General features: G+C 42.3%; 1 protein-coding gene and 1 long non-coding RNA gene across 2 annotated transcripts; both read left to right on the top strand.

Annotated features, from left to right (window-relative positions):
- Positions 1–13143: 13143 nt before the first annotated feature.
- Positions 13144–110401, top strand: LOC307022744 (uncharacterized protein; the record flags this gene model as incomplete). The annotated part of the gene is made up of 10 exons (XM_079655636.1): positions 13144–13267; positions 13946–14002; positions 15050–15085; positions 17258–17515; positions 105317–105580; positions 106343–106411; positions 106844–106888; positions 106981–107094; positions 108855–108911; positions 108989–110401. The coding sequence occupies 10 exons, from the start codon at positions 13144–13146 to the stop codon at positions 109177–109179; spliced, it is 1215 nt and encodes a 404-aa protein (XP_079511762.1). The 3' UTR covers positions 109180–110401.
- LOC307022649 lies at positions 62855–64418 on the top strand. Its single transcript, XR_013803467.1, has 3 exons — positions 62855–63081; positions 63795–63842; positions 64034–64418. It is a non-coding gene; the product is annotated as an uncharacterized lncRNA (long non-coding RNA).
- Positions 110402–144179: the final 33778 nt, after the last annotated feature.

The raw sequence follows: 144179 nt of genomic DNA on the forward strand, positions 1-144179 counted from the left end.
AGATGTCACGTCTCTTACCCTCTGAGTCTCTATTTGTTGTGTTATGGGGCCCTCTAGTGTCTGAACACGATGGTACCCCATTTCGACAATCCCCACCGAGACTGCGCATGCGCTTGACGGTGGTGCCTTCACAACCCCAGCCGGCACTGCGCATGCGCGTGACGGTAGCGGCTCTATAACCCCAGTCATCACTGCGCATGCGCATGTGTCCTCGCAGAGCTCCGCCTGGTAGGCGGTCAGCAGTGAGGAGACATTGAGTGCCCCGGCGGACAACGCTGCGGCTTTATAGGCCCGTTCCGTCATCGCTGACTCGAACCGGTCTGCCTTTACCGGTAGCGTGGGGTTCCTGCTTGGTGTCAGAGCCAGCCTCGGTTGGAAGTGGGCTGCCACCAGCGGTTCCATGGGCGGCATGCGGAGCAGGCCGAGCCTCTCCATACCGTCACAGTCCAGGGAGGAGGTACCCTGGATTGGGGCCTTATTACTGAAGGGGCGGTCTCTCCACGAGACCGACACCTCATCCAGCATCTCCGGGAAGATTGGAAGGAGCTGCCTCTTTGTCCTCGCTGCGTGGGGCAAAGTCTTCCCCTCGTAGCGAGACCTGGAGGTCTCCTTGGCCATTTCAGGCCATGGGATGTCCAGCCTGGACGCGGCACGTTGACACACGGCCTGCAGGTCCATGCTCAGACAGGGCGAAGCTGGTGCGCTATCGCCCGGGAGAGCAGCCATCGCTCCCGGCTTTGCAGCCTGAGCTGATGACACGAAGACATCATCGTCTTGCTCATCCGAGTCGGACAGGAGGAACTCAGAGGTATCCTCTTCGTCCTCCATGTAGTCCAACTCCAGGACATAATCCGCGGGCGAGACCATGGTGAGGTCCAGTTGGGAGCCCCAGCTTGACACAGCGCGGGGCTCCGCTCTCGCGGCTGTTGCAGCCACCGGGTCCCAGCCTGACACGGCGCGGGGCTCCGGTTCAGCAGCTGCCGCTGTTATTGAGCCCCAGCCTGACACAGCGCGGGGCTCAATCACCCCGGCGGACGCCTCCATGTCTTGATTGCCGGCCGGCGAAACAGCAGACATGAGGGGGTCCTGTTCCGACAAGCTAGCTTGGCGTGCTAGCCGTCGGCGGAGGCTCTTGATGGTGAAGCGGGCACAATGCCCGCACGAGCCGGGGTTGTCGATAGCCTCCTGGGCGTGTTCCAGCCCGAGGCAGGACGAGCAGACCTGGTGTGAGTCTGTGCCTGATATCTTCAACCCGCAGCCGCAAAGCCGAGCCTTCGAGTCCCTGACTCTTCTGGTGTGAGGGAGAGAAGCGTCCATCTCGTTCGCCGTGGTGAAGGCGTGGAGAGGACCCGCTCGTAACAGGTACGTTGCTGAGAAAAAATCCTTCCCCACCTCTCGTTAATCCGGAGAAAAAATCGACGGTGTAGAATTTTATTCTCAAAGAATATTAACTGGTGTGTTAATACCCTTTTTATCTTCCCCTCCTCTGGTGTGAGAGAGAAAAAGAAAAAAACTTCCCCGCTACCTTGGTGTCGGTAGTGAGGAAAGGCAAGCTAGTAACAGGTGTGTTACCAGCTTGAAAAATCAAAACCTTACCTTTAATTCCGAATAAATAAACGGCGAGGTAGATTGCAACACTAACTGGTGTGTTAGTATTAACAGTCTTCTTGCAGAAGTATACATAAAAGTAGCCGGCGAGCGCCCGTCGACCGAAGTTAGCTTGGATAGCTTGGTTCCGTCTGTGGACTGTGTGAGCTAGCCCGGCTACCAATAGAGATGTGCTCTGAAGCGAGAAGAGGTGTTTGAATGATGCATGCGGCGTAGCGCAAGCTACTTATAGGGGGTAGATTCCCTGACGCTGACGTCAAGATCACCAGCCAATCAGGATTGGCGTAATGAGATTGATGCTTCTGTTTGCTCCGCGATGAGGCGCACCCCATAGTGAGACATCGAACGGAGTGTTACGAATGAGAACTGTGGTTGATGGGCCATTAGTTGTGTAAATACACAGCTGAGAGCTGCCGTTTCATTCAGACTCTTTAAAAAACGGTAACAACGGACTATTTTTCTTAGCGATGAATGTCAATTTAAATCAATACATGCAAATATTTTTTAAAACAATAAAAACATTTTCTAAATCCATAAAAGCATTTCAATTAATATTGGGAGTCATGTCGTTACTTTGTTGAGAATGTGGCCATGTAATAAGCGGGATAATTTGCAGCGACTTGTTCCTTATGGGGAAAATAACACCCTTCATCCAGATGAGGATCCCTCCGCTACACTTTGGGATCCTGATCGACCGAAGAAGGTCCATTAAAATATACATATTTTTGGTGAATTACTGAGTTTAGGCATGTTAATAACGTTTTAATTAAGTTGAATACAGTATATTCATATGTGTCAGTGATTTCATGTCAATTCGGCGAACATAAACATAAATGATCGTGGTGAAGATGATGATTAAATTAGGATTAAAAATCGAGAGCCGGGCTGCATTTCCTCCCGTTCGTTTTTTTCGAATAACAAAATTATTTTGTTAAATAACAACATGGTGATGTTTTGTAAATGATTACATGTCTGTTATTTAGCACAGTAGTATGATATCCGTGACATATGGATCTTAACAAAGTTCCGCTGTACATCCAGCATACTGTATCTGACTTTATTTCACATGAGCTCCAGTGTGGAACCCCACTGCACCCCCTGGTGGATCAATGATCCATTGCAGCTGACTTCATTATAATTACATTTATCTATCACGGGGGCGGTCTCAAGTCAAGCTGGAGGTTTTCCCTTGAGCGAGGGCAGATCACGTACCAACCACGGCCCTCGCGTTTCAAACTGTCTGAAATGAATCGCTACATCTGTACTTCCGGTCCATAGGACCTTATTTCGGAAAAATTATGTATTGAAGTCAATGAAGAGAGAAAACGTATCTTTCGATCCCGTTTGAATTGTGCCATGAATTACACATATGATGTTTGTCAATCTTAAAAAATAATTTCCATGTCAAAAAAGTCACAGTTTGTCGTAAAACTGTTAAAATATAAGACTAGAAAATCCGCAACTAAAAAGACTACAAATCCCAGAGTTGTTTACCTCCACCAAATAAGAGATAGCTAAGATAAGATAACTTTAACAAGATGCCTGTGTGCTTAGTACCATGTTGTTATCATACCAGCAATGGGTCTTGCTCGTTCTTTCGCTTCCCGTCTGATGAAAGGACCAGAAGTGGCTGGATCAAGTTAGCTACCTAGCTAGTAGCAAGCACGTTAGTTAGCATTACAGTCTTAGCCTTGTCATCTTTAATTAGCCTTAACATGAAGTAACATTAAGTAACCCAAAATGTTAAACAGTAAGAGTAGGAGTCATATTTCGTGAACCCTTTGAAGAGTACTGTCACACCGGTGTGATCATTCTATAATACACCATTTAAGCCCGGGGGAGAAATGCTAACGCTAACGCTACATTAGCATCGGCGATCTTTTCTACTTCATTCTATCTGCACAAATGGTTGACATTAAACATTAAAAAGATCAGGCAGTTCAGAGAGAATCAAAGGAAGGCAGGCAGGTAGGCAGCTTTGCATGACATTCTTCTGGACGTGTTGATAGTGAGGGTAGTCAATCCCTTTAAGACAGTAGTGACGGCCATCTTGGTGACGTGTGTTGTTGTGCGAGACCAGAGATGTAGTTCATTGATTGTTTCACACACAAAAAATGGTTACTTCACAGTTTTACGACACATTTAAAAAATTTTGACTTGCAAAATTATCTTTTAAATTGACAAACATCATATGTGTAATTCGTGGCACAATTCAAACGGGATCGAAAGACAATCTTTCTCTCTCCATTGACTTCAATACATAATTTTTCCGAAATAAGGTCCCATGGAGCTCCCCCGGAAGGGGAGGGACTTCGCCAATCTATTGCAAAGACTAGAGCACTTAGTTGGCATAAAGGGAACTGCTTTAGGCTGGTTTAGGTCCTATCTATCTGAACGCTCTCAGTTTGTGTGTGTCAACGATGAATCTTCCATGCAAACCAAAGTTAGCCATGGAGTGCCACAGGGCTCAGTGCTTGGACCTATTTTGTTCACACTATATATGCTTCCGTTCGGCAATATTATAAGGAATCATTCTGTACATTTCCACTGTTATGCGGATGATACTCAACTATATTTATCCATCAAGCCTGATGAAACCAATAACCTAAATAAAATTCAATACTGCCTTAAGGACTTAAAAACGTGGATGACCTTAAACTTTTGGATGTTAAACACGGCTAAAACTGAAGTTATTGTACTCGGCCCAAATAAACTACGAAACAAACTATCTAAAGATATACTAATTATGGATGGCATTAAGTTTGCTTCCAGTGAGACTGTAAGGAGCCTTGGTGTTATATTTGATCAGGATTTAATCTTTTAACGCCCACATAAAATCAATCTCAAGGACCGCCTTCTTTCATCTACGCAACATTGCAAAAAACAGGCATATCTTGCCTGAAAACGATGCAGAGAAACTAGTCCATGCATGTGTTACTTCTAGGCTGGATTATTGTAACTCTTTATTATCAGAGTGTACCAAAAAGTCAGTTAAGTAGCTTCAGCTGATTCAAAATGCTGCATCACGTGTACTAACAAGAGTTAGGAAAAGGGATCACATTACTCCTGTTCTGGCTGCCTTACACTGGCTCCCTATAGAACACAGGATATAATTTAAAATTCTTCTTCTCGCCTACAAAGCCCTTAATGGGCAGGCGCCATCTTACCTTAAAGAACTCATTATACCCTACTGTCCTACTAGGGCATTGCGTTCCAAGAATGCAGGGTTGTTGGTTGTTCCTAGAGTCTCTAAAAGTACAATGGGAGCCAGAGCCTTTTCTTATCAAGCTCCACATTTGTGGAATCAGCTTCCAGTTTGTGTTCGGGCGGCAGGCACCTATCCGAGTACGCTTAAGCTTGTAGTGATAAAATAAAATAATCTAATAAGAGTGCATTGACGTAGACACGTTGTGCCTCTTCATCTATACATTTTAGTTCTTACTCTTTCACTTAAATCCTAAAAACTTAGATCTTATATTCAACATTTTATCCAAAACCTTTCCCCTCTCTGACCACTTGAGGTTCTATTAGAGGGTAACAGGTCGCAGAGAGGCCTATCCCGGCCTTGGAGTGTGGAACGTAGTCACAGACCTACTCCTTACCTCTCACCAATTCCAATTAAGGTTCCAGTAGGGACCTTTCTCCCTGCATGTGCCTCTCCACCTCTGTTTCTTACTTCTTACTTGCTACCCTTTTCCCTCAACCTATCCTAAGGGGGTGCATGTACGTAGACACGTTGTGCCTCTCCACCTCTGTTCCTTACTTCTTACTTGCTACCCCTTATCCCTCAACCTATCCTAAGGGTGTGCCTTTATGTAGACACGTTAGTTTAGCTGCTGCTACATCGTCTTTCTGTCTGTGTGTACCTGTGTACTCTCATGTTCCGATTAACCCAGCTTCCTCCAAATTTCTTTTTTGTGTCTATATACAGTATACGCCAGGATCCTGAGTCGAGGCTAATCCTGTTGCTGTGGTCATGTGTCCTGGATCCTCTATCCTGAGTACTGGATCTGAGTCCTGGACTTCGAGTCGTGGCTGAACCAGTCTCTGCGGTCCTGCCTGACTCATCATACTACTTCCCTGATGGCTCCCACAGGATTGCTGACATCCTCGTGGATTCATCTTCTTATTATAGACACATGCATTTCCAAACATTTGGTCTTTCCAAACATTTGGTCTACCTACGCTGTAAAATGTATTATCTCTTCGATTTACACACGCATCTATTGCACGTCTGTCCGTCTAACCCGTCCATACTGTAAAGCTGAAACACTGGACAGATCTTAAAATCAGGGTAACAATAGATCCGTATGAAAATATACAACCTTTCCATATGTGCCTTAGACTAATACTTACGGAAGTCACAGCGATCTCTCAGCCTCTCAGGAAAGCTGTGATCCGAAGAGGGTTATTCCATCTTTCTATCCATCACTAATGTCCCTCTGTTATCACAGTGCTATTCTAATCCAAGCACCTTTCAAATTGCAGCTTAATAAAATGTTTTAAAGAGGATCTATATTCCTGTCTGCAGTCCTAAGGTAACTTTCGAAATTAAGTATTCAATGTTCTTACCTAATTTGATATACAGTCATATGATCATAATTACAAAAATAAAATGTTGTTTTATATATTTGGAAATATGGTCATATGACTGTATTTAAAAACAGTGTATTTAAGCTCTTAACCCTCCCGTTGTCCTCCGATCCCCTACATGCCCCGTGTCCTCCCCTCCACCGGGTCAAACTGAAACTGAATACGCACCGCGGCGCACGTATCTGCCGCAGCTGCAGCACACCGCGTGCGTCTTATGGTCCTTTTTGGACTGGCAGATCTGACACCTCTTCCTCTTGCTCGCCTCGGCACGGGGCCGAGACGTGGAGGAGGCGGAGGAGGAGGACGGGGAGTCCGGGCGCGCGGAGGCGGCATCGGCATCGTTACCGTCGTCGCCACCGTTGCCACAGCGGGCTTGTTCGTGCGCTCCTTCCGCGCGGACAGCTTTCACGGCCGCGGTACGAGGGAGACGCTTCCTCCTCTCGATGATTGGAGCCACCAGCGCTTTGCCCAGCCGCTCCAGGAACACCCTCCTCTTGTTGCGCTTGCCGGGCATCCACCCGGGGTTGAGCTCTCGCCACACGACAAAGGCGTTGTAGCAGGACACGTCCAGGATGTTGTGGAAGACCACCAGGGGCCAGCGCGCGGTCATCCTCCTGCAACTGTAGGCGCAGATCACCTTGTCCAGGTTGTCCACGCCTCCCTTGTTGCGGTTGTGGTCGAGGATCACGCGCGGCTTTTCATCGGTGTGCTCGCTGATCTCGTTCCTGCCCTTCTTGGGCACGTAGGAGACCAGGGCCGCGGTGGGCGTGAAGGCAAACTCTTTTGCGCACCGTGCCCACCACGGTGATGTTCCTCGCCAGGAGCCTCTGCGCCAGTTCGTAAGAGGTAAAAAAGTTGTTAGTCCGCGGCGCGCCTCTCAGCTCTGGTGGCGCGGTCGTCGAAACTCAACATCCGGGAGAACACGTGAAAGAGTTTGAGGGGCATGGTGGCGCGGAAAATGGCCCTGCCACTCTCCGCGTCCCACAGACTGGCCGCGGCCTCGCCACGGGACTTGTACACGCCCGCCAAGATCAACAGCCCCGTGTACACGGGCAGGTCCATCTCACGTCTCTTGGTGCCCGCGCTGCTCTTTCCGTTCTCCCCGTTCTCCTCCCGACACCCGCTCCTCCTCGTCCTCGGACACCTCCTCATCCTCCTCCTCAACCTCCTCCTCGTGATCTTTGTCCTCGTACACCCGTACCTCGTCCCTGTACTCGAGCGTGTCCTCCGAACCCCCTGCCCGCGGGGCTCTTCTTCTTCTTCTTCTTCTCCATCTTGTCCATCTTCTTCTTTTTCTTCTTCTTCCTCCTCCTCCTCCTCGGACGAACCCGTAGAGTCCTGCGCAGCTGCGTTCGCGTAAAGCTTTCCTAGGACCTCTCGAGCGGTGAGGAAACGCGCGGCCATTGCTCCCCGAGGCTAACGCGGCCATGTTAGTACCGCGCGGACCAGAGTCCTGCATCGGGTCGGGTACCCAAAAAAGGTGATTCGCGGGTGGTATTTTTTCAAACACTTTTTCCGGGTTAGGTTCTGGGTAAAACAAAGATGATGCGGGTCGGGTCGTGGGTGTTGCATAATAAATATATTAAAATAATAATAATTTAGTTTAATGTTTAAATCCTCAGACCTCTCCCCCGCGGGACTGTGCATAATCATAACCTCTGCAGCGCATCAATCTGCTTCTGAGCGCTGTACATTCTGAATGGCTGAGGTGAAGCTCTCCAGCGGAGAATACAGCATTTTTCAAGAGCGAAATCCAACGTCTTGAAGGCTTCTGGTGTCCTCCTAGATGGAGAAAATAACCAACATCCCACGCTTTTTGAGACAAATATGCAACTGCGTGTGTTAATAATTGCACGTTTTCACTGCTCATATATATATGCGGGTTCGGGTCGGGTTGCGGATCCTGTGCCGACGGGTCGGGTAGGGTTGCGGAACTAATTGGTAATATGTGCGGGTAGCGGGGCAGGTTCGGTATTGCATGTCGCGGGTGCAGGGCGGGAGCGGGTCTTGAAAATCAGACCCGTGCAGGACTCTGGCGCGGACCCATAGGGCTGCGGAGGGAAGCTGCGGAGGGAAGCTGCGGAGAGCTACGCTAGACGGGACGGGACGGGGGAGGGGGGGTGGTGGTGGTGAAGGAGGGAGGAGGGTCGCTCGGACCCATAGGTAGATCCTCCAGAAAAACGCGGGCAAAAATCCTTGATTATGCGGGCTAAATTCCTTGATTATGCGGGCTAAAATCCTTGATTATGCGATTAAACATGCGGGGTTTTATGTGATTTTATGCGGTGAAACTGCGGGAAGTTGCGAAATATGCGGGAAAAAATTATCGATTTTTTTAAAATATTGGGCTGTCTTATTTATTCTCTTACACACAACCTGCCACTAACGTTAAACCCCTTTACTATTTAATTAAACACATTCAATGTTTATTTATTGTAAAAGCAATTGGGCTATTTTAATCTCACGCACACACACACACACACACACACACTTCTCCGCCTCATTCTGTTTTCATTTACTTGTTCGTTATCTGCAGCTTCAATCTTGTAGGCTACTCACCTCGTTTCTTGTAGCCCTCGAAAGGGTTTTGGAGGTTGATGCCTCGTGAACGTGAGTTGTTTGGCTTTCTTGTCCGCAGCAGCAGAAAGCATTTTCGAATGTTTGAATGAATCAAAGTGGGTCGTCACCGTCAATTTTCTCTTATGCTCCAACACACAGTTGCACGGGGTGCAGAATAGTTTCCCCCCACTTTTTGCCCGGTCTTTAGTAGAAATGTTCGTCGGTAAATGAGATGGATTAGATATTTTCATCTTGGTGTTTTCTCTATCGTGTGAGCTCCAAACGTTCACTCTATTCAGTGTTGTTTACATTCTGTGATGCGCGAGCTGATGACGTCATGTCAAGACGAGTTAACTTTTTTTCTTCTCAACTTTGTGTGGAAAAATGCGGGGATTATGCGGCCTTTTGATAAATATGCGGCCTTTTAGAAATCTGCGCCATTTTGCTGATTATGCGGTAAATTCTGCGATCGCAGAAACGCGTTTTTCTGGAGGGTCTACATAGGGCTGCGGAGGGAAGCTGCGGAGAGCTAGGCTGGACGGGACGGGGTGGCGGTGGTGAAGGAGGGAGGAGGGTCGCTCGGACCCGGGTGTCGCTAGGACCCACAGGGCTGCGGGGGAGGAGGGCTAGAAGGGACGGGAGCTCTTTCCCAAAGTTGTCCTGAAATTAACTTATTAAATAAATGAAACGAAAAATATAGCCTACTTATGCAAACAACATTGAATCTGTACTTGAAATGATTCTGATTAGGCCTAGCCTACATTGCAAATAAGCAGACAGCGCTGCTTCACACACACAGACACAAACACCTCTTGTTTCCTCTGCCACATCTCCTCCGTCCATACCTCTGGGAAAGGTGAGCTTGAGCTAGCTAGTGGAACGTTGCTAGCGCAGCTAACGTTAACGTTAGTGCTAGCATTATCCACGTCTTTAGGCGGCTCTTCTGATGTAGTACTAGTAGCAGCTTCACTTGTAGCTTCGGTGCTGCTAGCCTCGTTCTTCTTGTGTATGATATTCTTTTTAGAAAATAAGTCAAGTAAAAAATGTTTGCCTGCCATATAGAGCTTTTTCGTTACGTTCTTGAAGGAAAGAGCTGCCGCAAAATTGGCGGGCGGCGAGCTGGCTCGCCGTGGGTGTGTCACTGCGGGTGTTTTTGTCATTATTACAACAAATACACACTTGCAACTGATAACACTGGCAATGATTTTATATTTATTAGACTATTGAAAAAAAGATCATGCTCAGACGGACCGCGGTCCGGATCCAGACCCAGACCCCGACCTAAAAAAAAGTGAGTGAGGGACTGCAATATAAGAGGGAAAGAAAGAGAAACTTTAAAACCGTTCAATTGTTATGATGTGTAAAGACTGATTTTCTTCTATAATCGTCTGAAACAGTTAAGTCATGATGTGAAACGGTTAACAAAGAAAAAGGGAAACTCAAGCTGCTGCTACACTTTATTTTATTTATCTAAAATCAAGCACTTTTAAGATGCACATATTTTCAAAAGCTATTTTATTTATTTTCTCAATTTTATTTTTAAATGCAGCCCGAGAGGAACATTACACATATACGTATATATATGTATAGTTCAATGTTAATAGACAATAAATATTGTTGTTTTTGAATTGTACTTTCTTTATTTGATTGGCAGTCAGTTGTTGATTACATGCAGACGTTGATAAAGCTGCAATCTATCACACTAATTTATAAAGCAACTTAGACATTTTGATGTTCCGGACCTTTGCATGGGGACATTTTCTCTAACTGTACCTCGTTGAATTTAAATTTAAATGCACGTTTTCACTGCTCACATATATGCGGGTTTGGGTTGGGTTGCGGATCTTGTGCCGATGGGTTGGGTTGCGGAACTAATTGGCAATATGTGCGGGTAGCGGGGCGGGTTCGGTATTGCACGTCGCGGGAGCGGGTCTTGAAAATCAGACCCGTGCAGGACTCTGCTGTACGGTACATAAGGATTTTTTTATTTTATGTAGGCTACTTAAATGCTGAATCCTGTTAATATTCAGAATTTAGAAAAAGGTCAAATATTGAATCTGTATAGTTCTGGAACTATAATGGTCGTTTCATACAACTTGATATTAAAGTCCTAGAAGGTGTCAGCTGAATGCTGTGAATATACAGCTCTATTTACAGGGACGATGACGCTCAGTTTAGTACAAAGCAGGGAAGAGGGAGTAAAAGACTGGAACAAGTGGAAAAGTGTCTCACTTGCTGAAGCTAAGGCTGAGTTCTGTAGCAGCTATGCTGTTTGATACTTTTCATCTGAAGATTTACCATTTAATGGTCTTCTTTGACGCTTTGTTCCTGCACACAGTTCTGATCCAATGCAGTGGAAACTCCACAGCAACAGGTGTGTATCATATTTGCATTTCTTTATATTAATAACTGTAGTTTTAATAGTTGTGTTCTGTGGTGTTAAATGGTGTAAAATGTTTCCTATGGGGCTTTCACACCAACGCGGTTCCAGGGCCGGTTCGGAGCTAGAGCATGAAAAGCACAGTGTTTTCCTGTTCATACAATCCGGTTTGTTTCAAGCACTACAAAATGTTCGTTCTGGAACAGGTCTAGAAGCAAGAACCGCATACGTCACGCTTACGTCGGAGGGGGTCGAGATTAACCTGAGCTAACAGTTAAAGGCGAGTACGGCAAATCAAAGTTGTAACAAGCAGTAGCGCTGAGCAAAGTGACCAGAACGCAACCAGACACTTTATAAAGTCAGGCAACACTAACCAGGCTTCGTGTGATTCGGTTTATTTGTACCTTACTTTGAACATCCGTTCGTTGTTATTGATCATTATGGAGAGGAGGCAGACGTTTTGTTTTGTATTATAGCAGCTATCGGATGGAATCAATACATGGGCTGCACAGGTTGTCATGTCCGACTATCACAAGTAAGTGGGGGCGAAGTCGATAGGGACTTGGCTTGGCAACTGGAAGGTCACCAGTTCAAGTCCCGGCAAGACCAAGTGCTACCGAGGAGTCCCTGAGCAAGGTACCGTTCCCTACACTCCCCGGTCGCCGTTCAAAAATGGCAGCACACAGTTCCTAACACTAGGATGGGTCAAATGCAGAGAAACAATTTCCCCACCGGGATTAATAAAGTATATCAAGTAAAGATTGTTTTTTGTTTGAAACGGAAGTTATTGGGGTTTGTATATGATTTAGATATACATTTGTATAAAAATATGCGATAATATACACATTAAAGGCAATATTTTCTATGACTAATTTTAAACTGTATTATAATGAAATATGTTTTTGGGGAAAATACAAAAATTAGCCCTTTTACTCATATCATACTGTATTTTCAACTTAATATTATTAGATAAAAACCTTTTTGCATATTTCAATTTTTATTTTTCACATAAATAATGACAGCACTTGCAGTCATTGTTATTCTATCAGATAGTTTATTTCTTGCCTTGTTATTTAAGGCCGACTGGATGACAAGAATGTAGCATGTTTCCATGAGATAAAACAGGAAATAAGGCTAAAAAAGGACCATCAGCAGGAAGTGAGTGACACAAGTCTGCATCCAAAACAGCAGCTGGGAAATATGGAAGAAAGAGTATTTCTGTTCAATGATATGGTGCTTATAATGATGGCATCATGTGTTTATTTATGCAATTACTAAACAAATATCTCTTTCTAAAGGTAATGTAACAGGGAAATGTGAATTGGTTTAAAAACTATCCAGGAATATAATAATTAAATGCATCTTTGTATCCATCCTCTTCGTCTTCTTCGTCTTCTTCTTCATCGTCATATTCTTCATCATCGTCCTCCTCTTCATCACCGTGATCCTCTTGTTCTCCTCCTCCTCCTCCATCCTCACCCTCTGGACCAGGTGCACCGCACCCTGTCATGCGAGCCTGCGCGTTTTCCCCCCGGTGCCCTTCTTCTTCTTCTTCTTCTTCCTCTGTCCCCGCTCGGTGGCTAGCCCCTCGTCCGTCTCCCGAACTCTGCGCCTCGGGCTCCGGATTGCGGCCCCACGTCTCCCGGTGCCCGCGCTGCTCTTTCCGTTCTCCCCGTTCTCCTCCCGACACCCACTCCTCCTCGTGCTCGGACACCTCCTCGTCCTCCTCCTCATCCTCCTCAACCTCCTCCTCGTGATCTTTGTCCTCGTACACCCGTACCTCGTCCCTGTACTCGAGCGCGTCCTCCGAACCCCCTGCCCGCGGGGCTCTTCTTCTTCTTCTTCTCCATCTTGTCCATCTTCTTCTTTTTCTTCTTCTTCCTCCTCCTCCTCCTCGGAAGAATCCATAGAGTCCTGCTCAGCTGCGTTCGCGTAAAGCTTTCCTAGGACCTCTCGAGCGGTGAGGAAACGCACGGCCATTGCTCCCCGAGGCTAACGCGGCCATGTTAGTACCGCGCGGACCCATAGGGCTGCGGAGGGAAGCTGCGGACGGAGGGAAGCTGCGGAGGGAAGCTGCGGAGAGCTACGCTAGACGGGACGGGACGGGGGGTGGTGGTGGTGGTGGTGGTGAAGGAGGGAGGAGGGTCGCTCGGACCCGGGGGTTGCTAGGACCCACAGGGCTGCGGGGGAGGAGGGCTAGAAGGGACGGGAGCTCTTTCCCAAAGTTGTCCTGAAATTAACTTATTAAATAAATGAAACGAAAAATATAGCCTACTTATGCAAACAACATTGAATCTGTACTTGAAATGATTCTGATTAGGCCTAGCCTACATTGCAAATAAGCAGACAGCGCTGCTTCACACACACAGAGACACACACCTCTTGTTTCCTCTGCCACATCTCCTCCGTCCATACCTCTGGGAAAGGTGAGCTTGAGCTAGCTAGTGGAACGTTGCTAGCGCAGCTAACGTTAACGTTAGTGCTAGCATTATCCACGTCTTTAGGCGGCTCTTCTGATGTAGTACTAGTAGCAGCTTCACTTGTAGCTTTGGTGCTACTAGCCTCGTTCTTCTTGTGTATGATATTCTTTTTAGAAAATAAGTCAAGTAAAAAATGTTTGCCTGCCATATAGAGCTTTTTCGTTAGCGTTCTGGAAGGAAAGAGCTGCCGCAAGATCGGCGGGCGGCGAGCTGGCTCACCGTGGGTGTGTCACTGCGGGTGTTTTTGTCATTATTACAACAAATACACACTTGCAACTGATAACACTGGCAATGATTTTATATTTATTAGACTATTGAAAAAAAGATCATGCTCAGACGGACCGCGGTCCGGATCCAGACCCAGACCCCGACCTAAAAAAAAGTGAGTGAGGGACTGCAATATAAGAGGGAAAGAAAGAGAAACTTTAAAACCGTTCAATTGTTATGATGTGTAAAGACTGATTTTGTTCTATAATCGTCTGAAACAGTTAAGTCATGATGTGAAACGGTTAACAAAGAAAAAGGGAAACTCAAGCTGCTGCTACAATTTATTTTATTTATCTAAAATCAAGCACTTTTAAGATGCACATATTTTCAAAAGCTATTTTATTTATTTTCTCAATTTTATTTTTAAATGCAGCCCGAGAGGAACATTACACATATACGTATATATATGTATAGTTCAATGTTAATAGACAATAAATATTGTTGTTTTTGAATTGTACTTTCTGTATTTGATTGGCAGTCAGTTGTTGATTACATGCCGACGTTGATAAAGCTGCAGTCTATCACACTAATTCATAAAGCAACTTAGACATTTTGATGTTCCGGACCTTTGCATGGGGACATTTTCTCTAACTGTACCTCGTTGAATTTAAATTTAAATGCACGTTTTCACTGCTCACATATATGCGGGTTCGGGTCGGGTTGCGGATCTTGTGCCGACAGGTCGGGTTGCGGAACTAATTGGCAATATGTGCGGGTAGCGGGGCGGGTTCGGTATTGCACGTCGTGGGAGTGGGTCTTGAAAATCAGACCCGTGCAGGAGTCTGCTGTACGGTACATAAGGATTTTTGTATTTTATGTAGGCTACTTAAATGCTGAATCCTGTTAATATTCAGAATTTAGAAAAAGGTCAAATATTGAATCTGTATAGTTCTGGAACTATAATGGTAGTTTCATACAACTTGATATTACAGTCCTAGAAGGTGTCAGCTGAATGCTGTGAATATACAGCTCTATTTACAGGGACGATGACGCTCAGTTTAGTACAAAGCAGGGAAGAGGGAGTAAAAGACTGGAACAAGTGGAAAAGTGTCTCACTTGCTGAAGCTAAGGCTGAGTTCTGTAGCAGCTATGCTGTTTGATACTTTTCATCTGAAGATTTACCATTTAATGGTCTTCTTTGACGCTTTGTTCCTGCACACAGTTCTGATCCAATGCAGTGGAAACTCCACAGCAACAGGTGTGTATCATATTTGCATTTCTTTATATTAATAACTGTAGTTTTAATAGTTGTGTTCTCTGGTGTTAAATGGTGTAAAATGTTTCCCATGGGGCTTTCACACCAACGCGGTTCCAGGGCCGGTTCGGAGCTAGAGCATGAAAAGCAGTTTTTTCCTGTTCATACAATCCGGTTCGTTTCAAGCACTACAAAATGTTCAGTCTAGAACAGGTCTAGAAGCAGGAACCGCATACGTCACGCTTACGTCGGAGGGGGTCGAGATTAACCTGAGCTAACAGTTAAAGGCGAGTACGGCAAATCAAAGTTGTAACAAGCAGTAGCGCTGAGCAAAGTGACCAGAACGCAACCAGACACTTTATAAAGTCAGGCAACACTAACCAGGCTTCGTGTGATTCGGTTTATTTGTACCTTACTTTGAACATCCGTTCGTTGTTATTGATCATTATGGAGAGCAGGCAGACGTTTTGTTTTGTATTATAGCAGCTATCGGATGGAATCAATACATGGGCTGCACAGGTTGTCATGTCCGACTATCACAAGTAGGTGGTGGCGAAGTCGATAGGGACTTGGCTTGGCAACTGGAAGGTCACCAGTTCAAGTCCGGGCAAACCAAGTGCTACCGAGGAGTCCCTGAGCAAGGCACCATTCCCTACACTCCCCGGTCGCCGTTCAAAAATGGCAGCACACTGTTCCTAACACTAGGATGGGTCAAATGCAGAGAAACAATTTCCCCACCGGGATTAATAAAGTATATCAAATAAAGATTGTTTTTTGTTTGAAACGGAAGTTATTGGGGTTTGTATATAATTTAGATATACATTTGTATAAAAATATGCGATAATATACACATTAAAGGCAATATTTTCTATGACTAATTTTAAACTGTATTATAATGAAATATGTTTTGGGGGAAAATACAAAAATGAGCCCTTTTACTCGTGTCATACTGTATTTTCAACTTAATATTATTAGATAAAAACCTTTTTGCATATTTCAATTTTTATTTTTCACATAAATAACAACAGCACTTGCAGTCACTGTTATTCTATCTGATAGTTTATTTCCTGCCTTGTTATTTGAGGCCGACTGGATGACACGAATGGAGCATGTTTCCATGAGATAAAACGGGAAATAAGGCTAAAAAAGGACCATCAGCAGGAAGTGAGTGACACAAGTCTGCATCCAAAACGGCAGCTGGGAAATATGGAAGAAAGAGTATTTCTGTTCAATGATATGGTGCTTATAATGATGGCATCATATGTTTATTTATGCAATTATTAAACAAATATCTCTTTGTAAAGGTAATGTAACAGGGAAATGTGAACTGGTTTAAAAACTATCCAGCAATATAATAATTAAATGCATTTATTGTCGCGCTTCCAAGTGCTCAGAGCGATTTACATTACATGTTACATTTATCAGACATGTAATACATCAATACTTTGGACAATATAACCACATGAGGAATTTAGGGTGAAGTGTCTTGCGCAAGGACACAACACATTTTCCCCAGCTCCCTTGATAGGAGCAATGCACTAGCCCACTGCCCACAAACATTATCCATACTCTATATGAAAGTTAGTTATAAAGGTATCATTTAGTTATTCAAACTCTATTCATACTGCAACTATCAAAATGAGGTAACTTCTTACAGAGCTTTAGCTGAACTTATTTTGATTTGATTATTAAGCCCTGGTCCAATGGTGTCATCCAGTCTGAACTTGGAATTTCATCAAGCGTTCATCAAACCTTGGGCATACACAGTTAACGGGCCTTTGTCTTCATCATGCATTGAAACGTTTTGGGCCGCCTCGGAACACATCCCAAAAGGGCCCTGCACTAGTATCATCGATGAAAATGCCTGAGCCAATGAGATTTCAACCAAAATGAGGATCAGTCCAAATTAGAAGGGGCTACTCGTATCTCCCCTAAATATTGAAAGCATTAGATTAGTGTAACATGCAGTGTTCCACTCTGCTTTTTAGTGTCTGCAAGGATCAGGCTGACCTGTGCCACGTCCAAGGGGTTTACAGTAACTACTGACATCAGAAATAAAATATAAACACTTTGTGACCTCTGGCAAGGTCAGCTTGGAATGGATCGGTCCTATGAGAGTCTTCATGAACTTCCCGGTGTCCCTAAGAGAGTTTCAGATCTGTTTCTGTCCTCCAGCAGTGGTCCGGTTTTCAGTCCCTGAGGACCACCACGTCTGTCTGCAATGCGGGGGCTCCGACAGCTCTGATGTAGTCTGGACTCACCGTGACCGGAAGGTTCTGGTGTCCCGGCAGGGCAGCTACGAGACCAACAAGGATCCCCAGCGCTACCACCTGCTGTCTGACGGGGGGCTCTGCTTGCTGCTTCTCGACGACTCTGACGGGGGGGTCTTCAGCTGTAACCAGCAGCTGGTGGCCGAGCTGCAGGTGATGACAGGTAGGCTGCTAAATGTGGAGCTTTATGAGAGTGAGGAACATATAGAGAAGTGTGTCTTTAAACAGTTGGATAGCAAGTGAAGCTTTGAGTTAGGTCTAGTTTTAGTTTTATTTAGTACGTTCTGAAACCTAAAAACGAGAGGCTTGAAACTTGCCTCAGATGTATCAAAGAGAACAATTACACTTGGGGTGCATTGCCCTCAGGAAGTGACATATTTAAAGAAATCTGTCAATTATTAAAGATGTTTGCTATTTCATCTTTCATATACACCTACACACACACACACACACACACACACACACACACACACACACACACACACACACACACACACACACACACACATACACATTTAAGTCACAATTGGGGACACACATCTTTACACCCCCCCTTAGGGGACACCACTTTCTGAAGGGGTTAGAGAGATGCTGGTAAGTGGAAAGTATTACTGGGAGTGCCAACATTATCAAACTCACTTGAGATTTTAGTTTAAAATAACTTTTGTCCAACCAGAATTAAACCTTCAGATTGGGGACAAATCATTTAAATGTCCTTTTTGGGGACTCCAGATATACACAAATACACAAACTGATAAAAGTGACTTTTGGGTACCACACTTTCCCATTGGGGATACGAGTCATTAAATGTCATTATCAGCAGGGGTGCAGTGGGAGGCGTGTGGTGTAGTGTATTGTGCATTGGTGTTTGGATCAGGGGGTCACAGGTTCAAACCCCACTGCAATCAGCATCTTGTTGTGTCCCTGGGCAAGACACTTCACCCCAAACTGCACCTGTGGGGATTGTCCACAGTATTGAGTATGTAAGTCGCTTTGGATAAAAGCGTCTAACGACTGACATGTAATGTAATCAGCAGCATGTATGTATTTTGTTAAGCTAATTTTAGTAAGGAGGACATGTAAAGTGGGTAAGAAATTCATCCTTTCACACTGTTCTCAAATAGATCTAAATAAAACTGTTTAACTCTATCAAGCTAAACTGATACAGCTCAAATACATGAACATAATGTAAAAACAAAATACAACTCAAATATATTAACATAATGTAAAAACCTCAGAGATTATTCAAAATATGGGTGTGGACCAAGCCCTTAATAAGTAGCTCGTCAAGCAAATCCAAAATGTAGAAAATACACACAAAAAAAGGAAATGTAATTCAAATTAGCTACCCTAAACGAAACCTCAATCATAGCAAACTATTTACTTACTACTACTCTATATCTTTCTAACGCCCTTCCTTCCCCCTCAATGAATATCGACCAATCACGTATTTACTTGGTTTGCGGGACCAGCGTTGCAGTCGGGAAGAAATGCAATGTGGAGCAGCACCTCACCACATCATAAAGAGTTAGGCCTTTCTTTCTGGCAGAATCAACACATCAGCCCCATTAAACAGCCTAGTCGTGCAACACATGAGGGGCAGAGTTTTGCTGTGTGTGGGTTGCAACTTGCATATATATTTATTGCACTTGACACACACATACGCATGGTGTAATTTCCACTGGGGACATGTCCCACCCACTTTTCGAAATCCCGTTTGCGTCTCCCCACTTTACAAATATGTTTATTATAATTTGTTAACGTAAGCCGTCATCGCCACAGAGGAGCACACAGCCTCTGTGAGCGAGACAGAGAGCAAGAGAGAGCACACCTTTATCAATTTAATAGTTATACAAAATAAAGTAAGAAATCATTCCAATGCGTACTATTTCATTTTTATTTGTTCCGCTCATGGTACGCAAAACCCAATGTACAATAATTGCCAACAAAACATGTCTCAAACAAACAAAATACACCATTGAGCGAAAAGAAGCAGGGAGAAGAAATACGTCTTATATTACCTGCCCCTTTCTAAATAAAAAAAAGAAATTGAAATAGATGGTCTGTCCTTCATATTTATTTTTCACATTCAAACATAACATTACATTACATTTAGCTGACGATTTTATCCAAAGATACATAACAGTATCTTAGGATAATAAGAGAAACAACAATAAAAAAACATATTTCCCACTTGACGGTTAATGGAAAGAAACAAAACTACAAAAAACAACAACAACGTTTAAAAGGGGAGTGATTAGTAAAATATGCATAAATAAAAAGAAAGACTGCTAACAAGGTAACATAAGATAAGAATAAACACATTTAAATGATTTGTTATTGGTTGTGATCAAATTCTAAAGATTTTGGGATTATTGAAAGGTATACAGCTCCCTTTCATCTGAGTGTTGAGAGCTGCATCCATAAATTCATTTTGTGCTCAAAGTGCACCAGATTGATGCATTTAACTTCAACATTTAAAAACAAATCTTGCCCCCGGACCCCCCAAGAGGGTGTGAGGTCCACCCCCAAATAAAGCAGGTTAAAATAATTAAATTGGGTTAAAGATAAGCATATAATAATGTTTAAATGTGCTAAATATATACACTGCAAAAAAAAAGAGGAGTAAAAGTAGCTATCGACTTGTTTCATTTTTTGAAAGTAGCTCTCATCCTAAAAAAGGTTCGAGACCCCTGATTTAAATAAAACAAGTGTTTCCTTCACAAGAGTCCCATACAATGATACAAATGAATTTCATACTTAATCTGACAGACATGAAACGTAACTATCCAACAAAAACGTAAATGTGGATATAAAAACCTGTCAGTTTGTGTCATTCTTAGACTAATCATGTCCCTAGTCCCTCTTCACAGTTTATTCATTACATTGAACTTTTCTTTAATCATCTGCATACAAATTGGGGTCACAGTGACCAGAGGCATCTAAAGACAATGAAGCTCAAATATGAGCATAATATAAAAAACAACATACAGTTCAAAAATACATGATGAGTCCTGAGAACAGGCCTTTTTCTTTAGGGCAGTTATTCTGTTCCTTACAAAGTTCTTTACCCCAGACCAATTTCGGTCCTTGAGCGCACGCGATTCTGCATTTATGCATCGAATGCAGTCGATCTTCTGAGGTACCTTGCATGTGTGGATGAAACGCATCATGTGTCTTTCGACCGCACGTACCTCTCCGTCTTCCCACTTGCGCTTAAAGTTATCTCTGACAATGAAGCTCAAATATGAGCATAATATAAAAAACAACATACAGTTCAAAAATACATGATTATGAGTCCTGAGAACAGCCCTTTTTCATGCATTTTGTAATGCCAGGGTTTTATTTTGGAGGAACATTTTTCAATTTGTCCTTTTTACTGTATATCACCAGGTGTAACATTTTACTATTGAATTACATGCTTGTCATTTCTTGGTTTCTTTGCCTGTTGTATAACGGGGCCCTGCCACTCATTGGAATACATGTATGCAACTAATATGATGTAGGTGTGTTGGTACGGATGTAGAAGAGTGGTGTCAGCTGAGAAATGTGTGTGTGTGTGTCTGGATGTACAGTGTGTGTGTACAGAGACAACAATATACAGTAGATTTGGTTTACAGCAATTTGCAGTTTTCACCTCATATCTCTTTCTCTGTCTCTTTTTCTCTCACTCCCTAATTCCCAAACTCATACACACACTTACATATTAAACCTCCTTATACCTTGTATGTGTGTGAGAATGAGACAGGAGTAAGTGTGCTCTCATGGAATTTTTTCAGCTTGACCTCGATGTTTTGAATTAGGTCAAGATCATACATATCTTTACCTCAAAGACACATGAAACAGCACAAATGAAAAACAAAATGCGATGAGAGCACACTTAGTCCTGTCTCATTCTCACACACAATCACTCACACACATACAAGGTATAAGGAGGTTTAATATCAGGGATGCAAACTCATCAGGTATGAAAAAGGTGACAAGGATCCGAGCCCCCGACCCCACGGAATATCGGCTTTAAAATGAGGAATAACAGAGGATTTTAGCAGTCAGAACAACTAAAGCAGCAGTGGTAATAATCACGCAAACGCCATAGAGTCACATCTAATAGAAATATATAAAAGCATTTATTTTAATTGTGTAGCTCTCAGTTTATAATTTTGGCAGCACTGTTGAACATTTTGAAAATGTATTTTCATGCCTCTGCAAGGCTTAGTCTTTCTATCTGTATAGCCAGTGGTGTAAAGTAACTAAGTTCATAAACTCAAGTACTGTACTTGGGTACAATTTTTAGATACTTGAACTTTACTTAAGTATTTCAATGTGTTGCTACTTCTACTCCTCTACAATTCAGAGGTAAATGGTGTACTTTTCCTCCACTACATGTATTGAATACCTTTAGTTACTTCACAGATCTGGATGAATGATGTGAACTCTAATCAAGTGTTAAATCAGACTTTAGTTCCACCTGGAGTAAATCCACAAGCTACACTGTAGTATACAAAATCATTCAAACTAGCTGCACCTTTACCAGCTTTGAGAACACTTTAATGATCAATCATTATAAAACATATCACATATAATATTCTGAAATGGACCAATCTGCACAATGACTACTTTTACTGTCGCTACTTTCACTATATTTTGATGATAATACTTTTCTACTTTCACTTGAGGAACATTTTGAATGCAGGACTTTTACTGTAACAGAGTATTCTTACACTCTGGTACTTCTACTTTTACTCAAGTACAATATCTGAAGTACAAGACCTGAGTAATTCTACTTTTACTCAAGTACAATATCTGAGTACTTCTACTTTTACAGTTACTATTCACAAACACACCCGTAGGTAAGCTGCTGAAGTTAGACGGTCATCGCGGAGCAGCAGAGTTCAGCCGACAGACAGGAAGACTCACGCTTCATTATAATATATTAAAAAATAACACCATGCGCGTCATCATGGCACACAACAGCTAGCGGCCGCAGATTACTCCGGGTCCCAGAAACCCCCCGCCCACCCCCATACATATTTGTATTGGATCACGAGAACTACCTATCCTGTATTAAAAAAAAAAAATAGCTGAAAGGTCAAACATTTGCATCCCTGTAATATGTACGAGTCTGTGTATGAGTTTGGGAATGAGGGAGTGAGAGAAAAAGAGACAGAGAGAGAAAGAGATATGAGGTGAAAACTGTGAATAGCTGTAAACCAAATCTACTGTATATTAATGACTCTGTACACACACATTGTACATACGTTCACACACACACACATTTCTCAGCTGATACCACTCTTCCACATCCGTACCAACACACCTACATCATATTAGTTGCATACATGTTTTTCAATGGCTGGCAGGGCCCCATTATACAACAGGCCCAGAAACCAAGAAATTGACTCCTCATTGCCTTACTCTTACTATCATCTAAGTCAGCAAGATAAGAAACAAAAGATATTTCAGTTAGGTTACACATCTGCACAGTACTTTTCTAAAGTAGTAAACATGCAGCAAGTATGAAGCTGTATTGCATTGAAAGACGGAAGCACAAAGTATAGCCAATCTTACTAAGTTTGCAATTGAGCTCCAATTCATCTACATGATTTCAAGAGGATGGGCGCGGAGAGCAATTTCTGTCAGATGATCTGTTATACTTATACCCATGTCTGCCGCTGAACCAGTTGTGCACGCTTTACCAAATTCATGGCATGTTCTCTTTTAGCATGTTGTTCCTTCTCTGCAATTTGGTATCGATTGAAGCATTCCTGAGGGTGTTGTTGCAATTTGGTTGTTCGAGACTGTAATGAGAGCAATTCAATTAATAACTAATTAAAGCAAATAACTTTTCAAAGCAACCTTAAATAACATTTCACAGCCACAAAATTAGCAATATTGTAATAGTAATTACATTATGTGCGACTGGAGTGCTGCTGTATTTGTTCATGTCATTATATGTGTTGAATCCAGGGGACTTCTAAAAGAAAAGAAAAAAACAAGATATATAATAATAATAATAATAATAATTGATTACATTTTTTATTTAGAGCGCTTTTACAGGTGCTCAAAGCGCTTTACGATTACATATTACACATATTAGACATGTAAATGTCATTACTGTGGATATATCTATCATAGAAACATACATAACCTGTGTGTATATACAGTATATACACATTACATTACATTACATTACATTGCATTTAGCTGACGCTTTTATCCAAAGCGACTTACAATAAGTGCATTCCACCAGGAAGATACAACCTTTAAGAAAACAGAATCATATAAGTACATCAGGTTTCATAGAGCCAAACATTTCAAGTGCTACTCAACTGGCATTTAGAAAGCCAGCCCTTTATTAGTATATAAGTGCTTTGTTAGTAATTCTATCGCTCGAAGTGGAGTCTAAAGAGATGAGTTTTCAGTTTGCGTCGGAAGATGTGTAAGCTATCTGCTGTCCTGATTTCAATGGGGAGCTCATTCCACCATTTTGGAGCCAGGATAGCAAACCCACGTGTTTTTGCTGACGGGAACTTGGGTCCCCCTCGCAGTGCGGGTGCAGCGAGCTGTTTGGCTGATGCAGAGCGGAGTGCACGTGCTGGGGTGTACGGTTTAACCATGTCCTGGATGTAGGAAGGGCCAGATCCATTCACAGCATGGTACGCAAGTACCAGTGTCTTGAAGTGGATTCTAGCAGTTACTGGAAGCCAGTGAAGGGAGCGGAGGAGCGGTGTGGTGTGGGAGAATTTGGGAAGGTTGAAGACCAGACGAGCCGCTGCATTCTGGATGAGCTGCAGAGGTCGGATGGCACATGCAGGTAGACCAGCCAGGAGGGAGTTGCAGTAGTCTAGGCGTGAGATGACGAGAGCCTGGACCAGAATCTGCGCTGATGTCTGGGTCAGCTGGGGACGTATCCTCCTGATGTTGTAAAGCGTGTATCTGCAGCAGCGGGTTGTAGCAGCGATGTTTGCAGTGAAGGACAATTTGTTATCTAGGACCACACCCAGATACCTTGCAGTCTGAGTCGGGGAAACAACAGAGGTGCCGATGTTGATTGTTAGGTCAAGAGTGGGACAATCTTTTCCCGGAAGGAAGAGCAGTTCAGTCTTGTCAAGGTTGAGCTTGAGGTGATGAGCAGACATCCACCGAGAGATGTCTGCTAGGCAAGCAGAGATGCGTGCGATGACCTGGGTCTCTGAGCGGGGAAAGGACAGAATTAGTTGGGTGTCGTCAGCGTAGCAGTGGTATGAAAAACCATGCGGGCTAATGACAGACCCGAGCGAGTTTGTGTACAGGGAGAAGAGGAGGGGACCAAGAACCGAGCCCTGAGGGACCCCTGTAGTTAATTGACAAGGGTCGGACTCGGACCCTCTCCAAGTAACCCTGTAGGTGCGGTCGTTGAGGTATGAGGTGAGGAGGGAAAGTGCAGTGCCTGAAACTCCAAGTTCTTGGAGAGTGCGAAGGAGGATCCGATGGTTCACTGTGTCGAATGCAGCAGACAGGTCCAGAAGGATGATGACAGAGGAGAGGGAGGCTGCTTTAGCAGTGTGCAGTTCATCAGAGACAGCAAGGTCCAAGATATATACATTCTATCAATACAGCTCATATCTCATGGCAGAAAATATGCTACGTGTGGGGGAAACTCCTGTTGCAAGTGCAGGTGAGTCACCGACTCAAAAGGAGACACGAGGAGAGCTGGAGCTTTGATGGTAAACACTGATGGTTTATTACAAGCTTCGGCCGGAGAATTCACAAGACATGTCACAGGGCCACGGTTTGACCACACGGTTGAGATGCCACCGTCAAATTTGAAGATTCCTCTCTCCTGCAAAACCCTTTAACAGGTTTGCTTGAGAGTAATCAACATTCCTTACTAGGTAGACTAAACAGCTGGGAACAACAACAAAATACTAAGGCAGCCCCTCCTTATGGGAGATAACTCAGAGGGCGAAAGGTAAACATACAGGACTGTCTCAGAAAATTAGAATATTGTGATAAAGTTCTTTATTTTCTGTAATGCAATTAAAAAAACAAAAATGTCATACATTCTGGATTCATTACAAATCAACTGAAATATTGCAAGCCTTTTATTATTTTAATATTGCTGATTATGGCATACAGCTTAAGAAAACTCAAATATCCTATCTCTAAATATTAGAATATCATGAAAAAGTATACTAGTAGGGTGTTCAACGAATCACTTGAATCGTCTAATTAACTCGAAACACCTGCAAGGGTTTCCTGAGCCTTGAAAAACACTCAGCTTGGTTCAGTAAACTAAATCACAAGTATGGGGAAGACTGCTGATCTGACTGCTGTCCAGAGGACCGTCATTGACACCCTCCATCAGGAGGGTAAGACACAAAAAGAAATTTCTCAAAGAGCAAGCTGTTCACAGAGTGCAGTTTCAAAGCACATCCACAAAAAGTCTGTTGGAAGGGGGAAATGTGGCAGGAAACGCTGCACAACCAAGAGAGATGACCGCAGCCTTAACAGCATTGTGAAGAAGACTCGCTTCCAGAATTTGGGGGAGCTTCAAAGACAGTGGACTGAAGCTGGAGTCCAGGTATCAAAAGTCACTGTTCACAGACGTGTCCGGGAAATGGGCTACAATAGCCGTATTCCCATGGTCAAGCCACTTCTGAACTCAAGACAACGGAAGAGGCGTCTGACTTGGGCTAAGGAAAAGAAGCACTGGACAGTTGCACAGTGGTCCAAAGTCCTCTTTTCAGACGAAAGCAAGTTTTGTATTTCATTTGGAAGTCAAGGCGCCAGAGTCTGGAGAAAGGCTGGAGAGGAGCAAAATCCAAGTTGCTTGAAATCCAGTGTGAAGTTCCCACAGTCAGCGATGGTTTGGGGAGCCATGTCAGCTGCTGGTGTTGGTCCACTGTGTTTCATCAAGCCCAGAGTAAATGCAGCTGTGTACCAAGAGATTTTAGAGCACTACATGCTTCCGTCTGCTGAAAAGCTCTATGGAGATGAGGAATTCATTTTCCAGCATGATCTGGCACCTGCCCACAGTGCCAAAACCACCAGTAACTGGTGTACTGACCATGGCATTACTGTCCTCGATTGGCCTGCAAATTCCCCTGACCTGAACCCCATAGAGAATATGTGGGGTATTGTGAAGAAGAAGCTGAAAGACACCAGACCCAACAATGCTAATGAGCTAAAGGCCGCTATTGAAGCATCCTGGGCATCCATAACACCTCAGCAATGCCACAGGCTGATTGCCTCCATGCCACGCCGCATTGATGCAGTAATCCGTGCAAAAGGATTCCCAACCAAGTACTGAGTGCATTAATGGACATTTTCAAATGTTTGATTGTGTTTTGCTGTTATAAATCTTTTTTTTTTACTTGGTCTGAGGAACTATTCTAATTTTTTGAGATAGGATTTTTGAGTTTTCTTAAGCTGTATGCCATAATCAGCAATATTAAAATAATAAAAGGCTTGCAATATTTCAGTTGATTTGTAATGAATCCAGAATGTATGACATTTTTGTTTTTTTAATTGCATTACAGAAAATAAAGAACTTTATCACAATATTCTAATTTTCTGAGACAGTCCTGTATATGGGAATTATTCCCTAACACTATGTTTTTATTTTATTCAGTGTATGGGAATGTAGGTGGTCAAGAGAGAGAGAGAGAGAGAGAGAGAAAGTGTACTGATCTGTTATTCATCCATCACAGATAAAAATATAAATCTAAAACCAAACACTAGTTAACCCATATCCATAAACCCAGTAAATAACACACTGAGATCACTGCAGAGCAGTGCCCAAACTACACCATTTAATACAACTACATACCTTGTCCATGGCTGCCATGATTAGGCCCAAATTGCATCCTGCTGTTCCCCCCTTCTTTTTGAAAACCTTCATCGACTGAGACGAATGGCGATCCAGTTGAGACATTTCATTTCATTTCAAACCTTTATTTAGACAGATTAGTCCCTTGAGATCATCGATCTCATTTACAAGGGAGACCTGCATCATTTAGTTCCACATGAAACATAAAAACAACATACAAACAACAGAGGATATCATATTTACATATTCAACATTTACAAATACCCAGAGTGTCAGAAAGCATTTCATTTAGACATGCCTTAAATACATTCAAAGAAATAAAAATGCTCAATTTCAATTTTGCCTGTAGACTGTTCCAAGCAAGTGGAGCTGCGCACATAAAAGCTGTCTTACCTAAGACAGTCCTTACTCTTGGCACATCTAACAAGACTATATCCTGTGATCGCAGACAATAGCTGCTTGCAACTTTCTGCTTTATCAATGAACAGATATAATACGGGAGTTTGCCCAACATAGCTTTATAGATAAAAGTGTACCAGTGACTGAGCCTCCGTACAGTGAGTGATGGTAAACCTGCCTTGGTATACAATGTACAGTGATGAGTAAGTGCTTTACAGTTAGTGACAAATCTCAGAGCACTATGATACGCAGCATCTAGTTTGCTTAGGTAGTTGGCAGGTGCATTCATATACAGCAGATCACCATAGTCCAGCACAGGTAAAAAGGTCACAGTGACTAGCCTTTTCCTGGCCTCAAGCGAGAAACAGGACTTATTCCTGAAAAAGAAACCTAGCCTAACCCTCAGTTTTTTAAGCAGGTTATTGACATGAAGTTTAAAAGAGAGACAGTCATCAAGCAAGATACCAAGGTATTTGTAACAGGCAACAACTTCAAGTTTTGTTCCTTGCGTTGATACAATATCTAAAACAGGCTCTGGTGACTTTTTAGCTTTTGAAAAGAGCATTATCTTGGTTTTATCCACATTTAAAAGAAGCTTTAGTTCAGAGAGCTGAGTCTGAATAATGTTAAAAACAGCCTGTAATTTAACAACCGCCTCCTGAATGGAGGGACCTGCACAATACATCACGGTATCGTCCGCATAAAAATGTAAAGTAGCTTCATCCACATTTTCACCTAAACTGTTGATATATATAGAGAATAAAAGTGGACCTAAAACAGAACCTTGAGGAACACCATTAGCAATGTTTAACCACTCAGAAGACAGCCCATCAAAGTGAACACATTGGGACCTTTCAGAGAGGTAGTTCACAAACCACCCCACTGCATGGCTGGATATGCCAGTACTGAGTAGCCTCTGTTTTAAGACACGATGATCAACGGTGTCAAACGCTTTGGAAAGGTCAATAAACAGAGCTGCACAACTCTGTTTATTATCTAGCATACTAGTAATATCATTTACCACTTTCATTGTTGCAGTGATGGTGCTATGTTTCTTCCTGAAGCCTGACTGATGTTTAGACAGGATATCATTTATACATAAAAACTCCTTTACTTGTTCACTCACAAGTCGTTCGAGCACCTTAGCCAAAACTGACAATTTAGAGATTGGCCTATAGTTATTTAAAATAGTTGCCTCCCCTCCTTTCAGTAGAGGCAGGACATAAGCAGACTTCCATACTTTAGGAATTGTATTTGTGCTGAGGGAGAGGTTAAAAAGAGAAGTAAGAGGTGGAGCAATAAAATCTGCAGCTATCTTTAAAAAGAAAGGTTCTACGTTGTCCGGGCCAGCCGGTTTCTTAGGATCTAACTTGGATAAAGCTTCATGGACAATACCAACAGTTAAAGGAGTAAAACTGAAAGGGTTTTCCAGACCACATTGTTCAGAGTCAAGGACTGGAGCGTTCACAGAAGCAGAAGCACAGTCAGTGACAGAATCAAACAGAGAGCCACAAGAGACAAAATGCTTATTAAAGCAATTTAGCATGGTGGCCCTGTCTGATATAATGCCAGATGCTGTGGTGAGGTACGGAGGTAGCTCATTTGGGATATCACCAGTGGAAATCGATTTTATGGCTTTCCAAAATGTACTAGGATTATTCAGGTTTTCTGTGGTAACTGACAAATAGTACTTTGACTTAGCACTTTTGACATTTGAAGTAAAGCTATTCCTTAGCTGCCTAAAGCGTAGCCATTCTACCTCTGAGCCTGATTTCCTAGCCTTTGCCCAGGCATTGTTTCTCTCATGAAGGAGACTGGACATTTCAGCAGAAAACCAGGGATTGTTTCGTCCCTTCACTCTAAATTTACGCAGAGGTGCATGTTTATCTATAATTTTTATAAAACCAAGATAAAAATAAGACCATGCAGTTTCTACATCAGCACACAGATCGATTTTTCCCCAATCAAAATCAAACAGATCATGTAAAAAACCCTGCTCTACTAAGTGTTTTTTATCTCTCTTTGTGATGATGCGTGGTTTAACTTTTTGGACCTTAGTGTCCCTAATTGTGGCTACAACACAGTGGTCACTCACATCATTAGCAAATACTCCCACAGATGAGTATTTATATGGAACATTTGTTAAAATTAGATCAATTAAGGAGGATTTATTTGGGGACTTAATATTTGGGCGAGTAGGACTGTCTATAATCTGAGTAATGTTCAAAGAGGTACACAGGTTTTTAAAATCCTCTGACACAGAAGTTAACCAATCCCAATTAAAATCACCAAGCAGCACTATTTCCTTGTAGGAAAGTTGAGATAACAGTTTTGCCAATGAAGATAAGGAGTCCTTGACAGCCGAGGGGGCCCTGTAGCAACCCACCACCATGACCTGTTGACCCTTTGTTACTTCGACATTCACAGCTAAAAATTCTAGTTGTTTACTAACAGATTTGGAAACCATTTTTGTTACACAAAACTTATTTTTGACATAAATGGCAACGCCACCACCTTTTTTAGGACGGTCAGTGCGATATACATTGTAACCATTTATGTAAATGTCAGAGGCCAAGATCGATTTGTCTAGCCACGTTTCTGATAAGACAATGACATCAGCATCAGTTGAACTCACCCAAATACGGACAAAATCTAATTTAGGTAACAGACTGCGCACATTTAAATGAATTAAACCTAACCCCGATCTAGAACTAAAATCAGCAGGAGTAGCTATTTGACTAAAACTACCAGGTGGACCCGGATTTGGCTGTACATTTCCTGATAGTAACAACAATAAAAATACCAAGCACCTTTTCCTCTTAATCAACACACATACATTTTCAGCTGTTCTAGAGTCACCAGCAAACTTCGCAAAAGTGAGATTAGAGTTCAAAAAACAATTCTGAAGGACCATTGTGGCAGGCATGTGAGAAAGACAGACATTTGACGAAATGAATGTCCGCGACAGTGCAACTAGCAATTGTTTGTGCAACCCATCCGAACCTGTACAGGGGATGTCCACTGCGGGCGGCAGAACGGACCCGCATCCAGCAGAATTGTCAGGATGACTAGCGAACTTCTCCTTGTCCAGCACAGTCAAAAAAAGGCACAGCAGAAACACGACATTTGCCATTTTCCCAGTCCAGCTCAACAGCATCCACGATGTTCCCGAAGCAAAACCACGTCAGGACAGCAGCAAGGAAATAGGCAATCAGCAGTGTGGCAACACTCCGGTTTCTCCGCGGTATCTCCAGACCAGGCCTCCCCCGCACAGTAGCACCCAACAGGTGGGAGTAGGCCTCTAACAGCAGGTGGATAGCGGCCTTCAGCCGTGGGAACCACCACCAGCAGAAGCAGAAATGGGTGGACGGCAGGCCCTCAAACCGCGGCAGATCCTCCACAGATCAATGGCGTTAAAGATGGAACATAGATGGACATAGATGGAGCCTAAGCCGGAGAGCTAGATCTATGCTAACAGATGCCAGATGCTAACAGGTAGTGGGAGCCTGTAAAAATTGCGACTGCCTCACGCGAGGCTGGAAGGAAGGAATGGTGTCCCCGGTGCCAGTCCTGAAGGTAGGCAGCAGTGGAACGGTGGTGATGTGGGTGAATTCTGCGTTTACCTGCAACACATTGTGATACAGGTTAAAATGTTTTGTTTAAAGCTGTTGCATCTATAATAATATCCATTAAGTGTCATAGCAGAAATGACAGGAGTTCATTTACTGGTGTAAACAAAACAAAGAATTTCAGTGCATCTTCTTTAAAGAGTCCTCTTCTGCTGATGTTCAGGGGCCGTATTCACAAAGGATCTTAGGGCTAAAAGTAGCTCCTAACTGGCAAATTTAGGAGAAACTCCTAAACATAATGGGCGTGTCAGTCTTAAATTTAGGACTCCTAATTTTATTCCCTAAGAGCAATTCACAAAATATTTTAGGCCTAAAAGTAGCACCTAAGTCTGGGAGAGCTTAAAAGTCCTCGAGAGGACTCCTAACTCAGTAAGACCTATTCACGAAGAATCTGAAAATGGCTGCGAGACTAAATGTTTTGGAGACAATGGAAGACTGTGAATTGATCAAGAGATATAGGCTAAATCGTGAGGGTATCAAACTTGTTGTGGAATTAGTGCGGGATGCAATAACATCCCCGACTAACAGGAATAACCCGATTAGTCCGGAAATAAAATGTTTGGCAACACTACGATATTTAGCAATGTGGGAAAATGCAACTTTGCAATGCCGACGATTTAGGAATATCCCAACCATCAGTCAGCCGTGCCATAAAAAGCCCTCAAAACGCACCTTTTCACCAAGGCTTTCCCCACTATATAGTTAGTTTGATAGGTTTATTTTTCCGCTACTTGCTTGCCCCCCCCTCCCCTGACCTGTCTGCCTCTTTTCCCCTACTCCCCCCCCCCTGCCCGACTTGTGAAGCGACCTTGGGTTTCGTGAAAGGCGCTATATAAATATATTATCTATTATTATTATTATTATTATTATTATAAACCAAACCATCAACGCGCTCTCTAGACCACATATCATCCAACAGTTTATCCGGTTTCCTTTGGACAATCAACAACTATACAGGATCAAAGCCAACTTCATGGCAATTGCAGGTATGCCCCGGTGTGGTCGGTGCTATTGACGGGACGCACATAAAAATAATTGCGCCATCAAAAGATGAGGACGTGTCACGATTCTCATGTTATGTCACGTTTATAGTTTTGTAGATTTTTTTTTTTTTTGCTGTTTTCCATGTCATGTTTTCCTTTTGGTTATTGTCTTGTCCTTTTCCCTGTGTTTTCCTCTTGTCATTAGTTTCCCTGGTGTGTCTAATTGTCTGATTATGTTCACCTGGGCCCCTGTGTTTTCTCCTCCCTCCTCACCTGTGTCTTGTTGTGTGATTGGTCTTGTGTGTATTTAAGTTCTGGGTTTTCTGTCTGTCTTGGTCGGTTCGTCTTGTTCCCTGACTAGTTCTGCGGTGAGTGTTCTGTTTGTCATTGTACATATATATCATAGCCTTGAAATAAAGGAAGTTTCAGTTTAAATCTGCATTTGGGTCCTGCTTGTTTCACAAACCGGGACAGTACGAACCGACCTTAAAATGGACCCAGCAGATCTTTTGAAGCTACAGGCGGAACGTCTTGGATATTCTCTGGAGTATATTTTTTATATGTGGAAAGGCGCCTCATCTAGACGGGGTAGAGAGGCTGCGTTGAAGGAAGCACGTCAGGAGGTTGGAGCTTGTTGCCCGAGTGGCTTAGGATTTTTTCACGTAGCCCTGAGAGCCAGTCCTCATTTTCTGACCCTTTCTTGGGGTCTGGTCTGGAGTTTGGGGGTCCGCGAAGCCTCCAAAAAACTCCTAAGAGACGCAAGGCCAGGGTTCCGCGCCCAACAGCCATGGTTCCGGTTCCAGCGCCAGACCCAGCAGCCGTGGCTCCGTGCTCCAGTACCGGCCCACGCAGCTTTGCTTCCATACTCCATTACCTGGCTTACACAGCCAGGGTCCAGGCTTCCGCTCCGCGCCCTGCAGCCAGGGTTCCGGCTCCAGAACCGGACCTTACAGCCATGTTTCCGGCCCCAGAGCGGGACCTTACAGCCATGTTTCCGGCCCCAGAACCGGACCTTACAGCCATGTTTCCGGCTCCAGAACCGGACCTTACAGCCATGTTTCCGGCTCCAGAACCGGACCTTACAGCCATGTTTCCGGCTCCAGAACCGGACCTTACAGCCATGGTCCCGGCTTCAGTGCCGGCTCCAGTAACCATGGTCCCGACTCCGGCTCCTCGTCACCTGCTGACTCATCGGCCGACGCCAGCTCCTCGAGTCCTGTCGGCGTACCGGCCGACTCCAGCACCTCGTCTCCTGTTGGCTGTCCGTCCGACGCCAGCTCCCCATGTCCTGTCAGCATACCGGCCGACTCCAGCACCTCGTCTCCGGTTGGCTGTCCGTCCGACGCCAGCTCCCCGTGTCCTGATGGCTGTCCGTCCGACGCCAGCTCTCCGTGTCTTGTCGGCATACCGTCCGACTCCAGCACCTCGTCTCCTGTTGGCTATCCGTCCGACGCCAGCTCCCCGGGTTCTGTTGGCGAACCAACCCACTCAAGTGTCGTTGGAGGTCCCGCAGACTGCCCTTCTGCCGGGGGTCCTGCCAGCCCCATGTCCTGAGCCGTTGGAGGTCCCGCAGACTGCGCTTCTGCCGAGGGTCCTGCCAACTCCATGTCTGGTCCCATTGGAGGTCCCGCGGACTACTCTTCTGCCGGGGGTCCTGCCAACCCCATGTCCTGTGCCGTTGGAGGTCCCGCAGACTACTCTTCTGCCGGGGGTCCTGCCAACTCCATGTCTTGTCACGTTGGAGGTCCCGCAGACTGCTCTTCTGCCGAGGGTCCTGCCAACCCCATGTCCTGTGCCGTTGGAGGTCCCGCAGACTACTTTTCTGCCGGGGGTCTTGCCAACTCCATGTCTTGTCACGTTGGAGGTCCCGCAGACTACTCTTCTGCCGGGGGTCCTGCCAACTCCATGTCTGGTCCCGTTGGAGGTCCCGCAGACTGCTCTTCTGCCGGGGGTCCTGCCAACTACATGTCGTGTCCCGTTGGAGGTCCCGCAGACTACTCTTCTGCCGGGGGTCCTGCCAACCCCATGTCCTGAGCCGTTGGAGGTCCCGCAGACTGCTCTTCTGCCGGGGGTCCTGCGAACTCCATGTCTTGCCACGTTGGAGGTCCCGCCGACTACTCTTCCGCTGGGGGTCCTGCCAACTCCATGTCCTGTCGCGTTGGGGATTCCGCCGACTGCTCTCCTGCCGGGGGTCCTGCCGGTCCTGTGTCCTCTTCCATGGGGGATCTTGCCGACACCGGCTCCTGACCGGCCTCCGGAGCTGTCTGGTCTTCACCCCTTCTCGGACTCTGCCTTGCCCCCGGGCCGTCCGCCCGAGATTCCCTTCATGGACTCTGCCTTGCCCCCGGGCCGTCCGCCCGAATTCCCCTTTTTGAACTCTGCCTTGCCCCCGGGCCGTCCGCCCGAATTCCCCTTTTTTTAACTCTGCCTTGCCCCCGGGCCGTTCGCCAAAGACCCGTCCTCCAGACCCCCTCCACCCACCCTGCCGGATTTTTGTTTTTTTGGGACGTCTGGAATCCGTCCCTTTAGGGGGGGGTTATGTCACAATTCTCATGTTATGTCACGTTTATAGTTTTGTAGGTTTGTTTTTTTTTGCTGTTTTCCATGTCATGTTTTCCTTTGGGTTATTGTCTTGTCCTTTTCCCTGTGTTTTCCTCTTGTCATTAGTTTTCCTGGTGTGTCTAATTGTCTGATTATGTTCACCTGGGCCCCTGTGTTTTCTCCTCCCTCCTCACCTGTGTCTTGTTGTGTGATTGGTCTTGTGTGTATTTAAGTTCTGGGTTTTCTGTCTGTCTTGGTCGGTTCGTCTTGTTCCCTGACTAGTTCTGCGGTGAGTGTTCTGTTTTTCATTGTACATATATATCATAGCCTTGAAATAAAGGAAGTTTCAGTTTAAATCTGCATTTGGGTCCTGCTTGTTTCACAAACCGTGACAGGACGTGTTCGTCAATAGAAAGAAAGTACATTCCATCAACACGCAGATTGTTTTCATTCATCATGATAGGGGGACTTGAACGGCGGTATGGGCTGTTATTGAAAGTGTTTAAGTGCTGGAAATATGCTCATTGGATAATAGATTGCGGGGTGCTTTTAATTGCCTCCTTGATTTAATGCAATTTACGTATTTTTATTGTTTGCTCTCTCTCTTTAACGTGCATATACAACGTCATTATCGTGGTCTGCACAAACTTGTCATCATGCGTGTATTCTGCTAACTGCATTGTCCATAACTATTTGATAGGAATACATTTCTAGCCTAGGTTATTTCCTTGTTTTAGTGGGCTCGTTTGTGGGATGTTGCGGATGAGTTTCACCGAGACCGCCTGCTCTGAACAACCAATCACCGTACTGACCGCTTCTAAACTCATGCACGAGAATCGACGTAATCCATAGCAACGGCGCGTCACTCTTAGTTCACTCTTAGTGATTTATCCTTTGTATGAGTAGGTCTCAGCGGCTTTGTGAATAACTTTTAAGAAAAAACTCCTACGTAAAATGTTTTAGCGCGAGTTAGGAGCACTCCTAGCGGTAAGATAAAATGCTTTGTGAATACGGCCCCAGGTGTATATCAGTATGTAGTGTCTCTACTGTGACATGTCTCCATGCTTTAATGTACACTTACATACACCAAACTTTCCAAGTATATTCCTATCAATATTCTGAAGGCTTTAACAGAAGGGTTTTTTCATACATCATTCATAGCCTAAATTATATAACATTTTATACCTAAAAACAAAACAAAAGAATTTCGAACCTGGCTTTATCCAATATTCAGAAAAGTGTTCTTGAAATGTGTTAAAATATGCACATATTTCATCATTTGTATATTCAAACAAACTATTCAGAAAACTTGTAATACAAAAAACAATTGCCTTATTGCAAGTAATTAACTGGAGAAATATCTTGCTGATATCTTTAAGTTAAAAAAAATACCCTATTCACCTGGAGTGTCTCGCCCAAGCGGCAAACTCTGTGGAAGAGCCGGGACGCAAATACGGAAGTGGCACACACTGCAGTTCATATATTGGCCGATAGGGACTGACTGCAGAAAGGAGCAATTTCCATAGACCCCATGTTAAAATGCCCAACTTTACAGCAGAAAAAAACACGTTTCTACCCATGGATGCAATAAATATTATTATGAATATAGTTAGATTCCACCTTCATGATTATGGATCTATGAGTGAATTGTTTTCTAACAAGACCTTTTTATTTATATTAGGTCTTAAAGTTTTTGCATAAATTAGGGCGTGGTCACATTGAGTGACGGCTCTGTGAAGTGACTGCTGCTGCTAGCTTCTTGTCTCTCTGCTAGCTGCTCCGTGAAGCTACAGGCACTCTGCCTGTTCAGCTCATCCAGGGAACACAACTTGCCCCCGGCCGTGTTTGTTTGTTCTTCATGCTTATATATCGGACTATTGTGACTCGCTCTGCGGTTGAAACAGACGGTGCATGAATGCGGATTTGCGGTAAGTGAAATTCGAGTGCTTTATTTATGTGTTAATGATTTTAATCAGCTACGTAATTAATGTTAAGGGTTAGCGTGTAAGCGAGTGGTAGCTACATCGGTGCTAACGATGCTAATAGTAGCCTCCAAGTTAAAATCATAGACTGTATATATAAAGGTTAAAACGAAATAGAGAAGTGTTAAGCGTTAAGTGGGATAATACTGTACAACAAACGGCTTCTGTTTGAGGTTGATAAAATAAGGTCATCCTTGTAACTTAGAGAGATGATTATTATGTAGGTAGGAACTGTATGCACCACTAAGGTTAATTTAAATTGGCTATGCTCAAGTATGTAGACAAGCTAATGTCGAAGTAGTGTATGTGAAATCAACCTCACAATAAGATGTGTGTATATTACAATTATTAATGTCATATTTCAAGATGATTACTTAGATATTACAATATGGTTGGTTGAGCTGGAGTTCATTATTGGTTCTACACGTTAACATCACAGTCATCTGAAGAACGAACCCAAACCTTGTTGTTTTTATTAATTGTATTACCAAATGGGTATCAAATAAACAGTAGGCATTGGTAACACAACTTCCAAAGTTATAGTAAAATAAAAAGGACCCTGACTCGGACAATACACAATCCAACATGTTCAACAGAAGATAATCAGTTATATTGTTTGTACACATGGTACTTTACATATATATATCTGTTTGTTTAAGGTGTCCAGGTGATGCAGACAGGCTGGACCAGAGAGTGAGAGACAGAACTGGACTCCTCACAGCAGTGAACTTCAGCTCAGGTACAAATACTCTTTTTTTCATACTGTACAAAGAATCAAGAAAGTATTGGTTTAAATGAATGAAGTATTGACTTTAATACACTGATATACATTCCATTAAACAATACTAAATACTAGATCACCTACACACCAGTGAAGTTGAGGGGTTTTTTTTCTGTGCAAAAAGTTACATTTAGATGTTAACAAGCAATGTGATTTTGTCAGCTTTCTAATTTAATGTATTGAAGGCAAAGATATTTAACACATAGTGAGAACTGCTACTATTTATCTCTCAATATTGTCTCTAAAAAACGTGGTAAAAGTTATTCTTTCAGTGAGACAACAGAGCAAGCTTCTACAGTTGCACTACGTTTTGATAACAGTTAAATATTATTTTGATAATAACATATATTTCAATGTTGATGAACTTCATACTGTTCATTCATAATCTGATTGTCTTTGTAGCTCACTGTTGAAATAAAAAAAAACATTACAATTACAAAATAATTATATCTGCAGCCCCTAAACACACAAACACACCGCTTTCATAAATAACACACTTGTTCTGCAATAATATGTTTTATGTTTCCTGTAATTTTTGTTAGGAAAGGACATGCCTGAAAGACATCTCCTCTTTCTCTGAGGGTCAAGAGGAACATCCAAGAGGAACATTAAAAGCTGATGTTATAAGATTTTAAGACCAGTACACAAAGAAACTACTTTTATTGTAAAAACAGTCAGCTGATCGAATGCACCTATTTCCACATCTACACTCCATCAGCTGATTATTTGTATTTGCCTCACTTTATGAGCTTCACATCATTTGTGCCTTGTACCGCAGAGTTTGCAACATCACAAATAAATGGGGCCAATCTTCAGTCAGATGTGAATGTGTAATCTAACATTTTCAGTAAGAATAATGGAAGAAAGGAGTGCAAATACAAATTCAATTTATTTAAATGTGAACCCAAAGTTAATCAAATTTTTTAAATAAAAAGCACATATGGACAGAAGGTGTAAACCTATTAAATGTATAAGTAAACACATGTAGTCAAATAAAGTGACAGACTAGGCCTGTGCAGTTGGTATCAGCTTTGCCCAGCATGGGCTCCTCCATCAGACCAGGTCCTCCTTGCAGAGGAAAGACCCTCAGTCCTCTCCAAACCAACAGACAGGACGTCCATCACACGGAGGTTTCTCCCTGAAGTCTCTGCAGCTTTCTGGACACCACGCTTTCTCAATCCGTCCACACTGAATATGAGAGGGGGAAAATGAAAATAACAAATGCTTTAGACAATAAGAAACATAAAGTTGACTGTTGAGTTGCTCAGTCTTTTTAGATTGTCAATACTATTACTCTATAACTAATATCTCAGGTTAAGAGGCACATTCAAATAAAGATTGGTCTTTAAATACATGTTGTCTTGTGAATTGTTTGTTTAAAGTCAAGGACCTAGAACTGGTACTTAGTTTTAATGATACAGTCTGGTTATTATGCTGTTTGGAGGAGGCCTCACAGGTAAGAGCACTAACTAGCTACCATCACATGTACCTTAGCTTGACTTAAATGTATTAAACGTATAGTTAAGTGATATCAAAATATAAATAACTAATGTCATGCAAACATATTAATATTTGCTTGATTCCAGGATTGAATTTAGCACAATTGCATACAAACGTTAAGGGATTTTAAGATTCTGAAGTATTATGCTAAAAACTCAATAACTTAGATTATTATTTATAGTTTTGCTGAATAGTTTCATGTCCGCTTTCCTTAGAAACGTAAAATGCCACGGCAGTGTGCAGATGGGGAGCATGTTAGCTTAGCTTGCTAGCTTCAGCTAGCTCTGGAACTTCCAGCTCGGTGGCAGCAGGTCCCGCCTCTGCCTCTTTGCCCTTATTTGGAGCAGGCTGGAGAAGGCGGGAGTTGAACTCTGACGTCACTGTCGAGCCGTTAGTGGCCGACTCCGCCTACTAAGGGCTTCTCGGCAACTCTGCAGAATCCTATGGGTGACGTCACGGACCCTACGTCCATTTATATATACAGTCTATGGTCTCACCTTAACTGACTAATCCTACTCATTTAATCTTTGACTTATTTGGAGACGTGAAGGATACTTACTGTACTTTTGAGCCGCTGGCTTTCATCGATACATCCGGCCACTCCCCAACAACTTGGAAATCTGAAATTCAAAGTTGGAGAATTAGTCACACAATGAACTTCATGCCAAAAATAATTAATCCTGTATAGCCTACTCTCATTACAAATCAAAAATGTTTATATTGCACTGTTTTAACATGTATGACTTATCTCATGATCCCCTAGTGTGTATAGTAATTGTAGTGTTTACCTGTAGTTAATATCTTCTGTTCCTGTATTGAGTGATGATCTCATGCACACACAGACACAAACACATACAAAGCAGCGTTATTTAGGTAAAACCTATGGGTAAAACACAGTCCACGGACAATATTTGAATGAAACCTGAAAAATACCACACTTTGAAAAAGAGCTGAAGCTGCAGTTAGCTTGATATGGTCGCTTAGCAATGCTAAGCCACGTCTGCCTCATTACAAGCATCCGCAAAAGAGCTGCAGGGCACGGGCTAAAAAACCCTCGCGCGTTTGTCTCATTGCGCTCAAGGCTCAAACAGACAAAAGAGCGGCACCGCACAAGCTAAAAAAAAAACTTGCGCGCCTCCTTGCGCTCAAACATCTGCAAAATAGCGGCGGACGCGCTAAAAAAAACCTTGCATTTGTACGGCCCCTTATCCCTGCATTAAACATTACCAACATCAGTTAAATCGAATATTGTCATACAACACTGCATAAAACCTGATAGATCCAGCAGCTTTATTAATTTGCTCCAGTTGTTAACTTAAAGTAAAACGGTAGCAAATAGGAGATACCTAACTTTGGCGGCGAAATAATTAAGATAAAGTCAAAAGAAAACTGTCAGCTCACCTATTAAAATGAGTTTGCTGTCATTACACAACTGGATGAAACACATGCATAAAACCTTATCATATTCATAAGATAAGCTATCAAATAGGAGATACCTAATTTCGGTTGTGAAATTATTAAGATAAAGTCAAAAGAAAACTGTCAGCTCACCTATTAAAATGAGTTTGCTGTCATTACACGACTGAATGAAAGACATGCATAAAAACCTGATAATACCATAGACTGTATATATAAATGGACGTAGGGTCCGTGACGTCACCCATAGGATTCTGCAGAGTTGCCGAGAAGCCCTTAGTAGGCGGAGTCGGCCACTAACGGCTCGACAGTGACGTCAGAGTTCAACTCCCGCCTTCTCCAGCCTGCTCCAAATAAGGGCAAAGAGGCTGAGCCGAGGCAGGACCTCCTGGGTTATGGCTAGAAAGGATCCGTCTAGTGTAAATATGACGTCACGTTCTCGTTGTAACTCTCGTTGTAATCGGAGCGGCTCGGAAACACATCTACAGCAGTAACATGATGCAACAAACACATTAATGCAGCAGCAATATTAATAGAGATACATCAGACATAATAGTAAAACACTGCAAGGGAACATTTTATTGCACCAGGAGCTATCTTGGGACTTTTACTGCGACAACGTTGACTTGCCTATGAATAAAAAATAAACCATAGTGTTGGTGATCTACAGTGTTGTCATTCTTCTTTGAACACCAGCAAGACCGCTAACACCCTATTTCAACAATCACACTCCCTGTCATTGACATAATTAATAGATAGTTTAGCTTCTCATCATCATTTGCTGTGGCCCACTGATGTTAACGATCGTAACTGAAATGCTGCCTGCCAAACGTAAACATTCAGCCATGTGACATTCAGCCAAACTCTCGCGAGAGTTTTACACAAGACGGATCCTTTCTAGCCATAACCGACCTCCTGCCACCGAGCTGAAAGTTCCAGAGCTAGCTGAAGCTACCAAGCTAAGCTAACATGCTCCCCATCTGCACACTGCCGTGGCATTTTAGGTTTCTAAGGTAAGCGGACATGAAACTATTCAGCAAAACTATAAATAATAATCTAAGTTATTGAGTTTTTAGCATAATATTTCAGAATCTTAAAATCCCTTAACGTTTGTATGCAATTGTGCTAAATTCAACACTGGAATCAAGCGAATATTAAGATGTTTGCATGACATTAGTTATTTATATTTTGATATCACTTAATTATACGTTTAATACATCAAAGTCAAGCTAAGGTACATGTGATGGTAGCTAGTTAGTGCTCTTACCTGTGAGGCCTCCTCCAGCATAATAACCAGACTGTATCATTAAAACTAAATACCAGTTCGAGATCCTTGACTTTAGAAAAACAATTCAAAAGACAACATGTATTTAAAGACCAATCGTTATTTGAATGTGCCTCTTAACCTGATATATTAGTTATACAGTAATAGTATTGACAATCTAAAAAAATTGAGCAACTCAACAGTCAACTTTATGTTTCTTATTGTCTAAAGCATTTTGTTATTTTCATTTTCCCCCTCTCATATTCAGTGTGGACGGATTGAGACAGCATGGTGTCCAGAAAGCTGCAGAGACTTCAGGGAGAAACCTCCGTGTGATGGACGTCCTGTCTGTTTGTTTGGCCCGGAGAAGACTGAGGGTCTTTCCTCTGCAAGGAGGACCTGGTCTGATGGAGGAGCCCATGCTGGGCAAAGCTGATACCAACTGCACAGGCCTAGTCTGTCACTTTATTTGACTAAATGTGTTTACTTTAATAGTTTTATACCTTCTGTCCATATGTGCTTTTTATTTAAAACATGTTTGATTAAGTTTTGTTTCACATTTCAATAAATTGTATTTGTATTTGCACTCCTTTTGTCCATTATTCTTACTGAAAATGTTAGATCACATCTGACTGAAGATTGGCCCCATTTATTTGTGACGTTGCAAACTCTGCGGTACAAGGCACAAGTGATGTGAAGCTCATAAAGCGAGGCAAATAGAAATAAACAGCTGATGGAGTGTAGATGTTGAAATAGGTGCATTCGATCAGCTGACTGTTTTTATAATAAAAGTAGTTTCTTAGTGTACTGGTCTTAAAATCTCATAACATCAGCTTTTAATGTTCCTCTTGGATGTTCTTCTTGACCCTCCAGGGTGTCCGCGGGGTCTTAAAAAGTATTAAAAGTTGATAAATCAATTTAGTGAAAATTAAGGCTTTTAAAAAGTATTAAAAAGTATTAAACGGCATTTTCCAAGGTATTAAGAAGTCCCACAGCAACGACAACATGAAACACCCTTTAATTTACTGAAACGACATGTCTGGAAACCCCCTCAAGGCGGCCCCATGCATAGCGCGCCGTAAAATGCTGCTTCTTATTTTAAGTTTCGTTGCCTTGCTCCGCTCTGTGGGGGGGGGGGGGTCCCAAGGTGGGTAGACCGGCATACGCAACGCTCTGGGGGTCCAACGGCTCCGTGTGTAAGCCCTATATGATCATTTTCTGATTACGATGAAATAGCCCGCCTCCCTCTCCCCACGTCTCCTGCTGCTGCTGGGCTGTGAGGAAAAGAGAGGAAGTCACCGTTTATTAAATATTATTATACAGAGAACAGAGTCGTCATCAATTTGTTTTAAATCTCAATAAATAACAAAGAAGACCTCTGACCGGCACTTTTCTAATTTTGTACGGAAGATTTAAACTTTAATGGACATGTTGACCGGCGGAACATTTTTTTTTACGGAAACTCTGCCGCACGGTCCCCTCGTTCCTTGGAAGAGGCGGAGAGGTGGGTGTTTTTCATCTGCTGGTGGACTACCTGAGAGATATACAGCAGGAGAACACGCCGTCCACCGCGGAGAATAAATAGAAGGGCAACCATGGCAACCATGTTCCGGGGTCTTCTTCGCTGCTTTTGGTGTATTTTGTGGCGGCAGCAGCGCCACTTACAGGCCTGACATATGTACTACATCATTTCCAGCATTTACAGCGGTCTAGTGTGAACGGACATATTAATGAATCGAATGCGTGTGAACGGAAGACTTTTTTGCGTTTGCGTATGCGTTTTACCGTATGCGTCCTCGTGGGGCCGGAGTCTAAGCCAAACTATATCCGGTCACAGAGATCTGCTATTTTAAAGTAAAGTCAACACATATAGACCCTAATATAGTCTATATTAAGAACGAGAAAAGTCTTAACATATATATCCTTTTTTGTAAACATATGACAAATGTGTGAGGGTGATGACGTCAGAGCATCGTCCTATGTGCCAGGGCTTAGCCCCGGACAGCCCCAGCCCAATTTAACCCCTGGGTATTTGTGAGGGAGCTCCTATGGCATTACCCCGCTGAAGCTCACCAAAGATTGATATAATTCATAGTTCAAAGTTTTGTCAATTGTTTTGTTTATTGGTCAAATACTGGTTTCTAATGGTTTCTGATGAGTTTTAGTGGAATGAAAGAGCACAGAGTACAGAAGCAACAAAGCAGCATACTGCATTAAACCTGACCTTCACAGAGAGGTTGAAGTTCATGTGGAAAGGAGGCTTCAGTAGTCTGTCTGCACTCTGTTTAGTTGTGCTATCTTACAATCAATATAGTCAATGTGAGGTAAAGTGTGTCGCCAATGTAACCGGTTAGAACTCAAAGTTGCGATGAGGTCTTAAAATGTATGGAAAGGGTCTTAAAAAAGGTCTTAAAAGGTATTAAATTTGACTTCAGGATTCCTGCATATACCCTGCCCTCAGAGAAGGAGAAAATGTTGTGTCTTTCCGGGATGTCCTTTCCTAACAAAAATTACAGGAAACATAAAACATATTAATGCAGAACAAGTGTTTTATTTATGAAAGCGGTATGTTTGTGTGTTTAGGGGCTGTAGATATAATTATTTTGTAATTGTAATGTTTTTTGTTTTTTTCAACAGTGAGCTACAAAGACAATCAGATTATGAATGAAAAGTATGAAGTTCATCAACATTGAAATATATGTTATTATCAAAATAATATTTAACTGTTGTCAAAACGTAGTGCAACTGTAGAAGCTTGCTCTGTTGTCTCACTGAAAGAATAACTTTTACCACGTTTTTTACAGACAATATTGAGAGATAAATAGTAGCAGTTCTCACTATGTGTTAAATATCTTTGCCTTCAATACATTACATTAGAAAGCTGACAAAATCATATTGCTTGTTAACATCTAAATGTAACTTTTTGCACAGAAAAAACCCTCAACTTCACTGGTGTGTAGGTGATCTAGTATTGTTTAATGGAATGTATATCAGTGTATTAAAGTCAATATTTCATTTATTTAAACCAATATCTTTCTTGATTCTTTGTACAGTATGAAAGATAGAGTCTTTGTACCTGTGCTGAAGTTCACTGCTGTGAGGAGTCCAGTTATGTCTCTCACTCTCTGGTCCAGCCTGTCTGCATCACCTGGACACCTTAAACAAACAGATATATGTAAAGTACCATGTGTACAAACAATATAACTGATTCTCTTCTGTTGAACATGTTGGATTGTGTATTGTCCGAGTCAGGGTCCTTTTTATTTTACTATAACTTTGGAAGTTGTATTACCAATGCTTGCTGTTTATTTGATACCCATAATACAATTAATAAAAACAACAAGGTTTGGGTTTGTTCTTCAGATGACTGTGATGTTAACGTGTAAGCTCAATAATGAACTCCAGCTCAACCAAACATATTGTAATATCTAAGTAATCATCTTGAAATATGACATTAATAATTGTAATATACACACATCTTATTGTGAGGTTGATTTCACATACACTACTTCGACATTACCTTGTCTACATACTTGAGCATAGCCAATTTAAATTAACCTTAGTGATGCATACAGTTCCTACCTAAATAATAATCATCTCTCTAAGTTACAAGGATGACCTTATTTTATCAACCTCAAACAGAAGCCGTTTGTTGTACAGTATTAGCCCACTTAACACTTGTCTATTTCGTTTTAACGTTTATATATAGTCTATGATTTTAACTTGGAGGCTACTATTAGCATCGTTAGCACCGATGTAGCTACCACTCGCTTGCACGCTAACCCAAGCCGTAACATTAATAAGTACTCAAATTTCACTTAGCGCAAAACCGCATTCATGCACCGTCTGTTTCAACCGCAGAGCGAGTCACAATAGTCCAATATATAAGCATGAAGAACAAACAAACACGGCCGGGGGCAAGTTGTGTTCCCTGGATGAGCTGAACAGGCAGAGTGCCTGTAGCTTCACGGAGCAGCTAGCAGAGAGACAAGAAGCTAACAGCAGCAGTCATTTCACAGAGCCGTCACTCAATGTGACCACGCCCTAATTTATGCAAAAACGTTAAGACCTAATATAAATAAAAGGGTCGTGTTAGAAAACAATTCACTCACAGATCCATAATCATGAAGGTGGAATCTAACTATATTCATAATAATATTTATTGCATCCATGGGTAGAAAACATGTTTGTTTCTGCTGTAAAGTTGGGCATTTTAACATGGGGGTCTATGGAAATTTCTCCTTTCTGCAGTCAGTCCCTATCGGCCAATATATAAACTGCAGTGTGTGCCACTTCCGTATTGGCGTCCCGGCTCTTCCACAGAGTTTGCCGCTTGGATAATACTCATAATCTATCAAGCATACCGTACCTACCGTAGTGGTTGCAGCCTCTTTGCATCTGATTCTCCTTCTGTCTCTGTCAGTGTCATATGTCAAATCAACTGTAGAGCATCATATGACGCTAGTTTATCGCCGGAGTTGTTAGATTAACATTAACATGCTTATTGTAGTACTAAGTGCAATGCCTTGCGGCCTGATTCTTATTCTGTTTTCTGTGACTATCTGCCTCACCCTGTCAGACTTTCAGTTGCGCGCGCTACTAAAGAGACGTGTTACCAAGGAAACCAAACAACGGTGTAGCTGCATTAAAGTCCGAGTGGAAACAGTCTTGTTTAAATCTGATTTTTTCAGAAATCGGGAGAAATATGACCCCGGGAGGAAACCGGGAGAGGGCAATGAAATCGGGAGTCTCCCGCGAAAATCGGGAGGGTTGACAAGTATGGCTAACATCACCCATTTTCTACCAGAGAAACTTTCATGACAGCGTTGTGGAATTGGGGATATGTATCAGCTGCTTGTGTGACAGTCAGACAGTGAATACTTTACAGCGGCCGCTGTCAGGAGAATAAACGATCGGTAAATACCGCTGAAACACATTAATACACAATGAACCACGGCACTCAAAAGTATAAGGTTGGAGTAGTCGTTATTTTATTTAATCTGGCTTCGTATGATTAAAAGTAACACGATCATCAAGCAGAAGCAGTCCCTCATTGTTGTTGTTGTTGTTGTGAGCGCCGTTGATGACAAAATCAGCGACGTAAACGTTGACGTCATTACGCAGCAGCGGAGAGAGAAGAAAGACGTTCTGAAACGTCTTCTGAGTTTCTGCAGAAACCTAGTTGTGTGGAGCTGTTGCCAACTTGGCGACTTTCTCGTTAAATTCGGCGGTTTTCCAAATCCTCCGGCTACTTATTTTTGTCAAAAGCGACTAACGAGTAATCTAACGACTTGTAATGGTGTTATTAGGCACTTTTATGGTGTTAGGAGACTTGCGTATTTTCTTCAGCAGTTAACGAGCCGCAGGTGCTTCCGTGAGCCCCTTTGCCCTCCCATAGTACTCACAGGCGCTCAGACTCACAGTTGCCACTCGCAACAGCTCAGCTGCAGTCAGAGCAGAGAGGAGGAGAAGAGACAGCCACACTCTCCGGCGTCGAGACTGCAAATTAATTGCGCATGCGCCAACTGCCAAGCCGTCCTGGTTTTGAGCGGGATTTAAATGTAAATGTTTCTTCACTGTCACACTATAATACATAACTGCCTTTGCTTTGCTTTGACTCACACAGCCTCAGTCACTTAATGACCTCGTCCACTGTGTGTGTTTGTGTGTGTGTCTCTCTGTGACAAGCTAACCATCCACGCAGGTCATCATGTCACGGTCTAAACTTCACAAAAGTACAGAGAAGAGTGGGAATCAAACCCTCAGTTTAAAGGATGGTTGAAGCCATTTATTTGAGATGACACACGGGCATCCTGCCTTTATTGTAAGGGAGATTTCTACTAAAAACTATTTATACTTTTTCTAATGGAGACATTTCTGATCTACTGTCGTCTGGATTTACCATTTACTCCTTGAAAGTTTTTCTTTACTCCTCTCTCCCATGCTCTCCTACAGCCGCCAATATGCAAATTAAGCATTGACGTCATTAAGGGACTTCTGGGGACTTTTCGGACAGCCAATAGCTACTTTCCTTACTATGGAGTTGGCAATACTCCCATAAGGAGGGGTCTGAGCTCCTAGGAAAGCAGTGAAATCCATCATACATCTATGGGGGTCGCTAATACATTACCAACAACCATTATTTTAATCACAAATAATGCATGTGTCAATGTAATGTATTATTTATGTTAAAGAGGTAAATAGGCTAAAAGAAAAACATGTTTTCCGAAAGAACTACGCATCGTATTCTCTCTTGAATGACAATATACCTGCACTTCACCAATAACCATAAATTATTGCGCAATCTATACCTGTGAGCGTGCTGTGCAAGCTGAGATGAAGTGTTATGTGGTGTGCATAGTTGAACCTTTTCATATTTAAGTTTGTAGCAAGTAGAGGGCTGCTGCTGCTGTGTGTGTGTGCTTGCAGCGGCTTGCAGGCCTACCCTTATTTTCCCGCCTTTATGTCAATATTTTGAAGAGCCACAGTTTTTGCCCGTACAGGAGACCAACAGGCGCCTATCAATGATTGTCAACTGACAGCACAATGATTCAAAGGACTAGCAGCAGCAGCATGATGATGGTCTGTTGTTTTTGGAACATGGATGTAAATAAATGGAATTCAATAAACATTGAATAGCATATCATGCAGTTTGTCTGTGCCTTTTCCTTCGTGTTGTCCTGGCATATAGTCTCCCCCATGGTTTGCTGTGCTTCCTGGGGATGCTCCAAGCGCTCAGAGAAAGGAGTATGAATGTACGGTTTCCCCACTGACACAGAGAAGAGGAAAGAATGGCTGGCTCAAGTCAGCAGGAGCAATTTAACTATCACAAAAGACAACAACAGCAACAAAATATGTGAGGTAATCATATTTTTCACAAAACGAAGACCACACCATTGGGAAGCTTAACATTTTGCAAATCAAAAAAATAAAAATGTGTCGTAAAACTGTGAAGTTACACATTTTTTTTTGTGTGAAACCGCTCAGTGAACTACAGGTCTCTGGTCTCGCACAATACGCGTCACCATCACAAAGATGGCCGTCACGTTAGCAAATTTCACCTGTTTCTTTCAGAATGAGGCGAAAAAGTATAAAACGAGGTGAAAATCACTACAAGTCTGGGCATGTTGAGAGCTGTACATACACGAAAGGGGAGTTAGTCGGTTCTGTAAGAGCCAGCATGCGGGACCGGCTTTACAAGGTTTCAGTGAGTAATATGAGTGCAATGTTTAAGGTTAATGTCAGCTAGCTAACATTAGCTAACAAGGTACACTAACGTGTTTTGTTTTAGCAACTAGTTTTCTCCTTAAGAACTTCGTGGTCTCTGTGTATGCTGTGGATAACATTAGTGTTCACAAGAACAAGATACACTCCCGTGTTTTGTTTTAGTTGCTCTTCAGATTGAAGCGGCCAGTTTTATATCGACTATAGATCTCCTTTTTCATCTCGTTGTGTCATTTGAGTTTATTTGCTGTGTGTAGATTCAAGGATTTTGGTTATCTTGTTCAGGGATGCAAACTTGTCACCTTTCGGCGAAATTCGCCGTTTTGAATCCAAAATAGGTCGTTTGTGTGATTCATGTAGATCTGCAATAAAAATATTTTGGGGAATGGGAGGGGGTCTGGGACCCCGATTAATGTGCGGCCGCAAGCTTTTTTTATATATTATAATGGAGCACGAGCTGTGTGCTCGAGTCTTCCTGCCTGTCGGCTCTGCTCATCATGTATAATAAGGCTCTGCTGCTCGGCGATGAGGGTCTAGGTTCAGCAGCTACATTACCTACGGTGCGTTCGTTAATATTAACTGTGTCGTTCGGAGTGACAGACTGGAACGCTGGTGAACAGCTGTTAGAACGGGCCATTCACGTGTTCAGAGCAGAGCTCCCTGTCGGAGCGGTAGAGCGTGATGTGCACTGAAAAGTTTTTTTTTTCCGTTGCAATATTATCGTTGAGCTAGCTAACTGCCATACATTGTCACTATCTGCTAACGTTAGCTTTAGCCTTCGTTTTCTAATCGTTTTTTTCATAGGCTATAAACAGAGGTGGTATAAGTATATATCTTGTACTTGATTAAAAGTAGAAGTACTCAGTTCTTGTACTTGAGTAAAAGTAGAAGTACTCAGATCTTGTACTTGAGTAAAAGTAGAAGTACTAGAGTGTAGGAATACTCTATTACAGTAAAGGTCCTGCATTCCAAATGTTCCTCAAGTAAAAGTAGAAAAGTATTATTATCAAAATATAGTGAAAGTAGCGACAGTAAAAGTAGTCATTTTGCAGATTGGTCCATTTCAGAATAATATGATATGTTTTATAATGATTGATCATTAAAGTGTTATCAAAGCTGGTAAAGGTGCAGCTAGTTTGAATGACTGCAGGGTAGCTTGTGAATTTTCTCCAGGTGGAACTAAAGTCTGATTTAAGACTTGATTATATTTCACATCATTCATCCACATCTGTAAAGTAACTAAAGGGATTAAATACATGTAGTGGAAGTAGCAAAACAAGTACAAAGTAGCAAAACATTGAAGTACTTAAATAAAGTACAAGTATCTCAAAATTGTGCCCAATTATAGTACTTGTTGAGTTTATGAACTTAGTTACTTTAAACCAGTGGCTATAAAGATAGAAAGACTAAGCCTTGCACAGAGGCATGAAAATGAATTTTCAAAATACTCAACAGTGCTGCCAAAATTATAAACTGGCTGCTACACAATTAAAATAAATGCTTTTATATATTTCTATTAGATGTGACTCTTTGGCGTTTCTGTTATTATTAACACTGCTGCTTTAGTTGTTCTGACTGCTAAAATCCTCTGTCATTCCGTGGGGTGGGGGAGCCGGGGGCTCGGATCCTTGTCACCTTTTTCATACCTGATGAGTTTGCATCCCTGTATGTTAAAAAGCCCCAGTCACCCTAATTCATGTAATAAAAAAATCTCAGGTCAGTAAAACTCAAAGCTAAATGTGCAATACCATGTTCAGCTATGTTACTATTTATAATGTTATTGTTGTTACATCAGAAGATGTACATATTGGAATGATTTCTTAACTTACAGTAGGCTATTTTTTGCAATGTCTGCTGGAAGGATTTATTAAATTACTATGAATATTGTCATTGTTGAAGGCTTTTAGAGAAGGGTGAACTATAAGCCTGAATTACATAACATTTTATACCTAAAAACATAAAAGCCACAATAAATAAATCACAATTATTGTAGTTATTTTTACCTCCCGTATTGCTTTCAACCCACCAGCTTTTATGGTGTTGTTACGTCACTAACTGTAAGCTTGTCACATACAGTCTATGGTCACTCAGAGTAACCTACAGTTAATTTAGCCGCTGGAGAAGAAAGATCAGGGGTGGAGTGGGGGAGAGAGCTGTGGTTGATGGGCCATTAGTTGTGTAAATACACAGCCGAGATTTGCCGTTTCATTCAGACTGTTTAAAAAACGGTAACAACGGACTATTTTTCTTAGCGGATGCATGTCAATTTAGATCAATACATACATAAAACTATTTTTTAAATCAAAAAAAACATTTTCTAAATCCATAAAAGCATTTAAATTAATATTGGGAATCATGTCGTTACTTTGTTGAGAATGTGGCCATGCAATAAGCGGGATAATTTGCAGCGACTTGTTCCTTATGGGGAAAATAACACCCTTCATGCAGATGAGGATCCCTCCGCTACACTTTGGAATCCTGATCGACCGACGAAGCTCCATTAAAATATACATATTTTTGGTGAATTACTGAGTTTAGGCACGTTAATAACGTTTTAATGAAGTTGAATACAGTATATTCATATGTGTCAGTGATTTCATGTCAATTCGGCGAACATAAACATAAATGATCATGGTGAAGATGATGATTAAATTAGGATTAAAAATCGAGAGCCGGGCTGCATTTCCTCCCGTTCGTTTTTTTCGAATAACAAAATTATTTTGTTAAATAACAACATGGTGATGTTTTGTAAATTATTACATGTCTCTTATTTAGCACAGTAGTATGATATCCGTGACATATGGATCTTAACAAAGTTCCGCTGTACATCCAGTGTACTGTATCTGACTTTATTTCACATGAGCTCCAGTGTGGAACCCCACTGCACACCCTGGTGGATCAATGATCCATTGCAGCTGGCTTCATTATAATTACATTTATCTATCACGGGGGCGGTCTCAAGTCAAGCTGGAGGTTTTCCCTTGAGCGAGGGCAGATCACGTACCAATCACGGCCCTCGCGTTTCAAACTGTCTGAAATGAATCGCTACATCTGTATATAGGATATATATATATTTGTATGCATCCGTAAATTGTATAATTTTATTTTTCGTATTCGGGATTTCTCTTTTGTCCACTCAAATACACTTGGCCCTTTCTCTTTTCCATGTGGAAAATGGCAGCTGCATATTCTGCTTTTCTCATCTGGCTCGCTGTCTGCTCGTCTACAATGAGACAATTATATAATGAATTACAAATAATCATTTAAACCTGTTATTACCAATATTTCACAAATTCTTCATTTAAACTTAAGAGCACAGCTGTATGTTGAGTGTCAGCTTTGCTTGGTTCATCTTACTGGGGGGCAGCTACATGGATGTCGGTGCAGTCCACAATCATTTTGCAGTTGAAGGCAGAATGAATGTATTATTGACTCAGAATGAAGCACAACTTCATGTCATACAATACATTGACTTTATTTGTAATTGTGTAAAAAGATATGAGCATTGATTAGCAAGCAGGACCTGCAGGAACAGAGAATGGTGATGGATGGAGCTGGGAAGAGAGAAGAATAAAGAAAACAGATCAACTTTATTATCGAATATTAAAAATTCAATTTCAAAACAAGTTGCCGCTCCTACAGTTTTCTAGTATGTAAAGATGATTTCACATGACCAATGCAAAATATCACACTCAATACATGTGTGTCTCTGAGGGGTGCATTGTGCCTTTGATGTATATAAATAATATACCATAACCAAATACTATTACGTACAGTGGAAATCAGGTTGCCAGAGCAGGTCAGTCCAGTATGAAAGAAAATAAATAAAAGAGAAAAAGGTCAGTAACAACACTTTAAAGTAACAACACTGAATAATTATCTCTTTTAATAATTTTCTCTCAGTAATCACTCAACTACTGTCTTTCCAACAAACAGATTGACTCACTCTCACTATCATCACAATGAAACACGTCCAGAAGAATGTCATGCAGAGCTGCCTGCCTGCCTTCTTTCGACTCTCCCTGATCTTTTAATGTTCAATGTTAACCATTTGTGCAGATAGCATTAAGTAGAAAAGATCGATGATGCTAATGTGGCGTTAGCCTACCTCCCGCACCCTTAGCACCTGGTGGAGGGGGCGATAGGCTACTCTTCAAATGTTTCACAAAATACTTACCATCATGACTACTCTTACTGTTTAACATTTTGGTTTACTTCATGTTAAGGCTAATACAAATGACAAGGCTAAGTAATGTAATGTAATGCTAACTAACATGCTCGCTACTAGCTAGGTAGCTAACTTGACTATGTTCCATGCAAAACATGTATATTACCTGATATGTTTGGTCCAACGACTCCTGGTCCTTTCATCAGACGGGAAGCGATAGAACGAGCAAGTGGTATGATCACTTTTGTGATTACAACCTGGTACAAAGCACACAGGCATCTTGTAAAAGTGAATTTATTGGAGCAATCTCTTATATTTATTGGAGGGAATAAATCAGTCTTCTTCTTCTTCTTTGCTTTAATTGCGAGATCTTCTTCTTCTTTGCTTTGCGAGTCGCAACCAGTCTTGGAGCATTATCGCCTATGACATCACATACGCGACCCAGAATGCATTTGGGATTTGTAGTCTTTCTAGTTGCGTATTTTTCATAGTCTTATATTTCAACAGTTTTACGACAAACTGTGAATTTCTTTACATGGAAATGATTGTTTAAGATTGACAAACATCATATGTGTCATCAGCTGAGCTGCAACTCTGCAGCTGCAACATAATACAGACAGGTAATAATCAACAGAATCACAAGGACATTATATGGCTCTGCTAAAAACACTCACTTATAAGTAACGTTTTTGTTTAATGTTTAGAAGTCTCAAATATGAACTCTAAATCCATATCAATAGCGATGTATCACAAAAATAGCTCTCTTCCTTATTATTGTGTAACGTTAACTATAATATACTAGCTTGAACTCCAAAATGAATATCCTCATTTCACCACCTCCACCCACTACAATCACACGCCCCAATGTTATATTTAACTCATATTTAACTCCCTCCACCCCGGATAAAAGCACGTTAAGAAGCACCTTTTCTCTAATTCCAAAACGATGGACGAAATGACATTAAGAGAACGGAATTTACAATTAAAAGGCTGCATGGTTAACATGTGTTGCTAACTTTATCCGGTATCCTATCCTAATCTGTTATCGTTCCCTACATCTATAATTTAGAGGGGGATAATCCTCCAACAAGCTTATCTCACATGTTAATTGGATTCAGATGTGCTGATAATATCCGCAATATAAATCTTTAAACGTCTTACCTTTAAAAGTCCATCACAAACGGTCTATTATGCTGCAACTCTACTGCGCTGATAGCCTTGCCGCTAACTTCCGGGAACTATTGAGAGGCTCCACGATCCGCCATTGCTGTAAAAAAATTGTCCATTGGAGTGAACAGAGATGTCGCAACTCTTCTACTATAGGGCTCTACCCAAACCTAATCGGGGACTTCCATCCAAGTCAAACCTTTAGTCACTAGTATAGTTTTTAGCCCACTCCTCCTACTAGGATGGGTTAAATGCAGAGAACAAATGTCACTGTGTGTGCTGTGTGCTCTGCATGTGTGACCATTAAAGAGGGTTTCATCCCTCCCAATTATATTCTATTCTATATCAGTCTATAGCCTGCCCCCCTAACTTTTGTGTCCCTAAAACTGTACTTGTAGAAACAAACCTATGTCCACAAGCTTCTCAAGCAACGAAACAAGCAGTACATTAATTAAAAGTGAATCATTTTAAATATCATGTTAGGCCCCTTAAAAACACAGCTACAGCCCTGCATTAAACTGCGGAGCGGCGTTCACACAGCTGCAGAGAGGGAGCGAGGCAGCGAACTGTCCCAGCACCTGAAGGTGGACCAGCACCACGGAGGTGGATCAGATTCCCCTGGGAGCATTTCCCCTTCCACTAGTTTTGTTTTTACCAAAGACGAGAGCTTGAAACTAAATATCAATAAAACGCTCCTGTTTGAATCGATAGCGTTTAATCGCTGTTTGGGGCGTTAGGTTACAAAATACTACACAGACAGCGCTAGCTGGGAGATCGATCACTTTTATTTGCTAAACTATGCAGTAGGCCTACTATTAAATCCACGTAAATTACACATCACAGCAATGAGGCCAGATAAATTAAACCAGGATACCTCCTTTGCCGTCAAACACAGCTGCCTGTGTGCGTTTGATAAATACTTTCTGATGTTATATTTATTATATGCTACTTATCAGCTACATGGCCCTAACGTGTAAAGATATATACAAGCTTTTGTACAAGTGCTTTTCACAAGTAGACTCTTGCAGGCCAGAGTAGCTGGAGTGATTCAACTACAACAAAAAGACATATCTGAGAAGTGATCAGGACGAACAGAAAGAGGAAAAGGAAAAGAGAGATGAATAGACCAGGAGGGTCAGAGCAGGAGGAAGCCAAGAGGAGATGAAGACATTTGGGAAGAAGAAGAAATGTATGTGAGGAATAAAGATTAAGTGTCAGAAAGAGGGGCAGAGGCAGGGATGAGGAGGCAGATGAGACTCCAGCTGGACCACATGGTATGTTTTCATTCTCCTTGCATATTCCATTACAGCAGCATAATCTAGCAGCTCTAAGTATTGAAACATATTGATTGAAATGTGTTGCTGCACAGGTCAACTTTTGCTCTCTTAAGAGATGGGTGATGTCATTTGTGTACTTAATTATAACTAAGAACCTTTACTGTACTTACAGTAAACAGAATTATAGGGTATCATGAGCACTTCCTGCTGTTTTATGCTATATTTTAGTTTGTTTGTCTGACCACCTTGTTTCTATTGTGCATTAACACTTGTGTTAGGGCAGGGGTCGGCAACCCGCGGCCCACGGGCGGCCCTTTAAGCCCTCTGCTCTGGCTCCCTTGAGCTTAGACAAAGATAAGAAGGAAATAAAATAAAAGTATTTGTAGGACTATTTATATTTTGTTGCATGGTTGAAAATGTTTCGTATCTTGTATTTTGAGGTGATACTGTGACACATAAATAAAAAACAAAACGGTTTTAATTAGATCAACTAAAATATGCGTCACATCCTGCTACAGTCCCGTGCGAGCGCCTTTTCCTGCGGGTGAATAACCTGACACCCGGCTTGATGAGCGAACTATGGATAAGTCAAAGAAAAGTACCGGAGCAACACAGGAATTAAATTATGTTTGGACAGAGTTATATGCTTTCACAGCAAACGATGCTGGTTTATCGATATGTTTGATGTGTAGAGAGAAGTTGTCAAAGGTGCTGCAGCCTTTACGTATCGAGGAACAACATGGGAGAGGAAGACAGCTGACAATCTTCAGCCATAATTAAATAGGGTATGTAATTTATTTCAGAAAACACTTTTTGTTATATTCCATGGAATGCTCTTAACGTCCCGATAGCAATGAATATATTAAATGCTTTGACAATAAATACATACAAAAATTAATCTGTGGAAGCCGTAGCGCTGTAAAAAGCACGACCAATCATTTTAGCCGGGCCGGCTAAAATGATTGGATGGCCTACCTGCCTGTCAGCCTTCCATCTGTGCACAAACTTATCTCGTGGCCTCATTGATGATGCGTGTTTGTGTGTGTTGGAGGAGGGACTCTGTAAGAAAGTCTGAAGGAAGAGGCATATTTTTTCCGGTTGTGTATTTTCAAATTCTAGCGCACTCGAGCTGGTTTCTCCATTCTTACCTACCCTACCTTTAACTCTTTTTAGGGTGCAGCTATATGTTTTATTTATTTCAAAGTGGGCCCATTTTAATTTTATTTATTTTTTCCTTCAAATGTGCAGAGGACTCCCCAAGTGCTGTGTTTAATTTATTTTAAAGTAGGCCTGTGTATTATTTTTAATTCTCCTTATAGGAGTTCTTTGTTTCTTATTAGAGGTTAACAGTTTTATATAATGTAATAAATAGCCTAATACATGCAAAAAAAAACTGTAGTTTTTGTCTGATATAACAATAAATACAACTTTATTAGCTATCAAGCTATGAAATATGCTTTGCGGCCCCAGACAAAAAAATGTTTTGGAAAAAGGAGCAAAATGGCTCTTTTGGTCAAAAAGGTTCCAGACCCCTGTGTTAGGGCATGATTTAACAATAAATAGGTTAAGCAGTATAAAATACCACGTACCGTCCGCCCTCCCATGCCACCCTGGCATGACCCCTTGCCCCCCCTTTGCCACCTGTTAAATATGTTCGTTATTCTTGCGTCCAGGAGAGAAGCTTTAAAATGAGACTAAATGGAGTCTCTGAGAAGATTCAAATGGGATACTTTAATTAAAAAAGGCGCGGTAGTGTTTCAGACAGAATATTGTTCAGGCAGAAAACAGCTCTGGCTCTCATGAGCAAGAGAAGAGAGAGAATCCCTCGTCCGGTGCTGTTATATATCCTCTGCTGAGTCCTCCCCGCCAGCCGGCTCGCCTCGTCTCTAATGTCCGTTGTTGCATTTAAACAGAGGATTGGTACTTTTCACATTCAACATATGCTTAACACGCCTTTTCTCCTCATATTCTCTTTCATCACTTTAATCAATACTCTAAAAAATACAGAAAATACTTCACGGCTGGTTTGGTTTTCGGTCATTCCGGATGTTGTCACATGGTACTCTCGTCTGTAAACAATAATGTATTCAAATAAACTGTACCTTCATTTAATATTCAGCATGGTAGTATCTCGACATCTATAGTTGTAGTGTTAAATCAGTAGGTTTCGGTTTTCACCACACCATGTCATTTCGCTACTCAATTCACCTCTTTAGGAAATCGTATATTAGCCACATGCTAAATGCTAACCGGAGATGAAGGATTTTCAGAATAAAAGCTTAACTGGTTGTGCACGAGAATTTCAGGTTTTTTTAGTATAAATCAGCATTTTAACTGATGGCATGTTTAAACTAAATTATGCCATAAAACATTGATTTTAATTTCTAACAGTCCCTCCTTCCACACATAAAAGGTGTGTATAATACTGAAATCAATGAGTTCTTCATCTGAACTTTGCATAGTACATAACTCATATTACAAACATACAATCTAAATGGAATGGTTCAATTGGCTTAACTTTACATAAATATAAAATCAATTATTTGCCTGTGCTCAAACATAAAAGTTTTCCCTTGTGTATAACTTCTAGTGTTTACATTCAATATCATTCTTCAAAATAGCAGCAATGGCTTGGTATCAGAACATTTCTTCCTCCCTCCTTTCACAGAAACCGTTCTCATACCACGCTCAGTGTTAAGGCACTCTTTTTTACAAAGTGAAAAGAAACAAACCATTTTAGAATAGCAATGATTTATACAACATGAGATCCACCATATTAGAATAGTATAAAGTAATAAAGAATAAAATAAAATATCTTGGATTGGCAAAGTAAATTGAAAAATAAAAATAAACTATCTTGGAATAGTGTAAAGTAAATTGAAATGGATTCACTCAATTTTAGCATTTTATTTTGCTCACTTCTTCACATGATTTCATAATTTAAAGAATCACATCAGCTGGACATTCATTGATCAATCTCATCTCCGAACATCCATATCATTTAAACTAACTCATCATTGTCATCAACATCTGTATACAGGGTGGGTCGTCTTGTTCTGCTAGCATTTGTAACTGTCTCCTCATGAGAAATTTACCCTCCCTCCTTTCATACCATTTAAGGTATGAAAGTAATATGTTCTTTAGAAGGGGCCGTCGTGATCAATCGGTACGTTCTACTCTGGGGTACGGCATTCTAGACAGTCATTTCTGGGAGAAGATTTTGGTCAGTTACAACAGTTGTAGAATTTCATCACTTAAATGTTCCTACTAAGTACCTTTGGGTGGTCTGTTCTAATGCAGTGATAAAGTCCCTGAAATGGTGTGAGAACCGGTGGAATATCAATAACCCATTATACTAATTTATTTTCAATTATGGTCTACTTAAATAGCTATGCTAACCCCTTTAACAGTGTGTGGAACCTTGGGTGCCCGAGCATGTGATAATTAGTCCCTCCTTTAACAAGGACTTTAAAACAGAAGTCATTTCATTAATGGTTTGCAGTTCAATTCAGGAATTTACACTTATGGCAGATATGTTTCTCCTTTAAATAACATCTCTAAATGTCAGGTCATCACTGATTGAATGGATGACCTTTAGGAGCTGGTGGCGCTTGTCTTTTAAAACTCATACTCTGGTGCCGTGCGCTCCCTCTGAAGCTGCAAGTAAGATTTAAAACATCTGCAGGGTGGGTCGAACGACCCCTTCTCCCTGAACGATAGTTGTTGTAAAATATGCACCATCACAATGAGTGATCCAAGGCCCCGCATGTATTACTCCCAATTATATTCGTTTTTTTTTAAATTAAAATGTGCAATCTCTCTTTGCCCAATGTCTTTTTAAAACTCTACATCTTGGACGAAAAAAAAATGTTATTTCCACCTTAATCTTCCCTCCTGAGGTAATAACCATGCTACAATGGAGATATCAATACTCTAGATTGGAATACTATCTTTGGCTTGGTACTAGCTCTACCTTTAACATTTTCCATACAAATAAAGATTTGTCTGCTTTTATAGAGTGGTTACTAAAACCATTCCTTTAAACTGTAGGTCTATACTGTAACAAATTAAATCTTCCCCAAATTCACACATGAATAAAAAACACTTAAAGAATAATTTGTTCATATGATGAAAAGATTGAATAATATGTTCTACCCTCAGTGTGTTTTTAGGGTTATTTAATAGTTTCCTCTTTCTTTCTTTATAAATTCACCAATTGATTAATTCATGGCTAATAAATATTTTTCTTTACGTATTTCTCGTTGGTAAATAAGTGTGTTTATGTGTAAACTCACTCACTCCCGTTTTCCTTCTCTCCCCCTCTGGTTGTCAAGCCACGACCCCCTCACGTTCTGCCGGACCATGCCGACTCCTCCTTCCACCTTCTCCTCAGTCCATCCGCTCTTGGATCCTTCCGCTGTAACTCTTTTCAGTGTCCCATCTGCTTTGCATTTCATCTCCTCCTTTACAGTCTCTACTGGTTGCATGGAGGGCGTATTCCGCTCTCATGTCCCACACTCTGCTCTTGTGCCCAAATCTTGTGACTCAGCTTGGAACTTCATGTCCTGTGGGGGACCGATGAGAGAGTGCCTTTTTATGTCACCTGTAGTTCTGGATGCCTCAGGTGGAGATTTTTCAGCTCTGCTTCTCTGTCTGTTCGATGGAGGAGGAGGAGTCTTCCGTGGTGAGGTATTTTGTCTGCTTGGACGATGGGGTCGTGTGGTCTGACGGGCGGATAGATAGAAAGAGAGAGAGAACTCGGGAGGCATTACGTATAGTTCAATTCTAACACACCGAGGTAAAATAAATTCAACCTTTTCCACTCTATTTTCCTAATCTTACTATCCATCTTAGTTGTTAAATGTCATTTAAACACAATTCATGTCTACTAATAATTTTACCATATCCCTAAACATTGCTTTCACCCACTGTAACATGTTTACTCCAATTAACTCTTTCAGGAAACCATTTTCTTCTATGGTTTAAATACCTACATGTTTCAAGCACCACATATTTCACACACTATAAAAGAACGTCTCCATATTTTCTCCATCACTTTAATCCCACTGTTATTTAGAACCTTAGTAACTTTTGTGACTGGACATATCTGCAATGTCGCCACTATCTGCTGGGGAATCTTGTTCATAGAGTTTGTACATACAAAGCTGTCCTTTGGGTTAGTAGCCTGTGTCTAACAATCATTTTCAATAATTGTGCTCAGATAGGTCACCGGTAGGTTGTTCATAGCTTAACAGGGGGTGTTTCTGGTACAGACTAAAACATGGATCCAGTGTATTTAGAGATTCCCCTAATCTGTAAATCCCCATCATTTACATATCCCGATCACTTAAACCCATCTCATCATTTGATACAAGAACTGCATATAGGGGGGGTGAATCATCTTGATTATAACCGCCTCACCTTTGGGAACGAGTATTTCTAACTCCTCCTCTTGTTGCTCAGCTGATCTTTTGGCTCTGGGGATAAGTGAAAGTCTCTGAAACACAGCTGGAGTCTTGTTAGTGAGGTGGGCATTCTCTATGAGGGAACTAATGGTTCCATGTTTTACTTGATATTGTACTCCCCTTCCAACCAGAAAGGTGCCAAGTGTAATGAGCACAATCGACAATGCTACTCTGCCTCTTATCCCTAGGGGACCCCACAATTGGTTTGGCTTTGTTCTTGTCATCATCTCCATTTTATCCCTGGTTGTGCCCGTTACAGAATTTAAATAATGAGTACAAAAATAACATACAAAAAATTGGACTCTTTTTCAGATGTAAAACAAAAAATAAGTTTTCACATTAATGTACAATCTATAAAAATCTATAGACAATTCGTCTTTTGAGCTGTTTCTATCTTTATCTTATTTCTATTTATTGTTTTGTTCCAGCTCTGCCAAATCAGTCCTAACTCCCAATAATGTTCTGGAAGTTGCCAGTGAAGGGTGACAATGTGTGAGGTGGTGTCAATTTGCTCCTTTTTCTTTACCTTTAAACCGGAGCGCGTGGGAAGTTTGTTACAACTTTTCACGCTTCCGTCCACCGGGGATGAGCCCACTGTCTTTTGTGAACCTTCACCCTCACCCAATCACCTGGCCGAACAGGAGTCTCTTCTGGTGTCTCGTCTGGTATCTCTGTAGTTTTCCTAGCCTGTGTAGACAAAACTTGGATAATATTAGTCAGAGTTCTGACATATTCATCCACTTCTATTTGTCTAATATCTAAAACTGGACCACTCCCTCCTTGGAGAAGGCCCAAGCTTCGGCATACCTCTTGTTGTTATGAGACCTATTGTTGACAAACTTGTTATTATTTATTAACTACAACTTCACTGAAATCAACATATCTGTATAATCATGACACTCCCCCCTTTGAGCATGAAATGCTCAATTAATATTGCAATGATTACCGTATTATGAACAGGACATGTAAAACCCATAACGTTGCATTAAATAAATATAAATTCTCCGTGTACCCACAAGGCGTACAAAAATATCGTATGATGTATGGCTTTCTGATGGCATAAATGCATATTCACAATTTTTTTTCCATTAGCACTTCTAATAGTTTACTTGTTTCAATAATGGCTTTTGTCATGGTATTATGCATCATCGTTGCTGCGAAAAACAATACCCCTGGTGTCGCTAATGCGTCTCAATAATTCTAGGATTAGAGGATTTGTTGACACTGTTGAACTAACATATGATAAAATAATATTTCTCCAAACTGGAGGGAAAATATGAACTATTCTCACAGAGGGTGACCTGCATGAAGGGCTGGTGCCTTAAGCACTACTGTTCCGCCCTCCAGGCAGCTTTTCTTGTGTTTTGTGTTGTTTAGCACCTCCTATGTTGAAACGTGATACTGCACCGTAGTTTAAAAGTATATAAGACCACATGTTCAGTTATATGTGAGAGCCCAGCAATAGAGAACCGCAGTGACGCGTCGTAAAACCCGGAAGTAAGTTAGCATTTTTAGCACTTCCGATTCCTTCCTCAAAAAGCAATGCATTTTTTCCATAGGGTTTTGGAAAATAGCTCGAAATAAGGTCTGTGGTTGACACAAATTTAAGAGGTAATTGACGTTTTGTTCTACGACATTAAATACATCAGCAGTGACCCCACTGGGGATTTTTGAAGAGTTTACGTGTCTGAAAAACGATGGTTGTTACCGAATGGCTGAATAGGACTACAGAAATTGTCGAGGCCGTTGTACGTCATTACGCCGAACACGTAAACACTCCCGCTAAGTTTGTTTCCCCCTGTGTTCTGCTTGAAAGCAAGTACCTGCCTATCTTTAGTATCTGTATATCTATATCTGACCATTAGAATCTGTATTTTAAAATTGTCGTTTTTAACACCGTAGTTTTACAAATTATAGAATAATTAATTACCAGTGTTTTCCAATTTTACTCGGCAGTTCGTTTCGTTGGCTAACGTTAGCTAAAGCTAGCGCTACTAGTTAGCTACGCAATGGTTTGTTGCTTTGCTCCGGGTTGCAGCCACAGGTCTTCGCATGAAACGTGCTTGTTCTATCGTTTCCCGGCCAATGTTTTCCAAAGGAGAGTCTGGATTCGTGCCATGAGGTAAGCTGACGTTACATTTTTGTCCATGTCACAGTGAAATGTAAATAATGGGTAGTGACTGTATCGCCGTTATAGAGATGGCGCTGCTGAAAAGACCACAACATAAGTAAAGATAATGAATACATCCTATTAAAACCTGTGTGGCTTATATGATAAGTCTAATTAGTACAAGCAGCATAACGTTTCACCATGTAACTAAAGATTGTAGTCAGGGAAATCAGTTTGACATATTGAACTATGAACAAATCACCTCTGGCTGGCAGAGAACTCTCTGCTCCATAGCTTCTCTTGGACATAAAATCACATGTACATTTTACATTTATATTCAATTTAATATTCCATCCCTCACATACTTTTGTATATATAATAACTTATATTTTGTTTTTCTTGTTATGCTGCTGCAACACAAACATTTCCCAAATTGGGATCAATACAGTAATATCTTATCTTAATTAATTAAGAAATATAACTATTATAATTATTGTAGCAGCTGACACCTATTTTCAATATGGATTAATCTACCATTTATTTATTTAGTTCAATTTTCATCTATAAAAATGTCAAAATAGTGAAAATGTTCACGAGACTTATCAAAGTGCAAGGTTATATCTTTAGATGTTTTGTTTTAGCCTATGTACTGTATGTCTTAATGCTCTTACAGTATATGGGACGGTGTGACTTCCATGAAACTATATTTTATATCTTCCCAACAGACGAGCTGACAGGAAACCTAACACTCTAACAACCACAACATTGCAAAGGCGAGTAAATGTAAATTAAAAACAATTCACAATTTTTTTATTTCTTCTTCCTTGCAGTGAGGTGAAACTGACCTTGCACTTGGTGCCAGTAAGGATGTTGCTCACGCAGGCTGAATGTTTCTCCTTCCTTACTGACAAAGAAGCCCTTGATTTGCAATGCTTCACTAATTGTCATTTCCCTGGCTCTGTAGGGACACTTTACCTCCAGCACAGCGGAAGACCCTACCAGACCATCCGGAGATGCCCCCAACAATCCTGATAGGGAGAGCCACAAATCTGACTCATGGACCTGCATCTGAGTTGCAGTGGTGAATGCCCTGACGCCCTCACATTCATTCATAGTCCCCCACTGTACAGACAAAACACCATCAAGGGCCTGTTGTTGCCTTAGCACCCTGGCAATAAAGGAAGCAGTCACACGCTTTGACCTCAGGATAGCTCCAAAGTTGCTGGCAGTCAACCTTCCTTTCCTGAACAAATGCCAGTTTGGGCTGGTTCGCTGACCAGTGGTAGCCACCTGAATTGCCCTCTGTTGCTCTTCAGACAATGCCTTGCTTGCCACTCAGGTCCCTGATGCCCAACAGATTTGATAATTTCAGGAACAGTAAGTGTTTCCAAGCTGTAGTGTTCCTCTTCTGGCTCGGGGGAGAGAAGCCAAGAAATTCCTGAGAACCTGCCCCCGAGTCTGTCCCTCAGCCAGTCACGATCTTCGGAGGTGGGCTCTCCTGTCAGCGGATTAAATTAGTTATTGGTTTCAACAGTCACATTAAAACAGTTACTAAATCAGCTTACTATCACCTAAAGAACATATCTAGGATTAAAAGACTAATGTCACAGCAGGATTTGGAAAAACGTGTCCATGCTTTTATCTTCAGTAGACTGGACTACTGCAATGGTGTCTTCACAGGTCTCATTAAAGAATCTATTAGAAATCTGCAGCTGATTCAGAACACCGCTGATCAAGTCCTTACCAACACTAAGAAATTGGATCACATCGCTCCAGTTCTGAAGTCTTTACACTGGCTTCCTGTGTGTCAAAGAATAGATTTCAAAATACTGCTGCTGTTTATAAAGCACTGAATGGTTTAGGACCAAAATGCATTTCTGACCTCCTGCTAAATTATGAACCATCCAGATCTCTCAGGTCTTCAGGGACTGGTCAGCTTTCTGTCCCCAGAGTCAGAACTAAACATGGTAAAGCAGCGTACAGTTATTATGCTCCAAATATCTGGAACAAACTCCCAGAAACCTGCAGGTCCGCTGCAACTCTTACTACTTTTAAATCCAGGCTGAAGACTTTTCTTTTTGTCGCTGCTCTTAATTGAACTATTCATATCTTAGACTGCACTGTAACTTTTATCCATGTATTTTTTCTTTTAATGTTTATTTTATTAGCTTTTCTTTTTAATGACTGATTTGAAATGCCATTTTCTTAATGTCTTTCATTTTTTGTAAAGCACTTTGAATTGCCTTGTGTTGAAAAGTGCTATATAAATAAACTTGCCTTGCCTAATAAAGATTTCATGTGACACATACAATTGATTTGTTGATGGGAATGAATGTGAATAAATTAACTCGGTCTTAAAAGGTTAACGGTACTTTTGCTATCACTACTCACCGACACTATAAACCTTGTCCCTCATGCTAGCCCTGACAACACCGATAAGCACACCTTCATCTAGGCTGCACTGTAACGTGTCCTGACTTCTCTCCTCTATCTACACTCTTCTTGTCATCTTTGTAAAACGATATCAGACTGGTAATTAACACAGCCATGACTTCTAGTTAAATTCAGTGTGGCTAAAATGAAAAGCTTTGTTAAAATATGCAAGCACGCGAAAGTCAAATTCAGCTTTATTGTCAAAAATTCTACATGTGTTATACATCCAGAGATATCTAAATATCGTTTCCCACAGTGTGACATGTATACATAAAACAAAAGGGCCTAGATAAACGTGGTATACATTAAACAAAACGGGCCTAGATAACCGGTGTATACAGTTTAAAATGTAATATATTTAAAGTGTTCAAAGTGCAGTTTCAGTGCAAGTCAGTTGAAACGATCTTAAATTGGCGTGACGTTGAAGTCGTGCGACCCTGCTGCTGTACTGGCTTGTAGTTCGTTTATAGCATAACGTTAGCATTTCGCTTTTGGCGACTAGATTTATGATTCAAAAATTATAAAAGTAGGGTTGACATGTGGAGATTATCCGGCTGAACAAAACGTGATCCCTCCCTTAAATGTGTGTCAACCACAGACCTTATTTCGAGCTATTTTCCAAAATCCTATGGAGAATTTGCATTGGTTTTTCGCGAAGGAACCGGAAGAAGTTTACTTCCGGGTTTTACGACACGTCACTGCGGTTCTCTATGCCACATGGTGATCTCTATCCAGTGCAATCCTTTGATTTGGCTCCTCGTACGCATTGCTTGTGAGTAATTATTTGTTGTTTAAAACTATATCTTCTAGTTTTAAAGCTTATTTGAGTTGTTTGGATGTTTTAGCATGTCATCCGTTCTGTGAAACTAATTCAATGTATATGTCTGTTTTATTTTAGTTTTACTCCTTTGCTGTAACGGCATGTCCATTGAGTCCATAGTAAAGCTGGAGCTTAACGCTATATCCTGACTCTCGTGTCCATTATTTGGGAGTTTGGCTGGCTGCCTACTTTTGATTAGAAACGTCATCAGGAGGACAGTACAGTAAAAAAGCAAGTAATCAGATGGTAAAGCATCTACGATTGCAACGGATTAAATCACACCACATAAAAACTGCGCCATGTCAGCTAAAGAGAGTGATAAGATGTCTGATGTCACGAGCAGCGCCCGCACATCTTCAACCTCAGCCAGTGCAGCAACAAAGGCCCGTGCTAAAGCAGAGGCAGCACGTGTACGTGCGTCATTCGCAGACAGGGACGCTAAGCTGAAACTAGAGCTAGCAGAAAGAGAGGCCCAGACAGCTCTGGAAAAGGCGAGGTTGGAGGTTCAATTGGAATCTTTGGCTCTCCAGAGAGAGGCAGCTGCTGCCAGTGCTCAGGCAGACGTATTGGAAGCAGCGGAAGAGCAGCATAAACCACCTCGCAGCCAAAGAGAGATGGAAGACCGCACAGGTGCATACTTACAACAACAGAATGAGCTACATATGACCCCATCTCACAAAGTCCCTGAACAGTTCCCCATACAACGTGACGACAGCCTAATTACATGGGGGATCGCATATGAGGGGTTTCAAATCAAACCTTCTGCCCAGCAGGCCTTCAAATCTGAGCATTCCATGCCTTTCAACCCTACAGCCTCCAAACCATTTTCAGAATTCTGCCATCAGAATGAAGACCTTCCATATATAAAGCCACATATGCAAAATACGAACCCTTCAGCTCAACCCTATTTTCCTCAATATTACACTAAGTCAGCTGCCGCAGCAAAAACCCCTGATGTAACAGACTTTGTAAAGTACTTAGCACGTCGGGAGCTGGTGAACACAGTTCTCAACCAGTTTGATGACCAACCTGTAAGCTTTAGGGCATGGCAGTCTTCCTTCCTCAATGCTATCAGAGGCCTCGATCCTTTCAGCCAGTGAGGAATTAGATCTTCTGACAAAATGGCTAGGGAATGAATCGTCCCACCACGTCAAGAAAATCCGTCAAGTGCATGTTAACAATCCTGAGGCGGCACTGAGATAAGCATGGGACAGATTAATGGAGTGTTATGCTGCACCAGAAGTAATTGAAAATGCTCTTTTCAAGAAATTGGACATGTTTCCCAAGATCTCCAGCAAAGACTATATAAAACTCAGAGAGCTTGGAGACCTCCTCATGGAGTTTCAGTCAGCAAAGAAGGATGGATATCTGCCTGGGTTGGCCTTCCTGGACACTGCTCGCGGGATTGGTCCCATTGTAGAGAAACTTCCATATGCACTACAGGAGAAATGGATTTCCAAAGGCTCCAAGTTCAAGGAGGAACATCACTGCCTCCTTCCCCCGTTCTCCTTCTTTGTTGACGTTATCTGCCACGAAGCACGCACCAGGAACGACCCAAGCTTCGCTCTCTTCAGCAATAGCAACCCTCCTGCAAAAGATAAACCACTTTATCAACCAGGGAAACTTCCAGTTACAGTCCACAAGACAGACATTTCCATCGACGTTGAACATGACAAAAACAACACTCCAGAGCAAGATGAGGATCCAGCAAAGAGCTGTCCTATCCATCACAAACCACATCCATTAAGGAAGTAACGTGGATTCAGAGCAAAAACACTAGATGAAAGGAAAAGTTTTCTCCGTGAAAACAGGATTTGCTACAGGTGTTGTGCATCAACATTCCACATGGCCAGAGATTGTAAAGTTGCTTGGAAATGCACAGAGTGTGAAAGTGATCGGCATATCGCGGCCATGCATCCAGGTCCAGCACATCAGGCATCTATAGCTCCAACCCTAGCACCAGAGCAAAGCGAGGAGGGAAAAGAGCTTATGTGTGACCCTGCACCTACTGTCACCTCAAAGTGCACAGATATTTGTGGAGAAGGACAGCCTACTATGTCCTGCTCTAAAATATGCCTGGTTCGTGTGTTTTCACTTACGCCGTGCTAGACGACCAGAGCAACCGCTCTTTAGCAAGGCCAGAATTATTTGAGCTGTTTAATGTCAAGAGTCACTCAACTCGATACTCACTAAGAACATGCGCTGGAGTCATCGACATGTCTGGCAGAAAAGCTGAAGGTTTCCAGATTGAGCCAGTGTACGAAGGACTTACCCTCACCTTACCATCACTGATTGAGTGCAATCAAATTCCAACCAAGCCGTAGCAGGTCACATCCCGGAGTTGGATCCGGACGCCCAAATTCTCCTCTTGTTAGGGAGAGACATTATAAGAGTGCATAAAGTGAGAGAGCAGGTCATCGGACCTCACAGTGCTCCCTTCGCTCAGCGGCTGGATTTGGGCTGGGTTGTGGTTGGGGAAGTGTGCCTCGGTAATGCCCACAAACCAAGCATCAACACCTACAAGACTCAAGTGTTGGAGAATGGACGACCTTCCTACTTGACACCCTGCGACAGCTCCATAGACCTGAAAGAGAGAGTGTGCTACGGCGAGGAGCGACGAGATAGCCTCCTCAGCACACACAAAGCCAACATGGATAAAGTAACGGAGCATAACATGGGTCAACATGTGTTCGAAACAACCGAAAACGACAACAAGCTTCCCTTATCCATCCAGGATGCTGCCTTTTTAAAGATCATGGATTCAGAGGTGTACAGGGATGAGAAGAACAACTGGGTTGCTCCACTGCCGTTCAAGGTGCCACGTAGACGGCTCCCAAACAACCGCAGGCAAGCGCTCAATCGTCTCAACTCACTGATTCAAACCCTCAACAAGAAACCTGTGATGAAAGAACAGTTCATTGCCTTCATGGGAAAGGTTTTTGAGGATGACCACGCAGAGCCAGCACCCCCTCTCATGGAAAATGAGGAGTGTTGGTACTTGCCAACCTTCGGCGTCTACCACCCTCAAAAACACAACCAAATAAGGGTGGTGTTTGATTCCAGCGCACAAGAAGACGGCGTCTCCATCAACAATGTCCTGTTGACTGGCCCTGACCTCAATAATAGCCTATTGGGAGTCCTGATCCGATTTCGAAAGGAGCCAGTGGCAATAATGGCTGATATCCAAAAAATGTTCTATTGCTTTCTCGTCAGACAAGATCACCGCAACTTTTTGAAGTTCTTATGGTTCAGGAACAACGATCCAATGAAGGACATCGTCGAGTACCGGATGAAAGTTCACGTTTTTGGCAACAGTCCCTCGCCTTCCATCGCCATCTACGGGCTCAGGCTTGCCGCCAAAGAAGGTGAACACGAACATGGTACTGAAACACGACAGTTTGTAGAAAGACACTTCTACGTTGACGACGGGCTTGTGTCCCTGCCAACTGAAACAAAGGCTATAAGTCTTCTCCAAAGAACCCAAGCATCTCTTGCGGAGTCAAACCTCCGCCTCCACAAGATCGTCTCCAACAGCCCAGTTGTAATGAAGGCTTTTCCACCAGAGGAACATGCTCAAAGCATCAAGGATTTAGACCTAAGCGGTGACACCACAGCTGTACAGCGGAGTCTGGGATCATGCTGGGAGATAGCTAATGACACATTCACCTTCAACGTGTCAGCGTGTGACAAGCCATTCACTCGATGTGGCGTGTTGTCAACAGTGAACAGCGTCTTTGATCCCCTTGGTCTGGCAGATCCAGTCACTGTACAAGGAAGAGTTCTCCTACGAGACCTCACCAGTCATACATCCGATTGGGATGCTCCACTCCCAGAGGAGAAACGGAGAGAATGGGAAGTCTGGCGAGACTCACTCCAAGAGTTAAAGCAGCTTTATGTCCGACGCACCTACACAAAAGTTTCCCTCTCCAAAGCAAGACACGTGGAATTGTGTGTGTTTTCCGATGCCTCCAACAAGGCTAGTGGTGCGGTGGCTAACCTGAGGACTATCGACGAAGATGGGGACATTTCTGTCGGCTTTGTCTTAGGGAAAGCCAAGCTCGCTCCTCTTTCCGAACCAACAATCCCTAGGCTCAAACTTTTTGCTGCGGTCCTAGCCGTGGAAATGGCAGACTTCATTATCAGCGAGATCGACACCAAGATGGATGCAGTTACATTTTACTGTGATAGCAAGGTAGTTCTCGGTTACATACATAACGAGGTAAAGCGCCTCTATGTGTATGTGCATAACAGAGTTCAGCGGATACGTCAATCGACCAAGCCAGAGCAGTGGCTATACGTACCAACAGAGCACAACCCGGCTGATCACGCATCCAGGGCTGTCCCTGCTTCACACCTCCTGAAATCTACATGGCTCAGCGGACCAGCCTTCCTTCATCGACCACATAAGGACCTGCAAGAAAACCCTGAGTCCTTCAAACTTATCAGTCCTGAACTCGACGTGGAAGTGCGGTCTGAGCTGTCAAGCTTCCACACACAAGTTCAGAAGCAAAGTCTCACCACAGAAAGGTTCGAACACTTCTCTACGTGGGGCTCATTGTTGAGAGCTATTGGTTTCCTTGTTCATATAGCTCATTCCTCCACATCTACGAACAATGCTAAAGAATGTAGAGGGTGGCATCAGTGCAAACAACCCCGCACTCCAGATGAAATTTCTCAAGCTATGGATGTCATCATAACGGTGGTCCAAAAAGAGGCCTTCCCAGAGGAATTCTCTGTGCTTACCGATGGCAAGCCCCTCCCGAAGAGCAGCCCGCTCTTCAAACTCAGCCCTGTGCTTCAAAAAGGTCTCATGAGAATTGGAGGCAGAATCAAACATGCACCACTGGAACATGCCGAGAAGAACCCACTAGTTCTACCAAAGCACAGCCATATTTCTACTCTTTTAGTACGCCACCACCATGCACCGGCAAAACATCAAGGCCGACATTTCACCGAAGTGGCCGTCAGATCCGCTGGCCTGTGGATCATTGGATGTAAGAGGCTCATCGGCTCAGTTTTACACAACTGCATCCCCTGTCGGAAGCGCAAACCATGGCAGACTTGCCACCTGAACGCCTCAGCATATCACCTCCATTCACCTATGTGGGTTTGGATGTTTTTGGACCCTGGCAAGTCACTGCAAGGCGTACAAGAGGTGGGAATGCCGAGAGCAAGCGTTGGGCGATTCTGTTTACCTGCATGAGCACTAGAGCAGTGCATATCGAGGTAATTGAGTCCATGGACTCCTCTAGCTTCATCAACGCTCTAAGGCGCTTCTTCGCACACCGTGGACCAGCCAAGCAACTGAGGTCAGATCGGGGAACCAACTTCATTGGTGCTAGCAATGAGCTTGGATTGACCAAGCAACAACAAGGATCCGGTATTCAGAGGTATCTGAGTGAGCAAGGTTGCTCCTGGGAGTTCAATCCCCCCCATTCTTCTCACATGGGAGGGTCCTGGGAGCGAATGATTGGAGTAGCTCGCTGAATACTTGAATCCATGCTATTGCAACAACACATACGCCTCTCCCATGAAGTCTTGTGCACACTCATGGCTGAAGTTTTGGCTATAATAAACACCAGACCACTGGTTCCAGTCTCTTCCGACCCAGATAACCCTTTCATCCTGACACCGGCAATGTTGCTTACACAGAAGGTCGGTGCTCCACCTCCACCTGGAGATTTCTCAGACAAGGACCTCCTTCGAAGTCAATGGAGACAAGTGCAAACCCTTGCAAGCATGTTCTGGACCCGCTTGAAACGTGAGTATCTTCCAACACTTCAGAATCGTCGCAAGTGGAACGAGGACCTTCGCAACTTAAGAGAAGGAGATGTGGTGCTGTTGAAAGACAGCCAAGCTATAAGGAATATTTGGCCCATGGCGCTTTTGACATCTACATTTCCAAGCCAGGACGGAAAGGTGCGGAAGCTTGAAGTTAAGATCACTGCTCAAGGAATTTCTAAGATATTCCTGAGACCTGTTACGGAAGTCATTCTTCTTTTGCCTAAAGAGGACTGTTGAGATCAGGAAAATATGTAATACTGGCATCACAGACGCCATGCGGGGAGTGTTCTGCCCTCCAGGCAGCTTATCTTGTGTTTTGTGTTGTTTAGCACCTCCTATGTTGAAACGTGGTACATTCACCGTAGACCAGTATTTAAAAGTATATAAGACCACATGTTCAGTTATATGTGAGAGCCCAGCAGTGCCACATGGTGTTCTCTATCCAGTGCAATCCTTTGATTTGGCTCATCGTACGCATTGCTTGTGAGTAATTATTTGTTGTTTAAAACTATATCTTCTAGTTTTAAAGCTTATTTGAGTTGTTTGGATGTTTTAGCATCTCATCCGTTCTGTGAAACTAATTCAATGTATATGTCTGTTTTATTTTAGTTTTACTCCTTTGCTGTAACGGCATGTCCATTGAGTCCATAGTAAAGCTGGAGCTTAACGCTATATCCTGACTCTCGTGTCCATTATTTGGGAGTTTGGCTGGCTGTCTACTTTTGATTAGAAACGTCATCAGGAGGACAGTACAACTACACTATAAATCAGTAAAGTTACTCAAGAATAAATAAATAAAGACTGATTCTTGAAACTGTTGTAAAAACCATACAACTTCTTCATCCAAGCTCTCAATCAGTGTTATGTTATTTAATCTGCAGCTCATGCCTTAAAACAGATACTTCAGACCGATTATAAAATTGCGTTTATGAGAAAAATGTAATCTGACTCCATAAATCACATAATTGTTTAATTAAAAACTGCACTTCTGGCGAAGAATAAATGAAGTTCCCCTTTAAACACAGCCCCGGTCTTCTGACGGGGTCTATTTATGTAATGGCTGGAAAATGTTGGGCCAGTCTCTGTCTCTCCGTCACTGTTCTCCCGCTAACAGTCACTCTCTAGTTCAGCTGGGTTCTTGTTGACTTCTTCACTGGTTTGAGACAAGCGACCCTATTGGAACACCTCCCTTTGTAGCCAGACTTCACCACAGCAGAATCGAGTTTCTGTTTTCAGGTCTGGACAGCTCCACGTCAGGTGTATCGCCGCCCCTTGTATATTTTGGGTGGAAGCCCGTCTTCTTGACCTCACTAGCTGTGTGGACACAATAGTTTTCTGTGTGGGCGAACAACATCACTCGTAATGTATTTTCCTTCTCATAATTACAAAAATAGTCTGCTAAATGTTCTACTATGTCTTAATCTTCTACTACTCTGTGGATGCTTTATGTGTAAATGCAATATTCTACTCACTATCTTTTAAATAACATTCAACCTCTCCCTCCTATGGTGACATATGTGGCTCTATGTAGCTGGATTTCACGATACTCTAGTGCTGAAGATGCATCACCTGATGGTCTGGTCCTCTAAGCTTCCTCATTGTTGTGGTTGATACCAGGCTGTCAGTGGCATTTGGTTCATGTTTGGAAATCCTGTACGTATTTGACATCTCTTGGACCCCCTGCCTCCGTCGTCATCATGGAAACTGCATGGTGGGCCGTTGTTTGGTGCATGTGGTGGGTATTTCATTTGTTGTTGTGGACAATCTCTAGCCCAATGGCCCAGCTGATTGCATATGTTGCATCCCTCAAACCGGAGAACTTTTCCTCTGCCTCTGCCTCCTAGGAAACCTCCTGGTTGTTGGTTCTCCATCTGATTCTCTGGCACTATCTGAGATTCAACTGTTTGAGATGTCTGCCCTGCATTCTCTGATTCTTCCTGGGCTTGAATTGTTGGAAGTATCTGCCCTGCCTTCTCTGATGTAGCTGCCATTTGCCTTGCTGCTTTCTTGTTTTTATTAGCTTCGGTATCTTTCTCAGCTATTTGTATCTTCAAGAGTCTTAGTTGTAATGTTTTAATTTCCTCGTCTTTTTCCCTCTGGGTTGCTTGGTATTTCATATCGTGGTAAATGAGATGTTGTCTCCATTCTTCAATGGGTATAGCGTCTAATGCCACCACATCTCCCAGGCTTGCCTGCACTGATTGAGGAAGGGCGTTAATGACCGCGTTATTCCACAGCATTACAACAGACGGTGAAACGTCATGTCGTTCTCCAGTGCAGTCCTCCCACACTCCTTCAATCAATCAATCAATCAATCAATCAATGTTTATTTATATAGCCCAATATCACAAATGTTACATTTGTCTCAGTGGACTTCACAGTTTGTACAGAATATCAGTATGACAATACGACACCCTCTGTCCTTAGACCCTCACATCGTACAAGGAAAAACTTCCAGAGAAAACCCCACAGTTTAAAGGGAAAAATGGGAGAAACCTCAGGGAGAGCAACAGAGGAGGGATCCCTCTCCCAGGACGGACAGACGTGCAATAGATGCCGTGTGTAAATTGAAAAGATAATACATTTGCAACATAGGTAGTCCAAATGTTTTGAAATGCATGTGTGTATAATAAGAAGATGAATCCACGAGGATATCCATCCAGGACTTATGATCCAGGACCGCAGCCACGTCTCAAGATCCAGGACTCGCAATCCATGACACAGGACCGCAGGATCATCCATGACTCCGGATCCCGGCGTATATAGACACCAAAAAGAAAGACATTTGGGGAAGCTGGGTTAATCGGAACATGAGAGTACACAGGTATAGACAGAGAGAAGGAAGAAGTAAGATGTCCCCCGACAAACTAAGCCTATATCAGCAAAACTAGGGGCTGAATCTAATCAGCCCTAACTATAAGCTTTATCAAAAAGGAAAGTCTTAAGCGCACTCTTAAAAACGGATAGGGTGTCTGCCGTCCGAACACAAACTGGAAGCTGATTCCACAAAAGTGGAGCTTGATAAGAAAAGGCTCTGGCTCCCATTGTACTTTTAGAGACTCTAGGAACAACCAACAACCCTGCATTCTTGGAACGCAATGCCCTAGTAGGACAATAGGGTATAATGAGTTCTTTAAGGTAAGATGGCGCCTGCCCATTAAGGGCTTTGTAGGCGAGAAGAAGAATTTTAAATTCTATCCTGTGTTCTATAGGGAGCCAGTGTAAGGCAGCCAGAACAGGAGTAATGTGGTCCCTTTTCCTAACTCTGGTTAGTACACGAGCTGCAGCATTTTGAATCAGCTGAAGCGACTTGACTGACTTCTTGGTACACCCTGATAATAAGGAGTTACAATAATCCAGCCTTGAAGTAACAAATGCATGGACTAGTTTCTCTGCATCGTTTTGAGGCAAGATATGCCTGATTTTTGCAATGTTACGTAGATGGAAGTAGGCGGTCCTTGAAATTGATTTTATGTGGGCGTTAAAGGATAAATCCTGATCAAATATAACACCAAGATTCCTTACAGTCTCACTGGAGGCCAAATTAATGCCATCCATAGTTAATATATCTTTAGATAATTTGTTTCGTAGATTCTTCGGGCCAAGTACAATAACTTCAGTTTTGGTCGTGTTTAACATCAAAAAATTTAAGGTCATCCACGTTTTTAAGTCCTTGAGGCAGTCTTGAATTTTATTTAGATGATTAATTTCATCAGGCTTGATTGATAAATATAGTTGAGTATCATCCGCATAACAATGAAAGTTTACAGAATGATTCCTTATAATATTGCCTAATGGAAGCATATATAGGGTGAACAAAATAGGTCCAAGCACTGAGCCCTGTGGCACTCCATGGCTAACTTTGGTTTGCATGGAAGATTCATCGTTGACACGTACAAACTGAGAGCGTTCAGATAGATAAGACCTAAACCAGCCTAAAGCAGTTCCCTGTATGCCAACTAAGTGCTCTAGTCTTTGCAATAGGATATCATGGTCGATAGTATCAAATGCAGCACTAAGATCGAGTAAGACAAGAATAGAGACAAGTCCCTTGTCAGAGGCTATTAGAATGTCATTTGTGACTTTAACCAGAGCTGTCTCTGTGCTATGTTGTGTTCTAAAGCCAGACTGAAAATCTTCAAATAAATCATAGTTTCTTAAGTAATCACACAGCTGTTTTGCGACTGCTTTCTCAAGAATTTTTGAGAGGAACGGAAGATTAGAAATAGGTCTATAGTTGGCTAAAACCTCTGGATCGAGGTTGTGCTTTTTAAGAAGCGGTTTTATCACTGCTACTTTGAATGATTTTGGAACATAGCCTGATAATAAAGACATATTCATAATATTTAATAAAGAAGTGCTAATTAATGGAAAAACTTCTTTTAACAGCTTAGTTGGAATCGGGTCTAAGATACACGTTGATGGTTTAGAAGAGAGAATCATTGAATTTAATTGTTCAAGGTTTATGGCTGAAAAGCATTCTAGTTTACTATCTAGTGTAATATTATTAGAACTTACGTTTCCGGGAGCTGTTGATAACACTATACTGGTCAAAGGCAAGAGGTCATTGATTTTGTTTCTAAGAGTAACAATTTTATCGTTAAAAAAGCACATAAAATCATTACTACTGAGTGCTATGGGAATAGAAGGCTCAGTCGAGCTGTGGCTCTCTGTCAGCCTGGCTACAGTGCTGAAAAGAAATCTTGTATTATTCTTATTCTCATCTATTAATGAAGAGTAGTATGCTGCTCTCGCTTTACGCAGTGCTTTCTTATATTCATTGAGAGTAATATGCCAAATTAAACGAGATTCTTCAAGTTTAGTGGAACGCCATATCCTTTCAAGTTGTCTCGACTTTTGCTTTATTTTGCGGGTTTCGGCATTATGCCATGGAGCTAATCTATGTTGTTTTATTTTCTTCTTTTTCAAAGGAGCAACAGAGTCTAATTTTATTCGCAGCGCATCTGTAGCACTATCAACAACATGATCAATTTGGGGGGGTGTACATTTTGTATAAGTTTCCTCCCCTACATGCAGACATGCTATCGAGTTAAGTATTGGTGGAATCTCTTCCTTAAATTTGGCTATAGCACTAACAGATAGGTTTCTGCTGCAGGAGCTTTTGGCTAATGCTTTGTAGTCTAGTAACAGTACTTCAAAAGTTACTAAGAAATGGTCGGATAAAGCAGGATTATGCGGTTCGACTAATAGTTGCTCAATTTCAATACCATAAGTCAGAACAAGGTCAAGAGTGTGATTATAGCAGTGGGTTGGTTTATTTACACTCTGACAGAAACCAACAGAATCTAATATAGAATTAAATGCAACAGTAAGGCTATTTTTATCATCGTCAACATGAATATTAAAGTCACCTACGATAATTACTTTATCTGTTTTAAGTACCAAAGCTGATAAAAACTCAGAGAATTCTGATAAGAATTCTGAATAAGGACCTGGTGCACGGTACACTGTAACAAATAAGATTGGCTGCAAAGTTTTCCAGGTCGGATGCGTAAGACTGAAAATGAGGCTTTCAAAGGAGGTATAATTTAATTTTTGTTTAGTATTGATAAGTAAACTTGAGTCAAAGATTGCTGCAACTCCACCTCCTCGGCCCGTGCCTCGGGCAATATGAGTATTGATATGGCTGGGTGGAGTGGCCTCATTTATGCTGACATATTCTTCATGTCTCAACCAAGTTTCAGTGAGACAGCATATATCAATATTATAATCTGATATTAAATCATTTACCAGTATTGCTTTAGATGCTAGAGATCTTATGTTTAAGAGACCACATTTAATCTTCCTGTTTTGTTGCACTGTAGTAGTTGTTACATTTACTTTTATTAGGTTATTATGTATGACACCTCTATTAGGTTTTACCTTAAATTGTCCTTGGGCAGACACACACACCGTTAATATTGGGTATTTTATTGGGGTCGGGATTCCTATGGATGACTGCCTAGGAGAGAGCGCAGAGAAGCGTGTAAGACTGCGACTCTGCCTCCTGGTCTCAACTCCAGTTTGTCATGGATTAAGTCCACAGAGCCCTGAAATGTTTGCCGAAATGAGATTTGCACCTTCCAAAGTAGGATGAATGCCGTCTCTCTTAATCAGACCAGGTTTTCCCCAGAAGGCTGTCCAATTATTCACGAAGCCCACATTGTTTGCTGGGCACCACCAAGACAACCAGCGCTGAAATGATGACATGCGGCTATACATGTCATCATTGATCAGATTGGGGAGGGGACCAGAGAAGATTACGGTGTCCGACATTGTTTTAGCATAACTACACACCGACGCCACATTAAGTTTGGTGCATTCTGATTGGCGTAAACGAACATCATTACCACCGACGTGAATAACAATCCTACTGTATTTACGTTTATTTTTAGCCAGCAGTTTAAGATGCGCCTCAACGTCGCCCGCTCTGGCCCCCGGAATGCATGTGACTGTGGAGGCATCGGTCTCTAAATTCACGTGTCTCATAATAGAGCTACCAATAACCAGAGTTGGCTTCTCAGCGGGTGTCTCGCTGAGTGGGGAATATCTGTTAGATACGTGAACGGGTTGGTGGGGACCTGCGGGTTTCGCGTTATGCCCCTTCTGAACAGTCACCCATTCTCCCTGCTGCTCGGGAGTTGCCGGGGGACGGCTAAGAGGAGCTACCTTTTGCCGGTCCGCACCGGCTAACATGGGCTTTACTGTAGCTGAGTTATTTTCTAAGATGCGGAGCCGGGCTTCTATGGCTATGATTCCCGCCTCCAACCTAACAACTATACTACATTTAACACATGTATCGGTACCAGTAAAGGAGGTAGGGGAGTAACCAAACATGAGACAGTTAGAGCAGGAAATAGCACCCGAGGGTGGGGAAAGAGCCATGGCTAGCTATCAAGCTAAAGTAGCTACCGTTAGCAAACCCGAAAAGAGTGTAGGCAACTGTGGAGTTACAGTCGCTAAGAGAAGGAGAGTTTGTGAGTGCTTAAGCTGTAGTAACGTGTGATTACAACGTCAGGCAGTTGCCGTGATCAAGAGTTTTAAAACGATCGATTAAGTTAAGATAACAAGCTATCAGCAACAGAACAGGCACACGGGATACCCGGAGATGACAACAACAACCGGAAGTTACAACATGCTTACCGCAATAGTGGTCCGTGTAGAAACAGCTGTATTGAGCTCAGGGCTTTGGAACAGAGATGGTGCAGCGGGCTTCAACCACGTTGAACCACATCTCTTCAGGAAGGCATACATGTCTTCCCCCGGTTCTTTTCTCAGGCTGTTGAGGGCATGTAAACTCCATGTTGTTGGGTAGATTTGACGAATGGCAGCCCAATACCTCGACCTGACTTTGTTGAAGGAAATGTAATCTGGAGAGTTGGTGCATTTGGCCTTGGAATCTATTGCTCTCACTTCAAGTCGTCCTTCAATCCGTCCGATCAGGGCCCTCATGTCTCCCAAGCACAGGTGGTCTTGGGCTGTGTATCTCTCCAGATCATTCACCCACTTCTGACCTCCTTTCGTGAGGGGAGGTAGCTTTGCCAGTAATGCTTCCATGTCTCTGTGAGTCCATGATTGGTATTTCAATCCTCCTTCTCCAGCCGCTATCTGTCATGTAGGGAGGAGGCGCATCTGTCAGGCTTGGAAGGAGCTTTGAAGGTTGGATTACTGGAGCTTCTTCTGTCTTTTCTTTCTTATCTTCCTTTGCTGTGAGCTCTGCTCCTTGAGCCACATACATGCTGTTCGTTGATTCTTGGCTGACATATTTTAGATGGAGTACCAGACTTGTAACTCTAGATTTTCTTTTTTCAGCTCTGTTCATAGCGCTTTTAGCAAGTGCATACCAAGGGGGATTGTCCGGCTTTGATTCATGCTTTTTCCTGTTGTAGGTATTCAGCATTCTCATGTTCAACTACAGCTTTTCTATGGGTTTTCGTTGGTCCAGGCTGATCATCTGCTGGAAACAGTCCTCTCGTTTGCCACTGTTCCAACAGTTTCTCCATGTGGTTCCATGTCTTTTGTCTAAGATTTGGAACTGTTATAGCATCTGATCTGATTTTTATCCTTCCCTTGATATCTGCTTTTTAGCCTGTCTCTGCATCTAGTCTCAACTTAGTTTGTTTTGGTGACATGTTCTCTAATTATTTATTAACTTATCAAAGATGAAGCACTAATCTTCTGACTAGCACCTTCGTTGCTGTTCGTCCGAACTTTAAAACTTTTTTTAAGTTATAGATTATTATTATTTTTTAAGTTTTAGGTAAAATATTAATAAAGTTAATTAATATATAAAAATTATGCAAAATTAAAATATGAAATGTTAAAATAAAAATTGTACCGTGTGTGGTTTTGACTTTGAAATATGAGTATTGGTTCAAATCTAAATCTCCTGTGTACAGTGCATACTGAAGTGTATGAAATTATGCTAATGTAAATACTTGTGTTAGCTTCAATAAATTGGTGTTTGAAAAAGTATTATGTAAAGTTTCTTATTTTATAATTAGAAACCACTTGCAATTCTATCTTGGCGATCAAGCATGTGTTTATTTATAACACTTAAAATTATACTTCAAAATGTTATGGTGTTTCTTCTATTTGTGTAATAATTCTGTACTACCACCAGAGTGCGCTATTTTAATTTACAGCTTAATCCACTAGGGAATAGCTGTTGCAAAACTGACTTGTTTTTAACAAGGAGAAACTTATTTTCCTTAAAAATATCTTTAAAATAGGAAGAACATTACACTATGGTTAAACAACACAGCACATAACCGCCAAAACACATTTGCAAACAAGAATATTCACAAAACCGCCAATACACACTTGCAAACAAGAATATTCACAAAACCGCCAATACACACTTGCAACCAAGAATATCCCAAAACCAGCCAATACACTTTTAACAGCAGAAGTACTTCCAATAGTTCTAACTCTGACAAGAAGTATAGTGTTCTTTACAAGATGGAATGCCTAGCCTCAGTGTGTTAAAGCAAACAGAGTAGGCCTACTTCAATTAGCATTTCATGAAATGGCGACTGCCGTGTGGTTCACTGTGAACATGAGGTCAAGACAAGATGACAACTGGTTTTCCAACCTTTGACCTGAAGAACAAAGGGATTTGAAAAAACACCTCGTGGCTGTCACAGCGGAGTTGAAATAATGGTGGGGTGATATTTTGTCTAGTAAATTCAACACACAACACTGTAGTTTAAAATAACATTTCTATTTAGTTTACAATGATAAATGGGCCTCATACCCTTAGTCATAGCCCTCTACCCATGTACGTAAATGTTTTGACTTTAAGAGCCAGTATGGTCATCTCTTCTGTTTAAACACGCTATTATGGGACAAAATGGGACGCTATCCAAACACAATCAGAAGAATATCGTCTATCTAACGCACGAATGTCGCACTTCTCATCGTAATCCACCACGCAATGTCTTTTTGAAAACAGAAAAAAGTAACCACTGAAAGCTTCAAACTCCTCAGGCCTTTTCCTTGAAAAATGACTTTTTTAAAACAGCCTCACAGTGTTGTTAACACAAAACACTCACTCCAATAACCTTAGCTTCCAACTTTGGCTGTGTCTTTGCCTCAAGCAGTCCCGACTGCTTAATGGCCTAAAACCATTCACGTTAACTTAAAACGCAACAAAAGACACCTATAGAAGTGATTGGCCTCTAGCCGACATGTAATAACAGACAAACGAATAGCATGCAGGGTTAAATAGAACAAAAGAAAATGAACTCACCCTGCCTGTGACAAAGCAACGCCACGTGTGGTAGGATACCAATGTTTATCAATTTAGGCTTGTTTTAACTTAAATTTAGGCAGTCTTTCTCAGGAGTCCAACTTACCAGACAGACACACACTCCTATTGTTCACTATGTAATCTATTGAAGATTTTGAATAAACAGGTACTTCTTTACCTTTCTGTATGGGCCCGAGTGTATGTCTGCCAGCATTGTTCAAGCTCCTTTGAAAACTGCAACTGCTCTCCCGGTGAAACGAAATCACGTCAGCCGTGGCACCAATTGTTAAATATGTTCGTTATTCTCGCGTCCAGGAAAGAAGCTTTAAAATGAGACTAAATGGAGTCTCTGAGAAGATTCAAATGGGATACTTTAATTAAAAAAGGCGCGGTAGTGTTACAGACAGAATATTGTTCAGGCAGAAAACAGCTGTGATCTGGCTCTCATGAGCAAGAGAAGAGAGAGAATCCCTCGTCCGGTGCTGTTATATATCCTCTGCTGGCTCCTCCCCGCCAGCCGGCTCGCCTCGCCTCTAATGTCCGTTGTTGCATTTAAACAGAGGATTGGTACTTTTCACATTCAACATATGCTTAACACGCCTTTTCTCCTCATATTCTCTTTCATCACTTTTCATGTAACACATTCTAAACGCTGTAATCAATACTCTAAAAAATACAGAAAATACTTCACGGCTGGTTTGGTTTCCGGTCATTCCGGATGTTGTCACATGCTACTCTCGTCTGTAAACAATAATGTATTCAAATAAACTGTACGTTCATTTAATATTCAGCATGGTAGTATCTCGACATCCATAGTTATAGTGTTAAATCAGTAGGTTTCGGTTTTCACCACACCATGTCATTTCGCTACTCAATTCACCTCTTTAGGAAATCGTATATTAGCCACAAGCTAAATGCGAACCGGAGATGAAGGATTTTCAGAATAAAAGCTTAACTTTTTGTGCACGAGAATTTCAGGTTTTTTCAGTATAAATCAGCATTTTAACTGATGGCATGTTTAAACTAAATTATGCCATAAACATTGATTTTAATTTATAACACACCCCATGTAAAATGTTCTAGAAACGCCACTGAGTATCCCTAATTTTAAAGTGTAAAAGTATCTCCATAATTACACTGAACACAAGCAAAGGAAAGGTAAGCTTATAGGCTAGTCCAAGTCACCAGTGCAGCTAGTTAACGATGCTAACTTCGCCTACCAGTTAGCACAGTTGGGAATTATGTGGAAAACAATTAGGATTTGCCGTTTTAAAAGCAGCTCAACAATTAAACTTAACATGATTAAAGTGTAGACAAGCCTGTATTGGACAAAACACATCACCAGTGAAGTTAGAATACATAATGAGGGAATATGTTGTGGAGGTACGGTGTTCATCTCTTAGCTATAGCAAAAGTATGCTAGCTGACCATGATAATGATAGCTACATGCTACCAATAGCTTACAATGCATATGAATGTAGCCTACGTTTACAATAACCTAATGATGCTAATATTGACTACCAGTTAGCAACATTTGAAAACGTGTGAAAAGGATTAAGTAACACTAATTGTTAGGGGTGCACCGAATGGGTAATTCTTGGCCGAAACCGATACCGAAAATAGGAAACGGTTGGCCGAAAACCGAATGCCGAAAGGCCGAAAATGATTAATAGAAATATATATATATATATATATATATATATATATATATATATATATATATATATATATATATATATATATATATATATATATATATATATATATAATGTATACATTTTTTACCAATGTTGTTCAGCTACCTGATTATGGAAAAATAAATGATTATGGCAAAACTTAACTTAAATAATAATCACTATTATGGGTCCATAAAACATTTATTCAGCACTTTTGAATGCATACAGTACATTAATTCCAAGTCAAGTGCATTTTCTTTTCTCTGTAGGATAACTACAACAAAGTGCATTCAGAACAAAGCCAAGGTGCTTTAAAACTGCATAAACATATAGGCCAGTAGGCCTACAACAAAATAGTGTAAATAAAGACTGTAACAGCCAGGCCTTCAACAACAACAAATGCACCTATAAGTGCATGCATACAAATGTGCAAACTTGATAAATCCACATGAATGTAACTATTTACAAATGAAATTACAATTGAATTTCAAGAATCTGTAAATAAGTAGTAAACATTGTATAGATACATAAAGTGAAAACTGGATACAAAATCCACAATCAATTACAAATTAAATTACAATTTCAAGAATCTGCAAATAAGGTGGTCTGTCCTCATGAGCAATGTAAACAACATTGTATCATTTAGATACCGAAAGTACAATATATTGAACACTGTGCTGCTGTCATTTCCCCCTAATGATAACCTGAGATGGTGAATTATAACTCACAATGAAAATTGTTCAGGAAAGTGGGTATAGAGTAGTGTTGGAGATTTGGAGGATGTTGAAAACCAACCTCGTCTCCGCGTGTCGTTTGCTAAACTGGGTAAATTCGTTAAAAAGGAAGGGATTAAGAAACACCAGAATGCAAGTGAAACAATAATCCGGCTTTAATGATACAAGGTAACAATACAAATACATCACCCAATCTCCTAATCACGAAGCACTCTGCAGAGTACTCCGGGCTCAGGTTCTACTACCGTGTGAGACAGGTCTCAGGAACGGCCGGTGAAAAACAAGAGCGCGAACCAAAGGAAAACACAGTCTTTCATACTAAAACACAGGAGGAGGAGGTGTACGTGCTTTCCCCCAGAGGTCATCTTATTGGCAGAGACCAACACATGGCCTGTCGCACCCAATCAGTGCGACACAGCAGCTTGTAGCCAGCACACACACATCTCCTTTATGGCCCTTTGTCCCTGAGTCCATCTTCCCCCCTTCAGGTTACCACACACAAGTTAAAAGTATGTTTTAAGATATAGTTGTTATAGTTGGCTAAATATACGTAATACATGTTAATTACTTTCATATCAATAATAACGAGGAACACATTACCTATGCTCTTAAGCAGTATTAGAGATGCTTTTCAAATAGTCAAACTTCACACAGGCTTACCTATGGAGAACACACTCATTTGTCCTATAGCCCCTCCATTTGTTTGAGCTATTGTTCACATCTTTACTTCAAATAAAAGGTTTCACATTGTATATTTCCAGCTTCCTTTACACATACTGCTATTATTAACACAAAGTAACCAACCACACACCTCTATTGAAAACAAGTCGATTCCCCTGACAATTGATATGCTGAAACTCCTCGGAATGCGCTACCCTCCTCCAACTCTCTCGTCCCTGTCATAAAAAACTGCTTCCATTTCATATAGAGTAATAAAAGATGTTTAAGCTAATTTCTCCACAATGTTTGTAGCCATTTAGTACCCACACATGAAAGAATAAGAACAGAGGTATAGTTGACCAGTAATCATGTAGCAGATCTATTTACTTCAATGAAAACACATACACATCTGCTACAAGATTGTGTCACGCACACCCTTTTTTTACGAGGGAAACATTCCAGAGCCTTGGCCTTATTCCCAAATAAGGGTGTCCCCTGCTCCCATCTCTCTCTAAACACACAGAATTCACCTCAATATATTGGGGGAGGAAAGGATACTTTGTCCCTTCAAATTTAACACACATGAACATATATAAGGTGACACCAAAATGAATATACCAGATTTTACTTTCCTGTCATACCCCGTTACTTTAATACTTCAAATAATTCAAATAATCCTTCAATTTCCCCCTTTTGGTCTCGCATTAACGAGACCAACACACATAAGACATTTGAAACAAAACTACTGTCCTTCTTTAATACTGTGTCTGTCCCCCTTCATTAAACCCTTGAGAACAGAAAACAACCTCCAATGACAGTGAAGAAACTATCAGAGTGAGAGCCTGAGTGCCAGACGGCAGCATCCTTGCGTGTTGTTGAATCATCAGGGCCCCCCCTCAGCGGAATACGCCAACAAGGGCAGCTGATAGGGAGGGGGAGATGCGGCCTTTCCTTCAAAGGTGGAACTGATGAATCTGATCAGAGAGAAGTAGACTCCTCTGCTGCCTCGAGAAGTCCCCCAGCCCGCTGATGCCAGCTTCCAAGTCGTCTGCTGTAGGGATGTCCGCGAGGTCCTTCTCCTCCAGTCCGCTGATGCCTGCTTCCAAGTCGTCTGCTGTAGGGATGTCCGCGTTGACGATAGCCAGGTCCATCCTGATGTCCTCCAAGGTCCTAGCCGGAGTGTTCCTCGCCGCACACTGGCTCCAGTAGTACCAGATGTCCCCCTTTGCTCCTCGGCGGACGGCATGAGATGTCCTCTGGGTCACTCTGTAGAGGCCGGAGAACCTGGGGTTGAGTCACGTAGGCCTGACGACCTTCAGCCAGACGAACTCCGCTGTGTCGGCCTCCTGCTCCTCGGGTCCCCCTTTTGGCGTCAGCAACCTGTGTGGAGAAATCTGATACCCACCCCTCAAGTCTACGCTCAGTGCTTCTGGGCCCTCAGGTGTTTGACCCACCACTGGTAGGCCGCTTCAGAATTCTAATACTTGGCCTGTGTCAACAAAATAAACCCCAACATCTTCAGGTGAACTAAATAACATATCTCAATAGCTCTGAATTCCTGACAAGCATCTGTGTTATTATAAATGAAATCTTTGAGATCCCATTTAAAATCTAAATATAATATGAACTGCTAACGTCTCTGGTAATGGAACAAACTAATGTTATGGATTAAAAACAACTAAAATCATGATACTGACAAAGTGAATAATTTCCAGGCGAGACTGCTTCTACCTGTCACTGCTTGGATATTATCAAGCTGAAAAATGAATACAGAAATTCAACATACTGTCATCAAATGTCTTTCTATTATGACTTTAAATTAAATGTACATCCCCATAATGATCTAAACAGTCTATGGCTTTTACTTCTTTACCAGGCTAGTTACAAGATGTTGTCTAAATTAAATTCTATCTCATTACATTACTATGTTTTAACTTAGCTGTAATATGTTCTTTCTACATTTCAAACCTCAGTTACTTTAATACCTGTTGAAATATTACCAAATTGTTTTCATTATCACAGTTCACCTTCTCATTCTCATTCTGGAATTACCTCTCTCTCAGTAGCCCCTTGGCCACTGATTCTGCATCTGTGTTACCTGTTATAACTCAATCAATATTAGAAACATGTCAACATTCATCAAACAGTATCTTATCCCCAGATATGGAGCAGGTTAAATCTAAAACTGTCAATCAATGGTCAGATTGAACATCTGAGTTGGGGCGGCAGGTTTCTTCCAGTCCCTAAATGAAAATATCCCACACTCCCCCTTTTTACACATGTAAACATGTGTAATAAAATCCTGTATGGGAAGAAAACCTTCAGGTAACCAGTGGTTATAAGAAAATACCAAACATCATTCACAAAAGTACATCCATCATTTTTCACAGTAAACACTCCAGGGAAAATAAGTGTTCATTTCCAGCTGGCAGTCCTAAAAGAAACAGAATCTTTAGATTTTAGTTTGAGTTTTACATTTGCAAACCGCCAACTCCTGTGGGAATTAGAAACGGGTCACATGTGCATTTTTCCAAATGCGTGGAATTGTAGGAAACCTGTGTTTCCCATGGAGCTCCAAAATAATGTATTAGTCCAAAGACATGCTCGGTTAGTTATTGTTTTAGAATCATGCAGTTACACTGATCACATGCAGAAATTCATTCACACCCACACTGTCAGGTTGTAAAGTCAAGTTTGGTCAGCCCCAGAGTCAGTCATTGATAGTGCTTTTCTCAAGTCACACTGTCAGTCAGGGTCAAAGGTCATTTGGTCTCAGTTTCATTGGCCATGTGTCGTGCTCTGCAGAGACTTTGATACTTCAGCATAGGCCAGTATCCTCTGTCTACAGAAATCAGTCATATATGGAGCGCCATCATTTATCAATTCACGATTACCACCTTAAGTCAGATATCTCTAACTTGTCATCGGGACGGCTGCTTCCCACATTTCCTGCAACTTGGTACAAAACTCACTTCATAATAGTACTACTACTACTGCAATTTATTTACAACTAAGTAGTATTAAAATGTCTAAGAAATCTAATTCAGAAACTTGTGTACATAACTATTATCTTGAGTCAAAACATTACTAGGATCTGTGTAGCCCTGCATTTCATAGCTCATTATACTCATTTATCTTCAATTCTGGTCTACTTAAAAACAATGTTAAACTCTTTAGCAGTGTGTGGAACCTTGGGTGTCCGAACATGCAACCATCACCCTTTACTTTATCAAGGATTAAAAACAGTTTCCATCCTAAAGCCCTCCTATGGCAATAACTATGCCACAATGGTGAAATCAATATTGTAACAAATGAAATCACTGCTTTATTCACACATGAATAAAAATCTTTTGAAGAATGATTTATTAATATGATGGAAAGATTGAAGAATATGGTTCTACACTGTGCTACTCCAAAACACCCCCTGCTTAAAGTGTAGTGCATATTTCCCTCATGTCTCCCCCTTTAACCCTCAGTGTGTTTTTAGGATGATTTTCTCATTTTACATTAATAGTTTCCTCTTTACTGCTATTTTGAATTTACCAATCGATTATTTCATGGTTAATACCTCGTTTTATCTTTACTTATTTATCAAGTCAATTCAAGTTCTTTAAATGTGGTGTCTTCTATGTGCATTTTGTGAATAAGTGTGTTTATGTGTAAACTCACTCATTCCCGTTTTCCTTTTCTCCTCCCCTGGTTGTCTCAAGCCGTGACCCCGACCTCCTCACTTCAAATCGACTATGCCAACTCCTCTGATTCTGTCTTCTCTTCAGTCCATCAGCTCTTGAATCCATCCGCTGTAACTGTTTTAGGCAGCCTTTGGCCCAGTCACATCTGCAGCCCACATCATGCCACTGTTCTTGCACTGCTTTGCATTTCATCTCCCCTTTACAGCCTCTCTGCTGCTTCATGGAGGGCGGATTCTGCTCTCATGTCCCCCACTCTGCTCCTGTGCCAAATCTCGTGGCTCAGCTTCATGCCCTGTCTGAGGGACTGATGAGGGTATTTCTGTATGTCAGCAAGCGGTTTGGTTCTGGATGCCTCAGGTGGAGACGGTTCAGCTCCGGTTCTCTGTCTGTTTGATGGAGAAGGAGGAGCCTCCTTTTGGGTTGGGTCCTTTGTCTGCTTGGAGGGACGGGGTCGTAGCCTTTCTAACTCAGAGGGGGAGTCCAGGTCCCGGGACGCATTATCCATAAGAAATCTAGCACACTGAGATTGAATCAATCCAACCCTTTCCACTCTGTCTCTTTCTAATCATACTATCTGTCTTAGTTGCTAAATGCCATCTAAACAACACCATTAATGTCTACTAATGATATTACAAAAACTCCCTCTATAAATTGTTTCATCCATTGTTACATATCTACCCAACCTGACTCTTTCAGGAAACCATTTTCTTCCATAAATTGAAATACCTGTTTCAAGCATCACATATTTCACACACTACGAAAGAACATCTCCATACTTTCTCCAATATTTTAAATCCCACTGTTACTTAGAACAATAGTAAACCTGCAGAGCACACTGATCAGATCACAGTAATATAATTTGACTCAAGTGTAGGCCTATGTCTACTTTCCATTTTACTTATTACTTTTGGTGAATATTTATTTATATTGTCTAAATACCTTGTCTATGATGTGCAAAAAGTTAGAGTATAAAAATGTGTTTTTCTCAATGTATTTACACTCCACGGATTCTTGAGTTTACTCATCTCCTGGTGTTGTCGTTCCTAAAAATGTTAGCAAACACAAAACTCCCACTACAACATTTATAGATAAATTGATCTAGCAAAATGAACTCTTTTCTAATTCAAAATGTGACAAAAGAACAATGATTTGTCTTTCAGAAGATGGTGGTCTAACAGAATGACTCTTGACCTCATGGTGTCAAATAGATTTAGCCATGAGGCGGCTGACTTTAAAATGAACTGGGACAAAGAAACCACATGCATGTGGGTACATTATAGTCTAGAAATATAACACAAAACAACACTACTTAAAAATAATAACAATTCAAATGACTTCTGGTGAAAAGCATGAAGAACAAAACAACTTAATCTACTCTCAATGTTCATGTACACCATCACTGTGTATTTAATCAGTAGTTACCGGTTGTATCCTTAATCAAACTATTTCACCATCTTCACTTATTTTAGGTTACTCATTCAACAATATGACATTCTCCCGAATAGTAGTTAACTTTATATAACTTTTACTCTCTATATTTTAGCAACAACCTTACTTTTCTCTCTCTCTCTGTCTACTTTCCAAAACATCTCATTTCTCCTGACCACAAGTTTCTCATAAATCACCCCTTTGTGTAACCGTGTGAGATGGCTGGAGCAAAACCTCGTGCAGGACCTCTGTCATGCTTAAACATTAACAGATTCCCTCTGACGAACTTACAAAAATCTTCTCTTTACTTTTCTACTCTTTTGTTCCTGTATTTAATATAATTTTCCCCTTGGAATATAATTAAGTACAATCCTTAGTTAATGACAAATACCATGAAATTCAAAACGCAATGCAACGGTATCAATCAGTTCTCAAAGACTATATTTAAATAGCAGCAAATCATTGTTTCTTATTTATTTCAATATATCTTCCACTTCAAATCACACCTTGATCTGTTAATTTTCTATGTATTTCACTCCAACTTCAGATCACTAGAGAAAAAAGCAAGCAGACACACTCCGGGCTGCTGCTGCTGCTCTCGAGAGGAAAAAGGGTGGGGGGAACTCTCACAGACAAATACTGACACCCCCTTCTCTCTCGCCTGCTGTAGCTCTCAGCCTCTCCTTTGGAAAAGGGGGGCTTCTTTCAACAATTAACACTTCTGCTATCCTTTTATTCAATTTTTCTGCTTGAACCCACTGTCCTCGTAAGCTCTTAACTCACGCTCCTCTCGTTAAAATTCTCCTTTCATTATGACTTCGTATCTATTCATCTGACTTAGGCTGTTTCTGTTACCAGTAAATATTCACAGACTTCATATCTATTGATCTGACTTACTGTCCTTGTTACCAGTAAATATTCACAACACACCAAAGGATATAGTGAGGCCCGGTCACTTCAGAATGACTTTCTGAAGTTTGCGTTACTCTCCTTTGGATCACTTATAACAAATAACTCATCTCCAGCCCTGTCGAGCTGTGGATTCGTTATTTTGGGTCAGTCTTATATGGAGACTTAATACAACCAACTGACTACTCTAGACAGTCTAACTGTGGGGACTCAAGACCGCCACTTACAAGCCCGGGACTTCAATACCCTTCTGGCCTGTCGGAACTTGATATCCGATTTTAACTGTGGGGACTCTTATACCTCCACTTCCAAGCCAGGGACTTTAATACCCTTCTGGCCTGCCGAAACTCGATATCCGGTTTTAACAACTAAAACACGCATTTGCATTGTTACTATAAAAAACACTGTAAACTTCGTCTGACAACCCTAAAATTTGGAATATGGTCAAATCACAGGTTTCAAATTAAATCGTGTCTGCTCACCTGGTAGCCTATTGTACAGAGCTCTGTTTGTAGTTGTCAGAAGAGGCCGAGATGTTTAGCCCTGGACTATTCCGTCCGCTTGCCACTGGTGGTCTCTTCCCCGAAAACACCCCACTCAGAAACGTCGGGTTTTTTGTTTTTCAACAGGCCCCCAGATCCCCCCATGTCGCCCGACGACTTCATGGTTATACAGAGATCCAAGGAAAGGCACGCGCACTAGAGGACGTGTCGGCTCATGCCCTAGCTTAGCATCATGACTGAGTCATAAGTGTGTAAAGGTGAAGTAGACAGAGTAATAAAGCTTGAAAGACAGAGACACGGAGGAGGGTAGCGGTGGTTACCGGCGGATGCCTCCTCTTGCAACAATGGCCGTATCTGTTTATGGCCCGTTTCCTTTCGTAATTCCCTGACGGGGGCTCGTACCGGAAGGGGTCGGAAAGAAAGATCAGGATGAAAAAGTGGGGAGAGAATGTGGTTTAGGTTTAGGCAAAGAGCCAGAGTGGTTAAGATGAAAGTAATAGGCCTGCTGATGTATATTTAAAAGGAATGAGAGGCATGGACCTAGTATTTATGGAAACCGGATGAAATAAATGATGAACAGCCATGGGGTGCTGTCTAATCAAAGATAAATCCCCTTCCCTTTATCCACCTGAGAGGCCTGAATTAAACTTTAAATCTAATTAAAATATGGACATAGTAGGCATGTAGAACTAGATAAGCTTATGATAAGCCAGCCTTGTCTACTTATTAAGGAAAAGTGGGAGGTTCTTTTTAATGAACAGTAGCTTCTCTGCTTTATCAGCCATAAGTCTGTTCCTCTTCTCATCAAACACATGAGAGGCAGCGCTGAACAGTCTCTCGCTGTCAGTGCTTGTGATTTGATCTTACTCTGCATATTTGTCCGGGTGTTTTGATTTCAAGTGGTGGAGTAATCCCGAAGTGGTGAAAGTCTTTGCAGTTACACCCCCTCGAGAAATGTCAGCTGAACACGTTTTACAAATCGCAATCCGCGCCTCTTTCTCTGATATTTTTAAATATCTCCAAGCGGCAGACATGTTGGCTGTGAGCCAGCCGCGAGCATGGTCGCGCGCCGGGCTTGTCGCCGCGTTTTGATTACGTCATCACAACAACACGTTAGTTTACCAACGTAACCCTGTTCTCTGACATTCGGTAATATTATTTTGGTGCTAGAACCCTTTCGGTCGAAAACCGAAAGGGCCTTTTTAACCATTTTTGGTCGATAATTTTCAGCGGCCGAATATTCGGTGCATCCCTACTAATTGTAAAGGGTAAAAGTATCCCCATAATTACACTGAACATGAGCAAAGGAGAGGTAAGCCTATAGGCTAGTCCAAATCACCAGTGCAGCTAGCATGTAGTCCTAATGTATTCATGCTAATGTAGCGCAAGCTACAATGCGGGGTGGGGTTTGCACAAGTATTATAGCTGACCATGATAATTAGACCCTCCAGAAAAACGCGGGCAAAAATCCTTGATTATGCGGGCTAAATTCCTTCATTATGCGGGCTAAAATCCTTGATTATGCGATTAAACATGCGGGGTTTTATGTGATTTTATGCGGTGAAACTGCGGGAAGTTGCGAAATATGCGGAAAGCTGCGAAATATGCTAAATATGCGGGAAAAAATTATAGATTTTTTTAAAATATTGGGCTGTCTTATTTATTCTCTCTCATACACAACCTGCCACTAACGTTAAACCCCTTTACTATGCAATTAAACACATTCAATGTTTATTTATTGTAAAAGCAATTGGGCTATTTTAATCTCACGCACACACACACACACACACACACACACACACACACTTCTCCGCCTCATTCTGTTTTCATTTACTCGTTCGTTATCTGCAGCTTCAATCTTGTAGCCTCGTTTCTTGTAGCCCTCGAACGGGTTTTGGAGGTTGATGCCTCGTGAACGTGAGTTGTTTGGCTTTGTTGTCCGCAGCAGCAGAAAGCATTTTCGAATGTTTGAATGAATCAAAGTGGGTCGTCACCGTCGATTTTCTCTTATGCTCCAACACACAGTTGCACGGGGTGCAGAATAGTTTCCCCCCACTTTTTGCCCGGTCTTTAGTAGAAATGTTCGTCGGTAAATGAGATGGATTAGATATTTTCATCTTGGTGTTTTCTCTATCGTGTGAGCTCCACACGTTCACTCTATACAGTGTTGTTTACATTCTGTGATGCGTGAGTTGATGACGTCACGTCAAGACGAGTTAACTTTTTTTCCCCTCAACTTTGTGTGGAAAAATGCGGGGATTATGCGGCCTTTTGATAAAAATGCGGCCTTTTAGAAATCTGCGCCATTTTGCTGATTATGCAGTAAATTCTGCGATCGCAGAATCGCGTTTTTCTGGAGGGTCTAGATCAGGGGTCGGCAACCTTTTTGATATGAAGTGCCATTTAAAAAAAAAAATGTTATCAGCGTGCCAACGATCGAGAATTATCAACGGGGGGGGGGGGGGGGTTGAGGAGCTTCACGCTCGTCAACTATCAGCAGGAAGGCGGGGGAGCCTCGCTGCGGGAAAGCAGTGTGTGGACCTGTCAGCATACTTGCCAACCTTTAGACCTCAGAAATCGGGAGCATTTCAAAATGCAAAATTGGGGGGGGGGGGGGGGTGGTGCTAGTGGATCGCTGGAGCTGTTAGATTAACATTAACATGCTTATTGTAGTTGTAAATACACTGACTTGCGGCCTGTAGCACCGTCCTTGATGGAGCATATGTGTGGGCTGGACCTGTATTTTACAGGAAAGGAGTGAGCAGAGAGTAGAGCAGTTGTCGATTCTTGTTCTGTTTTCTGTGAATATCTGCCTCACCCTCTCAGACTTTGAGTTGCGCGCGCTACTAAAGAGACGTGTTACCATGGAAACCAAACAATGGTGTCGCTGTATTAAAGTCCGAGGGGAAACAGTCGTGTGTAAATCTGATTTTGTCAGAAATCGGGAGAAATGCGGGAGAAATATGACCCCGGGAGGAAACCGGGAGAGGGCAATGAAATCGGGAGTCTCCCGCGAAAATCGGGAGGGTTGACAAGTATGCCTGTCAGCGCAACTTACATGATGCCAAATTTAACATACACATTTAAATAATTGGTTTAAATGGCATAATAATAAGGACGATCGTCCGTTCTGTGATTCTCCAGAACACACAAGTTATGATATTAGGGTCATGCAGAGTGAGATGAGATCACTGTCCCTTTAAGAGAGAGAGAGAGGAGTGCGGCTTGTGCATGTGTGTTTGTGAATGGTAGAGTGACAGTGATGGAACGTGTGTATGTTTCTGGAAGTGAAACGGGAAAGCAGAAAAACAGAGGTCTGTGATGTATTTTGTGAAACAGAAGAACAGCTAAATAAATGCAACGTCCTCCCAAGAAGAGCTCGCCTCTCTCCAGTCATTTAAGCTAAAGTGGGTTATTGAACCTGAAGCTTGTTGCTTCTGCCCTCCTCGACTACGGTCTGGGAGCCGACAGGAAAGTTCAACACACAGATGGCCAGTCCGCCCCTTTGTAGCATATTATTTCAATGAGAGATGAGCACTGGGCTTTCAACTAAATAAACACAGCCACGCAAAAACTGCGTCATTTGTACAGCTCCTTATGGGTACTGAAATTAGTGAAGTGCTTTCCTCCGTGGTGAAACGATCAGCACTGCCCCACGGAGGAAAGCGGCAGAAAGTCACCCGGAGATAAAGAGAGTGGGGCTGCGTTGCGTGCATGGCTTCCTTCTGCAGGTAACGGGGAGACGCGCTCTGGCGGCGGTCTCGCGTTCAGGATCCGAAAATTAATTTAAATATTTTGCACACTTATTCCACTTATTCCTAGTGTGCCACTGGTTACGGTGCCGCGTGCCAATGGTGGCACGCGTGCCAGGGGTTGCCGACCCCTGGTCTAGATAATGATAGCTACATGCTACCAATGGCTTACAATGCATAGGAATGTACATTTACTTAGTTAATATGATGCTAACATCGCCTAACAGTTAGCACAAGTGGGAATTATGTGGAAAACAATTAGGATTTGCCGTTTTAAAAGCAGCTCAACAATTAAACTTAACATGATTAAAGTGTAGACAAGCCTGTATTGGACAAAATACATCACCAGTGATGTTAGAATACATAATGAGGGAATATGTTGTGGAGGTACGGTGTTCAGCCCTTAGCAAGCAAAAGTATGCTAGCTGACCATTTTAATGATAGCTACATGCTACCAATAGCTTACAATGCATATGAATGTACATTTACAATAAGCTAATGATGCTAATATTGGCTACCAGTTAGCAACATTTGAAAACGTGTGAAAAGGATTAGGTAACACTCATTTTAAAGTGTAAAAGTATCCCGATAATTACACTGAACATGAGCAAAGGAGAGGTAAGCCTATAGGCTAGTCCAAATCACCAGTGCAGCTAGCATGTAGTCCTAATGTATTCATGCTAATGTAGAGCAAGCGACAATGCTGGGTGGGGTTTGCACAAGTATTATAGCTGAACATGATAATGATAGTTACATGCTACCAATAGATTACAATGCATAGGAATGTACATTTACTTAGTTAATATGATGCTAACATCGCCTACAAGTTAGCACAGGTGGGAATTATGTGGAAAACAATTAGGATTTTCCGCTTTAAAAGCAGCTCAACCATTAAACTTAACATGGTTAAAGTGTAGACAAGCCTGTATTGGACAAACCACATCACCAGTGAAGTTAGAATACATAATGAGGGAATATGTTGTGGAGGTACGGTGTTCATCCCTTAGCTAGGAAAAAAGTATGCTAGCTGACCATTATAATGATAGCTACATGCTACCAATAGCTTACAATGCATATGAATGTACATTTGCAATAAGCTAATGATGCTAATATTGGCTACCAGTTAGCAACATTTGAAAATGTGTGAAAAGGATTAAGTAAAAATAATTTTAAAGTGTAAAAGTATCCCCATAATTACACTGAACATGAGCAAAGGAGAGGTAAGCCTATAGGCTAGTCCAAATCACCAGTCCAGCTAGCATGTAGTCCTAATGTATTCATGCTAATGTAGCGCAAGCTACAATGCTGGGTGGAATTATTATAGCTGACCATGATAATGATAGCTACATGCTACCAATAGCTTACAATGCATAGGAATGTACATTTACTTAGTTAATATGATGCTAACATCGCCTACCGGTTAGCACAGGTGGGAATTATGTGGAAAACAATTAGGATTTTCCGTTTTAAAAGCAGCTCAACAATTAAACTTAACATGATTAGTGTAGACACGCCTGTATTGGACAAACCACATCACCAGTGAAGTTAGAATACATAATGAGGGAATAAGTTGTGGAGGTATGGTGTTCATCCCTTAGCTAGCAAAAGTATGCTAGCTGACCATGATAGCTACATGCTACGAATAGCTTAAAATGCATATGAATGTACATTTACAATAAGCGAATGAAGCTAATATTGGCTACCAGTTAGCAATATTTGAAAAAAATGGAAAACTATTAAGTAACACTAATTTTAAAGTGTAAAAGTATCCCCATAATTACACTGAACATGCGCAAAGGAGAGGTAAGCCAGCCTATAGGCTAGTCCAAATCACCAGTGCAGCTAGCATGTAGTTCTAATGTATTCATGCTAATGTAGCGCAAGCTACAATGCTGGGTGGGGTTTGCACAAGTATTATAGCTGACCATGATAATGATAGATTAACAAATCACATCTGTGTGCCATATATAACTTATAATTTTGCATATACTTTATATACTTATTACATTGCTGTTAACAGTTTATTTATTTGCAATACTCTCTAGATGTAATCTACAATTAAGATTATATTACTTAATCTAATTTGTGTTTGTTTATATTAAAGGTGGGGTAGGTAAATTTGAGAAACCGGCTAGAGATACACTTTTTGTTATTTTCCATGGAATGCTCTTAACATCCCGATAGCAATGAATATCTTAAGTGCTTTGACAAAAAATCCATAACAAAATGTCATCTGTGGAAGCCGTAGTACTGTAAAAAGCACGACCAATCATTTTAGCCGGCCCGGCTAAAATAACTGGATGGCCTTCCTGCCTGTCAGCCTTCCATCTGTGCACAAACTTATCTCTCGCCCTCATTGTTCATGTGCGCGTTCGTGTTTGTTGGAGGAGGGGCTCTGTCTTAATGATGAGAGAGGATGGATATGTGACCTGCTCCATCGAAATCAGTCGCATTAACCCGAAGACACATTTTGAGTTGTATACACTGCTGGAAAGAGGAGATTCCTAGCTTTCTAATGATATCAGGATTGTTTTTGTACTCCAAATATTAAGCGAAATATGTCACATTATATAATGACTGTCACCGAGTCATCATTTTGAGAAAAAGGCCTTTAAAGTTTTCTCTTCTCTGGAATCCATCGATCTGATTGGTTATTAGCAAATGATCAAAATACTACGGAGGGAATATATTTTCGTTTGGATTACTGGTCTGGGAGAAGCTCACGAGTGTGTGTGTGTATACGTGTGTGTGTGTTTGTGTAATTTTGCGTTTGTGTGTATTGCGTTCCCAGGGAAAACCCTCACGAGAAACACCGGCTGTTGTTATGTCTGCTGTGACGTTACATTAATCCGTTCTCCGCTTGTATTTATGCCGTTACAAGCTTCAAAGCTGTATTTATCATCTGAATTTGCCGAAACAAGTTTAATATTCTGAAAGCCAAGACTTTGTTTAATTGAAATCAGATGAAAACAAACTGTAACGGATCCTGCCGTGTTATTTATGATTACTCTACGCTTACATTCATAATGTCAGCCGGAGGGAGGGGGGGCGGCGCTGCGGAAGAGCAGATTGCCTGTCCTCTTCCCTTTATAAGCTTAAAGAATGTATTTATTGTGTGAGTTTGGAAATAGAAGTTTCACATTCTGAAATCCAAGACTTTGTTTGTTTAAAATCAAACAAAACACCCGAACCCCGAAAAAATAGTTTTTTACGCAAATCCACGTTTATTTTGAAATGAGCCGTTGCGACTTCCGACTGATTTCGATAGAGCGGGTCACATATATTCTTACCGCTACTTTGTGATTAGAGGAAAATACTAAATTGAATTAAAATAGTAATTGTTAAACACATTGTTTATTTCATTTACTGAGGTTTAACCATTATTTACAACATGTATACATGGAGTGGAATAATAGGATATCTTTAGGGGGTCACATGTTGCTGGACCTGGAGGTGCTGACCTGGGGTCAGTGGGACATCATCTGGGCTGGTTTAGGGGAAGAAGGAGAATATAATTAAGCAATAGCTTACGACAGGCCGTGGTATATAATAATAATAATAATGCATTTTATTTATATAGCGCTTTTCACGACTCAAAGACGCTTTACAATATGAGGGAGGGTAGACAAACAAGGACAGGCAAACAAGTAAGTATAGTAAAATAAATAAAAAGGCAGTCAAGAGGAAATTGATTGAGAGGAGGGGGGCTTATGGGTAGGCAGAGTTGAAAAGATGTGTTTTGAGGCGGGACTGAAAGACTGTGAGGGACTCAGAGTCACGGAGATCTTGGGGGAGGGAATTCCAGAGCCTAGGAGCTGCCACTGAGAAGGCTCTGTCCCCAAAGCTGCAGAGTGTGGATGTGGGAATGGATAGGAGTCCGGCTGCGGTGGATCTGAGGGACCGTGGGGGTTGATAAGGAGTGAGAAGGTTTGTGAGTTAAGGGGGGGCGAAATGGTGGAGTGCTTTGTAGGTGAGGACCATCATTTTGTAATTGATGCGATGGGAGACAGGAAGCCAGTGGAGCTCTTTGAGGACTGGGCTGATGTGATGCCATGATTTGGTATGTGTGAGGAGACGTGCAGCTGCATTTTGAACCCGTTGGAGTCTGTTGAGGGATGTAGTGCTGATGCCGTAAAGAAGTGAGTTGCAGTAGTCAAGGCGGGAGGAAATGAAGGCATGGATTAGTCGTTCGGCTGCGGGGCGGGTGAGAGAGGGTAGGATTTTTGCAATATTGCGGAGGTGGAAAAATGAGGTTTTCACTGTTTGGCGGATGTGAGGTTCGAGGGAGAGGGTGGGGTCAAAGATTACGCCAAGGTTGCGTGCCTGATTGGAGGGGGAAACAATGGTGCCATCGATGGTGAGTGTTATGTTAGTGACCTTGCTGAGGGTGGATTTGGAGCCAATTAGGAGGAGTTCTGTTTTGTTGCTGTTCAGTTTGAGGAGGTTATGTTGCATCCAAGTTTTAATAGCTGTCAGACAGGAATCGATGTGGGTAAGGGGTGGGTTATGGAGGGATTTGGTGCTGAGGTAGATCTGAGTGTCATCAGCATAGCAGTGGAAGTCCAGGTTGAAGTGGCGGAGTATCTGACCGAGGGGCAGGATGTAAATGATGAAGAGGAGGGGTCCAAGTACTGATCCTTGAGGAACACCTTGGGTGACTGAAGCTGTGGCAGAGGAGTGGTTGGGGAGGGAGATGAAGTGGGATCGTTCAGTGAGGTAGGACTGGAGCCATCTGAGTGCAATACCTTCAATACCAATGTCCCTGAGTCGGGTGAGCAGGATGTTGTGGCTCACGGTATCGAAGGCTGCACTCAGGTCGAGGAGGATGAGAATATTGAGGGAACCAGTGTCAGCAGAGGTGAGGAGGTCATTGAGGACTTTGACGAGTGCAGTTTCTGTACTGTGGTGAGGGCGAAATCCAGACTGAAGGGGTTCATAAAGCTGGTTGGTTTGGAGATGGCAGTGAATTTGTTTAGCTACAATGCGTTCAAGAGTTTTTGAGAGGAATGGTAGGTTGGAGATGGGGCGGTAATTAGTGAGGGAGGAGGGATCAAGACCAGGTTTTTTGAGGATTGGAGTAACGGCAGCAGTTTTGAAGGCAGAGGGGACGGTTCCATGGGACAGCGAGGAGTTGAAAAGGTTAGCAAGATAGGGGCAGAGGACGGGGAGGCAGGACTTCAGGAGAGGAGTGGGTAGAGGGTCAAGGGAGCAGGTTGTGGGATTTGAGGAACCGATCAGATGGAGTATTTCAATTGGGGTAACGAGGTTGAACTGGGAAAGGTGGCGCTGGGGAGGAGGAGTCAGGAGGTCAAGGGAGATGGGGGGAGAAATGGTAGCGGTGGAGGTTGGGGGAGATGCTTGTATATCAGATGGAGCTGAGAAGGAGTGGTTAATGGTGTTAATTTTGTCTGCAAAAAACTGGAGGAATGAGCTGCAAGTAGCGGAAGTAGAAGAAGGGAGGTTATCAGCACGAGGTTTGAAGAGCTTGTTAACTGTGGAGAAGAGGGTCCTGGGGTTACGGGAGGGGTCAGTGAAGATGTTGGAGAGGTAGGCAGATTTAGCGGCAATAAGAGCATCTCTGTATGCATTGAGATGGAGTTTGTAGCTTATGTAATGGACTGTGAGGGATGATTTCTTTGAAAGACGTTCAAGTTGGCGGCCTCGCTGCTTCATTTTACGCAGTGCGGGTGTGAACCAGGGTGAGGAGGTCTTGAAAGTAACAGTTTTATTTTTGAGGGGGGCTAAAGTGTTGAGGGAGGTGAGTAGGGTGGAGTTGAGGTGGTTGAGCAGATCGTCAGGTGAGCTGAGGGTTGCGTCCAGGGGGAGATTAGACGATAGCAGTTCAGAGAGATGGTTATGGTCAATGGAATGTAGATTACGGAAGGTGATGTTTCTGGGTGGGCAGGGGTTTCGGGTGGGGGGGGCAATGTTGAATTGTATGAGTTTGTGGTCGGAGAGGGGAAATGGGCAAGGGTGGAGGTCAATCACCGGGAGGTTGGTAGAGCAGAAGAGATCAAGAATGTGTCCTTTCTCATGGGTGGGGAAGGTGACATGTTGGGTGATAGAGAAATTGTCCAGTAGGGTTGTGAATTCGGATGCCAGCTTGCAGGTGGGTGAGTCAATGTGAATGTTGAGGTCACCAAGTAGTAACAGACGTTGAGAGAGGGATGAGGCAAGTGTGAGGAACTCAGTGAAATCGGAGAGGAAGGAGGGATGAGGTTTAGGAGGCCGGTAGATGAGGATGACTGTCAGTGAGGGAGGGGCTTTGAAGGCAATGAATTCAAAGGATGATACTGAGGGGAGGGTTAGTTCTGTGATCTGGATGTTCTGATTGTGGATTACAGCAAGGCCGCCACCACGGCGGGAGGGGCGGGGTTTAGTGATGTATTTAAAGCCAGGGGGGGATGTTTGGTTGAGGGAGAAGAAGTCATCGGGCTGTTGCCAGGTTTCGGTGAGCAGAAGGAAATCAAGGGATTTTTCCAAGATTATTTCATGGAGGATGAGGGCTTTCTTGTTGAGTGATCGGATGTTAAGGAGGGCAATATTAGTTGAGTGGGAGGGGCGTGGTATGGTCACAGGCTGAAGAGGTGAGAGGTTGTCCAGGTTGACAGTGCGGGGAGGAATGTGAGATGGGGGGGAGGAGCGGAGAGGAGGTGGAAGGAAGTGTGTTATTATCAGTTTTTTTTTTAGCTGTGATATAATGAGCATATATCACGGCCTGAAGTGAGCTATTGCTTTTATAAAACGGTTACCAACTGTGGCACTGCTCAATCCACTCATCCATACTATAGTAAGACCCCCCCGGAGGTCGAAGTTAATCTTAAATGTTTCCATTTTATGCTTTGTAAGTTTGTTTCGTAACGGAAGAAATTTTAATATATTTATAAAACTGACAAGTCAAATCAAGCAATCTGATTGGTCGATAGCGTTTTTGCGGACCTCTTTGATTACAGATTTGAAAACATCGTTGCTTGCTTTAAAAGTAGCACAATTCATTATGTTAAACCTTCAAAAGTATCTAGATATCCCTGCCCTAATGCTAAAGGAACTGCACACTGAATATGTTTTGCCGTTTGATGTCTATGTCCAGACCGCTGCGTAAAAAAGGAGGGCTTCTGCCCCGTTACTTCTCCGCTGCTTTCTTGTTCCAGTATGAAAAGCAAACTGCATGCAGTTTGCTTTTCAGCCCAACGGTATACTGTTTTTCTCAGAGGCGGAGGGATACTGACTTGTTGTGAAAAGTAACTTACAATTCTACCCGTGGTATACGCTCAGTATATCACGGCTAAGAACCAATCAGATTGCTTGATTTGACTTGTCCGTTTTATAAACTGTTATAATCACAGCTATTAAGATTAGAAAACTAATATTGTTGAGACTCAATCTATACAACATGCTGTTGTTCATTTAAAAAAAACATATTGTTTTATTGGTATTGGTATATGAAATAATATGATTAAATGACATCAGCTATATATAATGTACTTGTTAACTTGCTCATGTAACATTACTGGGGGCTAAAGGAACAGCTTGATCGTATTTACCTGGCCATGGTCCACTTTATTCCATCGCCGACGGTGATCTCCGAAAAATGTTTAAAGTAAAAAAGTAAAAGTAAAGTTTCTGGATCATTTTCCGCTGAGTTAGCTTGTAAGCTCATTTGCTATCAGGCTGCTGGAGCAGCGCAACAGTAGTGATCCGTAGGCTAGACCGTCTCATTTCTACGTGGGCTGCATCCTTCGTGGACCGCGTAGGCTGCGTCCTCCGAAAGATGCAGCCCCTGAATTGAGACACGGCCTAGCCTATACCTTTTGGTCACTGGTGTATCATTATATCAATACTTTTGGGGACTTTTCACAAACACCTTTCCCAAACCTAATCGGGGACGTCCATCCAAGTCAAACCTATGGTCACTGGTGTATCATTCTATCAATACTTTTGGGGAATTTTCACACACACCTTTCCCAAACCTAATCGGGGACGTCCATCCAAGTCAAACCTTTGGTCACTGGTGTATCATTCCATCAATACTTTTAGGGACATTTTACATACACCTTACCCAAACCTAATCGGGGACGTCCAACCAAGTCAAACCTTTGGTCACTGGTGTATCATTCTATCAATACTTTTGGGGACATTTCACACACACCTTACCCAAACCTAGTCGGGGACGTCCAACCAAGTCAAACCTTTGGTCACTGGTGTATCATTCCATCAATACTTTTGGGGACTTTTCACACACACCTTACTCAAAGCTAATTGGGGACGTTCACCCAAGTGGAGCCTTTCTTCACTAGTACATCAATGCCTTTAGGGTTGACTAACAGACTATTTGGGGGAACTCCCCACCACAGTAAATCGTCTTACCAATGAGGCTCAGTCATTTGCATTGAAGGGTACGATTCGAAACCAAAGGAGTTAGTGAAAACCATAAATTATTCCTCCTTTTTTCTGTCGCCCAATGAGCATGCCGTCCGATATGAGTAAAGAAGCGCAAGTATTGGATATGTGGTCTGCTTTACATTGCTTTCTTTCCATAATTTCATAAGCAAAGTAGATCTTCTGGCATAATAGTAGATTCTGCACTATTGCTTTTAGAAAACTTCTGATATTAATGTTCAGTGTTTGGCTGCTCTCACCTTAAATTAACATTTGTAGACATATTATCATATTTTCATTTAATTTAGTTTCTGATTAAAAGGAGAGTATCTGTGGGTATAGCCAACACACCAGATTATGTAACTGCCTAAGGGTAAATAGTTTGCCAAATCGTTTTTCATACAAAGATCAACTGCACCTCACCTGAATGCAAACCCTTGAATGAGCAAAATACATGATCACAAAAAGAGAAGTTTAATGTGGTGCTGTAGTGCTGTTGCGATACTGTAAATATGGAGAAACAAATCAAATACAGATGCTTCCGTGCACAAGGCCTGACTTAAATGCGAGGTACTTTACAGTCACATGATCTCAACCCAAGGTAGGATTTGCATGTATAGTAGCTGACCATGATAATGATAGCTAGATGCTACCAATAGCTTGCAATGCATAGTAATGTACATTTACTTGGTTAATGATGCCAACATCACCTTTATCTAGCACAGGAGGGAGTTAAGTGGAAAAAATAAGAAAAGCAGCTCAACAATTACACTAAACATGATTAAAGTGTATACAAGCCTGTATTGGTCAAACCACATCACCAGTGAATTTATTATTTAAGCACGCTGTAGTGCAAGCTACATTAGCAGCCATCATTATGGCTTTATTATCAGGCTTAATGTGGGCTACCTATAGGGCCCTGGACACACAGAAAATATGAAAAACATCACTTTTGGGGACCCCGCAATCCCTCACACTACCACTAGGGGTGATGTAGAGTTATACACAGATTGAGTGGGGGGGTGGAGTGGTGAGCACACACACACACACAGATAATCTGAAAAAAGTCCCTTTTAGGGACAGTTGATATTTTAAGGCCAAAATACATTTTGGAGTATTTTGAATACATTCACAATGAAATCTAATTGGGGACGGTGGTTTTGGTCCCCAAAGGGAAAGGCGTCCCCAAATGACTGGTGTGTGAGCTGATGAAAGTCCAATTTGAGCATAAGTAAACACACACACACAGTTGAAAAAATATGTATATACATAAATACAGTACCCTTTATGGATATTTCGATATGAGGATGAATGTCCTTTTCATGTTGGGATTCACTCAACTCAGGTAGGTCGTAGGTCGCTGTTAGGTCACACCAGAAAGATAACAATTGTGATTTCCATGTCAACCTTTAGGTGGCGCCTCTGTTTCTGGTATGTAGTGTATACATGTTTATATACATTACAGGCACATATGTCCTAAGAGTGGGTTAAATATTCAGAGCTGAGGAGAGTTTGTCTGACAATGGTAAACCAGATTAACACTTCTCTGTATTCTTTTTTGTAATGCAATTGTTTGTTTCCTTGGCCAAGCCTTCCAATTAAAATCATCCAGAATCATAAGACATCAGTACCAGTGTTCAAGCATTTAGTTTGAAGTCAATGCTCAACTAAAGAGTTTCCATTCCCTGATGACAGAGTCCATATCCATCTGTGTCTGTGCCCTCAGGCGAGGACTTCCTGGTTCCTGCAGGCCGGACCCTGCTGCTCCCCTGCAGCGACTCCTCCAAACGCAAGAAGAGGTGGTCCCAGCGGAGGGAGGGGGGGCGGTGGTTGACCCTGCTCACGCTGTTCAGGAACGGCACAGTGAGAGCAGAGAGGAGCCGGATCAGCCTGAGGAACGAGGCCCTGCAGATCCAGGACCTGCAGCCAGAGGACTCCGGAGAGTTCCAGTGTAACGGGAAGCTGCAGGCCAGACTCTCCGTCCTCACAGGTGGTCCTATGGCTGGAATTAAAAAACTTAATTTAAACAATGCAATCTTTTCTGAAAAACTAACATAAACAAAATAAAGAAGACCCCAGTGTGCTTCTACGGTTCCACTGATAATTGTATTTATTACATTTATTATCAAAGAGGGTATTTATTTACCTCAGCTCCAGAAGGTACCATGGTTTTATTTGAAGCATGGCGTACTGGGGCTCTTTTATGTGTTGTTTTATTGATCAGCTCCTGCATGTACTTACGGTTTTTTCTTAGTGCATCAGGTTGTTCAGCTCAACACTTCCTGTTTCAATTTCAAATTAAAAGCCAGTGGATAGAAATCCCTTCATTTCATAAATTAAGATTTTTATGAGAATAATTAACTACCATTGTGTCACACATTGGAATGCTTATTCAATACCTAGTGTAATGCTGTAGATTATTAGCTTATGCAGGGTAAAGAAATGTAAAAAAGAAAAAAGGGACAATAGTTCCAGTAATTGCATTCTATGGTTTGGTTGCACCACCAAGATGTTTTGTTATTTTTATTATAAAATCATTGTTTAGCTTTAAATCAACAGAGAAATTAAATCCCCAGTTAAACTTTTATATGGTTGCCTTTTTTAAATGAATTAAGCTAAGTCCATGTTGCTCCATTTATTAACAAGTTTATTTTAAACGAGAAAAAAAAGAAATCTCTCCCGTTACATGAGTAACGTTGGACTTACTAACATACATTTCAGCTAAACAAGGTATGTCTTTTCTGATTATCAGTGCAGCCTGAGCCGACCATCCTCCAGCCAACCACCAGAACAACTGCAACAGCTGTCGTCATGGAAACAGGTAGGATAACTTTACCACACACAAAATTATTGCCATTATTTTTTTGCTTATTTTAAATGTATTTATTTACAACCTATACCTGGCTTTATATATATAATAGATAATGTTAGCTATTATAACAAAAATCCTTATACTTTACTTTACTAGATAACCTATTTCTAAATAAAACATCATCACAATGGTTAGTTTTATTTTTTCTTCCAAGTATCATAAAAATATGTAATATGCATATCCACAATGGATCAGAAGAACTGGACTAGTATACTCCAAATCAGGTAATTTAGTTTAATTCCTTTTAATTTAATTGTATCTGGAGTTTATTATTTCGTAAGTGACTCACATTCTTAAAAAAAAAAGCTGTTTCAAAAGGATATAAACTATATTTAATTGTTTTAACTAAGTTTGGAGTTGTGTTTCTGTTCTATTAATCAGAGGAGGTTAAAATAAAGAAGAAGGAGAAGAAGACACCTGTGAATGGTGAGTCAGCACACTCCCTGCTGAGTCATGCAGAGTGTACAGATGTGGATGTTTGGGTGTTTGTTGAGCAGATGTTCTGTGTGTTCTCTTAGCCCTGCTGATGGTTGCCGTGGCAGTGATGGGGTTAATGATCCTCCTCATGGCCGGGGTCTGTGTTCTACTGACCGGCATGAGGTGCAGGAGGAGAAGGAAACACAGATGTGCGGGTATCTGATTGGCAGAGAGCCCCACATGTCATTGTGTCTGACCATCCCATAGTCTCTGCAGCTGAAACACATCCCCACAGCGACACGCTTCCACCAAGCTTCCCTGTATGGGGATGGCACTGTGCATGGTTCTCTAGGCTGTGGTAATGTGTAATCAGATTACATGTGTCTGTAACGCAGTAATGTAAGGTGTTACTGTTGATAATAGCAGTAAATACATTACATTTACTACGCACAAAATAACGAGAGGACAGAAAAATAAATCAAACTTCCCTTTTCGCGAGTCGATGAAGAGAATATTCTGCATTTGTTCGGTCGCGATTGGTTAATTCCGAGAACATTTTTAGTGAATGAAGGATATAATTAAGGATGGTCAAGTATAACCAGAGCTAAAGAAGATCATGAAGGAAGCATTGAAGCTCCTTCCATAACGTATAGAGAATTCAGACAGTTCTTACAGTATCATGGCTGACATTTAGGTACTTCCAGGTGATTTCACTGTTAGAAACCTTCCTAACCTTGGCTTCATATGACCAAAGTTCTTTGTTTCTTACGGTCTTTGAGGTCTTTTTTTCAAAACCTACAATGCAGCAACATTTCTTAGTTGGCTGCCCCTGATCATGCGAAACACAATCCTGTCTTTGAGATCTGCCGTCAGCTCCTTCCATAGCCGCGTTCACACTGCGTACTTTGCAGTACTTAGTCCCGGCACTTAGTGCCCCGGCACTTATTACCCCAGGGCACTAAGTACCAATCGCGTTCACACCGGAGTACTTATCCCTGAGGGAAGATTACGCAAATGAGCCGCTGACGTCACTTCGTCTCTTTCTGCTTTGGGTTTACTGGCAGGCTGCAAACAACTTCACGGCGTATACTGCCACCCGGAATCCCCGGCCGGAAGTCCCCGGAGTTGGGGACTGGCTTCAGTAGAAGCTGCTGGGACTCCCAGCAGCTTCTACTGAAGCCTTCCGGGTAAATTGCCAGAACGCTGACACCTCCTCATCTCCACCGCTCCCATGTTTTCTTTTGTGTTGCCATAAGTTAGTCTCTCTGCGTTTGTGCGCTGGGCGAATGCTAATGCTAATAATGCTAATGCGAGGATAATAAAATGGCGGCTCTGCAAAACATTTCAGAGTTTTACGGGGCGTGGTTTGCAATTCGCCCAGCCAATCAGAACTGGGGCACTTTTCCCCCCCAGGAAAGTACCATCTCTCAGCAGGCACTAAAAATGGGGGTAAAAGTTCCCGGCACTCAGTACTCTTTTTGGTGTGAAGGCGACATAAGGGGTACTAACAGAATTAAACGCGAAAAGTACGGGGGAAAGTATGGGGAAAAGTACTCGCGGCTTATGTCACGGCTTTACTTTAGTTCTGAGACCTTTTATAATAAGGTGTGTGCCTTTCCTAATCCAATCAGTTCAATTGACCACATGGGGTCTCTGATCAAGGTGATGCAACAGTCCAACAACAATTGATTGATAGGAGACACCTGAAATTTGAAAATGATGAAGATCTCTGATCACTTCACACACTTTTGAAAATGGTTTATCTCACTGTTTAAATTAGATCGAGGGAGCAAGAAACCTCCATCATCAAAACAAAACGTAACATTTCAGTTGGGTGTGTTAAATGTTGAAGTGAACCCTGACCCTATAATCAGCATGTTTCTTTATTCTTTTCATAACATTTGAGAAGCGTATTCATTGTAAACAAACTTCCGCCATCTTTATGTCCATCTTCATCTCTTGTCTCTGTTTGCAGCCCAGAGTCAGGAAGACACAGAGCTGCAGCCGTGGAATACGTCCAACACACAGACTGGTACCACACCTTTTCTACTGTTTCATTCATTAGTCAGGTGTGTTCTCCCCTCACTATACACGCCTGTATCATTTCAGAGTGTCAGGACTCTGAGAGCCCGTCTCCGCAGGAGGAGTCGATCCATTACGCCTCTCTGGGCCGACCGAACTGGAGAGGGGGACCCAGCAGGACTCCAGCAGACCAAAACCAGGACCACGTCATCTACTCTGCTGTCGTCACCAGACCAGCTGCTAAACAGAAAGCTTCTCTGCTGCTCCGTGCACTCTAACATATCCAGTCTAATGAAAGGTTAAAGGGGCCCTATTGGGCCCTTTCCTGTAGTGTGTTCTATAGAGTGGCGAAGTGCATCCCCTTCCGGTGGACCTCCATGGGACCTTATTTCAGAAAAATTATGTATTGAAGTCAATGGAGAGAGGACGATCCCGTTTGAATTGTGCCACGAATTACACGTGTTTGTCAATTTAAAAGATAATTTGCAAGTAAAAAAAAAAGAAAATGTGTCGTAAAACTGTGAAGTAACACATTTTTTTGTGTGAAACGCTCAATGAACTACATATCTGGCCTCGCACAACAACACACGTCACCAAGATGGCCGTCACTACAAATACAGTGTCTACCCTCACTATCACCACAATGAAACACATCCTGAAGAATGTCATGCAAAGCTGCCTGCCTGTCTTCCTTTGATTCTCTCTGAACTGCCTGATCTTTTTAATGTTTAATTTCAACCATTTGTCCAGATAGCATGAAGTAGAAAAGATCGCCGATGCTAATGTAGCATTAGCGTTAGCATTTCTCCCCCGGGCTTAAATTGTGTGAATGATCACACCGGTGTGACAGTACTCTTCAAAGGGTTCACGAAATATGACTAGGGGAGAAGGGGGTAAGTTGAGCCAGTGGGTAAATTGAACCACCCCCTGTAACCAGGCAATGCCTTATAGTTGTAATCACATGAACAGAAATTATGTAAGCTCCACCCATTTCTCATTGCCTGTGGAAAAAAAGATGCTCATTGTGGTCTGGTAAGTAAACATTTTTACAAAAAAACGTTTTTTGCTTGTCAAAGTAAATTTTCTAGATGTCAGCTATATCGGCTGTCATGTCAAAAAAAAAATATCTAGGTTTCAACACAAATATTGTATATGTTGATGCGTTGGCAGCGTATTAAACCATGTGAATCATTAAGCTAAAGATGACTCTGAATTGTAATGCTAGGCTATTTTTTCTAAAATGGTGGCTATGGGGTAAAGTGAACCATGGGCCTTGGGGTAAGTTGAGCCAGTTTTTCAATGGAGAAATGAATGAAAGTAGGCCAAGTTGATAATAAGAGCTAATTGTAGGCTACATTTAAAGTTGCATTTACCCTGTGTTTGATTGGTAAGATGTATGAAATTGTATCACCATTTGTATGATTACTTTTCCTTTTAACATGTTAAAAAAAATCAATCAATTAAATCGAAATTTATATTAAAAATATTAGAAAAACTAAACTTGTATTTGGTTTGTTATTTATTGTTTATAGTTACCTTTAAGATTTGTTGTAGGTATGCCCAGGTTTGAACAGGTATGCCCAGGTTTGAACAGTGGTTCAATTTACCCCCTGACCTGGATCAACTTACCCCTAACCCGGGGCAAGTTGAGCCACAAGACCACTTTTTTTTTAGAAGTAATATTTTCACTGCCCTTGATCAAATATTCATTCTTATCATTGCCATTGATATGAGACATCCTGAATTATAATTGTGTGTTTTCATTTTTACTATGTGTCATTTCTCCTTGCTTAGAGCAGGGGTTCCCAAAGTGGGAGTCGCGACCCCCCGGGGGATCGCGAGACCCCGAGTGGGGGTCGCGAGATGATTACAAAATTCAAATGAAAAAAACTAAATAAAAAATTATTATTAATAATAACGTTTGCATAGACATTTTCAGGGGCGGACTAGCCATCTGTATAATTTCCCCGCAGCGAGGCTCCCCCTTTGCCAATCCACTAACGCAGTGTTTCTTAAACTTTTTCATACCAAGTACACTTAACCAATAAAAAACACTCATGGACCACCTAACTCCACAAATATCCCAAAACAATAGGCCTGCTTACCCATTCCAACAGTATATAACAAATTACAGCCTAATAATGACAGCTTAACCTTCTCCATATCGCCTCGTTCACACATTAAATCAACAATACAAATACAACTACAGATTGTATAAGCATTTAGTTCAAATGCGATTTAAAATCCTCTCAGGTTTTACACCTCTTATTATGAAATGTAGACTACATTTATTATGTAGTATTATTTTAAACACGAGTTTATGTCAGAGCCAACAGACTCACAGATTGTTGGCTACTGAGAGATATGCAAAATACACCGCATGTAGTACGACACAAACCTCCGCTATGGATTTTCAAAACAAAATACAATAAAACTATGGTCGCAGGCCCAAGTTTAACTCTCTGAGGCCTGCATGGTCTGTCTACAAAACAAAAATAAAAAAACGTTTATGCAGCCCCAACAACAGCCTCTGATCATCAACAGACTTCATGCAATGCTTCATCAGATGCATATATTGGATAATAATCTCTATCTCACTCCTAACACATCTAAATCTACTTTCAGCATGGATAAATGTTCATAAAATACATCCAGTGTTCTATATGCTTCTTGAAATCCTAAAAAACACACAATTTTTCTAGAACAGATTACAAGTCGCCTGAAAATGGAACAAACAAGTGGCAACATGCTTGACGGAGGTGTTGCGCTGGGCTATATCATGCAATCGAAAGTGAAGCTTAAAGAGCATCTTGCAGGTTTTTATTTATTCTACATTTATGCTTTGCTTGAAAATTAAAATTAAAAAAGTGAATGCAGGATTTGATATGTTTTACGAGACATAAGGGCAGGAATTCAGAGGGAAAGGAGCAATTTTGAGCTCTTCTCTTAAAAACGGCTTTTTTTAAGGTCATACGTCAAACGCGTCATATTACATCACGCAGGGGACACATCTCCGCTCTCTGACCGCGGGTATAGTAGAGTTGCGTTGAGTAGAGCGGTTGTGTTTTAAGGAGCTGGTATTTTTCGGTAGTTTTACATTGTATTTCACCATTTGTAATCATGGTGCAGTATTGTGTTTGTGCAGGTTGCACAAATACCAGGACATCGAGTCCACAGTAAAAAGGACCGGAGCTAGTGTTCGTTCCTGGGTGCGTTGTGCATCCACCTCCCTGCAGCACATACTCTCCACAGCTTTATCAGGAAACCGTATTACTTCTATCTCCCCCCCCCCCCCCATCCCTCTGTGTTTAGATGAAAATAAAACAAAAACTGTCCAGTATCAAAGACTCATTTCACTTCAGGGTGATAGCAGGACACCCCATGTCGTCACTCAGAAAGAATCAGGACATTCTGATGTACAGTTTCAAAATAAAAGACCTTTGAAGTCTCATATATGAGCTATCATCCCTGTCCCCAAAGGTCTTTGATTTTGAAACTGTACATCAGAATGTCCTGATTTTTTCTGAGTGACTACATGGGGTGTCCTGCTATCACCATGGAGTGAGATGGATCTATGATACTGCACAGTTTTGGTTTTCTTCTCATCTAAAAACATGGATGATAACTCATACAATAGAGATTTCAAAGGTCTTTTATTTTGAAACTCTACATCAGAATGTCCTGATTTTTTCTGAGTGACTAGATGGGATGTCCTGCTATCACCCTGAAGTGAAATGAGTCTTTGATAATGGACAGTTTTTGTTTTATTATCATCTAAACACTGTTGGAGATTTGGAGGATGTTGAAAACCAACCTCGTCTCCGCGTGTCGTTTGATAAGCTGGGTAAATTCGTGAAAAGGAAGGGATTAAGAAACACCAGAATACAAGTTAAACAATAATCTTGCTTTAATGATAAACAGTAACAATACAAATACAAATACAAACACAAAGACAAAGGAAGTACTTCCTGCTCTCTCTCCTGTCCTACCCTCCTGGTCAGCCTGAAGAAAAAGAGGTCGAACCCCTGGAAAACACAGTGTTTCATACTAAAAACACAGGAGGGGGTGTGTGCGGGCTTTCCCCCCGAGGTCATCTTATTGGCAGAGACCAACACATGGCCTGTCGCACCCAATCAGTGCGACACAGCAGAAGAAACCCGGTTCACATCTTGTAGCCAGCACACACCTCCTTTATGGCCCTTTGTCCCTGAGTCCATCTTCCCCCCTTCAGGTTACCACACACAAGTTAAAAGTATGTTTTAAGATATAGTTGTTATAGTTGGCTAAATATACGTAATACATGTTAATTACTTTCATATCAATAATAACGAGGAACACATTACCTATGCTCTTAAGCAGTATTAGAGATGCTTTTCAAATAGTCAAACTTCACACAGGCCTAATACAGAGAACACACTCATTTGTCCTACAGCCCTTCCATTTGTTTGAGCTATTGTTCACATCTTTACTTCAAATAAAAGGTTTCACATTGTATATTTCCAGCTTCCTTTACACATACTGTTATTATTAATACAAAGTAACCAACCACACATATCTATTGAAAACAAGTCGATTCCCCTGATAATTGACATGCTGAAACTCTTCGGAATGTGTCCCCTCCCCCAACTCTCTCGTCCCTGTCATAAAAAACTGCTTCCATTTCATATAGAGTAATAAAAGATGTTTAAGCTAATTTCTCCACAATGTTTGTAGCCATTTAGTACCCACACATGAAAGAATAAGAACAGAGGTATAGTTGACCAGTAATCATGTAGCACATATATTTACTGCAATGAAAACACACACACATTTGCTCCAAGCATGTGTAACGCACACCCTTCTTTTACGAGGGAAACATTCCAGCGTCTTGGCACTATCTCCAAATAAGGGTGTCCCCTGCTCACCTCTCTCTCTAAACACAAGGACTTCACCTCAATATATTGGGGGAGGGAAAAGATACTTTGTCCCTTCTAATTTAACACACATGAATATATATAAGGTGACATTAAAAGGAATATACCAGATTGAACTTTCCTGCCATACCACGTTACTTTAATACTTCAAATAATTCGAATAATCCTTCATTTCCCCCTTTTGGTCTCGCATTAACGAGACCAACACACATAAGACATTTGAAACAAAACTACTGTCCTTCTTTAATACTGTGTCTGTCCCCCTTCATTAAACCTTTGGGAACAGAAAACAACCTCCAATGACAGTTAAGAAAGACCAAACTATGTTAAAAAATGGTGTCCTTGTTTGCCGAATCATCATACTCGTCCTCTCCCTCCGCATATGCCAACAAGGGCATTTGGTACAGTGGAGCAGCTTTTCCTTCAATGGTGGAAATGATAAGTTTGACACACAAGGAGCGGATGCACGGCACACAACAACAACCACATGTTATTAAAATGGCCACAAAAGTAGCTACAGAAATAAAGAGAGACATTATTAAACCTTTCCATTGACCAAACATGTTAGCAAACCACTCCTCTAAGAAATGTTGCACCCCTGATTGTTCATGCATAGTTTTAGATAGGGTGCGAAGGCCTTCTAAAGCCCTTGTGACGGAGCCGTGTTATTGGGAATAAATGTGCAGCACATCTCCCCAAACATTGCACAAACTCCACCCTTCTCTGCAAGAAGCATATCCAACGCCATCCTATTTTGCACAGCCATAAGGGATGTTGGACCCAATTGTTCAGCCAGGCCCTCTACCGCGTCCCTAGTGAGATTGGCCAATCGGAGTATGTTGTAATGTACATAGTTGATCCTTTCTACATTTTTGATAGGGGTCACAGGGAAGAAGGCAGGGATAATTGGCAAACTTTCAAACCCTGCAGCTATTTGATCAGCTAGTTTGTAGTCGTTAGGGACCCCTCGTGGGATTCCGATGGAATCGATGTAGGTGGGAGAGTCGACAGACAAATCGAAGGAGCCCGGGGCGTGGCGTTTGGACAGCGCGTGTCTCCTACGTCGAGTGATTAGGTTGGTATTAAGTGTGTCTTTAGGGTCCGTGAGCCCCAGTTTTTTGCCTAATAACATTAGGGGTGCCTGGAGGCGCACCATAGCACACAATCCTACAGATAGTTCGGGAATACGGGTGAACAGGCGGTGACCCCCACAATAATAGTAGAGCCCAGCTCTGGCCCAATGTCCTATATTAGTGCTAGACAGGGTGAGGTTACACCAATCCGGAGAGACATTTCCTAGGTCAAAACGTGGGGATTTTTGAACCATGGAAAAACATGTGTACCCACCGGCGCCTTTGTCAGGCGTAAATGGGCCTGTCCTAGTGTCATTATCAATTGGAGGGAAAACTTTGGCTAGGGTGGTACAGTTAGGAGGGCTGGCCATCCTAGTCAGTTGTAACATACAGTTGTACCCCCAGGTATCTGTGGGAAACAGGGGCGCAGGGTCAGTGGCTAATTGCGGGCGGGCCGTAGCACAGGCTAGACAATCCCCGGCCATTTGTTCTTGGGCTGTTTGGGCAACCCATTTTAACCATAGGTTGTCATCTGTGTATCCTGTGGCCATTTGGATGACGTCTAGAGGTTGAAGTTGGCTATAATCCCCCGTGCATTTATCCGTACATGTAATTTTAGACAGGTATTTAATATTAGATGCTGCCCGAGGAAGGTTTCGTTCCACCTTTGGTTTAACTTTAATTTCGAAGAGGCCTTGTGGCGAACCCCCCCCCTGCATGTACCGCGAGGACATAAAGTCCAGCGTCGGAGAGCACTACATTTTTTAGCGTTATGCGTACGGGATTACAAAACCTGACAACGCATGGGACGTTTGGGTTTCTCCTAATCACTTTCATTCTATGTTTGAGGGATCTAACGATTTCCGCCGATCGGTAAGGTGGCATGTATCCCCAGTCATCAGGACCCGAATTTGCTAGGACACCGGACCAGGACTCGCAGGTGCACCCGTATGTGTATGTGACGGACACATAAGGGTCGCCTTTGGTCCTGTATGTACTGCCTCTGTAAATGTAAGGAGCACCTTTAACCGTATCTGTGACGGTTTTGTTACATACCGCAGGGGCTAAGCAGACATATTTGGCTAGGTAGGAATAGGTACGGTCGAGGCTTCTGCAGGGGGCAATTTTGCACAAGTCGAGTTGTATTATTCCATCACTACCTGCATGGAGAGTGAAGGTTTGTCTAGGAGACATTGGGGTAACTACTGTCTCATAATGGCCCCGTTTGACTCTAGTTACGGATTCATTTGGCGGAGGAGTGGAGTCTGGGTGGTCAATGGAATCACATAAGATTAAAATAATGGTAACAATCACAGTAGAAACCAGGGCTAATCCTGCCAACCATTTCCAGTTACCATACATAGTTATACTGTGAGCTCCAACCCTTCTAGTGTCAGTATACGTCTATTCTAACCCCCAAGTTATTAAAAAATGCTGTGAACCACTGGGTCACTCAACCATGATTTTAAAGGTTACAATGTACATACAGCAGGGCGAACAAGTAGATTATTACTCCTAACACTAGTAGTGACCAACAGGTTATCAGGAAATTCAGGGCTCCTTCAGACATTTTCTATTCTTCTCTGAGAGGTTTTGGTCCCTGTGTCAGTATCACATGAGGTAAAAAGAAAGACAAATCCCTTAAATATAGATTTTTTAGAAAACAACTCCCTAAATTTGGGTTTATAAATGGGGTCTTCTTATAGGTTAATAAATGACTTTAACCTGTGGATTAAGATACCACTTCCCTCAAAAAATGGGTTATTAAAAGAACTTTAAACTGTGGGTTAAGATACCACTTCCCTCAAAAAATGGGTTATTAAAAGAACTTTAAACTGTGGGTTAAGATACCACTTCCCTCAAAAAATGGGTTATTAAAAGAACTTTAAACTGTGGGTTAAGATACCACTTCCCTCAAAAAATGGGTTAGTAAATGAGGTGCTATGTGTAGCTTATAGCAACCTGATCAGAGGGGAGCAGGTTCCTCTGTCTTCCCGTGAAGTCCTGTGTCTTCGTGCTCCGGCCCGCTGATGGCGACTTCTGGGCTGTCGGTTGTAGGGATGTCCTTGTTGTCCTTCTCCTCCAGTCCGCTGATGCCTGCTTCCAAGTCGTCTGCTGTAGGGATGTCCGCGAGGTCCTTCTCCTCCAGTCCGCTGATGCCTGCTTCCAAGTCGTCTGCTGTAGGGATGTCCGCGTTGATGATAGCCAGGTCCGTCCGGATGTCGTCGAGGGTCCTTCCAGGTGATTTCCCCGCTGCACACTGGCTCCAGTGGTACCAGATGTCCCCCTTTCCTTCTAGGCGGACAGCATGGGATGTCCGCTGGGTCACTCTGTAGGGGCCGGTGAACCTGGGGTTGAGCCACTTGGGCCGGATGACCTTCAGCCAGACGAACTCCGCTGTGTTGGCCTCGTGTTTTTCGGGTCCCCCTTTGGCATCAGCAACCTGTGTGGAAAATCCTGACACCAATCCCTTAAGCTGCTGGAAATAAGGTTTCGGACTCAGGACCTCTACTTCCTTTCCTACACTCAAGGCTCCTGGGCCAGGAAACTGATGGCCATGTGTCAGCTCAAATGGGGAGAAGCCTGTCCCTTTGTTTATAGAGCTCCTAATTGACATGAGAGCCAGAGGCAAGGCCTCTAACCATTTCATGCCTGTCTCCTCACATGCTTTGCTGAGTTTCTGTTTGATGTTCTGGTTCATCCTTTCTACCTTTCCCTGAGATTGGGGGTGATAGACAGCTCCAAAACTGTGTCTTAGTCCTAAAGACTGTTCTACTGTGCGTAGGTCGTGGTTCTTGAAATGGCTGCCATTGTCTGACCTCACTTTCCTAGGAAACCCATGTAGTGGAATGTAATGAGTGACTAAGAACTTGATCACTGAGTCTGCATCTTCTCTCCTGCATGGCATAGCTTCTGGCCAACCTGTGTATGCATCGACTACAACTAGTAAGTATCTGAACCCTCTTACTTTGTCAATCATGTCAGTGTAGTCAATTATGATTTCTTCTCCTGCCATCTTAGGTAAAGGAAACTTAGCTATATGTAATTAGCTATCATGTCAGGTAGGTAAGGGTGCCACCAGTGAGTCAGGTGTCTGTTCATTTGAGTTTTGCCGCAATGTGTTGGGCCGTGTGCTTCTTTAAGCATTGATCTTATCCATCCTGGGGGTATCACTGGTCTCCCATCTGGGGAGTACCATATCCCGTCTTTGTTGGTAGCTCCTCTGTCTAACCATACTGTCTTGTCTTGAGGAGACCCTGTTGCTTGAGCTTCTTTAAGAGTATCATCTGTTACTGCGGGCAGTAAGTCAGCAGATTTTAAGACCAGCATTTGAAACTGGGGCATATACCCTGCTTTGGCTTTAGCTGCCTTGTCTGCTGCATTGTTACCCCAAGCCAAATAGTTGTCCACCGTGCTGTGACCTTTACATTTAAGTAAAGCTAGTTTGTTGGGTAACATTACTGCTTCTGCAAGCCTTTTGATCTGTTTCTCGTGTTTGATGGGAGTATTGGTGGATGTTACAAATCCTGCTCGCATCCATTGGCGCATCTCCACATGTATGACACCATGAACATATGCTGAATCTGTATAGATGTTTACATCTTTTCCCTTTGATAGCTCTAATGCTGCAATGACTCCCATTACTTCTGCCAACTGTGCTGAGACTTTCCCTGTTACTTCTCCTGTTGATCTTTCTTCAAACTCTCCCTCAGCTTTTTGACTCACGACTGCGTAGGCCGCTTGGAGCCCTTTGGTGGGGTGTCTAAAACAACAGCCGTCTGTGAACAGGTTTTCTGCATGTGGCATAGGCTCGTCTCTGAGATCTATTCTTAGCTTCACATCCTGGATGATTCTTTCCTCACACCTATGGGGTTCTCCGCTGCCAATGGTGTCTGCGCTGTTAACTCCTTCATGTGTGTAGGTGATGTGTGCTTGCGTCAGAGTTTTCTCTAACCTGGTCTGTCTGGTGGAAGTCATTGTGAATGCACTTGAGTTCACAAAAGAGACAATGCTATGTGTTGTCAGTACTGTCAAAGGGTGTCTCATCACAATGTGTGAAATTTTGTTTAAGATACGTGCTGTACCTGCTGCATGTCTTGTGCATGGAGGTTCCCTGTTCTCCACTCTGTCCAGTGTGACACTAATGTACATCAGTATTGACCTACATCCCCCCTTTTTCTGAAATAGAACACCATTTACTGTGTTCTCATTTTCAGAAACATACAGGAAAAATGGCAATGCATAGGATGCAGAGGCGAGAGAGGTGACCTGGGACATGGATTGTTTGAGAGAAATGAACGCAGCTTCTGCAGCTTGTGTCCAGTCCAGTGTGACAGTGAGATTGCGCATGCCTTTCTCATTGATCAGTGTCCTCAGTACAGCTGTTCTTGGGTTATACTCTGGGATATAGTGTCTGCTGTAGCCTGTGAGACCCAGAAAAGATAACATGTCTTTGACTGTCCTGGGTTTTGGGTGATGCAATATAACCTCCTGATGTGTTGCTGACATGCCCGTACCTGCTGGAGAGATAACTCTGCCCAAAAATGTCACCTCTTTACGGGTGCATTGTAGCTTTTTCTTGGAGACCTTGAACCCTGTTGCATGGAGGCGAACCAGTAGGTTCCTGGTGGCCTCTAAACAAGAGGCTGCGGAGGGTGCTGCAATGAGAAGGTCATCTACATACTGGATCAACACCACCCCCTCTGGTAATGAAACGCCATCTAGCTGTTCCCTGAGTATTTTGTTAAATATTCCTGGAGACAGACTGAAGCCTTGGGGCAGTCTCGTGTACTGTAGTTTCTCCCCTCCCATTGTAAATGAAAAAATAGGCCTCATCTTCTCCGCCAGGGGTATGCAGAAGAAAGCGTTGGCCAGATCAATACAGGTGAACCAGGTATGTTCAGGTGTGATATTACAAATAGCCGTGTATGGGTTAGGCACTGGTACCAGAGCTGTAGTTGTAATAGCATTAATGGTCCTTAAATCATGAGCCATTCTGTACTCCCCGCTAGGTTTTGATACCGGGAGTATTGGAGTGTTCCACTCGCTTTGTGAGGGTTCCAACACCCCTGCTCTCTTCAGACCCTCAACTGCCTTGCTGATTCCCCCTTTGGCCTGTGGTTTAACAGGGTACTGTGGTTGATATACAGGCATAGTGCTACTCACTTCAAATGTTATTGGTGCAGCCTTTGAGCAGAAACCTACGTCATGAGAGTCAGATGCCCACAGGTCAGGTGGGAGGTCACGCAACATGTCTTCAGTAAATGAATGGTCAGTCTTTTCTCTACCGTGATGTCTCTCCACTTCGTGTCTCTCCATGAAGATGCATTCTTGTGTGCAGATTTTTAGAGCATAAGCCTTGTGTGAGGGAGAGTATGTGAGTGCTGCTATTTGTGTTGGTTCCCAATCCTCGACTTCTAGCAGTGTCTTTACCATAGGACCAAGTTCCCTGGCTTCATAGCCCCTCCCGATAGCTAATGAAATGTGTGGTGTGGCTTCAGCTGACATACGGTACCAATAGAGTTGCTCATCAGTGAGTTCAACAGATGCAGCCACCCCCGCTTGACCCATAAATAAATTGGTTGTGGCTACGTCCCAAATGGACATAGCCACCTCTGCGTCATACGCATATGCATAACTTTGGTCGTCCATTCTATCATAATTCAGCGTCAGATGGGGAGGATCTGGAGGGGAACCATAAGGCCTGAGGAGGTTAATCCACGGCTTCCATTGTTGAAAAATGGAAAATAGTCCTGGTGTCTTGTCTTGGGGCCGGTCGAGCAACCCCCAGTATATAGTGGCCTGCTGAGTTGCTTCTGCTGCAGTGGATTGGGCCAACATCATTTGAGAAGCTGACTTTATGGTTGACAGTGAACAATTGAGGCGAGTGCCATTTGGGAATGATATTATTAGTCCGTCGGGGGAACAGAGGATCGAGGCGTTAGCTTTGATAAGAACATCCCGCCCCATGAGGTTAGCCGGACTTTGGGGTGCCAAAATGTACTGATGAAGAAATAGCTGGCCCGCTATTCTGGTGGTTAATGGCGTAGTGAGCGGCACCTGCTCTATTTCTCCCGAAAACCCTATGACTGAGACCGTATTACTGGACTTGGATGTGTTAAAAACGGGGGAGTTGATAGTTGAATATCGAGCTCCTGAATCAACAAGGAACGGTAATTTCGCGTGTTTTACAGTCATGTCCATGTAAGGGTCCGCCAGGCCCGTACATTCAGGGTTCCCTGGGCGACCTCATTGTGGTGGGTAATAGTCTTGTTCGTACTGGACAAACTGGCCATAGGGAGCAGCCATCACATTTGGTGCGACGTGACCCTGGTCTTGGTGTTGGGCCTGTGGGGCTGCCTCATGGGGTTTCTGGACATACTGCATATCTGCTCTGTTCCCTTGTCCATGCCCTCTCTGTCCCCCTTGTCCCCGCCCTTCCTGTGGAGGGGTTCCCGTCGGGCACATCTTGTACCAGTGGCCGGTCTGTCCACAGATGAAACACGCCCTCTGTTGATATGGGTACATTCCTGGAGCTGTTTGAAACCCTCCTCTACCCCTAGACCTGCCTCTGAACCCGCCCCTCTGTTGCTGAAAACCATTATTGTAGCCGTATTGGGGCTGGTTATAGAATGGACCTTGGTTGGGAAAACCCCCATTTGGGTTTTGCGGCCCCGGTGCCTGCTCTGCCGGCGCCACAGGATGAACAATCAGCTGTTTGGCACTTTTCTTCTCATTTTGAACTGTTTTACGGGCTATTTCTAGCTGAGCACGGAGTAGTTGCACTCTCAACTCTTCTTCCTCAGTTTTATTCTTTGTAAGTTGTTTGTTAAATTTTCCTACATGATGGCCCAGATGACGCTCCCATGTCTGCGTGTTTAGTAGATCAACTTCTGGGTTGTCCTCCATAAGAGCTTTAATCTCGGCAGGTACTGCTGCTAATATTGCTTTACGGAACATCTGCATATGTTGGTCACTATTTTCTGGACTACAGTCAGTAGCTACTATGTATTGTTGGCGTGACCTGAGCAACATGGTTGCTGCGGCCTCCCCAGGTGTGAACGTGAAAGACAGTGAGCCGTAACCTCCTCCCGTCTGTGGGAAATGTTCTCTCATTGCCAAGCTCAGCAAGCTGTGTATGTTGTTGGAAGAGATAGGCTGGTTATCGTTCATTGTTACTGTTCCTGATCTTTCCTCAACTTTCTTTACGTCATGGCTGGAAGTCTGTTGTGCTAATATCCTCCTGAAATCTCCAAGGCAGATTGTTTGTCCTACTGACATATCAGCAAACTTTCTCATCCAATGTCTCCCTCCCTCAGTAGGTCGCGGCATTTTGTCAACTAGTGCGTGCACATCTCCTAGTGAGAAAGGGTGGTAAGCGGTATTCCCATTGGGGAGTGCCACCAAAGGAGCCTGTAATACTGGAGCCATAAAGGGAAGATGTGTGGGGTCTTCTGAGGTGTGTTGGGATCTCAAACTCCTACGGGGAAGTGCAAGGACCTGTGTAGCAGTCAGTTCAGAGATTGTTCCTGTCATATTTATGTACTTAACCTTGCTCTTGCACATCCTGCCGTTGACATCTCCCTGTTTTGCTCCAGAGGAACATTCACCACTCTCATCCCCCGATGCCCCTCCCTTGCTGGTGGAGTAATGGCCTGTTTGTGACCTGCCGTTCTTGGAACGGCAGGTCACTCAAACTGCCCTCGCCCTTGGGAGAACTTTCACTGTACCCTTCCCCCCCTGCATGTTGTTGGCTACCGCCCTCCTGCTCTCTATTCATTCTGTCCTGACGTACTTGTTCTATTTCTTCCTTCTCTCTTCTCAGTAATTCTTCCGCTTCCTGACAATGGACCCCCTCCCTATCCTGATGGTCCGCACCACCATAAGCTCTTTCCCTCTCCTCATATTTTTCTACAATGGCGATCAATTCTTCCGGTGTGGGGCTGCTCTCGCCCTTTTTAATGGAGGTCTTCCTTAAAGGAGTTAGCGAAACATTACCCACTATTTTAAAGTTACCCCCCCTTACACCTGCTTGTTCTTGGGCTGACCCAGAGCCCACTTTTGTCAGTGTCATTTGTAGACTATCCCTGGGGGGTGCGTTCGGGACAGGGGAAGAGTAAGGAGGCGGTTGTGGAGATACACTGGATAAATCCGGATAAATCAGGGGGGATTGAATTGAGACATCCTGATCCCCTACATTTCCTGTCTGAGACCCCTCTCCTGAACTAGCCGTTCTTGCCGTGCACCCGTTATTTACAGCACTGCTGAGATTTTGTCTCCTCCTGTCTGAGGCCGAGGTGTCCTTTTGAGTCATATCCCTATAAAATGCGATACGTTCTGCAACATATTGATGTATGTCGTCATCTGTGGGTGGTGGTGTCAGCACGCATGCGTCCCTACTGTCCTGGGGGAACAGGAGAGTGCCAACGTCACTAGAGCGTTGAAACTCCCCCCCCTGTGTTTGGGCTGCTACCATGACTGGGGGATTGTTGACTGGGGGGCGAACCACAATCATCCCCTTCCTGACAATTGCTGCATTGTGGCAAATCCTCCTTAATTTATCAACCGCCTCTTTCTCTCCCTTTAGTTTCTGACGGGCAAAAAATCCGGGCTTCTGCTCGTTTAGGTTACCCAGTTTCTTTACCAGCTGTCGCTCATACTGATTCAGAGCTGAGCCCAAATTTCCTAGAGTGTCCTCCCCTCCCACTCTATCTTCTTCTATCATTTTATCATGGAGGAACCTAAGGTCGGCACAAACCTTCTTCTTGTCCCCCTGTTTTGTCCCACTTAGAATCAATCCCTCAATCTGTCCCCATTGTTCTCGGAAACTCCCGGGAATTGGGACGTCTAAATCACTTTTGTTGAACTGCCCTTCCATATTGACTTCGCGTGTATTTATCTGACTAGGTTAATATGTGTTCACTAGTAATTTGTGATATACAGGACAATGCTCGTCGTCACTCCTAATGTAGTTATTGTATTTATTTAACTTCCCTGCCTTTGTCTAGACGTGTAAATAGTTTGAGTGTATAAACACATGTATTTGAACTCCACCTTGAGTGATAAATGTAATAACAGAAAAGTACCAATAAAGCGCTTATATAGGAGCAGCGGACTGGCTTATTGAAAGCCAGTTGAGTAGCACTCGAAATGTTTTGGCACCTATAAACCCTGATTATAATTTAATGATCCTGTCTTCTTTGATTGTATGTTCCTGGTGAAACGCAGTTATTGTGAGTTGTTTTGGATTAAAGCGTCTTCCAGGTGTAACGCAATATTGCAAGAGATACTACAAAATACGTCCAGCAGATGGAGCCAACAAACTATACCATTAAGCAATACTCGAACCGCTAGTCTGTCCTTTCTGTGCCACACCCTGTTTGCCACCAGATGGCGGCACCCGACCAGGAATGAGCTCCACCTCACTGAGGGGAGAAATGATTTTGGAAGCAGCAGGCTCAAACTTTGCTTCTTTATCTGACCAGTAAATATTCACAGAAAAATTCCCCGTACAGTCTATTCAGCTTTTATTGTCCGATGTTTATTTCAACAAGTTTAGCAAGCCTCTCAGCACGCTTCAACACCGTCTTTCAACGATGTGACGCTGACATGGAGTAGTACCCAGGCTCACAGAACTTTTTATCGTGACGTTTGGCTTCATAGATTCAACCCTCACAGAACAAAGGATTAATGAGGTCCGGTCACTTCAAAATTGGTTTTTGAAGGTTGCGTTACTCTCCTTTGGATCACTTATAACATAAATAACTAGTCCCCCGCCCCGTCGAGCTGTGGATTCGTTATTTTGAGTCAGTCTGATATAGAGACTTAATACTACTAAGTGACTACTCCAGGCAGTCTAACTGTGGGGACTCGATACCTCCACTTCTCAAGCCAGGGACTTTAATACCCTTCTGGCCTGTCGGAACTCAATATCCGATTTTAACTGTGGGGACTCAATACCTCCACTTTCAAGCCCGGGACTTCAATACCCTTCTGGCCTGTCGGAACTCAATATCCGATTTTAACAACTAAAACACGCATTTGCATTGTTACTATAAAAAACACTGTAAACTTCGTCTGACAACCCTAAAATTTGGAATATGGTCAAATCACAGATTTCGAATTAAACTGGCATCTGTTTACCTGTTATTGTCAGAGCTCTGTTGTTAGTTGTCAGAAGAAGCCGAGATGTTTAGCCCTGGACTATTCCGTCCGCTTGCTGGTGGTGGTCTCTTCCCCGAAAACACCCCACTCAGACACGTCGGGTTCACCACTTGTTGGAGATTTGGAGGATGTTGAAAACCAACCTCGTCTCCGCGTGTCGTTTGATAAGCTGGGTAAATTCGTAAAAAGGAAGGGATTAAGAAACACCAGAATACAAGTTAAACAATAATCTTGCTTTAATGATAAACAGTAACAATACAAATACAAATACAAACACAAATACAGACACAAAGGAAGTACTTCCTGCTCTTTCTCCTGTCCTACTCTCCCGGTCAGCCTGAAGAAAAAAGAGGTCGAACCCCTGGAAAACACAGTGTTTCATACTAAAAACACAGGAGGAGGTGTGTGCGGGCTTTCCCCCCGAGGTCATCTTATTGGCAGAGACCAACACATGGCCTGTCGTACCCAATCAGTGCGACACAGCAGAAGAAACCCGGAAACAAAAAGTCTCATTCAGTTTGACGAAGACCAGACACCTTTTGGTGCTCTCAACAACAAGTTTTCCCTATCTTATTTCACATCTTGTAGCCAGCACACACACATCCCCTTTATGGCCCTTTGTCCCTGTGTCCATCTTCCCGCCTCAGGCTGCCACACACAAGTTAAAAGTATGTTTTAAGATATAGTTGTTATAGTTGGCTAAATATACGTAATACATGTTAATTACTTTCATATCAATAATAACGAGGAACACATTACCTATGCTCTTAAGCAGTATTAGAGATGCTTTTCAAATAGTCAAACTTCACACAGGCCTAATACAGAGAACACACTCATTTGTCCTACAGCCCTTCCATTTGTTTGAGCTATTGTTCACATCTTTACTTCAAATAAAAGGTTTCACATTGCATATTTCCAGCTTCCTTTACACATACTGTTATTATTAATACAAAGTAACTAACCACACACATCTATTGAAAACAAGTCGATTTCCCTGATAATTGACATGCTGAAACTCTTCGGAATGTGTCCCCTCCCCCAACTCTCTCGTCCCTGTCATAAAAAACTGCTTCCATTTCATATAGAGTAATAAAAGATGTTTAAGCTAATTTCTCCACAATGTTTGTAGCCATTTAGTACCCACACATGAAAGAATAAGAACAGAGGTATAGTTGACCAGTAATCATGTAGCACATATATTTACTGCAATGAAAACACACACACATTTGCTCCAAGCATGTGTAACGCACACCCTTCTTTTACGAGGGAAACATTCCAGCGTCTTGGCACTATCTCCAAATAAGGGTGTCCCCTGCTCACCTCTCTCTCTAAACACAAGGACTTCACCTCAATATATTGGGGGAGGGAAAAGATACTTTGTCCCTTCTAATTTAACACACATGAATATATATAAGGTGACATTAAAAGGAATATACCAGATTGAACTTTCCTGCCATACCACGTTACTTTAATACTTCAAATAATTCAAATAATCCTTCAATAGGTATCCATTCCTTCGAGCAGTTGTTCCAGATAAATACATTCCTGTATTGTCAAGGCTAGAGCCATATATTCGGCTTCACAAGTTGATAGTGCCACTGTGGGCTGTTTCTTTGTTTTCCATGAAACCAGTGAGCTGTCTGTACCCATACTCACACAATACCCTGTGGTACTTCTCCTGTCTGTGGCGTCTGCCGCCCAATCTGCGTCACTATAGGCTTGAAGCCCTAAGCCCTCGCTGCTCTTTCTGTAACAAAGCTGTTTATGTGCTGTACCTTTAAGATAACGGAAAACAGTTTTTGCTGTAATCCAGTGCTCTTCTGTGGGATCAGCAAAATGCTGTGATAACTTACTCACTACAAAACATAGGTCAGGGCGAGTACATGTTGTCAAATAAATGAGGCATACAGCTTCTCTATACATTTTTACATCCGTCAATTTTTGTGCATCCTCATTGTAGTCTAGCTTTTGATCACATGGTGTTTCCCTAGTTCTACACTCCTGCATGTCAAAACGATTCAGGATCTTTTCCACATATCTCTTCTGGGATATTTTTACACAACTGGCAGACTGTTCGAAGTCCATGCCTAGAAAATGTTTTAACCTGCCCAGGTCCCTCATCTTGAATCTGGTGGAGAGCATATCTTTCACCTGCTCTAGGTTTCTAGTGTTGTCTGCTGCGATGATCAAATCATCCACCCAAATCACAATTATCACTTTCCCTGACTCTTTTGACTCCTTTGTGTAAACACAGGGGTCTACTGGGTTCTGTATGAAGTGGTTTTCATTAAGACATGTATGAAGCATCTCGTTCCAATTTCGCCAAGACTGTTTCAGGCCGTAAATGGATTTTTCTAGCTTGCACACTAACTTCTCTCCTTTCTTCTCGTAACCTTCAGGTTGTTCCATATATATGTCCCTATCAATGGGTGCGTGCAGGTAGGCTGTCTTCACATCCATCTGGTGTAAAATCAAGTCGTCTTCAGCTGCCTTCTGCATAATTACTCGTACACTGGTCAGATTAGCTGTAGGGGAGAATGTCTCACCGTAGTCTATTCCTTCCCTCTGACTGTAGCCTTTAGCTACAAACCTGGCCTTGTACCTGTCGTGCCCTTCAATACCCTCCTTGATTGAGTACACCCACTTGCCTCCCACTGTCTGTCTACCCTCGGGTAATTTTGTTAGAGTAAAAGTATGATTGTCCTCCAGGGACCTCATCTCCTCATCCATCGCTCTCTCCCATTTTCCTGATTCAGGGGATATCATGGCCTCTTTAAAGGTCTGAGGTACACCACTCACTACTCTGTAGCAGTAATCTATGCTGGTAAGTGTACTGTCATCCTCGTCACTTTCTCTCTGGGCATAGTCTTTCAGATACTTTGGGGGTTTATGTTCCCGGGGGGGATATCTCCCACTGCATGAGGCACGTGACGTCACCCTAGGGTGCTTCTCGCCATCATCCTCCGGTGTCTGTTGACCGTCTGTCTGCATGTCTGTGATCAGTACACGAGGCTGTGTCGTCTCTCTTTTCTCACACCCTACTATGGAGTCCAGCTCTGGCTCCTGTGTCTGTGTCTCGTTCTCACATGTTGTCTTTGTGACAAACTTTACTAACCTGTGCTTTTGCACTTTCCCCTTACCGGGATAATAGACTAGAAAAGCGGGGTTGCCCTTGTCATGCCCTAAAAAAAGTCCTTTCTCACACCTGGACTCGAGTTTTCCTCTGTCCTGTTGGTAAGCATAACACACTGACCCAAACTTGTGCATCCTGGCTAGATCACACCTTTTTCCTGTCAGTGCTGTATATGGGGTGGTACCCGTGTGCTTGATAAAACACCGATTTCTGGTGTAAGCTGCTTCTTGGACCGCATAATGCCATAGACTCTTCGGTAAGTTACCGTCTATTAGCTTACACCTAGCCATTTCGAAAAGAGTGCGCCCTTCCCTCTCAGCTATCCCGTTCTGGTGCGGGGAGTAAGGACAGGACGTTTCGTGTCTGATCTTGTTCCTTCTCAGCAGTGACTGAAACTCTCTATTTGTAAACTCTGTTCCGTTGTCGGACCTCAGGCATTTTACGCTGCCATACGGAGCTGCATCTGCAAGGAATTTCTCTGTGGCCTGAAGTGCGTCACTCTTTGCTTTGAGAAAGTAAACAAACACTGCCCCTGTACACACATCTGTGAAAGACTGCATATATTTAAAGCCACCTATGGACTCGTTATTTACTGGACCGGCTAGATCTGTGTTAACTAGCTCAAGTGGTGTCTTTACTTTTTCTGTGGGACCTCTGTTCCTTGTTTGAGTGAACTTTCCCTTTATACACACATCACATTCTTTGTTAGGTCTATGCTTTTCACCGTTAATGTGCATGCCTATTGTTACCGCCTGCAGCTTCAGGATATCCTCGTAATTACAATGACCCATGATCTCATGCCATGTCTGAATATCATGACTGACCTTACACACATCATTTTCATTACATTCTGTTTGTAGATAATACATTCTCTTGTACACCTCAATGTTGAATCTCGTACCGTCAGGCTCCACAAGAACATTGTTACCCACATTGAAGAACACCATGGCACCATTTGCAGTAGCAGATTTGACAGAAAATAGTTCTTGGGGGAACGAGGGTATGTAGAGGGCGTTCTTCAACGTCACTGTACACCGGCGCCCCTCACTGTCTATGAGGCATACCTGTGCGTCTCCTCTCCCGTGCGCCAACCCGAAAGTGCGCTTCCCGCCTGCCAGCTCCATGCTGTGTCTCTCCGGCTCGAAGGTGTTGTCAAAGTTCTTGAATCGGTTCCTGTCGTTGATAATGTGGGACGACGCACCTGTGTCCATGATCAGTCCCTTCCTTTGGGCCTGCTGCTGCTGCGCTGACCAGCTGGCGTATGCTGTCTGCGCCCCGAAGGTGAAGTCCTCTCTTCCCACTGCTCTCCGGGCGTCGTCTCGACTCGCCTCACGTCCACCGCTGCCGCCATCTTGTCCACAGCCGCCATCTTGCACGCACGCGTACCGAGCGCTCTGTTTGCGCTTCTTTCTACACACTCTGTCTGCGTGTCCCGAAGTTTTACAGAAACTACACCAAACAGTTTTTGTGCAATTATCTTTTCGGTGACCCTTTTCTCCACATCGCCAACACGCCGTCTCCATCGGGGGTCCGGTATTTTTCTTTGGCGCTGCCCAGGCCTTCATTACCCTTTCTCCCGCCTCCTCGGCGACCGAGTCTGAGTCTTCTGAGGCCTCATAGTTCCGCAACTTGGCCTTGAACTCCCCCAGCGACATGTCCGCTGAACCGTGCGTCACCAACAGTGTGAACGGTTTATACATCTCCGGTAGTCCCCTCATAACCATCGCCGTCATTAATCCATCGCTCGGTGCTTCTCCTGCACTTTTGAGCGCCGTGATGATCTGCTCCGCCCTGATGACGTATTCAGTCACCGTCTCTGTGTTAGCTTTCTTCAGCGCGGTCAATGTTATATACAGGGATACAATCCGGGGCCTACCTCTGCCGATGTAGTGTTCTCTTAACACTTTTAGACTCTCTCGGCCTTTGTCCTTTGTGTCCCGGAATATCAGCCCCAAGCTCGTGTTGTCTAGGAGTGGTGCTAGCTCGCAGTATGCGTCGGCGTTCGGCTTAGTATCCAGGGCTCGCGCGGCCTCCGTTATTTCTCCCGTGAGGCCCGTCAAAATTGTCTCTTTCAGCCCCACTCCGTGCATACAGCATAACATCCGCTCTTCCCAGAGCTCGTATTCTTCTGCCCTTCCCGTCAAACATGGGCCACTTGCTTCTGCCTCTGGTCGCCATCTTTTGATTGGAGCTTAGCTTAGCTGCCCGTTAGCTTAGGTTTAGCGTCCCGCGGTTTTCCCGCCGCTAAACTAGCCTAAACTTTTCAGCGAACTAGCCATCGTTATTTCGCTCTCCTTGATCTGGGCCCATAACCTGTTGACAGAGTCACATGTATAGCAATAAACTGGTCATGACGACGAGGTATTCTTTAGCCTTAACTGGCGTGGTTTATTTTCATATATGCATTGTGTTAGAAATTAAAATCAATCTTGATATGGCGTAATTTGAATTAAATACACTATTTGATTTAAATCAGTTTTATTCTGAAAAACCAGAAGTTCTCACTATTAGCTTAACACTTTTATTCTGAAAATTCGTCACTTCCGGTTAGCATTTAACATCTGGCGGAATCATACGATTTCAAACCTTGAACCAAGGTGAAATGACATGTGATGTTGTACACTGAGCACACTGGGATTAGCACTCATTTATTGACGCTGAATAATGTTTATTAGGGAATGTTTAAATAACCACAGACACCAGAATGATGCAATTTAGCTACAGAAAAAGGCAGGAATTGCATTGGTCCCTCCCCCCGACGACGCCGGCCAATAGGAGAAGACCTCAGATGACAACAGGAAGAGCAAGCCAAGAATTGACCTCTTCTACCCCCTGACCTGAACTGACCGGTCGTTGGATGTGGAGAGCGCCTCCACTCGCACATTTCATTTTGTACACCACCGCATCTTTTGTGTAATTAAATGCTGTTAACTTTTATAAGCTTCCCTTGACTCTTTTCAGTCTCTCCTGCCTTCAGGGTTCTAGAATTGCTTTCAATTTGGCGTCCCTGGGTGGGCCATGAAGCAGGATAGAGCTGAGTAGAGGGGAAGGCTGCAAGCTAACTAGCATCACACCAGGCTGCACAAAGGGAGGACAGGCTACAGACTCACTGCTGGAGTTTTTGGCTGGGCCTAAACGAAAGGTGAGGCAGTTACCTGTTCAATTCAAAAACTGGATAGTTAAATAACTTACATTAGGTGCAAGCGTTGGTATTGATCTGTAGATTGATCTGTGGTGATAATGTGATGATTGCGAGTGGTGTGGAGATTGTATATAGTGTTTCTATTCATCTCTGTTGTATCTTCGGCGCCGCCCGATTAATGTGAATATTACATAGTATTAAGACCTTCTGGGGAGGTACCAGACTTGATCTGGTTTACACTGGAGTGGGTCCATTCATGTTAGTCTATATGTTTGATGTGTTAAACCGGCGTAGTCTGGTTTAATAAAGTATATTGTGTGGAGTTTTTAAGCCGAAAAGTATAGTTGTGTGCGATGTTCTAAGCCGAAACGATTGTGTACAAGATTGGTATGAGATCAGCTTTTAAGGTCATCATCTATAGAATTTAGAGCTAAGATAAATGAAGATTGTGTTGTTTTGTATTGTCAAGCAGTGTGGTTTTAATCTGCAAATGTTGAGTGCAGGGTTCGTACGGGTGCTTGAAATCCTTGAAAATGCTTGAATTTTTACGAGGTGTTTTCATGACTTGAAAAATGCTTGAATTTTGGGAATGGTGCTTGGATTTGAGATAAAGTGCTTGAAATTGTAAATGCTTTACTTTTACAATAAATTGCTGTCTGACTGAATAGTTCGCTTTTTAGATTAAAAAAAAAATAAGGAAGTCGGAGCGCGCTTAGTTGCTTCGCTTCTACATAAAACAGCTCCGCTCCGGCCATCCCGCGCTATGCGCACGACCTGCAAGTGTTTTATTTTGTGTGACCTGGGCATTCTAATGAGAGAATGACAGTATGCCAGGAGGTTGCTGTTTTAACGAGCGTTGGCTATCCGAAAAGAAATACAAGCTGTGGCTAAAACGAGGATCAACCCAACGATTCGCCTTCTGCACAGTTTGCCACAAATAATTTCAATTATTCGCGATGGGAGAGTCTGCGCTGACGAGCAATATGAAAGGTAAGCCGTAGTAGAGCATTTTGGATTCACGTTGCATGTTACGTTTGTTTAAGCTCGTAACGTTAGCGAACTCGATGTGGGATAATTGCTTATGCAGGTGACAATAATAAAAAGGAGCGTACCTATGTCAGTATGTGCGACAGTCGCCATCCTGTGGTTTTCAGAGGATGAAGCACATAAAAGCAATGTATTTCTACTGGTAGTATTTTTCGTGCCTAAACTTGCTCCATCAAAACCAGTCACATTGACCCGAAGACACATTTTGAGTTATACACTGTTGGAAAGAGGATATTCCTAGCTTTCTAACGGAGGAAACATATTTTCGTTTGTATTACTGGTCTGGGGGAAGCTCGTGTGTGTGTGTGTGTGTGTGTGTGTGTGTGTGTGTGTGTGTGTGTGTGTGTGTGTGTGTGTGTGTGTGTGTGTGTGTGTGTGTGTGTGTGTGTGTGTGTGTGTGTGTGTGTGTGTGTGTGTGTGTGTGTGTGTGTGTGTGTGTGTGTGTGTGTGTGTGTGTGTGTGTGTGTGTGTGTGTGTGTGTGTGTGTGTGTGTGTGTTGTGTTAGTTTCCCGGGGAAAACACTCGATATTACTGATTAAATACACAGCGATGGTGTAGATGAACGTTGAGAGTAGATTGAGTTGTTTTGTTTTTCATGCTTTTCAAAGAAAGTCATTTGAACTTTATTATTTTGGGGAAATAAACAAGAAGTAGGTTTATGAACCGGCAGTACTAGTTGATACATTTGAGAGGAGTTCAAAATAAAACAGCTCCCCTAGCGGACATAATAAGTATTACAGTTAATACATTCTTCACCACACATATAAAGATTACAGGTGGTTTCTTTGAATTTAAGTATTGTAGTTGACTCATTTTATGACATTTGCATAATTTCATAAACTTGAGTATACACTGTACACGGTTTATTTGGATTTGCACCATATTCCTATTTTCATATTACTAAGTCACATTTTTATTTCTTTATTCAGATTTTAAAATTTGCATAATTTCTAAATGTTAATTTAATTTGTCTAATTTTCATTTTCATTTTCCAATTTCAGTTTTACAACATTTTAATTTATTTTTAAAAACAAAACAAAAAAACAACCAGATTTTAAAGTTAAGTTCAGGTGACATAGGATATCTTTATAAAGAATACATTTCATCTTTGATAACTTAAACATGTCGCCAAAAGACACCAAATTGAGACCAGTCGCAGAGCAAGGCTCAACTGCAGATATCAAGGAAAGGGTAAAAATCAGATCAGATTTAACCGTTCCAAGTAAAAGACAGAAGACATGGAACCAAATGGAGAAACTGTTAGAACAGTGGCAAACGAGAGGATTGATTCCAGCAGATGATCAACCTGGACCAACGGAAGCCCATAGAAAAGCTGTAGTTGAACATGAGAATGCTGAATATCTACAACAGGAAAAAGCATGGATCAAAGCCGGACAACCCTCTTGGTATGGACCTGAAAACATTGCTATGAACAGAGCTGAAAAAAGAAAAGCTATGGTTGCAAGTCTGGTATTCCATCTGGAAGATGCCAGCCAAGGATTGACAAACAGCTTACATGTGGTAGAACTCAGCAGAAGAATGGAAGAGAAGACCAACAGAAGAATGGAAGAACTCGGCAGAATAATGGGAAAAGAACTTGGGAGAAGAATGGAAGAGGAGACCAACAGAAGAATGGAAGAACTCGGCAGAATAATGGAAAAGGAACTCAACAGAAGAATGGAAGAGCAGCTCAACAGAAGAATGGAAGCAGAACTCATCAGAGGAATGGAAGAGAGACGAAAAGCAGATGAAGCACATAATGACATTATTGAAGAGAGACGAAAGGCAGTTGAAGCCCATAATGACATTATTGCCGAAAGACAAAGGGAGGAAGATAAATACCAACAACTTCTGGCGGAAAGACGACAAGAAGATGTAAGATTTCAGGACATGAAGGCAGATAGACAACAGAGAGAAAGGAGAGAACAAGAAGAACAAAGAACTCAAAGAAAACGCAGAACAAACTACTCTCCTGACTATTCCGAAGGACAGGGAGATGAAGATGACGACGGCGGTACACAGTCTGAAACCAGTAGACACTCCCCATACCATGAACAGTCACAGCAACAAAGCGGTTTTGCATCTTCTCCTGAGAATAATAGTAGCGACGAAAATGAGCAACATTACCCTGGGACATGCCCCAAAACGAGAAGAACCAAGACCGGTGCACATACCTCCATGCCATTGATAGCGGGTGGAAGAGGAGGATTTCAATACCAATCATGGACTCACAGGGACATGGAAGCATTAGTGGCAAAACTACCTCCACTCACGAAAAGAGGTCAGAAGTGGGTGACTGATCTGGAGAGATACACAGCCCAAGACCACCTGTGCTTGGGAGATGTGAGGGCCCTGCTCGGACGGATTGAAGGACGACTAGAAGCAAGAGCAGTAGATTCCGAGGCCAATTGCACGCACGACCCAGATGAAACTTCATTCAACTACATCAGGTTGAATTATTGGGCTGCTATTCGTCACATCTACCCGACAACACGCAGTTTACATGCCCTCACCGGCCTGAGGAAAGGCACGGAGGAAAACATGCATGCCTTCCTGAAGAGATGCGAAGGAGTGTGGGAGGACTGTACTGGAGAACGACATGACGTTTCGCCGGCTGTCACAATGCTGTGGAAGGACGCGGTCATTAAAGCCCTTCCCCAATCAGTGCAGGCACGCCTTAGAGATGTGGTGGGGTTAGAAGCTAAAATCCCAGAAGAATGGAGACTACATCTCATTCACCATGACATCAAATGCCAGGAAATAACAAAGGAAGATGATGAAGAAACAAAGAAACTGAGAAAAATACTTTTGAAGATGCAGGTGGGTGAGAAAGACACTGAAGCTAATCAGATGGCCATACTAGCAGAGAAGGCAGGGTGGACACCGCCAACAGTTCAAACTCAGGAAGAACCAGAGAATCAAATGCAGAACCAACAAAGCGGAAGAGGAAGTGTATGTCCACAAAACCAAGTTCAGCAGATACCTGTGTATCTTCCTACGCAAGTACAGCCACAAGCACCACAGTATCTTCAACAGCAGACACCTGTGTATCTTCCTAGGCAAGTACAGCCACAAGCACAGCAGTATCTTCCCACAAAATTCCAGCAAGAGCAAATACCTGTGTATCTTCCTGCCCAAGTACAGTCGCAAGCACAGTTATACACTCCCATACAGCATCAACAAAAGGGACAATTGAGAGGAAAGCAACGCTCAAGAGGAAGAAGAGATAGCGGCTGCTTCATATGCGGTGATTGTAGACATTTGGCCAGAGATTGCCCCACTCAGCAATATCCACCACACGGTATCACCTCACAATACAGAGGAGAACTAGTGTTAGATATGAGAAAAATTGAGGCGGAAGCATATGCCAGGGCCATGACGAATATTTCTGTTGGACCAGGGGATTGGGTAAATGTAAAAATCCACAAGATGAACTTGTTGCAACCTGTATGGAGTGGACCGTGGGAAGTTGTAGAACGCACTGCAGATGCACTCCGGATCAAAGTTAAAAAAGGAACATGTTGGCACCCACTTACACAGTGTGTAGCCGCACCGCCACATTTCCAGAAACGGCACGGCAGTTAGAACTGATTTTGGAAAACTGATACAAAACAATAAGGAATCGAACATTTTTACAACGACAGCACCAGGAGATGAGTAAACTCAAGAATCCGTAGTGTAAATACATAGAGAAAAACACATTTTTACACTCGAACTGTTTGCACATCATAGACAAGGAATTTAGACAATATAAATAAATGTTCACCAAAAGTAATAAGTATAATGGAAAGTAGACATAGCCCTACACTTGAGTCAAATTATATTGCTGTGATCTGATTGGTGTGCTCTGCAGGTTTACTATTGTTCTAAGTAACAGTGGGATTTAGAATATTGGAGAAAATATGGAGACATGATGGAAATATTCACTCCACTTTAAGCAGTGGGTGTTTTGGAGTACAGAGTAGAACCATATTCTTCAATCTTTTCATCATGTAAACAAATTATTCTTTTAGAGATTTTTATTCACGTGTGAATAAAGTAGTGTTCTCATTTGTTACAATATTGATCACCATTAAAAGGATAGTTTTAGGAACCACTCTATAAGACACGTCTGTATTTGTATGGATCATGTTAAAGGAAGAGCTAGTGCCAAGCCAAATATAGTATTCCAATCTAAAGTGTTGATTTCTCCATTGTAGCATAGTTATTACCATAGGAGGGCTTTCAGATGGAAATATGAAATGACTTCTGTTTTAAAATCCTTGATAAAGGAGGGAGTAATTGTTACATGTTCGGACACCCAAGGTTCCACACACTGCTAAAGAGTTTAACATTGTTTTTTAAGTAGACCAGAATTGAAGATAGATGAGCTATGAAATACATAGCAGAGCTACACAGATCCTAGTAATGGTTTGACTCAAGGGAATAGTTAAGTACACAAGTTTCTGAATTAGATCTATTAGACATTGTAATACTAATTAGGTGTAAATGAATTGCAGTAGTAGTAGTACTATAAGGAAGTGAGTTTTGTACCAAGTTTCAGGAAAGATGGGAGGCAGAAGTCCAAATGGAAAGTTAGAACGATCTTGAAAATCATAGTTGAAATTGTGAATGAATAAGGAATGGCGCTCCACATATGACATATTTTTGTAGATAAACGGAACCCGCCTATGCTGAAATACCTCTGAAAAGACTCTGCAGAGCACGACATGGCCAAAAGACTGAGACTAAATGACCGTTGACCCTGACTGACAGTGTGACAAAAGCACTGTCAATGACTGACCCTGGGGTGTACCTGACCAAACCTGACTTGACAACCAGATAGTGTGAGTGTGAATGAATGCCGGCATGTGATCAGTGTAACTGCATGATTCTAAAACAATAACTAACCAAGCATGTTTTTGGACTAACACATTATTTTGGAGCTCCAAGGGAAACAAAGGTTTCCTAAAAATTCCACAAAAAGGGGAAACCGTACATGTGACCCGTTTCTAATCTACTTGATGATATTTTACTCCCACAGGAGTTGGCGGTTTGCAAATGTAAAACTCAAACTAAAATCTGAAGATTCTGTTTCTTTTGGGCCTGAAAGACGGAGAGAAACACTTATTTTCACTGAAGTGTTTACTGTGGAAATGACAATAATGGATGTCAAATTGTGAATGTTCGCTATGTCCCTAACCAATATTTACCTGAAGGTTGTTTCCCCTCCCCATTACAGGATTTTATTACACATGAGTTCATGTGTAAAAAGGGGGGAGTGTGTATAATTTATAAAATGTCAACATGGTTGTAAAATTCACAATTTAAATTTTTCTTTTAAGGATTGAAAGAAACTTTCCGCCCCAACCCAGATGTTCAAACTGAGCATTGAAGATAGCTTTAGGATTAACCTGCTCCATATCTAGGGATAATATACTGTTTGGTGAATATTGACATGTTTCTAATATTGATTGAGTTATAACCGGTAACACAGATGCAGAATCAGTGGCCAAGGGGCTACTGTGAGAGATGTAATTCCAGAATAGAGTACAGAAGAAGTTGACCTGTGATAATGAAACCATTTTGTAATATTTCAACAGATATTAAAGTACCTGAGGTTTGAAATGTAGAAAGAACATATTACAGCTAAGCTAAAACATATTAATGTAATGAGACGAAATTTAACTTAGACAACATCTTGTAACTAGCTTGGTAAAAGAAGTAAAAGCCATAGACTTTATTGTTTAGGTCATTATGGGGATTCACATTTCATTTAAATTCATAATAGAAAGACATTTGATGACAGTATGTTGGATTTCTGTATTCATTTTTCCAGCTTGATAATAGGTAGGTAGAAGCAGTATTGCCAGGTGCAATCGATGGGATTTCTGCACACGATCCAAGCAGAGAATGACGTACCTTACAGGACAGACACACTCAGGAAATCATTCACTCTGACATCATCATGACTTTAGTTGTTTTTGAATCATAATGAAATTGTATTACATAACGTTAGTGTGTTTTTACCACAAACAGGAATAGTTAATTGTTATATTAGATTTGAGAAAGATTACAAGGATTTTATTTAGTTCACCATGAAGATGTTTTTTGTTTTGTAACATATGCCAAGTAGCAGGTTCTGAATTATTATTCCTCTGTCCCACAACCAACAAGAATGTGGATGGGGAGAACTATATCTACTGGAGCCAGCAGAGATTCGTAAATTGCACCAGAGACACAGTAAAAGGATGACACAAACAGTTAGATAAAAACAGACCGATAGAATGGCGCTAGACTTGTTTAAATAAAGAGTAATATTTAGCTATTTTCAGATAGTTTAATCCTTCTTATACTTTGTAAAAAAAACAAGTGCCTTTACACCAGATACAGTATGAAGATGATTTATGATGTGAAAGGAGGGCGTTAGACGTTTTCCATACCAAGCTAATTGCTGCTATTTTGCGAAGTGACATTAAAGGTTTAAGATAGAAGCTATGCACAAATGAAAAACTTCATATTTATGATGAATATGTATTCTTATTTGTATTTTTTACTTTTATGAGTTATGTACCATGCAATGTTCGGATGAAGAACTCATTGATTTCAATATTATTTACATACCTTAAATGGTATGTAAGGAGGGATTTTTAGAAATTAAAATCAATGTTGATATGGCGTAATTTGAATTAAATACACTATTTGATTTAAATCAGTTTTATTCTGAAAAACCGGAAGTTCTCACTATTAGCTTAACACTTTTATTCTGAAGATTTGTCACTTCCGGTTAGTATTTAGCATCTGGCGGAATCATACGATTTCAAACCTTGAACCAAGGTGAAATGACATGTGATGTTGTACACTGAGCACACTGGGATTAGCACTCATTTATTGACGCTGAATAATGTTTATTAGGGAATGTTTAAATAACCACAGACACCAGAATGATGCAATTTAGCTACAGAAAAAGGCAGGAATTGCATTGGACCCTCCCCCCGACGACGCCGGCCAATAGGAGAAGACCTCAGATGACAACAGGAAGAGCAAGCCAAGAATTGACCTCTTCTACCCCCTGACCTGAACTGACCGGTCGTTGGATGTGGAGAGCGCCTCCACTCGCACATTTCATTTTGTACACCACCGCATCTTTTGTGTAATTAAATGCTGTTAACTTTTATAAGCTTCCCTTGACTCTTTTCAGTTTCTCCTGCCTTCAGGGTTCTAGAATTGCTTTCAATAGAGAACCGCAGTGACGCGTTGTAAAACCCGGAAGTAAACTTCTTCCGGTTCCTTCTTGAAAAACCAATGCAAATTCTCCATAGGATTTTGGAAAATAGCTCGAAATAAGGTCTGTGGTTGACACATATTTAAGAGAGGGATCATGTTTTGTTCAGCCGGATAATCTCCACATGTCAACCCTACTTTTATAATTTTTGAATCATAAATCTAGTCGCCAAAAGCGAAATGCTAACGTTATGCTATAAACGAACTACAAGCCAGTACAGCAGCAGGGTCGCACGACTTCAACGTCACGCCAATTTAAGATCGTTTCAACTGACTTGCACTGAAACTGCACTTTGAACACTTTAAATATATTAACATTTTAAACTGTATACCCCGGTTATCTAGGCCCGTTTTGTTTAATGTATACCACGTTTATCTAGGCCCTTTTTGTATTATGTATACATGTCACACTGTGGGAAATGATATTTCGATATTTCTGGATTTATAACACATATAGAATTTTTGACAATAAAGCTGAATTTGACTTTCGCGTGCTTGCATATTTTAACAAAGCTTTTCATTTTAGCCACACTGAATTTAACTAGAAGTCATGGCTGTGTTAATTACCAGTCTGATATCGTTTTACAAAGATGACAAGAAGAGTGTAGATAGAGGAGAGAACCACTACAAGTCAGGACACGTTACAGTGCAGCCTAGATGAAGGTGTGCTTACCGGTGTTGTCAGGGCTAGCATGAGGGACAAGGTTTATAGTGTCGGTGAGTAGTGATAGCAAAAGTACCGTTAACCTTTTAAGACCGAGTTAATTTATTCAAATTAATTCCCATCAACAAATCAATTGTATGTGTCACATGAAATCTTTATTAGGCAAGGCAAGTTTATTTATATAGCACTTTTCAACACAAGGCAATTCAAAGTGCTTTACAAAAAATGAAAGACATTAAGAAAATGGCATTTCAAATCAGTCATTAAAAAGAAAAGCTAATAAAATAAACATTAAAAGAAAAAATACATGGATAAAAGTTACAGTGCAGTCTAAGATATGAATAGTTCAATTAAGAGCAGCGACAAAACGAAAAGTCTTCAGCCTGGATTTAAAAGTAGTAAGAGTTGCAGCAGACCTGCAGGTTTCTGGGAGTTTGTTCCAGATATTTGGAGCATAATAACTGTACGCTGCTTTACCATGTTTAGTTCTGACTCTGGGGACAGAAAGCTGACCAGTCCCTGAAGACCTGAGAGATCTGGATGGTTCATAATTTAGCAGGAGGTCAGAAATGCATTTTGGTCCTAAACCATTCAGTGCTTTATAAACAGCAGCAGTATTTTGAAATCTATTCTTTGACATACAGGAAGGTAGTGTAAAGACTTCAGAACTGGAGCGATGTGATCCAATTTCTTAGTGTTGGTAAGGACTCGAGCAGCGGTGTTCTGAATCAGCTGCAGCTTTCTAATAGATTTTTTAGTGAGACCTGTGAAGACACCATTGCAGTAGTCCAGTCTACTGAAGATAAAAGCATGGACACGTTTTTCCAAATCCTGCTGTGACATTAGTCTTTTAATCCTAGATATGTTCTTTAGGTGATAGTAAGCTGATTTAGTAACTGTTTTAATGTGACTGTTGAAACCAATAACTAATTTAACCCGCTGACAAGAGAGCCCACCTCCGAAGATCGTGACTGGCTGAGGGACAGACTCGGGGGCAGGTTCTCAGGAATTTCTTGGCTTCTCTCCCCCGAGCCAGAAGAGGAACACTACAGCTTGGAAACACTTACTGTTCCTGAAATTATCAAATCTGTTGGGCATCAGGGACCTGAGGCAATTGTGGCAAGCATGGCATTGTCTGAAGAGCAACAGAGGGCAATTCAGGTGGCTACCACTGGTCAGCGAACCAACCCAAACTGGCATTTGTTCAGGAAAGGAAGGTTGACTGCCAGCAACTTTGGAGCTATCCTGAGGTCAAAGCGTGTGACTGCTTCCTTTATTGCCAGGGTGCTAAGGCAACAACAGGCCCTTGATGGTGTTTTGTCTGTACAGTGGGGGACTATGAATGAATGTGAGGGCGTCAGGGCATTCACCACTGCAACTCAGATGCAGGTCCATGAGTCAGATTTGCTCTCCCTATCAGGATTGTTGGGGGCATCTCCGGATGGTCTGGTAGGGTCTTCCGCTGTGCTGGAGGTAAAGTGTCCCTACAGAGCCAGGGAAATGACAATTAGTGAAGCATTGCAAATCAAGGGCTTCTTTGTCAGTAAGGAAGGAGAAACATTCAGCCTGCGTGAGGAACATCCTTACTGGCACCAAGTGCAAGGTCAGCTTCACCTCACTGCAAGGAAGAAGAAATAAGAAAATTGTGAATTGTTTTTAATTTACATTTACTCGCCTTTGCAATGTTGTGGTTGTTAGAGTGTTAGGTTTCCTGTCACCTCGTCTGTTGAGAAGATATACAATTTGGTTTCATGGAAGTCACACCGTCACATATACTGTAAGAGCATTAAGACATACAGTATATAGGCTAAAACAAAACATCTAAAGATATAACCTTGCACTTTGATAAGTCTCGTGAACATTTTCACTATTTTGACATTTTTATAGATGAAAATTGAACTAAAGAAATAAATGGTAGATTAATCCATATTGAAAATAGGTGTCAGCTGCTACACTAATTATAATAGTTATATTTCTTAATTAATTAAGATAAGATATTACTGTATTGATCCCAATTTGGGAAATGTTTGTGTTGCAGCAGCATAACAAGAAAAACAAAATATAAGTTATTATATATACAAAAGTATGTGAGGGATGGAATATTAAATTGAATATAAATGTAAAATGTACATGTGATTTTACGTCCAAGAGAAGCTATTGAGCAGAGAGTTCTCTGCCAGCCAGAGGTGATTTGTTATTAGTTCAATATGTCAAACTGATTTCCCTGACTACAATCTTTAGTTACATGGTGAAACGTTATGCTGCTTGTACTCATAAGACTTATCATATAAGCCACACAGGTTTTAATAGGATGTATTCATTATCTTTACTTATGTTGCGGTCTTTTCAGCAGCGCCATCTCTATAATTTTACGACGCGTCACTGCGGTTCTCTATTGCACCACTTGACCTGCTCTCCATGAGAGCTAGAGAGAGAGAGAGATAGAAGGGGAGGGAACAATCCCTTATATCTGATATCTGACGTCGGCTACAATAGCTGCGCCCCCTTACGCCTATAGCGCCCTCTTACTGTGGAACAGTTATAGTGCAGTTACATGCAGACATATTAATACTTAAACTTAACACTGTGGTGACCACGTATTGATACACTGGTTCATAATTCACACATGGAACTACAATTGGGGTTTTGTTTCCACACGGACCTGTTGTGTGTTCCTTATATATATTGTGTGCCCTCCTGGCTCTTCCTCTTGTCGTCCCGGGCTGCGACCCGACAACATGTCCTTTGCAGCTCTCTATTAAAGACAACTTTGCACCTTCGATGCACCGCCTCTGACTCCCTATCTCTCGGCACTACATTGGTGACCCTGACATATAAGTCTCGCAGAAGTTTCCGAGACGGACCCGAACACGGCAAAGGAAACTCAGGTTTCTTTCTCGAAATGCCGGGGATTTTTGGAATCGTCCGTTGCTGCCACCGGCACGCGGACTGAGGCTCGGTGCACGCCTCGCAGAATGGCTGGGGACGTTGCTCGCCATTCCCGCATCGGTCTTCCAACCAACAGGGAGATGATGCACGACCCGCTGGGTAGGGATGAACCCGATTGCTACCTCCTGGGGCTGTTTTCTTCTGCTCGTGCGGCTGCACGTCCAGGCTGCGCTAGCCTTCGACGACTAGCAGCTAACCTCGTTAGCTAACGGCTACGGCTAGCGGCTACCGACGGCTGCCAGCTAGCGGCTAACGGCTAGCTGCTAACGGCTATCGACCTTTTGAGTTTTTGTTTTTTTTTCCCTGGTGCCTGAGAGGAGGTTCGACCATGTCTGGTCGGCCTCGTGTGGATCCTCTCACGATTTCACCTACCTTTTTTTGGACCGTGGACAGTACGGCCCTTTTTGAGCTTTTTCTGGTGCCTGAGAGGAGGTTCGACCATGTCTGGTCGGCCTCGTGTGGACCCTCTCGCCGTTTCATCACCTCGACGGCGGCTTCTGACGCCACCCGCGCTCTCATCGGCGCCTGGGTGGCACGCTTCTGGACCCCGACTCGCCTCGGCGGTTTCGGACGTCGCCCATGCCTTCATTGGCCCGTGGGTGGCGCGCTCCGGGACCCTGCCTGGCCTCTCCTCTTACCGCGGCTCACGGTTGGCCTCGACGGCAGCTTCGGACGGCGCTCCGTCTGGCTTCTCCCCTGTCCACGGCTCCTTCCTCCCGGGGTGACTGCTCCTGCCTTCCTGGGATTCCGCTCCGTCCTTCCGGAGGTTTCATGCCCGCCGCCGCCGTGCCTTCGCCTGCGGCCGGGCAGCGCTTTTTCCTGCTGGGTTCGCCACGACACCTACTGCAGCCCCCTTACAACGGCCCGTTCCGGCCCGCCCCCGGTGGGGGTGCCCTCGCCCTCGTTAGGGTCCCTACCCTCTCATGCGGC

This window comes from Notothenia rossii (genome assembly GCF_949606895.1).
Source record: "Notothenia rossii genome assembly, chromosome: 10".
NCBI classification, from domain to species: domain Eukaryota; kingdom Metazoa; phylum Chordata; class Actinopteri; order Perciformes; family Nototheniidae; genus Notothenia; species Notothenia rossii.